This window comes from Catharus ustulatus, chromosome 6 (assembly GCF_009819885.2).
Source record: "Catharus ustulatus isolate bCatUst1 chromosome 6, bCatUst1.pri.v2, whole genome shotgun sequence".
In the NCBI taxonomy this organism is placed as follows: domain Eukaryota; kingdom Metazoa; phylum Chordata; class Aves; order Passeriformes; family Turdidae; genus Catharus; species Catharus ustulatus.
The window spans coordinates 56,537,129-56,681,307 of NC_046226.1; positions in this window are offsets into that span (position 1 = coordinate 56,537,129).

A 144,179-nucleotide genomic window follows, 5' to 3' on the forward strand; every position below is an offset into this window, starting at 1 on the left:
TGTTTGTTTGATTTAATCTTTACAAGTTACTCCTGTTTCTTCCTGAAGTGAATTCTCCTTCACTGCAAAACTAATTTTGTTCCATTATTAAATAAGTGTTGGCTGCTAATCAACACTTTGCCTTCCTGAACAAGCTCCATTTGCAACTTAACCAAATTAAAAGGAGAATAATGACGAGAAATTATTTAAAAGCCAGAACAAGATTCTCTGAGTTCATGTCCCTAATTATCTGTCATCCTAAAAGCACTTTGCTCAGTTTAGACTAGAAAAGTGAAGTTTTGCTGCAGAAATGCCTGTGTCATGAAGAATAATCACGGCTACTTTCAATTCTTTTTTTTTGCAGGAGACTTAGGACACTTGTCTCACTTGTAAATAAGTTCAGGGAACTATTCCATCATGATAAAGATAGGACACATTTGGCTAGAGGAGCCTGTTTTTCTGCTGGTGTTTTGGAGAGCTAAAGGCACATGCTGATGGAAGAAAAAAACAACTTCCTGTAATAGTTAGTTCCATACCTTCTGTAATAAAACTGGCCCAAATTCTGCACCGACAACCTGTGCAAGCAGGACAGAAAACATTTATTTTAAAGTTACAAAAATTCTGTCTCATTCCTGACTCCCTCACAGCTGCACAGATATTCCAAAGCATGGTTCACAGTTCAAAGTAATTGTTGTTGTAAAATACCTTGGTTATCATCAAGGACTTTGCTGGGCTCTTAAGAGGGTGTGACTCCACTCCCGCTTTTGCTACCCTGAAGTCACCCACCACAGATTTCCTGTGCCAAGGAAGAAGGTGGTCTGAAGGCAGCCTCACTGCTATTCCCTTTTTTTAGCTTTTTTTTTCACATCCTTTCTGAGTTGCCACTGTTGGGTGGTATTTGGGTCCTATCTCCTGGTTGTGTGTACATTTATTGCACACCTGTACTTTCCTCTGTGTTAAAAGCTGGGACACTAAACCATAAATTTATGTTGTGCAGTTGCATAATAGATAAATACTTTGAAAAAGCAGGGATAACAGAAATTAACTGAAAGTTTGAACAGCAGCAGATGGAATCTTATGAAGGACTAACAGGTTATTGCAGGCTGACACAAAAAGGACTTCTCTATTCAGAATCATAGAACATGCTGGGTTGGGATCCATCAGGATCACCAAAACATTTCAATGTCTTTTCTCACACTTCAGAACCAGGTATTGGCACAAAACATTGTAAAGATGCCCGTTTAAACCGTCACAACCATGTAGCAGCAGCAGCTTTCACCCAGGCCATAAGAATGACTCCTCAACTTAATGGTCTTGGGGCTTCATTCTTAGTCAAGTAAAACTGTGTGAGTCTACCAGGAGAATTTTAAGGTCAGTGGGAAAGTTGACTGAAAAGGACACAAAATCTCCACCACCTGGAATTTGCCACAGTTGAATGAAAGTGAAATTACAATGCTGGGTTACATGTACCCAATGTACATAAAATGAAAATATTGGATAGGAATAGGTGGTCCAGACTAATATCGCCCTCCCTTCCCATGATATTCCTCAGAAATCCTGAAACAGACTGGATTCACTTACATACTTCTTTGGCATTCGGGAATATTTGGGTCTGACGTTATGTGCTGAAATGTCAGGCACCTATTGTTATGATTTTAGTATCTATATTTTAATTATTTTCGTACTTCAGCGGAACACAGATTTTTCAATAAGTGCTCTCTGGATGACTTTTCAAAGTAGCAAGTGCAAATTAGATGGTAAAGAACTAGAAATGGTGTGAGGGTCAGCCCGTGATGGAAGTTCTGCAGTCAGTTAGAACTTGTTGAGGTCCTGGCCATCACAGCTGAAGTATGGGACAAAATTGGGATTTGTTAGCTGATAGCCTCATAAAATTCTTTCAATATCACTTGTTTTTCTTATTTTATGAAGAACCACAAACAATATCCTTATTTCCCAGGGTTATTTCAAAGATTAATTAATTCATGTTTACAAATCATTTGGATTTTAGAGTGTATGGGGAGTGTGGGGAGAAAATGAAACAAGAACTCAGATGGGCCAAGAAAAACACCAGATTCTCCTCATTCTGTTTTCAGCAAAGGACGTGAGCATGTGCTCAAATCTACCCCAGTAAATGAGAGCAGAAGTCCCCAGAGTGAATTGTGTGCTTTGGTGCTTTTATGGTAGGGGAAATCGACAGGTATGACTGAAAAATGTGGAGTACATGGCAGTCTGACCCCTCCGTGCTCCTCCATCAGCCCCGGAGCCTGGCATGGCTTGGCCATGACTGCCCTGCCACTGCAAACGCTGGATATGCCCAGATAGGAGCACAGGCAGCAGCACTCAGGCATCTGAAAGCAGAATTTGTCTCATTATGTTCGAAAGGAGAGTTTTAAATATTCTCCAGGGCAGCTGGAGCAAGTGGTGGAATAACCCACCCCACTGGGGAGCCTGGATCATAAACCTGGGCTCAGGGCTTGAGGGCAGCAGGGATTTGGCCTCCAGCTGAGCCTTGCAGCTCCTGCTTAGCCAAATGAAATGGAATTGAACTGGAGTATGTGAACTGGAACTACTTAATCAGTAGTTATTTGATCAGCACAGCAACCAGGCACAGGCTCGGCGCTGTCCCAGCTCTGCCCTTTGAGAGCCCTCGCAGTTATTTAAGGAGCATTCTTTTAATACACTTGAAAGAAAGCAACTCCTGGCCTGCTGTGTTATCAGTCCTGTGCATGTCAGGATCTAACACGTTTTGGAGTTGGTTATCAGCGGCAGTAAAACCAACATTTTATAGGCTTCTATTCTTGTGCCATATTTGTAGAAGTCGCAGCGCTATCGCCGAACAAATGCCTCTTTCATTGCCTTTCTGGAAACGTAAAGTTCCTTTAAAGCCCAGAAAATTAAATTGTGTTCGTCTGGGAGACGGCGTGTAGACAAAATCTGCTTCAAAAGTCAGAAGGCCCCTGAGTCAGAGGAAAGTTCAATTAATTTGTCAGAGAACTGAAAACAGATGATTTCAATCAGCACCAGGGAATGACTTCATGGCTGGGAAAGGCCAGAGCTCTGCTTCCAGCCGCACTAATGGGCGGCCATGCAGAACTCAGGCTGCTCGGAGACTCTGGCTGCATTGAGGTAGGCTGGGCTGAGCTGAGCTCAGCCGAGCCGAGCCGAGCCGAGCCGAGCCGAGCCGAGCCGAGCCGAGCCGAGCCGAGCCGAGCCGAGCGCGGTCCCGCGCGGGGAGCGCGCGCTCATGAATGGCCAGGATGCTGCGCCTCCCCATTGGCTGCGCCGCCCGCCCGACTGACCAATCAGAGCCGCGGACGCTGCCGGGGCGGGGCGCTCCGCCACCACCGCCGAGCCTGTCCCGGTCCTGTCCCGGTCCTGTCCCTTCCCTATCCCTTCCCCATCCCTTCCCCATCCTGGTCTTGTCCCGATCCTGTCCTTCTCCCGTCTCTGTCCCGTACCTCCATTGTCCCGTTCCTCCAACTGTCCCGTCCCGCCTCTGTCCGGTCCCATCCTTGTCCTATCCCGTGTCTGTTCCGTCTCATCCTGGTCCAATCCTGGTCCCATTGTGGTCCTGTCCGGTCGCTGTCCCGGCCCATCCCTGTCTCGTCCCGTCTCGGTCCCATCCTTGTCCCATCTCGTCTCTGTCCCGTCCCGTCGTTGTCCCGCCCGTCCTTCCCTGCATCCCATCCCTCCCGGTCCCCGGCGGTGCGAGCGCGGCTCTGGGGTGCGGGACGGGATCGGCTGTCCTGGTGCCGGGCTCGGGATGCTTTTCCCGGATGTCGCTGTCCCTTGCACCCCACGAGCACGGATGGCCCCCGCGGGAGCTCCATCTCTCCCTCCTGCCCTCCTGCTCACTCCTTACACCACTGAAAATTCCGGGTCCAACCCTCCCAGTTTATTTGTCCCTGCCCTCTGGGTCAGAAATACACCAAAATCTTGCCTGTGCTCTGCCCAGGCACGGAGAGATTTATTGTGCCTGCACGGAGAGCGTGGTGTCACCACACACGCCACAAAAAAACTGCTTCAGTGGCAAAAGAAACTTGCGTGGGAAAAACCCAAAATCCACTGGCTCCATCACTGCAGGATTTAGACCGTAAGAATGTCTGAAAGCATAATAATTTTTTATCATTCCCTTAAGATGACCACTTTTATGAACAGAAGGGACAGACACACAAAAAACAGGGAGTGTTGCTTTATGGGATTCCAGGGGAAGCACCTGTTCCCATATAACATGTTTTTTTTCTTAGAAATATGTATTGCTACTTCCCTCTAGCAGACGATTAAGTTGAAATTAATTCGATTATTTAAAACAATAATTACTGTGGCTTGAAATAACAGAGATACATTTTAAAATAAATTAATAATAATCAATAATAATAATATTAATAATACACTCCTTGGTCTTTCAAAGATTTGTGGTGCTTTAGCTCGGACAGTATCTCAGGAAATCATTTTATGCCACAAAAAGTACTGATGAAATATATTAGGGTGCACTTTTAATCCTTTTAATCCATAATATTTTCTGTATTTTTGCCCTTTTTAACAAGATGGGGCAAAAAAAGAGTATTGTTTTTACAGTCCACACAAGTGTTGTTTCTTTCCATCTTTGGATTACCTTTGCCACTGACACCAAGGAGCTTTGAGCAGCTCAGAGATGGATGTCTTCGATCCCAGCCCTTGTACACAAAACCAACCCCAGCCTCAGCATCTTAATCACGAAGTTGCTGAAAACCACAGAGTTTCTCTTACAGAGCAGATTTTGTCCTTGTCTATTTAACTCCAATTTAGCACTAACTAAGTGCTGACAGAAGATAGATAAAATGGTTGCTAGAAACTGCCAGGAAAAACTCCATCCAGCTCCTGCCGAAGGGAGCAGAAAAGTGATGGATGACTTCGGAGGATAATCAACAAGTGGGAAGGATGGACGCTGGCCAAGTGTGCTGTGCATACCTCACTCAAACATAAAATAAAACGTATGTCCCCGGTGGACAAGCTATTCCACATCTATCCAGCGTCCTGCTCCTTGACCAGCCAATATCCTGGGGTCAGCTGGGTCGGCGAATGGCTGCACTGTTGTTCTGACTCTCTTTGGTCACTGAAATGTGCTGGTGCTCCTCCTCAAAAGGCACTGAGATTACCTGGATCTCTCTAAGGGAATGAAAGATCTGCTGTTCCCTCTGCTGTGATTGTCTTCCCTTTATTCCTTCAGGAAGGTCTCGCAACTCTGGCATCTCCTACCTCTGCAACCTCAACAGACACAATCTCGAGTAAAATTTATTTCTCTGGTTTCTCAGAACCTGACAAGACTTAACCTGGTACAACTCCTTACAAAGGAGCAAACACAAAAAATATTATGGAATTATTTCTCAAGATAAATTAAAATACAACAAAAAACAAAGAGAAAGTAATTAAAAATGTATATAAAAGAGGGTGCTGTCACCCTTTCCATAAAGTCAGGGACAACATCATCACTGGTTTCAGGGGAAGCAGATGATCCCTGCTCTTCAGAAGTTTTGTTTTCCACCTGTTCATGAAACAAACAAGGACCCTGTTGCACATGGTGCATTGTAAAAGCAAAAATTGATTTATACTCAAAATGTGTTCAAACTCTAATGACAGAAGTTAAACTGTACAAGTATCTGAACCCAAGCAGATAATCCCACTGTTCCAGTCTCTGTTATTGCTATAAAATTATATTTGTACTAATCATGGAATGTGCAGATACAGGGGAAATGTATTTATAGCTGTTTTGACTAGTTCTGCTGTATGCTTAGAGAAGAAACCATGGAATTTGGGGTTTGGCATTTTGGATACCGGGCAAATTAGAGGGCCCCTAATTCTCTTGACTGCCATTTGCTGCTGTGTGGTTCTCAGGTTAGCCAGGCATCTCTGGTTGGAAGGGAATACAATTCTCAGCATCAGCCATGTCCTCTTCAGATAATTATCTGTAAAGTGCACAGCCAGCTTCTCTCCCTGGACTGCAGGAAATGCTGACTTAAGTCACATTTTGGAAAAGCTCTGACATCTCTGAATCAGGATAAACTTTGTATTGATTTTACTGCTTCTCTTTAAGCCAATTCTTCCCACTTGGAATGAAAAAGCATTTGTAGCTTTTGTCTCAAAGAAATAAGGTAGCGAAATTCTTTCAATATGCCTACAAATTAAACTTCGACTTTTCTATCACCTTGGAAATTAGCTTTAGGCATTTTGGTATGAAGTAATTATGTCACCCATAGATTCTTCAATTTCTCTATGTTACATTCAGTAAGACAAAGTATTTAATGTTTGTTAAAACTCAGAGAATACTGCCTGAACCAACAGCCTGTTGGTTTGGTGAAGATGTTTACAAATGTGGAGTTCTGGCTCCTCCAGTGACCATAAGGAATCTGTTTGCTATTTTAACCCCTCTTTCCATGAAAAAAGGACACAATTGGCTCCTGCAGAGAGAAGGGCTTTTGAGACCTGGAGAATTTAAAAATGCATTTTCTGCTGCTGCTTATGCCCATGTAATGAAATCCTACACATCCAAAAAGATCTGTGAGCACGGTCCAAGAAAAACTGTCCCTAAGCAGGCAATCCTAAGCAATGGGTTTTCTTTTGCTTTAAGAATAAGTGTCACTCAACAAAGCCTGCTGGTGGGATGGGAACATCTCAAACATTCCTGGCTGTGGAGATGCCATACCACGATCTGCAGATAGCCTTTCCCTCCACCACATGACTGCAGTGATAAGCAGAGTCAGATGAGACTGCTGGACCCGTCGAGGCGCCTGCTCCTGCTGAAAGGGAGCTGGTGTCCCCCCCAGCCCAGCACACATGGACCTGGGTGCCCCTGGTGCTGACAGCAGCGCTCATCTGATCCCTTAGGGAGCTAATTCAGCTCTATCAGGCACCACAGGGGGAAAAAACCAATTAAACGAAGCCATTTAGGTATTTGCTGGCATAGGGAGCTGATTCAGCTTGCTAAGGGGTCATAGGAGCACCAGCCCTGGCCTTGGCTCTGTGTGCTGCTCGAAGGGGAGAGCATGGATTTGCCTCTTTTGCTGGCAGCAAACTGTTCTTCAGCCACCTACATGACTCAATCCAAAGATTTTTGTCCATTGGGACAGAAAAAAAAAAAAAAAGGCCATTTTTCAGTGTAATTACACTCATTTTCTCAACATATTCTTGCCAACATTTCCCACTCTTGCAGTATTATGGCTTTATTGGAGGGAAGACAAAATATTCTCTCCAGTAATTCAGAATTCCTCCTTTCTTCCTTTCTGAGCAGGAAGAAGAGGAATCATCATAAACCAGTATTGTACTGAGTAATGAACCACACTTGTTTTATCACCCTTTATTTTTTTTTTTTGTATATACTGGTAGCACTTAAGAAAATCCAATCAAGAATCAGGCCCACATTGTGCAACACATTAAACAAACACACAATAAACAGCCAGCCCATGCCACCAGTGACTTTGTATGCTTGGGGTTTTATGAAACCTTCAAATTGGAATATTTTTGGATGAATCCAGACATTCCAAAATGAAGCATCTAAAGTAATAAGTAAAGGAGGCTGTGTTGGAAAATGTCATGATTGCATTTAAATAAATTGGCCTAGTTAGATTAAATGAGCACCCTTTAAAGAAGTAATTCTTCCTCCATTCTGTGCAGAGGTTCTGTCACAGACCACCAGTACTCAAAGTAAAGAGCCCGTGAGAAACAGCTGGATTGAGTGAAAAATCAAGAAACAGCCTGATACGCAGTCAAGCCCATTTAATTACACTTCCTAATTATATTTCCCATGATAATTATATACAGTATTTAAATGCAGCATGCCATTTCCTGTTCGGAGTGATTAAAAACACCCTCCCGATTGGCCAAGAGATGCCGGTGGAGCCCAGGGACGTTTGAGATGCTGCCGATAAGCGCAGCCAGGAAAAGCCGGGATGCGAGCGCAGCCCTGGGCAGGGCAGCCCTGCAGGATGCGGAGCTGCTGCTCACCTGGGGAAAGGCTCCGGGATAAATCCCTCCGAGTATCTGCAGCATCTGCGCTCCTGGGTCGGAATATTTAAATCTGGGTGCTCGGGGTTCAGCATGTCTCTGGTTATTAGCACATCTGAAGGAGGCTGGCAGAACACCCAGGATTCCGGGTGGGAAGGAGCCAGAAATCCCTTTCTTTTCCCTCTCTTCCTCTCTCTGCAGTGCTGGCGATTGTTATTCAGGATTACTGCAGGTATTGTATTCCACACCTTCATCAGACAGGGAGGAATCTGGAGGGGAAAAGGAGAAGCAGGCAGTTTGGGAGTTTGGGGGAAGTTCTGCTTGGGGAGTGGATCGTGTCCCACAGCAGCAGTGGGCAGAGGGACCTGAGGTCTCTATGAGCTGCTCCCAGAGAATCATGGAGCGATTTATGCTGGAAGGGAATGTAGATAATAAAGATAATCTAGTGCCAGCCCCTCCCACTATCCCAGCTTGCTCAGAGCCCCATCCAACCTTGGACACTTCCAGGGATGCACACAGCTTCTCTGGGTAATCTGTTCCTCTCCCTCTAAATCTTATTTCTTTGGTGTATCCAGGAGTTTGTAGGACTGACATACCTGGCCTAGGGGAGAGAACAGGAGAACTCATTTCATCATGTGAAATCACAAATTTATCACTTACAGGAGAGATTAGGACTCCATGTCCAATCCCCCCCCGAGCAGAGACAGCATAGCAAAAAAAATCTTTTGAATAAAAATTCAGCTTTTCTGTTGCTGAATTCACACACTCCAGATTTTTTCTTAGACATGAAATATTTGTCATTGTTAATAAGGCACGGCATTTAGTTTATAGGCATGTTCTCCTGGACAATCCCAAAAGGGAAGCATTGCTTCTTGAAATGTTGCAAAGGAAAATGCTTCCAGGAGTTGGCCTTTGAACTAAGTTTCTGCTTCATTTAACTGCTGAATTTGACAGCAGTAGAGCTCTTAATTTCTTTACGGAATGAAATGCTTTCACTTCTGATCATTACAGGCTAAATGTGCTTGCAACACTGCAGGATACTCCCTGGAAGAGTTATTAATGTTACATTAGACCTAAATAAGCTGAATAAGTATGGTTTTCTGGGGACAACTACAGATCATGTTCTAATTAGGCAGAATACAATGGAAATATTGAACCATTGCTCTTACTGTGGATGCAGCTACAGCCTCAAATTCAGAACAGAAATATCAGCCCCTCGAGTCTCGAGAATGTTTCTTACCAACCTCAGCATTTAAAATCAGCAGGGACAACCTCAAGTCAGATTCTGGATCGAGCATGTTTAACAGGAATAATCAGGTAGGGGTAGCATTTCAATTATCCAGTACTCAGCTTACTACATGTAGAGATGGAACACTTATTAATATCTTCATTTTGTCAATAAAAGAAAGCACAGTCTGTGCATTGAGACAGCACAGACAGATGGAAACTTCTGTTGATGGAAGGAATACAGCAATTTATCCATCCACTGCTAAAGGTTACAGGCAAGATATTTAGCATACATTGACTGAAATGAATGGGCAGTAGCTTTTAACAATTTCTCTGTTTTCACCATTCTTGCAATTTCAAATGTTCTTGATAAACCAGCACAATAAGAGACAGCTAATCTGTTATGCTGTCATAATTCCTATATGAAGGCAGTGTTTACTAATCCTGAATAATTCCAGATTTACACCACTCTGATTGAGATCAGTTTCTGGCCCAGAAACTTTATACAAGGCAAGTATTTACATCTGGGAGCACATAAGTACCAGAAACACCAGAACCTTTGATTTTTCAAAAACCCCTATCATTCAAACTGATTAAGACGTGTCTCAATTTACTGGTTTGAGGTTTTCCAGTTGCATTCCCTAACTCTCCCTCTCTTCTATATTACTCTTTCCTGCCTCTCTCACTCCTCCTGAGTGAGGAAATATGCCTTTTAGGCCTTTCAAAACAGTTTAAACTCAGACCTAAAGCTCCATTCCCATCTCAATCCCATGAACCAAGCTGCTTGCACTGTTTCAGCAGTTAATTAACAATGAATGCCTGCCTTTGGAGACCGGGTGAAGCAGGGTGGGGATAAAAGATGAAGAAGGCTGAGGACAGACATAACAAGAATGGGGAGGGAGCAAAGTGGGTGGCTTATCAAATTCCACAAATACCAGACGTGGAGAGGTGTTGATTTGTTGCTGGGAAAACCCTGTTTGTTTATGGAGCTTAATTACCTGTTTTATGTTTGTTGTTCGAAACATATGGGAGACAATAGGATTGTTTGCCCCCAGTGCACTGGAATACGGTACAGTAAGAGCAGTACACAGGAATTTTAAGTGACTGGTATGTGTAAATTAGAAGAGCTCAGACCATTAACAGTTCAGGCTCCTGCTCAGGCTGTGTGAAAGAGGTACCAAAGAACGTGCCCAAGGTTGACAGTCAGAAAAAAAATTTCTCTTTTGTGATCCATAAAATAAACATAATTCTTTGAGGTGAGGTGAAGAAATTTGGAAAACAATGCATCCCACATAATATCTGTCAGCAAGGCGCTGCCTGTCACATAGTTTGGGCTCCTTTTACTTCTCCTATGTCTCTTTTTTTTTCTTTTTCTTTTTTGGAGCAGCAGCCAGACTGAGTGGGCAAGACCAGAACTCTGCACCATTCTAAAAGAAACATCAATTGACATCCTGTTTCTGAACAATTCCACTGCTTGTGCTGCTTGTGGAAGATATTTTTGCATCCTTTGTACCCTGCCCAGAGAACTTGTGTGCCCCATGTATGAGCTTTGCCACTGGGCCGCAAAAGGACTCTCCTAATTTAATATTTCATCACATCTGGTCCAACCCTTCTTGGCTAAAGCACATTATTCACAAGGTGGTCCAGCAACTCATCCAGCCAAATCTCACCCTCTCTTGCAATTCAGCTTCCTCCCCAGTAGTTCAGGGATGCTGCTGCCCCTCTCCAGTAAGGAAAACACACCAAGGAGCACTTTTGTCTCTATGTCTTCTCCATAAACATCTGTAAAGTCACTCCATTATCTTTCTTCAACTCTTTCTCAGATAAAATGCTCACAAATAACCCCATGAAAAAGAAACTGTAACTTCATCTGACACTGATTGCTTGAAACAGCTTTTTGTTTATGTACAAACATTTCTCAGCTAACTGAGCTTAACTTGGAGCCTGTTGGGGACAGAGACCCTCTATATGTGCAGCTGCTAACACAGATATTTCCTTCTCCACATGTAGACAGAAACATGACAATAAACGTATATATATATGTATATGAAATATGAGCTTTTCTAAGAGTCTCAGCTTTCATTCACCATTGAAAGGAAATTATTTAGCCTCAGTGTTGCCATAAAAACATGGTTCACATTCACTGAAAGGCTAACTCAACATCCATTCATTTTTTTCCCCCTAAATATTGAATTAGTAAGTCAATCCCCTTATTCTAGACAGTCTGAAATTTGCATGTTTGGGGATGGCTGTACTAGATTAAGTCAAACAAAAATAAAACACAGCCCCTCCATGGGACAAGGTCTTACAAAGTTCATGCCATTCATAAATTGTTCCCAATTCCTACGGCAAATAAGTGTTTATTATTTTGTTAAAAGGGGAGGAAAACAACATCAGCATCACTTAAATGATGTGGGCCACGTTGTTGACATGTTCTGGTCATGGCCATAGTTTTTGTGAACTCAGAGTGATTAATGGTGGAGGCTCCAGGCTGTCCCCTGAGCTCTGTGTGTGCCTGTGTGGGCAGGGCCAGAGGCATCTCATGTAAGAATTTGTGAACCTAAATTTTAACCCCCAGCCTTGGATTTAGACACTGTAAATTTAAGGAGTTGTTTTTCAGAAACTGGAATCCAAGCCAGATTTTTCAAAATTTGTAAATCTTTTTCCTTTTTAAATTTTTTCCCTTTTCTTTGTTATTACTATTGTTTCTTGTCACCTACACTTGCAGAGATTACAGACTTTGGGACAAAGCCAGTGTGAGGGATTTCTGACCTGGGCTCAGGGCAGAAATAGGGTTTTTTCACAGGCAAAAGGCTCCACATGACATGCAATTGCACAGCCTCTGAACAAGACAGCAGGGCAGAGTCACCACTTCTTGGAGACAGCTCTTTATTCTGCCTGAACATGGGTGATAAAGCTGATGTTTGGATTTAATACAACATCTTCTCAGTTTAAAACCAGTGTGATGCTCAGAGTCTTGGGCTTTCAGGTCTGGTCCATAAACAGCTCCTGGTAAATGGCATATAAATGATGTGGGAGTCTAGATTCTATTTTCCAAAGGAATTTACAGCTATATATTAGGAATGTATTAACTTAGCAGACTTAGGCAATAAATCTAATTGATTTCAGGATGGTTCCTAGGTAGCTTTGATATTTTCAGAGTGCAGCGCTTAGTCTGATGGGATGAACCATTTCTTGCTTCCCACATTATTACAGTGAAACTCATGTTGACTATCTGCCATGATCTAAAACATGCTAGAATAAAATCAGCAAAAATAGAACAGTGGCAGTCACAGCTGATGTCTAACTTACTTTTTCTTCCCATTGAAACAATATTTCTGTATCTTTTTCCATGACTACAAAAGAAACCAGGTCCACCTCTAGAAGAAATTATGCTGCCTATGGTGCAAGTTGAGTGGGACCATGTAACATTTGCTTTTATTTGTCACATCTTCTCTGACTCCAGCGCCTAAAACTCTGCAAGAGAAGACCATGCTCTAGGAACTCCACCTCTGTTTTCATTAATCTCGCCTAAACCATAACAATGTCTTGACCTTTGGTAATCCAGACCAACCCTTTTCTGCAGAAACTCTAAAGCGTCAGCTGGGGCTGACCATGATGTGAATCAAAGTTAAACTCTACGTGCACCAACATAAAGTTATTAAAAGTCAGTGGTGAGTGGCAAGTGCATGACTCCATGGGACAAAGAACATCCTCCTGAGATCAGCCAACTTCTGCTTCATTGTGCTCTCCAGCAGGCTGAGCTGGATCTGTCATGAGCACCGGGAGTGAAAAATTCCACTGGGATTCCAAGGCCTGTGTTTTCTAACATGTGGAGAAGGTGGTCCCTTTCTGAAGCACTTGTCTGCACTCAGCCCCCCGAGCCAACAGCCATTTGTGCCCCACAGGCAGCAGGACAGCAGGACTCAGCTGCAATTTTGGCTTTAGGGATAAATGCTCATTCCCCTTCTCTGGAGGAGCTGAGCTGCTGCCAGCAATTAAGGCTCTGCAAAGCAATTCGCTGCTCTCTAGAGAGCATAACCTCTTGCCACCAGTAATTAAATCTCCCTGGTGCCTGTGGTTTTGCCAGCACTGTGTTCCTGCTCCTCATCTCTTGCTCTGGGGTCACACCACACCACTCCCTCTGCTCCACCAGCAGAGCACGGATGCATCTGTGCAATGAACTGGAGCGGGGAATAAGTCCAGCTCAAAAATAGCCTGGCAGAGAAACACTTCGTTTTTTATGTGTCTTTCTCCAAATTGGATCAAATTCCTGATCCGTTTCACAGCAGAGCCACAAACCAATACTGCAGGAGAACCAAGGGGCCCGTGCACTGCAGGAGGGAAGATGAAACAAGCAATAGGAGAAGGCTGGAAAGGGAATACCAGAAGCCAGAATTGGTGTTGAAGACTTAATCTTGTGAAACCACAGCCTCACTCTTCCAGCCAGGAAAAAGTCAGCAGCTGCTGACCAGCACTGTTTTTTCTAACATTTCAGAGTCCCATTTGAACTCTTTTGTGGCCCTGGGGGGATTGTAGCCCACAGTCAGGGAAACTCTGCCCTAGGCTGGCCATTCAGTCTTAGTGCACTGGGACCAACTTTCCAAGGAACAGAAATTGCCAACAGAAACACTGCTGGCACATGCAAACTGTCTGCTGGGGAACATGCCTCTTTCCACCCACCCTGGTGAGAAATCACAAGAATCCTGATGGGGAAAAATATAGGAGGTCAAATATAACTCTGGCTAGAAAATCATCTTCCCCCACAACATGTCTTGAAAAGAAGAACTCAAAAAAATTATTTCCTTAGCAGAGTTATAGCAAGAAAATAGTTTCAAACACATTGTAATGGCAAAATATTGCACTCATACCAATGAATCATTTCTTAAGAAAAACTTCCAATTTTAAAAGTGTTGGCCAGCCATATTTAAAACAACACTGAAAAAGAGAGATCTTGTTTTGAATTGTTTGCCAGTAATGTACAAAAACTTCCTGAGATTCATAAGGAAATGGAATGATCTATGACTCAGAAGGAAAACATGAATTGCTTATTTTTATTTTGGAGTATAAATGCAAAGATCTGTGTATGAACAAGGAGCTAAACAAATGTTTGGGTTGTTAGTAGCAGATATTTCATCCACTTTGAAACCTGAATACTGCTTTTCTGAAGGAAAACAGACTGCTGCAGGACAGAGCCTCAAATTATAGATAGGAATATTCATACACATCCAGTTGCTGGGGCAAAGAGACAGGCAAAAATGAATGCCAGATTCTTGGAAAGCCTTGCATATTTTACAGAAGAAATTAAAGCCATGCTGTTTAAGGAACATTGTTTAATAATATTCTTTCTTTCTGCCACCCTGTGTTCTTTTAGTTCTTTTGTTATTCAGTATTTGCATTCAGGGCAGATATTTAAGCGTGTGCATAATACCAAGCAAATGTCTCAGTGCTATCGACTTTAAAGTTCTAAAGTTAAGATCATATTTTAGTGGTTTCCTGAGCAGGATTTACATTTTTTTCCCTTGAGCTGTGACCTTTAGCTTGAAGCTTTTTGAACTTTTTGCAATGGTAGTGCTGATCTTGATTTAGACCTATAAAACAAATTATAGGTACACCTTAGCCAAAGGTTGTCCCCTCCAGGACGTGCCATTCCTCAGTACAAATAAATGAAAAGAATAGTCAATTTTTCTAAATGAATTTAACATATTTTTTAAAGTAACATCATTAGCTATTTGTTCTCAAGAGCATTTCTGTTTCCCTAGGCCTTCTCTTTCCTAAAATGAGGGTTTTATTTGATTTCTTGCCACTAGCATGTAAGAATACATTTCAACTTAAACTGGATGGCACCAGATCCCAGTTTGAGAGTTCATCTGGACAGTAGCAAAATAACAAGGTTTCTATCCCAAAAGACAGACTCAGATTTGGGCAGTTCCACCGTACATTATTTTAGGCAATGCCCAAAGCATCACAGTTTGTAAAGAAAACATCCTGCACCTCTCCAAGGACTTCAGCAAGCACTCTGTAGTCTTCCACAGCTTGGGAGACAAGAGGGTGGTATGGTTTATCTGACTTTGCTGATCTATTCCAATGGATGGGGAAAATGTCCCAACAGTTAGATTACATTAACACAGCTCTTATAGTTAATTTACTGAGCAAATTTCCCTTTATGTCTGCTTTATTTTCCCCTTTGTCGTTTCCTTTTTTACCTTGCCTTTTCCTTTCAGCTTTCATTCTTTGAGGAAAGATGAGATCTCCAGTGAGGAGAAGAGGGAGCCCGTTAAATACCTTCTTATCTCTGAGGTCTCTCTTGATTCAGACTTCCAGCCAGAGAAATGGAGTTCAGCTCATCTCTGACTGAACTGACACTGCAGATAACCCCGGCACATCCATCTCAAATTGTCAGCTCAAGACAAATTACCTTCTCTCCAGGATACTCTCTTTCACTGATTACCTACTACTCAAATTAAATGCCATCTGACTTCTGAGAGTCTTTTGTTTGTCAGATTCCACTGGATTATGCAAAAAACGATGGGGGCAGTATCTGGTATGTTTGAAGTCTTGAGAACAGAGTGCACAGGCCCTGCTTCCTCATCCAGCTTTGGAGGAAAAGCTTGAGCTTTTCCTAATCTGTTTGCCACCCCACTGTATAGTAAACTTTACTGTCAATAAGAAAGATAAAACCTAAAAGCCTTGTGAATAATGCCTGAAAGCAATAGGATACTGTGAAATCCTAATGTTTGGTGGCAAATATTTCACACAACCAAATTTTTAAAAGGTCTCATTTTAGTTAATTAAAATATTTCACTTAATTCCTTTGTTTTAATGTGTGTGCAAGAAAAAAAGGTTAGGAAGTACTTCAAAGGAGGAATTAGTAATTGTGATCATGTTTAATTAAAATTTTCTCTCAAAGACTTTTGGACTTTTTGCTTCATTCAACTCTAATTGTCTGCCTACTGTTTCCCATGTATTCACCTCAGGCTGTTTTACACATTTGGTTTTTTTTGAAACTTTCCAGTTTTCCAAAATGAGATAAGAGAGGGGAAAAAAACCCAACATGTAGATGTTTTGCAGGGAAGCACTTTCAAAAAACCTGTACTTGAGAGAAAGGATTTAAGTTGTGCAGATCAGGGGCTGCCTTTTGCTCTTAGTGTTGAGATTGAAGATTAGAACCTCTCAAATGGGGAGCCCTGTCAGCAGGAAATTGAGAAGTAATTAAATCCCCTGGTGGGGCAACACCCCCAAAAAATGCAATACTAGGTGTATTCAAAGAGAAGATCACTGTATAAAAACAACTCAAGGACAAAATTTTAAGTCCTGTGATACAATTTTATTTTTTTTCCCCCAAACACCTCTTTTGGAAATGATGTTGAACTATGTATGCCATTTCTGTATGAAGCAGCTTGTTGTAAGACAATCTCCAATTTGGCAGACACTCTCTCCTTGTTGAAATATTTCTCCTTGTAGAAATAGAGTTCTTAGCATTGGCTGATGAAGGTGCAAATTAATAGTTTTTGTTCTGAAATTATTACAGAAATGCAGAGATACACCCATGTGTGCTAATAACCTGTCTACAGAAGCACCACATTCATGCAGTTCACTCCCTCTCTATTTCTTTTCCTCTTATGATGAAATGTTTTCCTTAAACTTAGCTTTGAAGATTTCCACTTTGTTAGAGAATGAAAGCTCCTGGTGGTGACATCTCTGGAGATGGGACAGTGATTAATAGTCACACCTTACCCATGCTAAACTGATAGAGCTTCAGACAGCTGGGGAGAAGAAGAATGGCTCTGCAGAGGGCAGGGGGGATTTTATTTCAGCTAAATGCAGCAGTCAGAACTGACAGGCTCTCCCATCACCCTGCTCTAACTCCAGTGTGCCTCTTCCAGAGTCCCTCAGCACACCCCAACTCACTTGTATCCTTCATGAATTCCTTTCTGCTGAGTGGCAGGGCTTGGACAGGATGGACAGAGAGCATCCTCACCCAAACCAGTCTTGCTCATTGGTCAGAGAGCCCTCCTGGGATGTAGGACATGAGCTTTGAGTCCCCTGGGGCAGAGGAGGAAACTGAACCCTGACCTCTACACAGAGATCAGTAGCCGTGGATCCCGTGCATGTCCTGTGTCATGGATTTCCCAGGGCTGCTGTGGCTTTGGATGTCCAGCCTCCTGCTAACCCAGTCCTCCCAAACAGCCCCTTTGCCTCTGCATTCAGTCTCACCCTCCTGGGTCCCTTCTGGCCTCTGAGAGCTGACATTCCTGGTGTCCCTTCTGAGTTCCTGCTTGCATTAATGAGCCTGCTTGCAGTCCTGCTCATTTGCTCCCACTGGCAGGAAAAGGAGGGAGCAAAACAGGCATTCCCTTTGAAACTGCTTTTCTCTAAGTGCTGAACTCTTGGTCCTTCCACAGCCTTCCTTCCCACCTTGGTCACTTTGCTACTGGAGATGCCCTTTCCATGGCAAAGACAGAACATTCTCCATTGAATGTTTCTCCTGTGAGGATGGGACGCTGACTGGAAAACCATGGGAAGCTGGAATCCTACCCTGGTTATATTGACAGCAGGAGTATTTAAGGGCTCTCTGGCTACACATAAACATGGAAACAGGCTGGGACACCAACTGGAACACAGCTATCTCTGCTGGCAGACTTCAGGGGATGCAGGCTCTGCCCTTTGCAGGAGAGGCTGGCTCCATGTTCCAGGCACAGCTATTCCCAGTATGGCTCTTCCAGACTTAGTGAGCCAACTTCAGAAAACACTTTTCATAGCCAGATGTGTTTGTCCAGGAGTCTGAGTTTGAAGGTGCTACAGGAAGGTATGGCCATGGCACAGGAAGGGATACAAGGAAGGACAAAGTAGAAAGGGCTTTTTGAACCAGATGCAGCTGGAAAGAATTTTCCACTAATTTTCCAGCTATGTAATTTCGAAGAACCACCCAAAGACATTGCATCCCCTGGACTTTCACAACCAGATAGCAATCAAGCATTCTGCAGAGAAGAATCCCGAACTGGCATGAATGTGCCTAGATGACCTCAGGAGTCCTTTGCTCCTTTAATTGCAAAGACTTGTTACAATAAAAAAGACAACAATGTTGTGCATGATAAAAGGAACATTTGCAACTAAAAGGAGTATTTCCACATTAATAAACTGGTTGGGTATCCAACCACAGTAAATATTTAAAACTGCACCACTGTGAGAAAGAGCAAAGAAGATAGTGGGAGAAAAAGGAAAAAATAAGGAAAAAAAGGAAAGAGAAGCAAGATTTCAAAGGCAAAGTCCTCCACTGTGTGTGAGCTTGCAACTGTGAAAAGACAGGGATGGAGCCTATTAACATTGCCAGGCACTAATGAACTGGTTGACAAACTTGTTACTGAAATTCATGCCTAGTCATCAGAATGAGAGAAAATGCTTGAAATTAATTTAATTGACATTTGAATCCAGTGTTCTGGATTTTTAAATCTATTTTTTCAGGGAATCTCTGATAGGATCTATTTATTAGGACAGGTTAGAACATTGGGTCCAAGCTCTAAACACAGTAGATATTTCCATTTCTAGTAGGAAGAAAAAGAAGCTGGTATTACTGAGCAGTTCTGAACTCTGCAGTGAAAATACCTTTTTTTTTCTGCCCTAGAAGAACAAATCAACTGTATTTACATAAAATAAAAAAATCTGAATCTTAAGTGCAAGCAAGATGTATGTGAAGCACTTGGGCAGCAGCTCGCAGCAGTGGAGGAAATGCAGATAATACTACATTCTGCTGCATTTAGCCCATTGATCTGCATTTCCACCTCTAGCAAATTCCCATGCAGATTTCCCTCAGAGGCCCCAGGAGCTGTTCAGTTCAATACTGAAAAAAACAACTGCAAAATCAAATTTCAGCTCAAAAGACAGGACTGTGCAGAACAGGGGAAACTCTTCTGTTTCTCCTAACCAAACCATTGCATTTAGCATCTAATTTCAAAAGCTGTGGAGATATGCTTTGGACTGTTCCAAAATGCCAGAGAAAAGGAGTTTTTTTCCTTCTTTCTGAAAACTCTGCTTTTTCTCTGTGCTTGTGTCTGGTCATTTCTTTGACATATGAAGACCAGGTCCATGAACTCAAGCAGCTTCAGCAGCTGTTTAAAGTTAAGAATAAAGCTATGAATATATATTTTGAAGTACTATTCCACAGAATAATGAAATAAACATCCCCCAAATTCAGTAGCAGGCAACTGACTGGATAACAGTTTTGCCAAAAATATTAGCATTTTGTGATTTGGGAGAAAACAAAATTGTGAAAAAGCTGTTTTCTTTCAACTTGCTTTGTCAGATTAAATATTTTTCCAGCCGTATCTCATCTATTAGATGAGTTACTAAGTTTGTGGTTTGTCCAGCTCCAAAGAAAAAATCAGAGCATAGAGAGAGAAACCCTCAATTTTGCCTTTGTTAGGGTTTGCTCCTGCCCTGTGGGGAGGTTCAGTGAGTGAGGATGACCATTACTTAGTCAGACACTACCACTGACATTACTTGTTTCTTTTTAGTTTGCCAACCACTTTGTAGGATAATCATCATCCAAATCCCAGCCTTTCCTTTCTCTGCACTCAAAGCTTTACATTTCTCCTGGTTTTCCTTAGCTTTCTTTAAAAAAAATAAATTTGTTTCTCTCTTTATACTTCACTGGTTGTGCAGAGGATCCAGCAATGTTTTTACATCTGCTTGAAGACTGCTCAGCTGCTGCCCAGCTGAAGGCATTATTTTGGCCATTTCTGCCATATCCCACTTTTCCCCAATTCAGTTTTCCACAAAGCACCAACAAGAGGAATCCAGCAAACAATTCTTCAGTGAAAATTTTTCAACCACCATGTCTACCAACTGTCTCGTCACAGTCCAATAAGAAAGTCCCTTTCTATATAACAGCAGTTAGTTCAAAAAATATTAAATAATGTCTCATGTTAGCAGGTAGCAGGACAAAGCCTAATTTCCCGTTTGTAATCAATGCATGACATAAATTTAATAAATGTGTGATTTTGATTGGTCATGGGTGTTGCACAGCTAGAAAACAGATATTCCCCTGGCTACTTATCTGAAAATGATTTTGTAAAAGAGACACGTCTTGCCCAAGATTATACACAAGGTGTGAGAAAAGAAATAAAGCAACAGAAGCCTCTGTTCCTGAACTCCATGGATTTCTGTTGTTCTACTGAAATCCACTGGAAAGATCTGGTGATCTGACAGGGGCCAGAAAGGTGATAATTTTTCTAGCATTTGGGGCTGAGTTTCTTTGTTCAAGTTTCTAATCATAACTGGTTGAGGAAGGAATGTCCCCTCTTGCAAATATTCTGTTTTCTGGCTTGCTTATGTCCTTGAAAATTTGGCCCCAAACATTTTATTTCAACGAGAAATGAGGACATTGCTGGTGATTTGTAATCCAAGATTTAGAAAAAAATGAATCATGTTTATGTCAAACAAGAAGATAATAATGGCAAAGGTGTGGCAGAGGTGGGTTGCACAACTATTCAAAAATCTGAGATATTGCAAGTACTCCAGGGAAAATCCATGACACAAATCAGATCAGAACACACTTTCCCAAAGGTCAGCAGGTGAAATAAAAGGACTGCTTGAAGGTGAAACTAAAATCAGAACATCCACTAACAGAACAATGTAGTGACTGTCACTTAGTGACAGAAGATCATCTCTGATGGCCTCACTTAATTTGAAACAAGAAACTTTCAAGTAAAAAAAGTAACCTCAAAGGAAAAGTAAGAGAGAACAACTTCCTTTAGGTCAGTCTGACATTGTCGTCCTACTTGTGAGAAAACACTCCCAGCGCGGAATGGACTTTCTAGTCTTGTGAAGGTTCATATCAAAATAAACTGAGAAGAAACTGGGAGTAATGGACAACCATAAGCACTCTTGTCTGTCCTACAGGAAGTTTTTAATTTTTATCCAATCATTTTATACACAAAAAGATGTATAAAAAGGCTATTGGCATTACCTTTGCTAATGCACCCCAGGCTCTTCCAAGGAATACAAACACAAATTTAGGAGGCTGTTTTATTAACTGTCTTCAAAGGCTGGCATTATCCTTAGCCTGACTTGAGAAGTTTGAGGCTCTCAAGACCACAGTGAGGGGGAAAAAATTTAACATCATATTTTGAAGCAGCGCCGTGCTTTTGTCAAGACTCACGCACCGTCAAATGTACAAGACACGCTCAAGGTGTCAGAGTGACTCAGAAGCAGGCGCTGGTCCCTGCTATCAATGTAAATTAGACTGGGGGAGCACATGTGGAAGGGACAGACTCCATCCCTGAACACTGCAGCCTGGCAGCAAAGGAGTCACTCACTTTCCAGAGTGTCTTGGGTTACAATACAGAGTGTGATAAAAGGTTTCTATTCTATCACCATCTGTTGAGGGTGGGGCAGTGATCCTTATCTCAACGGCAGATATTCTGCTAATGGGCCATCCATTGAAACCAGGCAGGGCATTGTTCTTTATCTTTTCACAACCCATCCTTCCTCCAGCCAGTCATTTTCTGCTCATGGCCATTGAGTCCCACTGTGGGACTGATAAAATTACTGCATCCCATTGGAAGTTGCTCCAGCCAGGGGGAAGAGCCCAACATTTCTTACCAAGATAAAAACAGAGGTTTTGGGACACTAAGGGAGCCCCTTTCTCCACTGGACTCCAGAGGAAAACCGGATTTCTCCACATCAACACTGGACCTCCGGAGGGAAACTGCACCTTGTACAGGAGCACTGCTCCAACTGAGCCACATCTGTCACTGCAGGAGGATGCAGCCACCATTCAATGGGACTGCTGCCAACACCCTGCCTGACAGGGTGTCAGGTTGTACTCTGACTTTGTCAGGGTTTGGAGTTTGTTTCTTTGTAGTACTGTATTTCTATTTTAATTTCCCTAGAAAAGAACTGTTATTCCTATTCCCATATCTTTGCCTGAAAGCCCCTTGATTTCAAAATTCTAATAATTTGGAGGGAGGGGGTTTACATTCTCCATTTCAAAGAGAAGTTCCTGCCTTTCTCAGCAGACACTTGTCCTCCAAACTAGGACACAGAGAAGGCTGAGTTAATCAGTAACACACCTGATCAGTGTCTCAGCTCCACAACAAAGATCCTTTCTGCCGCTGCTCACATCCCTGGAGGATGCGGTGAGACACAGGGATGTGTGCCACCCTTGTTCCTCAGCATCCCTCCACGGCACGGGGGACAGGCGCTGTGACACTGGGGATGGCACGAAACAGTTCTGCGGTGGAGATGGAATATGGGAATTGCCGGCTGCGGTGTCCACATGGACACATCTCATTATCAGAGGTAAAGGGTCATCGGGATCACCCTTTTTTAGATGCAAATTAAACGCCGCCGCAGACTCCCTTGCAAACTATGGGTGTGCTCCCCTCTCTTGGCAGAGTTCAAAGAGTCGCTCGGGAGGGTGACCTGAGCCCGGAGCTTTTCCAAACACTCCAGCCTCAGCATTCGAGGCACAAGGCTTCCTTGTGAGGGAAGAAAAAGGCAATTTACACCTCTCCCTGGAAAAGGCTCCGATTGCTGTTTCTACCCCTCCACCACCACCCCCGAGCTCTCAGGCTCCCACTGAAATCTGCATGAAAATGTTAAGGAAAGAATGAAATCCCTTGTGCCTTCGGATTGCCCAGCGGGAGCAACCCATGGATCCGAGAGGAATTTCCCCTTTCCTCGGGGCTCCTGGAGCTGGTACACGCCTGAGAGAAGAGGAAGGAAACCTTTCTTCTCCCGCATCCTGAGGGATGCTGAACGCTTGGTTTGTGCGCTCCCAAGCTGGGAAGCAATTTTGATATTCCCTGGAAGGAGGTGAAAACATAACTTCAAATTCAGCGCTTGCTTCTAGTTCGTGAAAGAGAGAGATGGACCAGATATTTGCAATCGTTGCAAAGTGCTTGCAGATCCACAGATCACAGACCTTCAGTTTTAGCTGTTTTTGGCCGCCTCTGTAACCTTTTTGCCTTTCCCAGGTACTTCCCAGCACCTTGTAACTATTAGGTGAGCAAAACAAAAAAAAAGAAAGAAAAAAAAAATAGTTTAAAGGACAACAATTTAATCCTTTCCAGCGCATGTATCTGTCTCATTAAAGCATTCTCCGGGAGCGGTGTAATGATACATCAAATGGAATCCATTTCAAGGTAAAATGAGTGATGCTGATGGCTAACACACTGCTCCCCAGGCCTGGCTTAGACCCCAGTCCTAGTGCAGCCTAGCACTGAAGTAGATTAAATATCAACTCGGGTCACGTTCTCATGGTCCAGGCACAAGTGCCAACATTCTTCCAATTATTCAAGGCCAAAGAAAGAGCAACCTGCCTGACAGAGCTGTGACACAGCTTGATTAGATTTAGCTTAGAAGCCTGCCGAAAAGGATACTGTGGTATTTAACTCAGATGGAGGAAGGAATGGCCTTTCTGTTTAAATGAACTGAGAAGGGGGGTGGAAGAAAAGAAAAAAGAGAAACAGTAAAAAATAAAAAGCAGAATATATTTATGTAATGAGGGAAAGCATGTTTTAAATTTAAAATCATTGTTTGTCTATAACACAGCCAACATGTTCCACATGTATAAACCGGCTTAATTGTAAAAGGTGGCTTTGTACACCCTTTATTTAAATAACAGCTTTTTTGCAGTCTGCACAGTAATCTTTCAGACCAAATAATTTTATCTTCCAGTTAGTGTAAATCACCTTGGAAGAAAAAGGTTCAAGCTGGCAAACAGGACAGAAAAGCATGGACAGAAACTGAGTAAACACTGACATTTCAAACAGAAATAGTAACAGGAGTTTGGGTAGGAGAACACACAACTCCAAAGATCAAAATATCCAAGTAATTTGGCCACAACTTTAAAATCTGGGGGAAAAGGCAACGGCGTGTTCTGTGATTCAGGCCTGAGTTTCTCATCTAATCTGACTGACAGGAATGCCAGGAGCGTACTAAGGCAGCGGGGCTGTGATGCTGATTTCGCATGGAGCAGCAGCCAGAAGAATGCTGCTGCTCCATCTCCTGACATTCCTCAGAGGCCTGCTGTCCAAGCATTAGTCAGAGCTCAAAAGACTCTTTATTAGGGCAAATTGACACCTTTTTTCCATTGAAAATTAATCTAATGTTTAAAACCAGAAGGAAGTAGATGAACATAAAAATCACAGAAAGTATCATTTTTCCCTACCAAAACGTATACACCCATCACACTCCCTTGTGTCTCTTCTGGAGAATTTAGGAAACACTTTTCACCCCGCGTATTTTACGAGGTATTGCTGTATTCCAGAATAGGATTAGTGTGCTCATTCTGGAGATTTGTGCAGGGCATGATTATTTTTAGATGCCTACAGCTGCTGGAGAAGAAGCAGAATGTGGACAATTCAATAAAAATATCAAGGAACTGCTAGTAACCACTTACACACTTTGCAGAGATTCTGGCTGAGAAGGCAATAAGTCATGCAGCTGGTGGATAACATCAAGTTTTACATGGCCTCAGTATTTAGGACTATCTACCCACCTAATTTGCACTATAATTTAACTACATTGGTGTAGTTGCCTTATCCTGTCCAGAAAGAGAAAAGATAAAATGCCTTCTGTAAGATTGGAATTTATTAGTAATCACACAAATACCAACTTCATAACGGGTTAGAGGAAAAAGAAAAGAAAAAATATCACAGGGATCCAAAATTATTTCAGCAAGGTGTAAACTACACAGGGACCAGACGAAATAAAATAATATGTATAAATTGATGTAAACCCCAAATTCTTATATCAACATTCCAGAACGCTGCTCAATCAATTGAATGCCTGCATGACAAAAGTATCTGTGTAACAAGAAATTAATGAATTTTTCAGTCAAGTGCTTTCTAAATCACATATGAATCTTTATAGCAAAAAAAGATTTAGGTTTTGTGTTGAACAATTTTCAAATATTGATTTTATTTGGAAAATATAAATTATTTCTCTCACAGTTTATCAAGACAGGATACTTCAAATTTTTATCTTGTATAAAAGTTTCACTTGGATCTTCAGTCACATTTTATTAAAAAAAATAAAAAAGGAATCCTCCAAATGAAATGTCTTACTAGGTCTGAACTGCATTTACCCTCCCATTTCTTGCTTGTAAGCTGATTTCACTCCCCCTAATTCCTTCCTCTCCCTCTTTCCCCACTTCTGGTTCTTACAGAAAATGTATTTGCACAGCTGTACTCATAAAGCACATATATTTAGATTTTATTAGCATTATGCTGGCACAAAAATTCTATTAAAAGTAACTTTTTAAGTTTTGGGTTATTCTAAACAGGTATTTAACCACCAGCAAAGGGGCAGAAATCGTACCAGGTCTTTGTGTAGTAAATGTTCATGTATTCTCTTCCTAATTCCTAAATGGTTTGATCAACTTGGGTACAGAGTTTGTCATCCCCTACCAGCCCTGTCCCACATCAGCTTATGGAGGGGGCTGTTTGATGATGAATTTACCATATCTCTCTATGCCTAAAGGCTCCTTTGTGCTTTTCAAAAATATTCTGAATTTGGGCTTTTTAATGTTCTCTCTCTCTCTTTATGACATCACATAATTCCCCCCTCTCCAGGTTTTACCTGGCTCAGTTGACTTTCATAATTCGTTTATATTTTGGGCTAGAACCTAATAAAGGGTTTCCTTTTGAGATAATATAGTCCAGACAATTGAAAATAGATGGGGTTGGACCTGGAATCAAAGCTACTGAATTTAAAAACGGAGCCTGGAAACACCTATTGCACTTTGTTTGTTTGTTTGTTTATATGTTTGTTTGTTGGTTGTGTCTGGAAATGGGAAAAGAAAGTTCATCCTCAGCATTCTGTATCAGTCTCTTCATTTTGGGAGGGTTACTGTGACCCACGTAGGTTTTAATCTCCTCTTTGCCTTTCCAGGCTTTTAAGGAGAAGCTAATTTTGGCCCTCTGACTACAGGATTTTTTTTTTTAACAAAAGAGTCATGTGGAATGTGACACTAACTAAGCATCCACTTGGGAGAAGCAAACACCTTGCACCTCAAGTGCAGCCACTTGAAGCAGAGGGGCACCCACTCGTGCAGCAGAGGTTTGTTCTGGTGGTGGAGGGTCCCTGTGCCCCTCCAGGCTGCCTGTGAAGGGAGCAGCCCCCTGACACAACTCATTTTCTGCTCTTCATTCAAGCAGAAGGACCCATAAGTCTTGACATTCTGCCTTTGGCAAAATAAAATCCACTCCCTGCCTCTGCCTTGTCCGAGGGCCACTGGACTAATTTTTAACAAAAGAAACATTTCTAAAAGGAATGAATCACAGGGAGAGCATCCTATCCTTCCATCCCCTACTCCTGCCAGCACTCTGATGGAAGCACAGCCACATAAAAGTTGCATGTATGTTATGAAGTTGCAGAAATTATAAATTGTCTTAGAAATATTACTATATTTCCACAAGTAGTGTTTTATCTATTAACTGACATATAAAAAGCAGGTCCTACAAACACAAATCATCCACTCTGACCAAATGGGATCATTCATCTGAAAATGGGTTGCATAATCAAGGCCGTCATTTTCCATCCGGCATCCTGATACATAGTTCAACTTGTCAAAGAAACTGGAAAAACCACAGTGGAACCTTGGGCATCCTGGGTGCAGTATCAGCTCCATGATCAATGAAAAGTTATTTCATATCCATTCCTGCTCCTGGCAATATCATTTCTATAAACAATTATTTCAGATACGTGTGCTTTAATTTAGTGCTGTAGCTCAGAGGTTAGCTAGTGCCTAAACCCTCAACTTTCTTCCTGTTCTCCAAAGGTCCAGCCAACTGCATTTGAAAGATGAGGTACTCAAGGGGGATAGGGTAGGGGTGAATATAAACCTACATCTGATTGATGTACAGTGTAACTCAGGCTTCCAAAAAATCTACTCATATTCTTCAGAGGGAAAAAAATGGATCTGAAGCTGGTTGCAATTTAATTTCTAGAAAATTAAATTTAAATTTCTAGTTTGAAATGCAAACTTTCTGGAATGCTATATGAGTACAGACTATTGCTGTTTTGGACCCTTTCCTAGTTTTAATGACTCATTGAGGTACCCAGGGAAACAAGAATCAACAAAAGGAAAGACCAGACAAGGTACCTGACACTCCTACTGGCAAGTAGTTGAAACACTTGTAAAATTATAACAAAAATGTGAGAAATCAAAATGGCTAAAAGCTGATAGAGAATGTAATAGTGATGCCTTAACTTTAACGGCTCCAGGGGTAGGAGCTGCTATGCAACCAGGTTGGAATCCATCCTCCCCGCTCCCATTTGACCCCACAGTGGTCATTACCCTAGATGAACAGCCAGTTTTCTGTTTACCCACTGCACATCCACTTCATTCCCAACTACTTCACGCCCACCAATAGTCTCTTCAAACTGGCTTTAAACTGGAAAAAAATTTGGGAGATAAAATAAAGAAGAAAACTAAGCCGTTGAAGCTGTAGGGGTGGAAAGTTGCCGACAAGAATGCAGTCCTAGGAAAGATGCAGGAGCATGTTTTGTCTCAGGGAAGGGGCAGTGGTCATGGTGGCAGCTGATGACAGCCTTTTGAATCCTGGCATTTGCCACAATGCAGAAGAAATCTGAGTGGAATATTTACAAAACAGAAAATGTTTAAAAGAAACCTCAGCCCAAGAAGTGACTGGCTTAATGGCTTTGCTGCAGATATGCAGGCAAATGACTTGAAGGGAGCATGTGCTCTGCTGTCTTGTGTCTCCTGCTTGCAGTTACTGGGAGCTGTCCCTGTGATCAGGGGCTGGATTCTTGGATTTTAACTTTAGAAAAACTTGACATAAAATTCACAGGAAGATGGTTACAAGAGCTAATGTAACACTATTTGCTTCTGCGTCACATCACTGTTCCAAAATCACAGACATTTAAAGTTATCAAAATTAGGAATTTGACTGAGCAGTGTTGAATTGCATGAATTTAAATCCCCATGAATTAAGTAAGATTTTTGCAGTAGAAGTTTTTCACCTCTACTTCTTACCTATTTCAAACAGAATTAAATTAATGCTATAAATTGGCCTTTGAAATAGTAAATTCTCTTTACAATGATGGGATGGCATAATAATAATAATAATAATAATAATATAATAATAACAATAATAACAATAATAACAATAAAAATAAAGTCCAGATCACAAGGATCTTACATCTCTGAAGAAAATTCACAGTCAGATTTCTAAAGTCAATGCAACTACATCTGCTGAAAGAAAGCCTCCAAGGAAAAAGGAGTTGGAATTTTGGCCTGAAACTCTCCAAGTGACAGAAGTAGTGCTACAGTAACACAGCCCACTGCCATCCCCTCACTTCTCTTTTGGTGACGCTTTACCCACGAGGATTCTAATTACTTCAGTTCTCTGGAGTAAAGTACCAATGAATAAGGGAATCAGATCTCATCCAGTGCAGGCAGTGAGGTGAAAAACTGGGTGTCTGACAGAAATGTCTCCACCCACGCACTCTGCTCGCATTTTTTCAATTCATTGCATGCTGTGGGTCAGGGAAGCATATCCAGGAAAGATTACATTATATGCTCAAGAACTGAGGTCAGTGGGCATTGGCACCTGAGGCAAGGCTGTCTTTTATCCACATTTCTGTCTCAGTGCAGAATTTCAAGTCACGGACTGCTCCCCATAGGTGTAGTTTCATGCTTCCATGGAATCACAGAATCCTCTGAAGATTGAATCAGGCCAACCTCTCTGTCAAGGCAAGTTACACAGGAACACATCCAGGTGGGTTTGGAATATCTTCAGAAACACTTCATGTGGCCCAGCATTGTCACCTAAATGAAGCTCTTCTGTCCTTCCCCATCTGCTCGTTCCTTCTCCTGAGTAGCATTTCTTCATCCTGGCACAAGTCGGTGCAAAGGTAAAACAGATGAGGAAATTTGATCCGGCTGAAAACAAACCTGGCAGGAAAAAAATGTCAGAAATTGTCTATTTTCAGCCAGATTGGTTCTCCAAATTGTTTCACTGTGTAGCCACTGAACCAGTAACGCTCTGCCAGCTTAAGAGATGAAGTGCTATCGAGTGGGAGCAGCCTAGGGGACAGGAAAGGATGACAAAATTCTTATTGTGTGGCTGCAGTGATGAAAAGTTCCTTTCCCCTTTCTACAGTGTTCCTAGTTATACCCCCAGGGCATTCCCGATGTTCCAGGGGCAGATTCCCCAGTATATGGTGCAAGTCTGCCAAGCTCAACCAGCTTCGTTGTTTTTAGATGCATCATTCTGTGATACAAAATTGTGATTAACCACACTTCTTCAGAAACCTCTGCAGAGTTGCCTGCAATTTTCTGCTGCTGGAGTGATGTCACAGCTCCCTTCCAATCTTTACAGTTCAACCTCTTTCCCTTTGAAACCTACCACTACCAGTTCTCATGTCTGTCCTTCAGAATTTCAGTGTATTCACCACCTGGCTCTCTTACACTTATTTCAGAGCTGCTAAGCAGCAGTGGAATTCCCTAGAAGGGATTTGAGCTGGAGAAATGCCAAGAGTCATAGCAATAAAATAAAAATAACAACAAAAAAACCAGGGTATTATAGATGTTCAACACTATTCACAACCAGATTCTTGGTGTATGAACTGTGGCAAGTTTGGGAGCCGTCTGCACAGTCTAAAGCAACCCTACAAAAAACTGTGTGTAATGCAATAAAATGCTTATTCTTATTAGCTGATGTAACAGTGTAGGGATCTCTGCCAAGAGCTATGGACCTTACATGTGGTCCTTTGATAAATATCTTTGTATGCACTTGGTATTAACAAAAGCATTACCATCTGTTTACCTTGCACTAATACACATCACATTTTTGCACAAATCCTGGCTTGTATTGCCTAAGCCAAGCTAGACACTGTATCCATCAGAACGGGTGACAAAGGTTTAAATCAAGCAGGCCGTGTTTCAGCATGTTATTCATAAAACTAGGTCATGGGATAAATGTACTGTTGGAACAGAGTTTTGTACTAATTTTCCCAGTAAGATGCATCATAAATATTAACTGTCCTGAACACATACACACAGGCTCATGGCCTTGGCTCCAGGCCCTTCACATGGAAGCTGGGGAATGAGCGCTGACTTAAGGTGGTGAGGATGTGAGGAACCTCTGAATTATCATCAGTAACAGAGCCTTTGCTGCCTCCAGCTCCTCCAGCCAAGCAGTAACACGGCAGCTGAGCACCGTGGTGGCTGGTGCTGCAACATCTCTCTGGTGGGAGCTGCATTTTTGGGAGGCCCAGGACTTGCCTTCACATGTAGCCCCGATCCGAATGTTGCTTTCACAAACTCACACAAACTTGTGCCTCTTTTTTCTGCTCATTAATGGGGCTCCTCCCCCAAGCACTCCTTGCTGTCCTATTATCTCCCAGCTTGCCTGTGATACCAGGAGCAGGTATCCCTGCACACAGCGAGGCTGCAGCACTGCAGGAGCCTCCAGAAACAAGAGTGTAGCAATATCTAATTATTTACAGCGGCAGTGCAAAGGAGGAGATTAAGATTATTTGTGATCATGGGTACGCATCCTTCTTTCCATTCTCATGGTATTTCCTGCCTGAGTGAAAGGAGGAAGAACCAGAAATCCACTGAGAATGTCTGTCTCTAAATTGTTTTTCAGCCTCAAGAAGTATAGCCAATAATAACAGTATTCAGAGTGCTTTTCCCTGATAATTTTCAACGTGCCTCACAAAGAGGGATAAGAATAATGATCCTTATTTTATAGACTATAACAAACCAAAAAAAGAGCCAAGAAAGAAACCCAGATAGGTTACCCTTTCCTCTGGGCTTTGCTATTGTTTAAGGATTAGGACCCACATTCAGGATAACACCTCAACCGCATGCCTGACTTCAAGCATTTGCTTAAGTCACATTGATTTAAGCACATGCTTAAAATTAGGCATATTCTTAAACATGTTCTCTAATGTAATAAATAGGGGCTTAAATAACCATCCAGTCTTCTGGGTCCATATTCAGATAAGACCAGATTTTATTTAAACTCAGGAAGAGGAGGAAGAACAGACTGGGTGCAGCTGTTTTGCCCTGAAGTCATCCTGGTAGATGTCCCCATATTGCAGTTAAAAGACATAAAGGGTTCTCGGTTATTGCCAAGAAAGTAAGAAAATTTAATGGCATCTCACCAGAAGGAAAAAAAGATGATGCCAAATGTCACCTGAACTGAATGAACTTTCAAAATCATCAAGCATTTCCCAATGTTGCTTTCCCAGATTTCCCTGTGAGAATTATGAAACCTTGCTGCTGAAAGAAGAGAAGCAGCAAAAGAAATCTCAGCACAGGGCCAACTCCACCTGTGTGTCCATGAAGCAGAGAAACACCTTGCTTAGTCCAACAAGTTTGTTGCTATTATCCCACTGTGACAATATTTATCTAAAGTAGTGTAACAAATTCTTTATATTTACCTCCACTTAATAATTCTCCTCTTCTGTTGCCTAATTTTGCTCTAAACATTACATTCCTTATTTTCTATTGATCTAACAGCTAGATATTTCTCCATCTATCTTGATCAAGTACCTACAGAGGACTTCTTTTGAGAATGGGTGAAATGTCAGAATTTGAAATTTCCAAAATTATTTCACAAAGGAGAATCTTTCTCCCCATTTACTGTCCTGGAACTTTTAGTCTGGGACACTCCAGTTGAAGGAAGCAATGACCCCCACCAAGACACTGATTTACACACTGCCCATATGGAAAGAAAACAATGTTTTGCAACAAGTACCTTTCACAAGAGCACCCAAACCTTTTTAAACCTTTCTGGAGGGACATATTTCAAATTCCCATTGAGGTTACAGATTGAAACTTGGGGGAAGGTAGTTTGCCATGTCACTCACTCTCCTACTGTCTGATACCTTATGGTGTTCATGTGTCTGTTCTGCCATGGAAAAAGAAAGGGATTGGAGGTCTTTTTTTCTCAGTTTAGCAGCCCAAATGTACTGGTGTTGTAATTTAATACATCCAAAAGAGACAAGGTCGGGGCCAAATTAATGAAATATGGCCCTGAAAGTAAGATGACGATATGGCATAGAGCAAACATGCATATATGATATAAATGATATGACTCTTATTATCTAGAGATACTAATAATAAGCAAATACAAGAAAACAAAGTTAGACAAAGATACTGTCAGCATAAAAGCAGAGACCCTCCATCTCCAGGAAACTTCTAATTGTTCTCAACCAAGTTCATTATAGTTTCTGACTCATGTGTGAGGTTCTTCTGATCTTTCAGATAGTGACTTCTTTGGGCTTTTATAATCAATATATTGTGCTCACCACTGAGGTCCAAACATTCTGGCAGTGTTTTACTGGCAAAAAGAAAGATTTTCAGCTCTATGACCAAGCCAAATTTATGGTGAAAAGTTTGCTTGGCTCTTAACTGATCGCAGAAGTAATAAAGGGTTAAATCTTCTATCTCATTTGGAAGACTTGCAACTGGTGTAAAAGCAGGGAGGTTTAGTTTATCAGCTGCAGAATAAATAATAATTTTGAGTGCTCCATTAAAGACAGATCAAAGCTTTCAAATCTGATTCTTTTGCTTGGTGAAAACATCCCTTTTAGTTGATATGCAGGACTTGGATATCATGACAGATTTTACAAAAATTGCCAGCCTGAATGCAGAAAACAATGGTCTCAAGACCATCTCTGTTGTAATAATGCAACAACAAGGTGGAGGTAATGTAGTCATTTTATGGTGATGCCAGTGGTGTTGGCCCCATAACATGAGGAAGTTCCTTTCTTTTCCCTCTTCTTTGCACATAGACAGTGTGAAGCAAGACACAATGGAAAACCATATATAGGGCACCCAAATGAGTGCTGAGACATTTCCTTTTGTTTCTTAGTGAGAAAAATTCCAGCTATCAAGACCTTTTTGTAGAGACTTGGGATCAGCTGGTACATATGGCTGTGCCTCCTTGAATAGTGCAGCTGAAATCATGGGAAATATTCACCATTTGAAAGTTAGATCCAGGTTTAAGTCTTCTGCTGCCTTTGTAAAGAAATGTTACATGAAAATGTTTTGTCAATAGTAAACTCAATTTAGAATGGTCCAACCAAATAAGTGGGCAGGAATATATTAGCCCATAGTGAGAAATGACAGAAAGTTTTTAGCCAGATCCACAGCTTGAGAAATTCCAATATCTGCAATAGAGCCATGCAGATTTCCACCAATTAAAGACCTGGTCTTTTATTTTCTTTTTTATTTGTTTTCCCCTAACACAAACACAATAATTTCCCAAAGGTAAAACCTGCTTCAAAGCATTTTTAGGGAAACATTAAAGAAAAGGAAGTTGTAACACTGACTGCCATTATTTTATCTAGGACTTTACTGCAATTAAAAAGAATATAAAATGCTGTTGCTGCCCTGGACAGTTACATTTGGATTTTCAGTCTTGGAAAAACAGAGACTGTGACTCCTTGTGTCAGAGCAAGGGCCTCCACACATTGTCCCTGCATTATGCTTTTTGATCCTGTTAAAAAATGTTACCCTGTGCAGCTCCATGCATCAAAGGAACGCTTGTACACACTGGGATCTGTTTCAGCCCTTAGGCAATGAGACCAAAAGACCCTTCTCATAAATTCTAATTCAAAAGTTTTTAGTTATCAAGAGGAAGTTTCCAATTGCTCTCTCACATGTGGGAAAATATGTAAGCTACTGAGAGGACCTTTTGTCTGCGAATTTAATGGGGGCAATTTGCAAGGGGGAGTGCAAAGGTTCCAATATGCAGTGTACACAGACAGTAAGCAGGCACATACTTGGTATTTAATGAAGTTCCATGAATCATTAGCCATACAATAACCATTAGGTTCTATAAATCACCTGCAAAGATTATTTATTTTTTTCTTAGGCCAATAAGTTGAGCAGCAGAGTGGAGCACCTCAAGGAGACCAGGAAGCAGGAGAAGGAAGGAAAAGAAAAAGATAAAAGCAGGGCACACGATGTGTTCTCTCTTAGCTGGCCTGCCAACCCAAAATTAAATCCTGTTTGTTTAACTTGTTGACTTTACCAGAAAACAAGGCAATAAAATGGAACTTCTCCTAATAAAACCCACTATGATTTGCAAGAGGAAGATGTAGCTGGGAGATCACATGTATTTTAGACATCCAAAGCTGGAAAATATGCATGAGGAATTGTTAAATTTTTTTAAAATTTTTTTTGTCTTTTTCTTTATTAATTCATTCTCCTGATTAAACATCCCTTTGGGAATTCATTTCCTTTGAAAATATTAAACCCTACTGGTACAACCAAATAACAGCTTAATTCTTTGCAATTAGCAACAAAAAGTACATCTTATTTGCAAGGTAGACTCTCCTAAGTGGAATTTTTTATACTGCTAGCACATTCTAGTAACATATAGCTCTGTACCTAACCTGAAAAGACCAAATTTTGGCTGTAATTATGCAGGACACAAACTTCATACTGGGTGATTAAAAGACAGAATGGCCACAATCATCTGCTGAAGAAAGCAAAACTCATTTTAGCTGGTCAGGAGGCCAGACAGCAGATTCTCTCAGTCACTCAAGTCTCTGCTGAATCTCCCTAAAGCAGAGCAGTGACATCTCACTGCTTCTGTACTCACATATATTCTGAGATGCCACACAGTAAAAAGTCCCTAAGTTAATTTTTTTTTTTTTTTTTTTAGTTTCAGAAGGACATGGAAAGAGACAGCACCAGCACTGGCAATGTCGTGTATTAGCACAAAGAACAAAAAAATAATATTTGGGACTGATGCTGTGTCTCGTTCACTTCAGAAAACTTTAAAACTAGGAGCCAATTCCCACCCAGTGGAAGGAGAGTGGAAATAACATTTTACCCTGTCACTTTCCTTTGCTCAACAGTGAAAGTCAGAGCCTCAGCCACTCAGCCTAACACACCACAGCCCACCCCAGCTAATAGGAGAAATTAAAAACGAGAGACAACTCTGCAGCTGCAGCTGAACTCCCACATTTTGGCTGCATTTTCCCTCTCACTCCCATTTGGAAATGGGTTATAAAATGCAAATGGCAGCAATCAGTCCCCGAGGTGGCATCCTGCCTGCCTGGCCCCAAGCGTGCTGGTGGCTGAGATAAAAGGCGGTGGCAGCACGCTGTTAATGCATTCACCTTTAAATACCACCCCTGCCCGTCCGTATTCCAAGGGTTTCCAGCCAGTCCCTAATGATCATTTGTCCCCCATCGCCATAAAAGCACCACAGAGCACACTGGCCTGGCCCTGCCCAAGAGAGGCCCCAGCACTAAAACAGCAGGGAGGTTGCAGGTAAAGAATCCAAATAAATTAGCGGAGCAGTTTGCCCGGAGTTCCTGCCTGCCTGGGCCATGCCAGGATCCAGACTTTGTTTCAGTTTCCCATCCAATCCATCATGTCAGGAACCAGGGCTACAGCAGGGAAAGATGGGAACTAGAAGACAAAACTGAGAGTAGGGAGGCTAAAAGAGATGCTGCCATAACCATCTCAAGACACACCACAAGACATAAAAGAGCCTTTTACTGTGGCTCTTCTCCATCCTGAAAGTGATATGGCCAGCAATAAAACAACAAGCCCACCAGTGTGATTCCTGAGCTGAGAGTGATGTAAAAAGCTTGGTTTGAAAGAATAATTAGCCAATTTTAATACACACAAGATATTTCAACTTAAAATGTAAAAATAGCATAGCAATGCCTGCAAACACTTTTTAATGGTGCAGCTGCAAAGAACTGACTGCTATGCAAACTCAATTTTTTTACAGCTTTAAATAGCTATAATTCATCAACACAATTGCTATTTTTCCATCCTTAAGTTTATTCCCTGAAAATGATGACCATTGAGAAAAGAAAGCTCTTTTCTTGGGCAGCTTTTAAAGTTGATATTCAAAGCTGAACTTTAACCTGAGGGAAATAACTGTTTCATTGACTCTGGGACAGTGGGGAGGGAAGGAAGGTCTGAAATGAGGGGAAATATTTGAGTGGAACAACTTCACCCAGTCCTAGTTCTGTCCACAATTCAGTCTTGTCCTGTGATAATCCTTCCTCCTTTCACTGAAAGAAGAGGCACTTAATCACTTAGTGCAGATAGATTGCCAGGAGGTTTAATTAAAACAATTGATTTTAAGCGATCTTAAACAAGAGGTAAATGTATTTATTGTTCTAACATTTGGAGTGGGATAGAGGAGAGAGGAGGAATAACAACCTCTTGGTACTTGGTATCAGGTTGCTCCTTTTATGAGCCATATGGCAGTGATTAGGAAGCTTAGTCCCTAAAAGTTTGAAGCACACTGTTGGGATTGTTTTCCCATGTTTCCGAGGCTCTGCTCCCCAACATCAATGCAGAAGGCAGCAGTGGGTTGCATGTGAAAATGTTGACGGCCAAAGACATTGGCAGGGCAATGTCAGCTCTGTGCAGGGAGCTTCCTCATGCTGTTCTCCCAGAAGAAGGTGTGTGGGCTCTTCCACGTCTTTCTAGACCCATGACCTGAGATAATATCCTCACTTTCAGCTGCCAGGGAATTCTGATCCTTCTCCAAAGGCCTTCAGTCATTATTCACATCTTGCAAATGAGTATAGAACAGAACAGGACTTTTTTTTTCTGTTAAAACATGGAAAAGCAGAATTCACAAGTCCAACTAGCAGCTGTGTCTTGAGATACAAAGAAATTAGATTATGCCTATTACAAACTCTCTCTCTCTCTCTCTATATATATATATATATCTATATATGTATATATATGTAGTGGATTTACATTATATAAGATAAGTGGATTTTTACATTATAGATAAGTGGATTTTTCCCCTCATGTTTCCAGGCTAAGAAGTCATGATTTCTTAACATACATCGATTTATTGAATGTTCTGTACCTTGGATATTTAACGGGTGTATTCATGTTGGGAAATGAATAAAGGAATATACACAGCTTCCTCCTTGGGAGAACTTCAGCTGGGATAGCTGGATGAAACATAGGCATCAAACCAGCCACTTGAAAGATTCCTACCAATTTCACTGGGTTTCACCTTGTTAACTCATCCGGATGCTTCACTTATTGCCAGTTCTACTGTGATAATCCTTGCAGATGAATGGAGGAACTCCAGTTTGTAGCACTTAATAGCACAGCAACACAGTAGCTGGAGCTAGATTCAGTGTCTGAGTCAGTTAAATCTTAATTTAAACACTTAACCACTGTGTATTTTGAGTGTGGGCCAAGTCTTGTTCATGCTGAAATTATATGACATGAGCTATGCTGAGATGTCAACTCGAGCTACGTGCTAGAATGCAGCGGGGTGTGAGGAGAGCTTGGGCTTGTGCTAGTCCTTAGCTTTGTGCCTGCCTGGGGACATCAGTCCCTGTGGCCAGCAGTGGGCAAACAAGCCAGCAGTCGGACCAGTGGGTCAGCAGGGCATGTAGGGGCACACTGACCCCACTGCTCATGTCTGCCAGGTCCTAAGTGCAGGACAGTTCCAAGTGTTCCCCAGAATAACCATCCTTCCTTCACATCTCCAGGTGTCCCCTGGAATAACCACCCTTCCTTCACAGCTCCAGGTGGGATCCACAGGCTGCCAGCATGGCAGCAAATATCTGTGGAGGGAGAAGCCACAGCAGGGGACAAGCGCACACCCCACTGCCCTGGTGCCATCCCAAGGAGACCCGAGTGGGGATACCAGCTTTAAGCAATCTCCCACTTATTGCCGTTTTTGCAGGAATCCGACATAGAAGGGGCACTTCAGACCTGGGAGAAGTTAAAATTGACTGTCTGGCTTGAAAATTATGGAGCTTGACAGATGGAGGATGAAAGGCTGCAACAGAAGAAAAACATAGGCTACCACCCTTGACACCGCTGACCACCCCGCTGCTGACAGCTTCTTCCCACAGCCCCGCTCTCTAAAGCACTTCCCACCTCAAGGAAATGTATCAGAGCACAGGAGTTTATCAGCCCTGACCTCTACCCCCAAAGTGAACCCTCTTTCATGTTAATTCTCTTCACAAAACCCACCACATGTAAGGTCCCTGTGGTGCTCTGGCTTGTTTGGTTCTCATTATTTGTTGGTGGTGGTTGTTGCTGTTATCCCTACAGCAGTTAAGCTCTGACTGGAAGCACATTAAATATGCTGTCAGGTTTGCTGTTTTCCAGGGGTTTAAGGTACGGAGCACAAGCCAAGGTGCTGTTATTAGAGGAGTTTGAAAAAATAAGAACAGAGGAGCATTTTATATCAAAACATTTTAAATCAAGGCAAAATAAAAAAATTCTATGACAGGAAAACTGACAAGATTCCTCTTCTATATTTGGGTGGCATCTTTCCACAGTTATAGCTTAATAGTTCCTGAAATAAAGAATTTTAGGGCCTGTCCAGCTTAAGGTCCCCAAAACAATGCAGGCATTAGGAAAATGAGCTGAAATGAGGGAGATACTATACTCACACAGATAGTAATAGCTGGGATCTCTTTTTCCAGCAGACCACAAGGACTTCAATGATGAAATATTTTAACCCCTTTCCGTTCTTTGGCTGATCAAAATTATGTTCTGAACAAGACCCCAAAACTTTACAAGGCAACTTAAAAAGGATGTTGTGATGTAATTTAAAGTTCGTCTAGCAGTTCTCCTTTACAGTATAAGTGAGGTCACAGCACAGCTGAAGAAAATTCATTCTTAAATATGAATGAATGAATGAACGAACGAACCAATGAATGAATGCTTATAAGAGCTTTTTTTTTCCCTCTCTTTTCCCCCAGAGCCAAATTTCTGCAGATGATTTTCCTCTGTTGCTGACACTTAGAAGATACACACTAATATGGGAGAGGAGGGGAGGGACCCTCACACTGAACAGGAAGAACTGAAATAATAATTAAGATACCAGATTTTAACACAGGAAAGGGGAATGTCATTCCTGGATTTGCCCTAGTTTTCTGTGTGACCTGGAGCTACTCCTTAAAGGGACTGGGGGCAGTAGCTGGCACCATGGGAAGAAGCCACAAGCAGGGCAACCTGCACAGAGTCTGGGCTGAATTAAACATTTCAGTGTTCTTGAAATAGCCTGGGGGCCACTGGAAATTGTGATGTGCTGGACAGGGAAGCATTTTAAACCCAAATTTGGGGGAGTTTGGGGTCTAGAAATCCTCTGTCCAAGCTGCACAGAACAGATGTCAAACCAGGATGTTTGCCCAAAACCCTCTCCCAAATATATACAGCTACATTTCTTCCTATCAAAACCCAAAACAAACAAAGCATAAAGCAAGCAATAACAGAAACAGAGCAGAATCTACTCTCACAGTCCAGACACATGATATGGCTGAGCTAATCTAAAGCATCCCTACTGCCAGAAAGAGACAATTCCCCCTTTACTCCTTCCTCCTTATTTCCTCTTGCTCCAGTCCCTCCCCTCAACTCTAAAGTTCATTTGACTGGACAGTGAGCGCCTCAAATCACAAACCCAATGAAAAACTGATCCATCAAAATATAGTTTTCCGCAGGATTAAAGGGTTAAATTGCCTCAGCGTGTGGTCAGAGGAAAGCAGGACCTGCATGAGACAATGACTGGGGTCAGGGCTGGAGAGGGAGGGAACACTTGGCTGCTGGAGAAGGCAACCTGTGCCTCTGATACAGGAGATGCAAGCCAGATTTTATTCCCATCTTTAATTCATGTTTTTCAGACCCAGGAATGCATACAGGGGAACAAGGCTCCTATGCTTTTATTTTTACTGCATTTTCTTCCAGCCCCAGTCCCAACACACTCCTGTCACTCTCCCACTTCCCTGTGCCAGTCAAGGGAGAAGTTGTCACACTGCACATGGGAACATCGATGATTTTAAGCGCTGGAGATAATAAAGAAGAGGCATCAGTGGCAGGAGTAGTTGTCACTGACACTAAGCTGGGAGCCCAGTCCCTCCTCATGACACAATGCCATGGTTTATATTTCTCACAGGAACTGATGGAGAGGCTGAGGACCTCATTTTTCCCATCACAGATGTGTCCAAGGTGATGATCAAAATCACACCTTGAGTCTCTCTCAGTCTCTTTTGGGATAGAGAGAGAACTTCTTACTGTTATCCAAAAATCGTGTCTTTTCCAGTCCTTGGTGTAGGGACTGGGATTCCAGTGTGTGCCCCCTTTCCTTCCCCATCCCCAATAAATGCCATCACTACAAGGTTACATACAACTCTTATTTGAAATACATCTCCTGCTTCCCAAATTAAAGATCAGCTCAGTGGGCTGAAGGGGCTTGAACTCTCTAAGGAGTTTAAGTCTCCAGATGAATAGGGATTTTGAGAACCTAAATTTTAAGCTGATGGAAGGGACAGAGCCTTTAGGCACCTGGGCTGCTCACCCTGTCAATCTCCCACTTTGTCAGACAACAGAGGAGGAATCTGACTCTTTTGTTTCTCAAAGGAATTATTTTCACTGTGATTTTACAGTGTAGAAGGACGCAGTGCTTAAGGAACAATGATTACATATGCAAAAGGGTGTTTTCTCTTTGGCATTCAAAAAAAGTATTGCTCTTCAGCACAACATGGCATTTGGAGACAGGACTACCAGAGTGATGGGGCTGTTCTTCTCCATTCATCCATTTTTAAATCCACAAGTTGCTATAAAATGAACAGATGCTATTAACACTTCAGTGGATTTGTGCAGAAACTGTGATGCATCCTCAGCAGCAAGTTAATATCTACACATGAGATTGCCTTCAATCTGCTCCCCAAGCCCTGAGAGGGCTCACTGAGTCAAAAAAGAGCTTTTTTGCAGAAGATTCTTCTGGCTGCACACACAGAGTAATTGTCTAATTTAACCATGAATGCCAATTGCTTGTAGCTGAATACTAAATGTGGCTTCTGCTGTGGTATTTGCAGTGGAATGGATGTGAAATAATTGCACCAGGTAGGAATGAAGGTAGAATCCTTCAATCACTGAAGCCTGGAAGAGGTAGATGGCTTTATATCTATATTCAGAGAAATAACTGAAGCATGAGCTTAGCCTGTGTCAGTGAAAGAGTGACATAGATGATCAGAAATTGCCTGAATCCCAAACACAAGACAATTTTATCACCAGCATTTTCTAAACAGTAAAAAACATATGAAATAAAAAAAAAAAGTAGAAGCTGTTGTTCAACTGGGCACTGGAACAAGAGGATATTTTCTAAACAATTTCAACTTCTGTAATAATTCTAGTGCCTAATTTATGCTCTGTAAAGGTGCACTTACAAGACATCTTTTTTTGTGGTCAAAGCCTGGGACATCTCAGGCTTTAGTTTTAGTTTAATCCTGGAACTGCAAAGTTCCCTGCATGGCCTTGATGAAATGTCACATTATTCAATTCAGCCTCCTGCCCCTGAAAATGAGCTTAATAACATCATTTACTCTCTCCATTGCACCGTTCAAATTATTCATGAATTTTTCAGGGTAAGAAAATATCTGCCATATGGCAGCAAGTCCTGTCTTTAACTGCAGGCTCTGGGCTTTTCTATGGCACAGATAAGTCTGACTTAGAATAGCTGTTTTGGGGCAGGGATAATTGTTCTGCCACAGCGAATTACCAGGAGTGGAGACAACTGGTCCAAAAATGCTGATGAATGAAAAGACATTTTTTGGTGTATTCGAGAAGACACTGTTGGACAAACTTCTTTTTAGAGATCTTCTGGATCCTGGGACCAAAACCAAAAGAAAAAAATTTTCTAAAATAGTTGATAGCCTGGTGGCTAAGGCCTTCCTCTGTAATGGTGGGAAATAACTTGGAAATAACTTGAGTCTGGATCACCCATTCCCTAAGTAACTGGTCCAACAAACACCAGATCATTTTTCAGCACCCTTTTGCCTCTTTCAGTGAAAAAATCCAAGCCATCTTGATTCTGTCCTGCTAAAGAAAGGAATACTTTCTGAAGCTTTAAAACTTTGGCAGGACAGAAAAAAACACCTTGTCTCCTCTCTGAATTACAACTACAACTCCCTAACACAGTCCAAGCCAAAAATCCCTTATGTTTGTGCCTGCCCACTGGAAATATCACAGGTATGAAAAAATTTCATGCAATTATGCGTTTCAGGGCACTTCCCAGACTTTTGCTCTTTTCTTTTAATTGTCAGGTTCTGTGCAAACACATGAAGTCTGTAGCTCTTTGTGTGAATAGCCTTCTCAATCCCTATACAACTTAATATTCTGTTACCCTATTAAGCTAGCCATGCAGAAAACGGTTTCTAGCCAAATAATAGGAATAGCAAACGTATGAACTCTATACCTCAATGAGGTGTTAACTTCAAAGCCTTGTTATTTGGGAGTTGGGGCCATTTAAATGCTGACATTATTAGGCAAGGAAGTCTAAGAAACAAGCACTCAGTGGGAGTCAAAGATCTTTTTAAAAAGCATTTTCTTTATGCTCATCACACCCCAATTCATTTAGGATGGGCTCCTGTTCCATGCCTACACATTTCCTAATTAAGACTTCTTTCCTTGCCACAATGTTTAGGTTGGAAGGAATTTGAGGCTCTCTGTGTACCTCCTTCATGATTGGCTTACTTTTTTCTTTCCCCTCTTCCATCTCCCTGGTTGTAATTACATTACAGTGGCCTATCTCTCCATCAAAGGATGGGTAAGTGGTCCCTTTATAAACCTGCTCAGAGCAGCTGTTGGGCAGTCAGGGAACACTGAGGCCTGACCAGAGCTACACTTTCCCCAGAGGGCTTATCTATATTGTGCCACATTGAATGCAATGTGAATTGGCATAGACAAGAACAAATAGCATTCAGCGCATGTCAGCTAAGTGCAGTTTTAGCTTGGCATCATCAGTGGTTAATCATGATTAGCTGACATGCACAGTTTATTGTGGTCTTCACCAGCCAACATACTGTGACCAGTATTATGTCAATTACTCAGTTACCCAAAATTGCATTCAGACATGATTAAATCCTTCCATTTGTACGGCTTTGTGAATACTCGGCAACACAAATTTGGCTCTTCAGGACCTGGGCAGACAAGGCTCACATCTAAGTTTGGGCCTGACTCTTGTCACAGAATAATGCAAAGCCTCTGGACTGTCCCCTCAGTGACAGCAAGGCATGGTTGCAACATGTGCAGGGATTGCAGACTGGCTGCAAACTCAGTGTAAGTGTTTAAAGCAATGAGGTCAGCCCACCACAGGCTTCAGCTGGCAAAGATGCAATTTCACGATTATAAGCCGCACTGAGTATAAGCCGCACTTCCGGGTGCCAGCAACTTTTCATTCTTTGTCCATACATAAGCCGCACCTGATTATAAACCGCACGTTACAATACAGAGTGTGATAAAAGGTATCTGTTCTATCACCATCTGTTGAGGGTGGGGGCAGTGATCCTTATCTCCATGGCAGATATTCTGCTAATGGGCCATCCATTGAAACCAGGCAGGGCATTGTTCTTTATCTTTTCACAACCCATCCTTCCTCCAGCCAGTCATTTTCTGCTCATGGCCATTGAGTCCCACTGTGTGACTGATAAAATTACTGCATCCCATTGGAAGTTGCTCCAGCCAGGGGGAAGAGCCCAACATTTCTTACCAAGATAAAAACAGAGGTTTTGGGACACTAAGGGAGCCCCTTTCTCCACTGAACTCCAGAAGAAAACCAGATTTCTCCACATCACCACTGGAGCTCCGGAGGGAAACTGCACCTTGTACAGGAGCACTGCTCCAACTGAATCATATCTGTCACTGCAGGAGGATGCAGCCACCATGGAATGGGACTGCTACCAACACCCTGCCTGATGGGGTGTCAGGTTGTACTCTGACTTTGTCAGGGTTTGGAGTTTGTTTCTTTGTAGTACTGTATTTCTATTTTAATTTCCCTAGAAAACAACTGTTATTCCTAATTCCCATATTTTTGCCTGAAAACCCCTTGATTTCAAAATTATAATAATTTGGAGGGAGAGGGTTTACATTCTCCATTTCAAAGAGAAGCTCCTGCCTTTCTCAGCAGACACCTGTCCTCCAAACTAAAACAGCAACTTTTCATTCTTTGTCCATATATAAGCCACACCTGATTATAAGCCGCACTTTGGGTTCAGACCAAAATTTTAGTCAAAATGGTGCAGCTTATAATAGTGAAATTACTGTATTTACTCCTGGTTTCAGGCAGGGAATACCATTTGTATCTTAGCCAAAGCCCAAGGTGTCGCAGCTTTCCTGCTGCAAAAGCTCTGCAGAGCATCCTGCAGTGCCACACTTGACTGCAGCTTGGGACAGCCCAGGGAGGATGCTGCTAACTGAAGCACTGCCAGAAACTGTCTCAGTCCTGCTGGGAGAACAAGTGGGATTTATACTCTAAATATATGAAATAATGCTCCTTTAATCCTCAGATTCTTACATCACTAGCATTTAAATCAGTTCTGTGCCGATGCACTGAATCAGCCCCATATTTGCAGCAGCAGCAGCTCTACACAGACTCCTCCTCAGTCTCTTTGGAGCTGCCCATTCATGTGCACGACATCAGCTTCATGTTTGCCCCATTCAAGCCCAATTCCAGTTTCAGTTCCACAAGCAATACACCCTTGGCAAAACACTCTGCTGATACTAACAGACTCAGCATTTTATGTGTACTCACCATCTTTCTATAACTCCACATCCACATCCAACTTGTCAACAATCACCTATTTTTTTTTTTTTTACTTCTTTGAATTCTTTTAGAAATCATGCAGACATATGGCACCAGGTGAATGGCAGAAATCATTATATATGTTTTTCTGACCCAAATCACTTGCATGGATTTCACAGAGGCATAGTACACAGTCAATATCTTTTCAGCTGGAATCCCCATTCTGCTTTTGCACCCAATAAAGACATAGCCCATGTATGTCTTATCCATTTTGGTTTTTTCAGAGAGGAAAATGTCCTATGGAGCCTTTGCTGAGCTTGCATGTTGTGGGGTCGATGGAAGATCACATTTTCCAATGGTGCCTGTTCCTCCTAGTGCAAAGACATGAGGTTTGGGAACAAAAGGCATTATTCAGCCCCTGGGAGCAGAACACTGGCATCTATGTTTCCTGGACTATTTGAAGCCGGAGATTTTTAGGGGCCAGCAGCCTCCCCAACCCCAGTGCTCATTTTGTTGGCAGGACAGATACAACAAAAACAGCCTTTCTGAAACCTGGGGATCCTCAGGCTCCCAAAACTGGCACCTACTGTGTGCAGGGAAATTCTGAATTGCGTACAGCTGAAGCCACATCTGGTGTGAAATGTATTTACCATAAGCAACCCGACCACACTGAGGCAATGTTTAAAAGCTACATTTTCAACTAAAACACCATGAATCAGTCATCTGCTCTCTACATTTTTTCCTTCCTAACACAGCAGATTGCTGAAATATTCATGCGTACATTTTCTTTCCTAATCTTCTTCTTCCTCCCAGACTGAATCTGAGGAGCAGGAAAGTGTAACATGCAAACCCAGGAATACTTGTATTTGGATGTTTGGCTGTAGCTCCCAGCTGTGGTATTGCTGGATGATTCCAGGCAAAGAGAAGTAAGCTTTGCTCACCGAAGTTAAAATCTGGCACCAATTCTGCTTTTGCTTATTTTGGTATAAAGCAGGAATTTCTCCTGTTGTACCATGAGGGTAAATTACAGGGGAGGTAACTCAGCATGTAATAAACAGGAGTGAGAAAAGAGAACCCTGCAGGAGGCGAATATGAATTGGGTAATTTGAGAAAAATAAAATAACCTAAGGGGATACACTGAAGCTACTTTGTTTAAAAAAAAAAAAAAAAAAAAAAGACCAAAACTGCCCTCACTCGGTCTAGGATTATTACATTTAAAGCCTGTTGAGTTCTACAAACTTTTGAATCACCAGGTAAGGAGCCTACCAAGATTTTCCTGCCAATGTGCTGAGCAACTTCATTCACATCTGTCATGGCCATTCCTGCACTTGATTCAAGCAGGATCCCTTGAACCTGTGCATGGATGAAGTGCCAGTTGTATCAACAAAAAACAGGAAAGTACACTAACAAGGAGAAGTTTAGGGGAAAACAAATGTGAGAAACAAGAAAAGCAATAGGCAGATCATTTATGTTAACTGCCATAGGTATTCCTAGAACTGGAAGTGAAACAACACTAGACTAAAAAGACAAGACTGCATTTCAATTATTAAGTATTAGATCCTGTCTCCTCACCTCAGTATTGACAGCTGGGATATCCTATTAATTATTATATATCATATTATATTATATTATATTATATTATATTATATTATATTATATTATATTATATTATATTATATTATATTATATTATATTATATTATATTATATTATATTATATTATATTATATTATATTGTCACAGGCTGCCTCTTTTAGATCAGGGTTATGCTCATGTTATTACTCTAGATCTCAACTGTTCTAGAAATGCTAAAATCAGTAAAATATATTCCTCCTAAATATTTCTGACAACTAATCCAAGGAAGCTCTGTAGTTTGCACTACAAAGTGGGTAGCAAAGATGAGCACAAAGTGTTATCACATGAAGGATTTCTGGATTTATAAACTGTGGTTTGATTATTCCCATTTTATAGAGGAATCACTGAGGCAAAGGGAGTGGTTTTGTCCTATGACTGTGAATGGAAGCTCCAAGAAAGTTCTCGTTAAGCACACTGCCCTTTGCACTCTGCTAATGCTTTCTCCTTAGCTCAGGCTTCCTCCCAAAAGGTGGAGGTGTTTAAGCAGCTAGTTGGGGTCTGCACTCACTTGAGCTGTGTTTTGAAAGGTGCCTGCCCCTGCAGCCAGAGCACACCACCTCTCCCTGCCACCATGAACACATTGATACCATTATGGTTATTTACTCCAGGACTGATTTTAACAAGGGGTACCATTTCACAGTCACAATTGTACCCAAACTATGGGCTGTGGTAGCTGGGCTCACTGGGAGAGTCAAATCAGTGGGAGAAAAAATAAATTAAGGATATGGTTGACCTTAGTTTTAGGAGCTGACTCATCCCTCTGCAGAGCTCTATCCCCAACAGTGCCTCCTGTCGTCAAGGGCTGCACTGAACTGCACCATCAGCAAACCCTCAACCCTTACAAAGGAAAAAAGAGAACATGAATTAGCTGAAATAAAAGGCCTTGGCCTGATTGCTTTGTTGGATAAAGTACCTTTGTTGTAGGAATGTGGGAAAGGAGAGTCCAACCACAGCTCATCCAGATTCCTTAGACACACACGCCCAGTGATATGTATTTGTGAATATTTTCCACATTTATGTTTGCTAACCAAACTAACCAGTTTTTACTTGTCTAATTGCTGCTGAAGAAAGAGGAACTGTCAGTGCTTTAAGAGCTATGCCAAAGCACAGGGTGGGCTCTCTCTGATTCATATGCTTCATGGCTACAGAAACCAAGACCCAGCATCAGGAATGCCAAGAAGTTAAAAAAGCAGCAGCCCAGCTCTGTGGCATACTTTTTAATCTAACTCCCTTGTTAAATTAATGTTATTCCTAACTTTCCCAGCAATTTAGCAGCATATCAGCCATTTTATCAAAGCACAAGGAAACAGGAAGACCTTTGAGGGGTAAAAGTATGGGACCTAACACACTGTGCTATGCTAATGAATTTTTATTCCTCTTATTTGCCAAGTGAATGAAGTCATCCCAGCTCTGACTCTCTCTTTAGCTTCATTGGTACATGACATTACCACAGGAAGTAGATTAAATAAATACATATGATTTTTTTCACCAAAGTAGAAAAAACCTCTTGTGCTTTGCAAACAGAAAGATATGGAGGTGACATATATGAAATCTTTCTGAAAAATCACCACTGCCATTAAAAACGCCAAATCATCATAGTCCAGAAAATTTTCAAGAAACTTGGCAGATTTTGGTCTTTCCATTCTCAGTGGAAGCTAGTGGAAGTGTAAGGTGAGGATGCCAGCTACCTCCTCTATATATCCAAAAACTGGTCCTAAATCTCACAGGAAGAGAGGGAGATGATACACAACAAGAAAGAAAATTTCGGGTAATATTCCATGAACATTTGTGTGGGTTAGGATCAGGATGGAAAATGTGTTCTAATAATGCCCTGTAACATTATTACCATAATGACATCTCTGCCTGGCTTTGCGAGGATTTACACCAGGCTATAAGGAGACACACAGGGAAGAAGACACTTCTGGATGCACAGGAATGCAGTGTTCAGCCTTGAGGTGAATTTGCAGGGTGATCCTGAACCCTTCCAGAGGCCTGAAATTTCTGCCCATCCGTATTGTTCCCACACTTCTTATTGCTGTCTGTTCTTGAACTACAGGATCTGACCTCCCTGCTCAGCCTTTTCATCTGCAAATTGCAAAGAGAAATATTCACCTTTCTTGCAGAAAAGGATTTTAGAATTTGAGAGATGAGAATGCTGCCTCTCACTATGGAAAAACCCCAGACAGATGCACAAAAAAAAAGTCAAGGTTTTGATGTAGGAATGCCACTGTGGAATGAAGGAATGGTGGGCAGGAAAAGATAGATGCCTCTTCTGGGACCTGCAAAAGTAGCTGTCTAAAGCTGGAGACTTTACATCTAGAACCAAACATATGATACCCCTTTATAAGCCCTCCTGCAATTTACTTGTCACAGCATCCAAGACAGGTAAATTAACTTAATTACAACCATCACACACGTGAGAAAACTGGGACACAGCAAAGAAGCAGCTCATTGTCACCACTGGCCCTACAGCCCAGACCTTTCTGATGGGTAAATCACTTGTCAGAAAACACCAATTCAAGTTTTAGTTTCCTAACATAGAATTCAACCCAACACCCTGAGATTAGCCAAGTGCCCCTGAGGTTATTCAGAGGTAAACTAGGGTTTGTTTTATTTGTTTTGAGTAAAATTACACTGCTGAAATGGTGTTGAAGAGAGAGGGGTTTAGTTCTACAAATCTTGCACTTTGAAGTTCAAGCAGCCTGTCTAGACAGTGTACTTTATGCTGTGCTAACAAGTGTATAGAGGAACAGTTAAAGTAAGAAGCCTCCAAATCCATTATTTGAGCAGGAACAAGAACACTGTTCAGGTATGCTTGTTATGTCCTCAGATATGCTGGTGCTGCCAGCACGAGTTTCCCAGGGCCAGGTTCTCAATGCAGTTGTGCCCAGCTGAAAAGTAACTCCCCTGGACTCAATTATCCCAGGTCTGCCCTTCCAATGTACAATTAGAGACCAAACGATGTTGTCACAGTTGTCTTCACAGCCAGTGAGTGGCTGTGTCGAGCACAATGTGATTCACTGGTATGGTAAATGCAGTTTTTGGGAGCTGTATTGCTATTTAGGAAAAAAGTCACAGTTAGGGGATATACAGCAACAAGTGAAGGCACAGACAAACCAACATGAGAGAAGCAAAACAAGTTCTGAAAGTGACTTTTGCTTAGTAACACCTCCCACCCAATAGAAAAACTGCACTGTCAGTGGTGAGGAGCGAGTAGGGAAAACTTGCATCACCAGAAAGGCTGTCGCAGAGAAAACTTCTGTTTAGAGAACTGCAAAGTAGAATCCAGTCATTTTTCTACCCTGAACATATCAGGTTTTGAGGATTTTGTGCAAGGTTTGAAATAATTTCCAATGCTAAAAGTTAACAACGCTTTCAGATAGTTCTGGGATGCTGGGATGTAAAGACTGAATGGGATCCTTTTTACACAGGTAAAATGAATATTTAAATAGAAAGCAGCCACCATCAAAAATGTTTTAAAAAATGGTGTTTTGGTTAATGCAACATAATGTACTTCTGCCAACAAAGGCAGTTTCTGATCAGGACATGCCATGCCTTCCTCTGGAGATTCAGCAGGCAGGGTGGTCTTCCATGAGGGAGGGGAAAGGGCTTAGTTAACATTTACACATCCTTCATGTATGCAGGCAGGTAAATGTAAGGCATTGCAGCTGTGCAGTTTGTCACCAAAAACCAAGCTGAAAGGAGTCTGAATGCGGGAGACTGATGGGAATATGACCTAGTCACTTCAACACCTTTGATTCTTCCTCTTCAAAATAAAGCAACTTCTTCCACATTTCTGCAGCCTTGGTCTTTAGAGAGAATGGTCAGATGGTAAAGACAGGGGGGAAAAAAGGACAGTGCAAAAATAATTAGTGATTTATTATTTTCCCATAGACTATAAATAAGCCTGCAGTTCCTTTATGCTACATGAAGTTCATTTTGATAGGAAAAAGCTTTGGCACTGGAAGAAGACTGCACTTTGTACCACAGAGAACGAAATCCATTCTGGAGGTAGGAGCTGCTGTAAAGACCTCAGCTTCCCTTGTCTTTACAGATGCCTGTAGAAATCACTTCTGTGCAAAAGAGGGAAACAGCTGGCCAATCAAGTGGATTTCAGTGGGATAACATATTGCTTCCATTTAAGAAAGCATCCTCAACCAGTGCACATTTAAACCTGAGTACAGGCTTAAAGCTAAACATATGCTCAAGTCTTTTCCTGAAACAGATACATGTGAGGAAACACTGATCAGGTGGAATATGGGATTCATTCTCCGGTTCATCCCCTCTTTTCCTCCTAGCATTTCTACAGTTTGAAATGTAAAGAATCCATCTAAGTTAATAGGGAGGTGTTTATGAAATTATATGCGTATAGCAGATACAAAGAGCCCATTTTGATATCATAAACATTGTGATCACCTTCCAGGATAAACAGTTTACTAAGATCACTTGGTTTTGTATTGGCAGACCTTTAAAAAATCTGCAGGTTGGAAATTTTGTCTCTCACTTTGAGAGGTGAAGCAAAGTAATCAAGCCATACTATCTGACAGGTGCTAATTCCAAGAAAATAGATATGACACCAATCATCCATATCATTAATGTTGTTAATAGTAGTAATAGTATTAATAGTAACAGTAGTGTTTTCCATCCAGTGCAAAGCAAACACTTGAAACAAGGCATGGATATAAGATTACTATACCATTAGAACTATTCTCCTTTGCTTCTGTGATTAAGATTAGAAAGACTTGGGAAACCTGTTCGTCAGATTTCTTAAATTCCGAAGGTTTTAGCTGTAAAAATTCAGCTCTGGCAAAAAGGAATCATTTAGGAAAAGATGCCAACTATAAGGATTTATAGTTTTTACACAACAGCAGGACCATCAATAGCATTATAAACCAGGTGCTCATCAGTAACACCATGCTCATTTAATTCAGCCTAAATCAGGTCCTTCATGGCAGCCTTTGAGACATGATGAAATCTTATTTTCTAGCTCCCATTCACCTCCAGTCCATGAGGTACATACCAAGCTCATGTTGCAGTGACCTCCACAATTCACACCTGGGTCTTTACACCTCGGGCTGCTCTTTCAAATCTCTCAGATCATTACTTTGCCAGGTGTATATTCTGCACACAGGACAGAAAAGCCCAAAATCTTGTCACTGCACAACAGTAACCTGCTTTTAGACCTTTATCAGGCATATATTTTTACTATATGGCCTACTTAACACCAATAACCACGAAACTCTATCTTGAATTGCCTTATAAAACATCTAAATTTCTGGGGCTTGTACCAAGCAATCAGTCCCAAAATTCTGAAACCAAACAATTGCAAAATCTAGGTTATCAGAATAGTATGTGGTAATACCAGGTTTAAAAGATTTGAGAAATGAGGCACAGCTACAACCTGCTCACCTTGGACAGTCTTGAGGAAGTAGTCATGTAAACACAAGGACCCTCAAAAAGAACATGTTCCTAACAATTTCCTGGAGAAAAAAATCTCAGACTGCTACAGAAAACACCAAGATTTTGGGATACTCATCCAAAACATATGATAGAGGATATGAAGAGATGTTACAGTGCAGAAAAGCTGGAAATCCTTGGTATTCTACAAGCCCCAGCCAGGTATTCAAAAAACAGAGGAGGATCTTGAAGGGAAAAGAAAGTCATGCTTAACAACAGGTCCCTGGTAATTAATTAACCATTAGCTTTTGAGATATATGCATCTCATGTACATATTGACATATTTAATGAGACATAGATATTTACCATAAAGGGCTTTCCTGGTTTGTTTTTATTCCCCCATAATACTATTTCAGAAAACTAAATTTAGTACACCGTTTCTGCAATAAAATTTTCCCCTCTGAGTTGAATATTGAAAAGAACAAAAGAACTAAGAGGTCTGACTCTCTGACTTTCTGAGACTCCTGTCATTACTAAATGAAGGAAGTAATTTTGTGATGAAAATCATTCTTAGGAAAAAAATATCCAAATATTAACACCTCCCTACTTTTTAGTAGGAATGGGTTATGTCAAATTTCTGCTGCGCTACCTGCTCTGAAGCACCAATATAAATTGATAAAACTAACCCAAACTGATCTGATTTGGTTCCTTTTTTTTTCTTTTTTCCTGACTCATGAAAGACACCAGACAGTGATGTGGATGATGTGGTGAAAGCTCTGAAGAAAAAAAAATCTCCTTAAGTCAAGGAATGGGGGAAGTGGTCACTCTGTGAGGTCATTTTCCTGCGAGACTCTGTGACAGCTGGAGAAAATTAACCTAAATATCTGCATTCCAGAGAGGTATAAAGAGAAGAAAGAAAGGGAGGGGAGGGGTCAAGTGTCTTGTGGAAACCTGTAGGAACAGCAATGGCATTTTCTATATGGGCTCACTCAATCTGGTTTTCTGACAAAATTCTAAAAATATAGGAGGAGATTTTCAAAATTTCAGAGAGTAGTCAGCCAGCCAGCTCTCTCAAAAGTCAGGAAGACATTCATTAAACTTGAACAGTTTAGCTGCATTGCATCTTTTCTCTGATGCTGGCACAGGGACCACACAGAAATCTTATTCCTAGCACTTTATTACCATTTAAAATGTTACAGATCAGTCACACTTCCAGAGTGGAAGAGCTTGGAAGACAACAATAATACCAAGGTAATCTTTGGTTTCCATGTTTATATTTCATGGAAATAGCCAGTGTATGCCAAATTTGTTTCTACATTATTTCTGAATCCCCAGCACTGTTTTTGTTTTGCGATAAAGTAAAATCAAATTTTTTTCAGACATGTGAAAAACTGACTTGCGTTCTTCTAAAAAATCCCACAGGTTTTCATGTCATTTCTCCCAGGCCAGAACTAAGAACTTTAAAGCCTGAATCCTGTCAAAATTAGTGAGTTTTTGTGAAACATTTTGACTCTACCAAAGCTGAATATTAATGGAAACCATACCTTCCTACCTTCAGAGCACTTCCATCCCTGTAGATCCCCTGGCCATTTCAGATCACTCTGCAAAGAAAGAGAACAGAAAACAAAGTTTCTTTGAGGTGAAGCAGCTCACTGTTGTAATTTCAAGCAATGAAATCAATTCATGCATGAGGGTTCTGAGGTAACAAAACTCTGCTCAGATCCCTCTGCAGACCCAGGCTCAGGCACTCCCTCAGTGGGAGCAAGACAGACAGGACACAGGCAGGACGCAGGAGATGACATCCGCAAGTAGAAACAAATTAAAAGGACTTAAAAGCAGAATTAGGATCTTTTTTCAGGCTCCAAGGCATTTCTGTTGAGGTGAGGATTTCAAAAGAACTCAGCTCTCATTTGAGTAACTAAATTTTACAGACAGTCTGTATCTGTGACCTGACCCTGCAAGATCCAGAGTCCACTTACCCTCTGAAAACTCATCTACCTCTTGAGGTTTTTCTTTGGGAAGCTGAGCCTTTCCAAAAGCCATGTGCTATAATCATAGCTTTCTAAAACTGCTGAAAAGAGGCAGAAAGAGAAACAAATGCTACAGAGAACTTTGAGAAATCACAACTCATACCAGATTACCTACAAGTGAAGCAACTACCCCAAATCTGCAGCAAGGCTGTGCATTTTGGTGAGATCTGTACATGCCCTGTTCACTGCTGGTTTCACATTCATTACATCCAGGGCAAAACAGTATGACCTTTGGTTAGCAAAAGCAGAATCTACAGAGAAAGTTGCAGAAGAATTTCACATGGTCTCCAAAACCTAACTCAGCAACACTTCTTCCCATTGCAAAACACCACCAAGTGTCTTTTCCTCATAGCTTGGCCACTTTGTTTGAAGTCTCTGTCCACAGTCATCACACTGTCACTGCTCCTCATTTAACCCAATTTCCTCAGGCAGTTTATCTATTTTGTGGAGCAAAAAGAAAACAGTGTCTGTTTAGGGAAGACAGATTTGTTTGGTTTTGTTTTCTAAAAATTTATTTTGATTTGCCCATCCTTTCTTTTCCCTTATCCTTCAGAGGATAAATAGCTGTGAAGGAAATAAGAGAGCTCCAAAAGGAGAAAAAATAAAAGAATGTGGAAATTTGAGTTAGCAACTCCACTTAATGTTAACTTCATGTTGTGTTTGGAATCTGATACAGATATTGTCCATGTAGCTACAAAAATTTTGGTTTAAAATAAGCATTAAATGGTCCAAACTCACACCTAAATCTGAACTTAACTAATTCAAAACACACTTAACTCTAAAACATGTCAAATTAACTTCTTTTAAAAGGAAGTATTTAATTATTGCACTTCTTGTTTAATTCTTAAATGGACCAGAAGCACAAGTCACATTAAGCCTTGCTTTCATAAGTTTGTTGCTTGAGCTTTACCTCAATGAGATTCAGAAAACTCCAGATAAACTATTCAGCTTGTTATCTGAACCAAAATGGTGAACTTCTGAGGATTACTCCACCCCCTATCTTTACCAGACACCTTTTTTTACCCATTAGTGCCTCTAAGCCATCATAAAACCTCTCCCCACACTGGGGGTTCTCTTGACTTGGTCATGGCTGTGTTTATTTCTGCCATGGAAGTGGCAAGTTTGCCAGAGTATCTTTCCTGGGTAGTTTGATTGCTTATTGCTTATTGTTCATAAGGAAGGAGAACCTTACTACTACTTGTTATATTTCATTCTCAGTACTTTTCTGTGGTTAATTTGATTAATTTTTAAAAAGGCAAATATTGAAATACATTCATTGACATCCTATTATCTGTGGTTGTTTACATATAGAGGACAAATCCTCTCCCTCACTCGAAGCCAAAATAAACAGATCTTGTAGAGGCAAGTTCCAAACTGCCCAGGGCTGCAGAGTTGTTGGTGCCTATTCCTGCACCTCAGGATGCTTTTTTGCAAAGATGCTGTGTTTCCTAGAGAATCTTCAGGCACAGTTAGTAGCTTTCAGCTTTGACTGAAGAAATGTCAACCTAGCAACCTTTTATTTTTGCATTCTTAATTAATAAAGAGAAGAAAGATATGACAATGTTAAAATAAGATATTTGCCCCATTTACCTGCCTTGGCTGTGAGACTGAAAAGCATTGTAAAAGGCTGGGTGACCTGACGTCTTAACCTAATTCAATGAACCATTTTGAAATTAGCTAATTTTAGTGGGAGGATGAAGTATGCAAAAGCCCTTCACACCTTTCTACTGAGGTATGCGGTATCTTCACACCAGAAAATTGCAAGTACAAAGGGATATGAAATTATTTTTTTAAAAAGTCACAAAATAATTCAATAACCAGTCTCCTAATTTTTCACTGAATTCCGTGTTTGAAATTCTATGAAGCCTTTCTTAAACAAAACACAATTTTTAGAGAATTAGCTGTCAGTATATCTATACCAAATAATATATCTTATTCAGGAAAAACCCAACTTTTATGTTTCAAATGATTATACTTACAACCAAATATATCAGAGAATACATATTTGATAGGAGCATGGTGAGTAATGTTGAACTCATACTAATCTGTGAATCTCTCTGTAGAAGAGCTGAAAACCAAAGCAGATGTACAATTAAATGTTACCAGTGCTTATCATACAGAGTGATGTTCTGGTATTTGCTTTCAGGTAAGTACATTACTCATCATAAACTTATTTCTCCTGGATTATCATTTAAAAAATAGATAAGAAGCTTTTGAATTATTTTCTGCTACTAGGAAGGTGAGTAGATTATAACTATTTTTGTTCCATGGATCAACATCCATTGCTTTGACTACAGGGTAGACTTAAAATGTTACCATTCGCAATTTACACCCACTTGCTGGCCATAAATGACTTTCCAGGTCCAAGGCAGTGGATTGTAAAATTGCTGACTTCACTGCTGGAGCACTGCAGGAGAGAAGAAACTGGATGAGACAGAGCAAGTCCTAAATGCCTTCCATAATTAACAAACATGGCAAGACAAGTTATGAAAAACAAAGGCAGACTGGACAGATTTATGCCTGAAGTCTGGTACTTTTGAAGGACTGTCCAACTACAGAAGTCTCTTTTGATCTACATTAATTGAAAGCAGTTAAAATACAATCACACGTTTACAGCCAAGGGTTTAAAACCCACTCCTAATCTTGCATTGATCTGAAACTCACTGGTCAGACTGGAATCCGTCCCTTCCACATCCAGCCTGCAGAGGATACAAGTCTAATGACAGCTGTCTTCAGTTCCAGCTGGAGAGTTTCATGGTTGTGGCCTCAGAATTCCCTGATCTCAGTCCTGAGCAGCATCCACAGTGACGATCATGCGGGATCTCTGGCAGCTCCCAGCAAAAACTTGTGGAAGTGACAAAGCCTCTGTGGATGCAGCCACTTGCTCCTGGTTCTCAGGGTAATAAGAGAACAGGATTCAGCTGGGCGTGACACACTGTTTCCCCAGCTGGTCTGAGATGGAGAGAGCAGCATCTCCCTTCCTCTTTTTGGGAGGCAGGAGATGGAGTTCCCAGCTGGCAGTGGCACTGGTGAGGAAGATGAAACCACCATGAGCATGGTTGTAGGGGGATGCAGCCAGCCTCACCTTTGACTGGGTGAAGGAAGGGTAAAGGAAGGAACAAAGAATCAAGAAACCACATTTATTCCCAAGGTTGCCCTTAGATTAAAACCTGCAGGGCAAACCTGAAGTCCCACCAGACAGCAGAACTCCATCTCACATGGTAGGGACAGGTCAGAGAACTGCTTGCCCACATCCACTAATCTGCACCAACACTGACTACAGGAGCAACATTCAAGCCCAGCTCTGAATCTTCTCACAAATCAAGCCACTTTTGTATGTTATATTCAAGATTCATGAACCCCTACCTTTTAGATGTCGCCAAAAACACTTACAGGTAAACAAATTCTGCTTGAATATTTCATTATGTTATGTATGAGGAGAGCTTTGCTAAAGAGCTTGCACTATTGTACTGTCTTGACTAATAGTTTGTGTGACATGCATAAGGAAGACCAGATTTTTGCAAATTTAAGGATTTTTGTTTGCCCAAGGACAGCTTGTAAAACCCATTAACATGAATTGTGTCTGAGCTGATGAGGAAAAAAGAAAACACTGAATCCAGCCCTTCAATATTTTATTGGTGTTTCTGAACTTTTATTAGCTGTACTTTCTTCCATAAAATCAATTTAATAAGGGGAGCAGTGTTTTGGTAATGCATCAAAAGCAGTTCTTCTCTTCAAAGGGCATCTTTTTCACTCAATCTCTCCTCTAAAGACAGTGACATTAGTTTTGTAAATTAATAAACAGGCCAGCATCTGAGGACTGCATGAAGCCTCCATCACCCCTTATTGTGCTTTCTCTTCTGACCCCACTTTCCAGTGCAGGGCCCTCATCTTGACAACAATGCCCTGAAAGCCTGTGTGGCACTCTGGGATCACACTTGAAAAGGCCTTTGGCTGAGGCTGGCTTTCAAGGAGGGGGGACAATTGGCAAGAGGCCTGTGGCTATTCATGCAGAACAGGCAGTGAAAAATGCCTGAAGTCAGATTCAGGGGTGGGCAATTCCCAAAAAAGAAAGCCCACATAACATGAATGGCTGCTGCTAGGAGACTAAAACCAAAGGCATGCTACTAGCAGGCCTCCATGTGCCAACATCAATGGGTTCATCCTATCCCTATTAGGGGCCTAAAATGATGGAGAAACATGAGAAGGGACTATAAGCAGGAAAGGAAAATAATACCAAAGTACACAACGGTCAATGCTTATATTGTTATACTAAACACTCGGGAGAAGGAAATAATATTTTCGATGTTCGGCACCTTTTCTGCTGACAGGGGTTGCTTGGGTTGCAAAATCTGATAAGCAAAATAGCCATGGCATATTTTCTTGGAGGAAGAAAGCCATGCACCTCACTAATTAGTTATTTCTCATGCCCATAATTAAGCATGATTATAAAAACATATTGGAAAATCCAGGCCTGAGTTAGAATGGCTCCAGACCTGGTGCTGGAGCAGCTCCAGTCCCTGGCTGTGCACACACAAGTCCAGTTTGGTTCCAAACCCAGCAGTGCTGGTCAGAGGGAAACAGGAGGTCTACACGTTTATTAAAGGAAACCACCATAATGCACCACAAAAGAATTTCAGTGGCATACAAATGACCCAAACCTCAGCTGTGCTCAGGGTTAGGAAGGCTGAGAGGTGCTGTCTGCAGTGCCAAAGGCCTCCAGCCCAAAAAGGCCATTGTGAGGAATTTGCATTGCTTTAATTCACCAGGTATCTCTGTTTTTTCTTATAAAATACACCTAATCTCCCATATTTACATTTCACACTGGAAAGCACGGAATGATGATCACTTTTGAAAGAAAGTGAAGTCTGTGCACCTTCATTAATTTCAGCAGTTTCTGTAGGAACAACCATTCTCTCTAAAATCCTTTTCACTTTGGTATAGATGTTGGCTCTTGGCTAGCAAAAACCTTGAAAAAATGAATTACAATGTCTAGTCATGTTTGGACCAAATTCTAGGCATGATCTCAGCTCTTAAAAAATGATCATATTATTTGGTTTATGAGTAATAATGTCTGACTAAAAAAGGTAGAAATACAGTGTGATACTGTAATCAAGTGATTTATTTAAGGGGGTGATGTTTATAATTTGGTGTGGAAGAAACCTTCACATCTTGCTTTTTCAATTATCTATTCCTGCAATCTGAATTTCCAATCCTTTCTAAGTTTTTTAACAATCCCTTTCCTTCCTGCACTCAGAGGTAACAGCTGCTGAAAGAAAAGTAAGACCCTCATTATTGCTGTGCTCTGCCCCACACAAGGGGTGGGAAGGAAACAGCAGCTCCCAGCCAGAGGAGGGGAGAGCAGTGGGAGTCAGCCTCAGATTTCCCTCATTTGGTTGCTGGTTTGGGAACGTAACTGGGTGGGCAGGTGGTGAATCTTATGCAGTCTGCTGTCTTCCAGTGTAAATCAGGAGAAGGGATGTGCACGCTGCAGCAGCAAAGCTGCCCTGATCTACTGATACATCAGGGAAGGCTCTAAAGCAAAAATTCAGTGCTGCTTGTCTGTCCATTGGATTAAAAATTTCTAAATCCACGATGGAGTAAATCTTAGCCCCATGTGTGATCTCAGCACTTGCTTGTGTTTCTTTTGTATCTTAAATTGCTCCTGTAAATGACTACTTCCAGCAGAAAATCTGTGCCCATTTCCTGTCTCCTTGTGTATTGATGAGCAACAGTGTCTAACTGCTTTAGTGTTTGAAAAAGCCTTAAGAACACCAAAAACTTTATATAGAGAGAGTTCAAAGATTAGATAAATAAATAAATAAATAAAGTTTTTATGGATTGAGCAAATGGACTTGAGTAAGGCTAAATGCAGCTACACTGCTACTCTGCTAGAGGAACTCTATTGTCTTGGGTGGTTGTGATTCCTGTGGCCTCTCAAGGTAGAGTATTTGGGACTTGATATTTAATTCATTCAGAGAAGCAAGTAAAGGTGTTTGTGATATGTGGGCAAGCCCATATATAACCGCGAGAAATTTAAAACTGTGTCATATTTTTCCCATATCTTGAGGCCACTGCTTCTCTTCCTCTCTTCTTCATGGATGAGCAAATCATTTTGCCCCCCAAAAAAAGATGAATCGTTACAGGAATTTGTAAAGCACAGAATTTAAAACATTTGTAAAGCACAAAATTGTATTTGAGAGATTTAAGTTTACTTTTGAATCTGAAGCATCACATGAAATAAGAGTCAAGGCCTGTAAGATCCAGTCTTGCCTCTCTAAGCGAACAGTTTATCTACATTTCCAAGACTAGAAATTTTAAAAACCATGTTCATATCTCATGATGGGCACGTAGAGAGGTTTTCTGTAACATAATGTAGATGTAAATAAATAAATAAATAAATGTACACCCTCATCAATCCTAAGGACAAACTAACTCTCTAGATTAACTCTCTCTTTCTGTCTCCAGAAATTACAGTTATATTAGGCACCATAGGCAAATTTCTAACATCCTCTAGACAAAAAAAGTTAGGCTGAATCTCTTCCACTCCAAAGAGCAGAAATTTTACTATCTAGGATTTCAGTTTAGCTTCCACAGCGCTTTGAATATCCTTACCAGTTGCAAAGGGCATTTTCACAGTTTTCCTTGTCTAGTTATATTGGCACACATCAAGTAATATATTCAGCACATGTCAGATTTGACAAGAAAAAATACTTGAATGTTTCAAGTTTTTCAGGGTTCTTCAATGGATTTTGGATATAATTTGTGTCCTTTGAAGGAGGACCTTCCTAGCTTTGGGAGTTGAGAAAACAACCTTCCAAAGCCTGAAGAAATATATCTTTTTAAAATTTGTGAGATCTGAAAGGAGAAGGGTGGGTGGTCTGAGCCCTTCAGAAGGTCTCTGATCCTTTGACCCATTAGACCATTAGTTCACCTAACCAACTGATAGCTATTTGAGTCTAAGGGTATTAAGAAAGGTGGCAATAAAAATAAATTACTAAACAAAAGGAATAAAAATAAGTAGTTCAAGTGGGTGTTTTCTCCTGTGAAATCTGAAAAGTGTATAGGTTGTTCCATTCTGTCTATTCAGACAAGATGCTGACTTGATCTTATCAAGAAAAAGTAAGATTAAACTGCCATGGGTACCTAACTACAGAAACAAAGTATGTTACTGACATTTAAAGTCTGCTGTGTGTATGCCCTCTACCCAAATCATCTGTTGGATGTTTAGCCCCTGTTTTCTTCTTAAACCAAGGGATTTTGCATACCAAAGCAGCAAATTCTAATTAATAATAATTTAACTGCAAGCACCAAGACTGTTGGGAGAGACCAGAAGACCTAGCTGGTCTACAGGAGCTACCCTTGTACACATCTCCCAGCTCCAGACCCCTTCAGAACAAATTGTAGCTCTCAGAGTTTTGGCCAAGGGTCTCTAAAAAGTTGGGATTTCATGTAACTTGTTGTTTCCTTGCCATTGAAAACATTGAGGAAAAGCCATATATCTCACTGAGTCTAACTTATCATCAGGTTTATCCCCCTCAGATGTTTTTTCTTCCTTTTTTTTATTCCAACGAGCACTCTGTAAGCATCTCATAACAGCAACCAGAGCCAGACAGCATGTGGAAAATGAGAATATCCTCCTAGTACAAAATCCATTAGGCAGCACTTGCTCTCTGTTTCAAAACCTGAAATCAGATGATTTTTTCACTGAAACAGCAAACATCCACAGTGAAATCTTTCCTGTGGTTTTGAGGCTGGGGAAAGACTCCCAAGTCTGATTATAAATAAAGCATTGCTGCTAAGGAAAAAATATCACGACTGAGGCATTGGGCTGGAGATTCTGCCCATGTTTTCAGACCTTCTTCATGCTCTTAGGTAGCTCTTCTAATCTCTCTGTTAATCCCTTGGTTCCTCTGTGCAGCATGGATATCATAATTGTCTTTGTTTGCCTTTTAATCACTCAGTGAGGGAATATGTCTCAATATGTGTTTGTAAAGCACTTTGCACAAGAAACGACTAAAAAACACACCCTGAGTATTGCACATTCTCACCAACACTGATTTCCCCCTCTCTCAATTCCTCATTTTCAGTTGTTTGAAGGCATTTTGCCAGTTGATAAATCCCTGGGATGGTTGGTGTGAGCAGCTGAATTAACATCAGTGGTGCCCATGAACAGGGAACTTTCTGGAGATTCTCCACACAGATGGCACAACAGACAGAGCCCTGCGTGTGCCACTGGCTCAGACACAGAAATGATGGAGTGGAAACACCCAAGAATGGGGTCAGCTCTGGTGAGGCCAGCTGCATTTCACCTACCATGGCACTAAGAACATTTCCAAATTGCCTGCATCTTTAATTTATAGACACAGCCACACAGTGGGTTTATATAGAAGATGGAGACCTGAAACATGAACCTCCAACTGCTCTCTGCTCCCCTTTGGATCCAGCATGGATCCAAGCACCATTGCATGTTTCCCTGAGGGTAGCCATAGGACTCACCACATTTCCTCGGTTGTCTGGTCATTTCTTGGAGAGTCTCATTGCTATAATTCTTTTTTGCAGCTGGATACAAGCCTGGGAAAAAGCCTTGAACTTCATGCCAAGATAAAACATTACAAAAATAAGCTAAGTGTTGTCTGCCCACTGAAGCTATTGCAGTGGGCCTTTACTAAATAAAATGTGCTTAATTGATGTCAGTGGGTGTTACCTCAGCAATGAAGGCAGGACTGGGTTTACATAGTCAATAATTGCTTAAAACCTCAATCTTGATGAATAATACCAGTGCTGTGAGGACTGAGAATCCAAATGCGTAGAAAAAGTGTAACAACTGAGTAAGAGATTGTGACAAAAGTGTGAACAAAACTAGATTTTAGGACATACTTGGAGAAAATGTGATAAATGGCTACACAGAAACATTCTGGATACAGTGGAAGCACACTTTGATGGGGTAAAATCAGACTTGAGATGCAATATTGCTAATTATTGCTAAGTACCAGTACCACTGGTACTGGTCAACTGCACTGTCCACAAGCTTGTACAAAATATTCTGAAATAACATTCTGAACCCTGATTCCTGGACAGGAGAAGTAGTGAATCCTAAGCCTAAGATGAGGTCAGTCCTTTCTCTTTTCCTCTCAACAATGGCAAGGAGTTCCCTGCCTATCCTTTCCCTGGATAAGTGGCAGTCCCTACATTGGCAAGAAGAGGCACGAACACCTGTGTGTGCCAGATCCATCCAATCTCTTCCCAGTTTGATTTCATGGCAAGCTAGTGGGAAACTCCATAGGGGATTCCATGACAACAGAAATACTGAAAAATAAAATCTTCTCTCAGCTTGCCCTGTTTGCAGCTATTCCTTTTTCCTTGTTCCCCTCATGTAATTTTGAGGGAGGATAAAACTCTGCTTTCGTACCTGCAGAAAATGGCTGTGATACCACAGCAATGGCAGGTTTTTATTAGCTGAGCTGACATCTAAAGTTAGGAGGAATCCATATTCCCTTTCTCTAAAGAGAAGGCTCTCATTCACCTACTTTTAAAAGATTTTTATTATGTCTTACAATAAATCTACAGAATACCCTGGGATTATCTGCTTCTCATAACATGAAAAACTTACCTAATGCATGCAAAACCTAAAATCAGAATTTTTTTGTCCTCTGCATTCAACACAGTCCCCCTTATTTTTCCAGACTCAAGCCATCTAAAGCTGATCACAAACCCTTGCTGGAGGTGAAGGTTGCAGATCTTCAACTGCTATTTTTAATTGTAGCATTTTATATATAACGATAATATATTAATCTATCTAATATATATATTAGATAGATATAATTAATATAATATATACAATATATTAAAATAATATTCCAAATAATAGAAAACCTATGTATTATAACCCCTTTCATTTATGGCCTTTTCTTTTTTTTTTATCCCTGAAGATTAAAAACATCAGTTGTCAAAATCAACTAAATCCAAATATTAAAGTCATAATGGAATAGTTTGCCTTCCCAGAATTACTATCTTCTTCAAATAAAACAAATCACACCGATCTTCATGTGATTATAGACCAAAATATAGTTGTATTGAGGCAGACTTTGTCTAATCCATCCCTGGATCATTGGGAAGGAACAATTGTTTCTAAATATCCACAGAGATGGCACATTCTCTGTACCTGGGGGCTCGTTTGTCCTTAGTCTCAGTGATTATCAAAGTATTGCTCCAAAGGCTGGTTAACCCTGAAGCCTCTGTCAGTAACTCTGACTACATCATAATTCACTGTTCAACCTGACCCTCTCCTTAGTTTAAGTTGTTTTCTGGAGTATTTCCAGTTCTGCTGTTGCTGGGTAAATAGCTGCAGTGAGGGGAAAAAAAATGGGGTTTGCATATTTAATTTTATGCCTTCACTTCAAATTTGTGTACATATTCCATTTATGATGGGGTAGGAGGAATAGCTCAAGTGTTCATCACCAGTACAACAGTCATGACCACTGCAAGAAATTAAATGTGCAGGCAGGCACTAATGTTCTCCACATCACAGGAGGTGGAGAACATTCCTTTTCAACATGGAATTTGAATTCAACCTGGTATTTGAGGTATTCATTGCTCTGTCATAGAAGACCAGAATGAGGGAGGTGGGTGGCTGAAGGGTGGTGCTGGTACTTTACCCCACAGATGTGTGCAGCCAAATTTCCTTTTTAAAATGGTGTTGTGTTTAGTTTTTGCAAAAAGCAGATAACACACTAGAAATTGTCTCTTTATGTGAACTCATACATTGGGAAAATCATATAAGGTTATAGCTAATAAACCAACAAAATGCTTGAGATGATTGTAGCAGAGTTCTGTGTGCTGCCTGGGATCAGCTCATGCTGGGTGAAAAGCAAACAGCGGCTCCTTGGTGGGAGGGGGTGAGAAAGTGTCTTTCCTACTGCCCAAAGTGATGTCTGGAGCTACCCAAAGGTGTTCCAGCCAACACTGTCAAATGACACCTGTGTGTGTGTCAAAGGCTCATCTCCAGAAAATGTGGAAATGTAATCACTGGAGAACACACCAGTCAAGATGCAGAGAAAGAGATTCAGGGAAAAAAAACCAGAACCAAAAATAACCTGCAATATAAGAGAAGCATTTGCATTTCTAGGTAACATCATTCTCAAACAGTAGGCATTACAGGATAAGGTTGGTTTCTATTTTAATAAAAATAGGACAAACGGAGCATGTCAGTGTTTGACTGGGAATTTGGTGGCACTCTCTCTCTGGCCCCATATAAATTGGATTTGCCTGTAGCAGCCCTGGGAGAAATTTTGCTCTGATGTTACAGTTCACGCCAGGCAAGTCAGTTTATGTCAGATCCTTCCTTAGTGCAAACTGGGAGACAAGAGAATCAAGGCACTGGGCAGAGCAGGTGAGTGAGGGCCGAGGTAGCCCAGGATAAGTCTCAGGCCAAGCACAGGACAGACAGAGACACTGTGGGGCAGTGGCAGGCTGTGCACAGCCACCTTCCCAGGCTCTGGAAAGCAAAACAAATACAGCCCAAATGCTGTGGAACAAACCTGGGCCCGAAAGCACAGGCTGAATGAAACAGAGCTCAGTGCAAACACAGTCCAAAGGCAGTGGAAAGCAAACTTAGGCAAATAAACTCCAGGCTCTGTGAAACAGAGCACGGATAGACACACTCCAAGCACAAGTAGGAAAGCAAACACAGACAAATATAGTCTAAACTTAATGAAGCAGATACATGAAACAGTAGCTGTCTCCAAGCAAAATTCAAGTAACTTACTCCAAAATCACCAAGCTGGAGCATTTGTGGTTCTCTTACAGGCGAGCTACGGGGTTAACCTTCCCTTCTCATATCCTTCATGTTCAGCATGGGAGGCTAATTCTCTATTCCTCAATGGCCCACAGTAACTGCTGAGGATAAAAAGCTTTCCAGTTTTTACATGCCTTCAGCAAAATGTTAAGACTTTTAGTGTTTCAAGGCAACATTCAAATGGAGCAAGGAGACCTTACTCAAAAAAAAAAAAAAAAAAAATATATATATATATGTACAGTTTCTTTTTGCACCTTTATAATGTCGTTTCCGAGGGAATGAAATAGAGGAAACAGAGATTAGGTAGCAATCAACATATATATATTTTAAAATTAAAACCAGGGAAAAATAGAAGTTAAAAGTATCAGAGATATTTCTATACCTGAGAGAAATTTGACTAACATGGAAAAAAATTTCTGAAGTATTTCAGAAAATGAGAAAGCTTCCAATGGTTGAATTTTTTTGAAGACGATAGTATGTGATGGAGAGGAGGCAAACACTTAGTAAATACTGGAATAAAAAAAGATAAAGTACTTTTTTTTCACTTGAGGATGACAAAGTACTTCCCAGTCTGACAGTAACCGTAAAGGAAGGTAAAGAACATCAATTACTGATAAGTACTTTAAACCTGGCAGTCCATAGATTTTGTCCCAAACAGTCTGAAAAAAAAGCCTATCTGAAGAAAATCACATTTTTGATGCTTCTTGGAAGACCAGGAAGGTTCCCCTGAAATACAAGAGCACTGTGTTTAGAAAGGGCAGGCAGGATGACACAGGCAGCACCAGGTCAGTGAGGCTGACCTCAGTCTTGGGTGAAAGAATGATTCACTTGCTGCAGGAGTCAACTGAGAGGCAAACAAAGAGAGGAAAGAGAATTCTTGTGATTCAGTGTGTTTAACAGGAAACAGGTAATGTCAGACAAACCTGATTTCATTCTCAATGTAGATTGCTATAATTCTGCAGATGTGATGTACAGATGTGCTGTGGTTACAAGTAGTGCCACATGATGACAATAAAAGTACATGTTAAAAGCATTAAGAATGGGATGAGTGTTTTTTTAAAAATCCCTCAGTGAGGAATCACAATTGGCCTGATGACATTTTAGGGGATTCCCCCATGAACAAAGCTTTTCAGAGTTTTTATCAATGGTTTTAAATAATTTTTAACGTATGTTAAAATGAAAACCAAGGAAATTCAGCCACGTTATATCACCAATAAAGACTAACAGAATAAAATGAAGGTCATTTGCACTGAAAAACTCCAGGGCAAGGGTTAATTGTGGTCCATTTGACTCATTAAAATATTACATCTGTATGATTCTGTAGGCTGAGTTGCTAACCAGTGACCTGTAATACGGAAAGCAGGGTAGGGAAAGAGAATAAAAGCCTGGGACATGAACCCCACTCGTGTTCCTCTCTGAGCCAGCCCTCCCAGGAATCAGAGCCATTGGTGGAACCTCTAGAGAGGTCTAACATCCTACCTTAAAGCTCAGTAGCCCTTGCATGGTGGATATAAGTACTGTGCCAATAAAAACATCCATTGTTTTACATGCAACTCAATTTCCAGCTTCATCTACCGGCTTATTATGCTTTCAGGAGTCTCCTCCCATGCTCACTTTGCCTGTTTCCACTGGATTCAGAATGCTTTAATTGCTCTGAAGTAGCAGAGTAAATTCAGTCTATCTGAAGGGGTCTATTCTGCCTTTCACCTACTAGAGCAAAACAAATGCAAAGCCAAAGCAAATAAAAACCATCAAGGTTCCCCAAATAATGATGATGATAATAACAATAACAACAAATTGCTTTCTATTGTTTTCTAAGTTAGCTAGATACCATTTTCCTTATTTCAGGAGGTGTTTGAGAAGAAACTTTGAAGCAAATTTATTATTTACTTAAATTTTTCTTACCTGCAATCTCTTTCTGAGTGCAGTTTCCAGCCACCCCTTCTTTCTTCTTTGCAAGTGCTCTGTTCACATTTTGCATTCAAGTTATGTGGAAAATTGGAAAAAAAATGCTCTGTTAATTTAAAGTTATAATTAGAATAATAGTTAGTTAACACATTGTTTTGTTTCCTCTAAATGAGAAAATACAATAGAAAAAGAAATCTGTTAGCTGGTAGCAGAGCCACTAATACAGATATAAAACTCAAGGTTTGTTGACTGAGTATCTTTACATTCATTGATTAATCTTCTCTTTTCATTCCCTGCATAAATACAAGATGGCCAAATTATCTAGATGATGGGAAATAAATTTCATAATCTCTCATAAAAACTGAAAAACAGATTTCTTTCTGTGTAATCCAAAGGCCTGGATTTTACTGAAAACAGAGGAAAATAATTGCTGCCTTCCTTCTTATGGCAAAAGGTATCTTAGACATTAATCTTCAAGTTATGGGAACATCCATGCAGTGAATTTTCCAGGTGTGTTCCTGCCTATGCAGTCAATTGTCACATACAAACAATAATCAATGCAGGCAAATATTGCTCTCAGCCTTGTATTCTCAAAAAACAATGATGGAAGAAATTTCATGGCTTCTCCATGCCCACTTGTCTCACACCTTTTGTATTTGATCTTCGGTTCATATTTATGAACTGTAATGATAAATAATCCTTTTATGGAAATATTGGTGTTTCATTAGAAAGTTAGAGGAGAATAGCTGGAATAATTACCTGTTAAGTGTTACAAAGAGATTTCAGGGCTCAAACTTACTAAGCCCAAATGCAGAATTTCACAAAAGCAGGTAGAAGTTGAGCTCTTTCATGGCCTTTCGTGCTGTGGAGGCCACCTACCAAAAACTCTAGACTTTTGTATTGAGACTATTTCATGAGGCCAAAATATGGAGACAGAGTCTCCTGTCCAGGACTAGGACACTGTCTAAGAGAAAAGTGGGCTATAATTCAGTGAATTCCCATCCAACAACATAATGAACTGTGGGAATAGTCACCAGCGCAGGAGTGCAGGAGCAGGAACCTGTGTCCTCTTGACAGCCAACAACACAGGACTCACTTTCACCATTAGTACACCTTCTCTTGGCTTATCTAGCCCAGAAAGTTCATCAGGCTGTTCTGCAAAGCAGAATGGCTTCAACAGAAGGGATAAAATCTGCTCCAAGTGTGGTTTAGTGGTTAGGGGATCCTCAGGGCGCTTCAGCCATATGGGCCTGAAACCCAGCAGAGAGAACAGGGAATGGCCTATTCCTGTTCTGGGGTTGTGAATATGGCACGAAAGGGTTTGGCAGTACTTTCTTGGCTATACTTTAAAAGAAAGGAATGATCTCCATAGTAGTTTCCAAGAAAATGACATAAGTACCTTATTCCCGGAAAGGTTTCAGGGAAATACCTCACTGCAGCTCCCAGTCAAGCTCTTAAACTCAGGAGAAGGAGCTGCAGAGTTGAAGTAATTTCCTACTGACCAGAAAATGAGTGTCTCTGTTCAGGGATCTCAGCACCATGAGGCCCAGGCTGAGGCAATTCACTTTCCTTACTCATTTTACAAGGAGCAGGGATGCCTAATTCAAAGTTCTGGATTGCAGACTCAAAATTAGAGGCATAAAATCTGCCTAAAAATAGAATCAAATAAACCAGCAAGTTATGAAATCTGAAAGACCTGGCTCTGAGGAGGAAGACACCCAGATTCAAAGGGACCAAACAAGGGACTATAGTCAGGAAATGCATCAACAAAAATGTAACTGAGGGCACAATTTGAGATGAGCAAAGGGTGCTGGACTTTGGAGAGCTCAGAAATGCAATGAACGCAGGCAGAAGTGTCAGAGCCAGGCTATGCTCCATTCCCATGGGGCACATTATCACCATCTGGGAGATGATTGATATTTATTTGTCTAGCTTATGCACACACACAGGCACTGCGTTTTAGATGGAGTCTCTCAAGTTAAATAGCAAAAGGAACAATAAGACAACCTGCTGACAACTCCAGCTCAGACTAAAAGAATCAGCCAGGAATCTCACAGCATAGAAGTAACTCAAAACAGTTTTCCCCCCATACATTTTCACTCCAGTGATAAAATGGTGTGTTTCTCTGTTTATAAACTACTTAACTTGGTAGGGATGTGGTGCACTTTCATTCTGAAGACTCACACTGCATCAGACAAATAGAAAGGGTCCATACATTACCCAGAAAAAGGAAGGGTCAGACTGAGCCCCTGTTTTGACCTTCGTATTTTTTGTCCCACTTAAACCAAATGAGTTTGTCCCACAAAACTTTGCAGCAGCTGTGAGGTGCTGTAGTTAGTTTATATAAGCTTTGCTGAGTTTATGCTTGGAGAGTGCTGAGAGGTTAGGGGGAAACTGCACACTAAACCCTCGCCTCTTTAGGGAAAAAATGTATTAAGCTGTCATTTTTGTGTGCATAAATAGGAAATGTTGAATCAACTTCTGACTTTCTAGGCATCTCATTGGTTTTTCAGCTGTCCATTTATTTCCTTTTTTTTTTTTTTTTTTTTTTTGGTAGGGGGCTGCTGAAGAATTTACCTGGGAACTTTGGACGTTTGCAGGAAGCCACTGAAATGCCAATCTGCCCATTTAGTTGGGAGCAAATACAGATGGCACCCACATGTAAAGAAACCAGGAGACACAAAGTTTTGTGGGAATCTACTTCTCCTCTGCTTGCCAAAAGCATGTAAATTGTTACTCATCAGAACTTGAACCGGAATTATTATATAAAATTATGTCTCTTGCCTATTAACTTCTGCTTCAAAAAAGTTACAAAACAAGAAATGATAATATCATGTTTTCTAATGCCATCTTCATGTGTATTTCCCCAGCTCCCTTTAGGCCTGTCTCAGTCCTGAGTTCCAGATGCTGACCAGGAGAGACATGTTGGAAAGTACCTGGACATCTCTAAGAATTCCTAGTCCATCTCTGTTAGTAAATACCACTTTTAGACAACAAATTACTCTCCAGCAGCTCCAACATCCAACAGAGATGGTGGGATGGATTCTCTGCTGTCAACCACACTGAGGAGTCTTTTAAAGCACCACAAACATCTACCAAAATCCCACAATCAAAATCAGACACAGAGCTCTGTGCATCTCCCTGGTGTGCTGCAAATGTCTAAGCAGGGCACGAGGCAAGGCAGAGCTGTCTCAGTGGGCAAAACATTCCACTTTATGCTGGTGTAACTGCAGTTTTTTTCAACTGAGTTGCACTTGAATAAAGCCAGGCTAATTCAATGGTGAGGCAGATCTGATACTTCTGCTGTGCTCTGTGTCTATGATTACAGCCTAAAAGATCCGCTTCAAGTAAAAAAGATGTTTTGATTGCATATGTCAGCACAGGAAACCACCATTTTTTTTCACATGAGTGGCAATTATTTCAGTTCTGGAGGTTACTGCTATGCACCTATCCAAATGAATATATAACATTTAACTATCAGCAGTGACTCATGGACCACTAACAACTACAGAATCCCAGATGATGAAAAGTTGGAAACATGTATTTTTACAGATCCTTTTTGTGGTCGGTATCTTTAATAATGCCAAATAATTTACCAGTGTCTCTTAAGAGTAAAACAGTAAAGACTCCCATCTGTTAGAGGGTTGATCCAGCTTGTTCTCAACTTTTTGAGTCAGTTTATTATCATCTGAGAGTAGTTCTCCACCTCGTTGTTCTTCTTTTCCTTTTTTTCTCTTGTTTCAGGAAGATAGCACAAAAAAAGAGTCGTAACTGAAATGGGCTTAAGTGCTTGTTGATTTTTTTAAAATGTAGAAATAGATCTTTCAAGAATGGTTAGTTCCTGAGCAAAACAAACACTACAAATACTTTCTTTTTTTTCTAGCTTGAATTTTTTTTCCCTGTAAATTTTAATAGCTTGGAAATACTGGGAAAATAGGAAACCTGTATGTAGAAGATTTAAACTAAATCAGAATCTAGCCTTTCTTGCCCAGACATTCACCTTCCACTTTTGTTTTCACAAGGCCATACAATTTTGGTTTTCCAAATGTACAAAAAAAGCAACTTTGTCAAATTCCACCAGGTAGCTCTTTTTGTAGCAAGACTGATCCCCAAGAGGACTTCATTTTAGCCTTGGAAAACAGGAAGTCATTTTCTCCACTACCACCAACCTCTTCTAACCAGGATTTTGGCCTGGACATGCTTCCCACCACCATCAGCAGGTTGCCCTAGCAGTTTAACCCAACATCATCACTGTCTGCAAAGTTGGGATTATTTTCACTGGAGCAGATCTAGGATAGAAAGCAGGTAAAGGAGAATGAAGAGAAGAACAAGTTGGGTAGGAAAGGCAAATTGGAAGGATGTGCAAGAATTTTATGTGGTTGATACAGTGCTCCCAGCAGTGAGAAGAAATGGGAGGTGAGTCTGGTCAACAGATTTTTGCACCAAAAAAAAAGTTAATTTACACAGACTAAGTTTACTGAATTCTTCAATAATAGTTTGGAACAGTTTACGTGAGGAATATCTGAATAAACCCGTAAGTGTTTCTTTAAAAACTTCTACCTGTTCATTCCTCTATTCTTTAGTTCTGAATTCTCATCCTTTTTTACATTTGCCATTTCAAAGTTATAATAGGTTCAAACTAATGTCCTTTGCTGTTATACTGCTAAGTATCCAACTGCAGCAAGCAAAGGTTTCTCTGCCTGAGACTGAAAACCAAGGCAGGTACATGGATGTCTCAGCCACAGCTCTGGCTCACGGCCAGCCAGCTGTTTCAACTGACAGAGAATCATTTCCCAAACCACAAACATGGTGCATCTTATTCAGAGTGAAATAAGAGATATGTTTCCTTTTGACAGTTTGGGCAACAGGTGGGGAAAATTATAGTGTCACACTAAGCGTTTTCTTTCGGGCTGTTACACAGTGTCTGTGATCTTGCAGCTTTTGTGAACTATCAACATATAATCTTTTATTAGCCATGAAGAACAGAAGCTTTATGTGCAAAACCAGAAGCCTTCAGTCTCACTATGTGGAGTAATTGCATGTGCTATCTCAGTACCAATTCCAGATTTTACCCACTTTCCATATTCCAGTTCCTGGGGCACTTTGGAGATGAAAGACTAAAAACCACTGCAGAGTCTGTATGATGGAGAATATCATGGTGTGGCCTTAAAGCAGATAGGCAGCAAACTGCACCCTGCTGATAGAAGAATATCCATGTGCAACTTGGCATGAATGTCTGCCTTTGCTCCAAACTTTGTTCCAAAGTTTACTTCCTTTCTGTTTAAAAAAAAAAAAAAAAAAAATCTCAAAAATCTGCAGCTTGAAGAAAACACCAGAAACCACAAAACCCTTGATATGGAGCAAGCAATACAGGGCGAGAACCTGGCCAACAAAATTATTCACCTAATCAAGTATTTGTTCATTATTAAAATGATGCTCTCCCACTGCTACTGCTCCAGTTCCTTCTGTTCTCATCAAAATCTCACAGTGCATTTCCACAAAAAAATATAAAGCGTGCAAGTGCAGTGTAAAACATCACTGCTGAATCCAAAACAACCCTTAATTTGAAGATCTGAATCTTTCTTCCTACAGCATGGGTTTTGCTCATCTTCTCAGTGCTCAGCCTGTGCCCCTTTTCCCTGCTCCACGTCTCAATCCTCATCCTTAATTGCTTGATGCTAAAAAGCCCACTCAGTGCCTTGCAGAAGGTGTGTTTGGGAGGCTGCCAGGTCAGCTCTTTACACTGCAGAGACCTTGGGGTTGGGGCCATATCTGTGCTTATGTTTGTGAATAATCCAACACATGTACAGCACTCCGGGTCTGATTCCCTGTATCATAACACCGCTGATGTGGGACCAGATGCTACATGAATAAATGGGAATCTGTTGCGTTCATGTAGTGCCTTTTTTTTCCAAGGAGCTCAAAGCACTTTACGATCTTTAAGCCTCACCACATGCCTGTGGGGTACAGCAGGATGGGCCTGTAGCATTCTTTACAGAGCCAAGTACATTTATTCAAATGTAGCTGAATAATAATAACGCAACCATGACCTCCCATGACACTTACGTTCCTCGGGAACAATGAAACTGTCAGCCACAAGGGTGAGACTCATGAGTCTGGGTGACAAAACTTTTTCGGCAGCTCACCCACGACTGCAGCCTCACTTCCGTAAGAGATTAGGATGACCACGAGCTCCACCGCCTCCCCTACAAAATGCAAAACTTTGCTTCTTCACGTTCGTTTTCCCACCCCATCAACAAATACCAAAACAACCTTGGTGGAAAACAAGAACCCCTCTATAGGGGTTTTGTGAGTCATGCTACAGATTCTATAGACAATTACTGCTCCACTAATAGGTCTGCGTGCTTCAGGAATGACCCCATCTCAATAACTGAATTCTTTAGTAGCTTCTGAAGATCACCGATTGCTTTAAATTAAGCGCGATTATATCCTTAAATTTCCTTTTACAGAATTACTTTTGCAGGGGTGAAGTGGTGACACAGAAAGAAATTAACCTTAATTTCATCAAAATAGGGTTTTTTTCTACACTGTTATGAACGGGCATATACCAAAAAGTATTACCCTTTTTTCCAATGCAGTAATTTGTTTCAAATCCAACAATGAAAGTAGCAGAGACATTTGACAAAGGCCATTCTCTCCAGAAAAATGAAAACAAATAAAAACCAATCTATAGGAAGTTAAGACCCCAGACTCCTCCTCTGGGAGTAGTATGAACTTTGGAAATCAGGGAATCAGAGGCACAATTATCCATGCAAAAAAGAAAAATCTATGGACTATTGATTAACCTTGGCACTTCAGACAACAGTGTCACCTCATGCATTGGAATGGCATGCCATCACGTGACAAACTTCAAACTGGCCATTTCTCAGAGATGGTTGCTAAAATAAAAAACTGCATTTAATGTACCAACGCCTGTGTAATGTGCAGTACTTTGCTTTCCGACTGGTTTACTATCTTCCAGGAACAACCCGAAGTGTTAAACTGAGCAGAAAGTGTTACTTTTAATCCCACAAACCTCTTTGTCACCCACTCTGGTTTTGCTAAGATGCCATTTTTCCCCCTTGTTTCTCAGCCTCCTTCCTCTTTAGCGGGCACTCCTCCATCCCCTTATGTTCCCGCTGTGCACAGAGTACGGCTGCAGTTGCCACAGTCTCCTTAATGTCTAATCCTTTAACACTGGGCGAGCATTGTATTGCAGCCCTAATGCAAGGATGAATTCTGGAATGTGGAGCCTGCAGAGAGGCTTATAGAATAAGAAAGAAAGAAAAAGGGAAGAGGAAAAAGGAATTGAGAAGAGAAAGAAGTCAAAACCACACATGGGACAGAAGGAAAAAAGGGGATTAGCTGACAATATCCGACTGCACTGAAGGGTCAGGAGAATTAAGCTTCAGAGCAGCTTGCTCAGTGTGGGCTGGGATAAAAAGACTCTGATATGAATGGAGGTGGTTCAAGTGCAGGCACATTGTGGAATGCAATAGGAGTCTGCTAGGGAACATTTAAGAGAGTTGTGCAGCACTTTCATGTATCAAATAATATATATTGTTTGCTGGGCAAAGATCTGAGCCTCCCTGTCACTTTTACAAGGTTGTTACAGAGGAATGAGAAATACAATGATGGAATGAAATGGAATAGCATTACACTAAATGAAATTATAAATCAAATAATCTGAACATGTGCTCCTAAGATTTATTATTTCATATGATGTTTATATTGAGTATAAACTTAAAGCAATAGATCCCTGTCCAATGAAAATCAGGGCATTTGACATCAATGGAGTTAGATCTGCTTTTAACAAATACTTCAGAGCCTAATTTTTAATACCTAGTTGTACTGCATATGCAGCTGAGTGCATAATCTATTCATCAGGCAAGCTTTGTGATCTTTCTAATCAATGTAGGTGCTGCATCTTGAAGGACACTAGCTCATTATGATTTTCATATGTGCTGGGAGTATTTCTACACAGTTCAACAGCTTAACTGAAAAAAATTACAGATACTTTAAATTCCCATGCAGTTTATTTTCAATTTCCTATTCACTTCTTGCAGACAGAAAAACTTGCAGACAGCCTCAAAGTGACAGTAGGGTTACTTTATGAAAACCAGCTCTCTACATCTTCTTACAAGACAGGCACTGGGAGTTAACGTAGCTGGAATCTGAGAAATTGCCCTCTGTTCTTCTGACTTGCTTTTTTGCCCCAACATGGCTTCCTAATATAAGATGAAATAGAAGCCTCATCTCAATCTGCCATGACAACCCTTCTATGAAGCAGAGAGAAAACTGAGAAACGGATGGAAGAAACAAGTCATGAATAATAAAAGAGAGTGATTTTTAACTATGTAAAGAGAATTCATTCAAGTCAACCATCTGGGACAAGGCACATCCTGCAGAGAGAGCAGTCATGGTCAGTTCAGTTAATATTTCCCAAGAAGACACCACAGGAGACAAAGCTAGAGTAGAGTGCCACATCCAAATGACTGATATCAAAAATATTTTGATATTGCTTATGAAGCACACCAATCCCTAGAGTCTGGTTCTGGCAGATCCAAAGAACTCAGGTATTTATAAAAAACCCAAAATATCATTTGCTCATTTGCAATACTATTGCCTGTCTTCTGCTGCAGAGTTTTGCTAAAGCTGAAGGCGACTGTGTACGTGACTTACACATGCTTTGCTTTGTTTTTAAAATAGACCAGAAAACATAACTCGTTGCAAAAAACCACCAACAAAACAAATCAAAACAAGTAAACAAACAAAAAAAAAGAAGCCAACCCCGAAGCTCTCCACTCCTACACAAAAACTTGCTTGGGTTGGAGTGAGTAGGACACGTTTCCTTCCTCCTCCCTAGTGGTAACACCTATGACCTGACCCAGGACTTGACCTGGAAGCTGAGAAAAGAAGCAAAAAGACAGGGCTCTCAGGGTTCACGACAGCATCTTTAGAAAGATGCATGCCTGTATGTGGGTATTATGGAAGTACAGTGTCAATTATTTCCTGGGGACACAGATGTGAAAGCACTGTTGATATATTTTCAACTGATGTTGTGTTTTCAGCTAACACTTTCCTCTGACAGAGGACAGAAAAATTGTTTCCAGTGAATACAGCAGCAATATTTTACCTACTTCAGTGAACTGGAGCTTTACTCCAAGGTTATAAATATATCACAAGGGTTCACATCATATCAGCAATTCTTCCCTCATCATCTGTATCCTTAAAAATGCATATATGTCCTTTATTTCCTGCATCCTCTGAGTTATCTGGGTTTGTTGTTTGTCCCTTTTCAGTCTAAGCCAGCGGAGAGAGAGGCCCCAGAGCCTCAAAATCAAAACAACAGCAACACATTAGGCAGTCTGCTGTCTGCAGGGTACATCTGACTAAGCTGGGAGTGATGTAGGGGCTGAAGAATCCACTGTCTTGTGCAAGCAGGCACAGCGTCTCTGTGCTGCTACATAAAGTGTTCCCCTGATCTCTGTACACACACAGACACAGGCTATCCTGCCCAAACAGTGCCAAAACATCCATTTCAAATAATACAAAAAGTCCCAAGAGAAACAAAGGCATCTTTTTGCATGTGTTCTGTTTCTTGTTGTTTTTTTTTTAATTTTCCTCACAAGCCCCTCCCAAAAAGATACCCAAAAAGATAGCTATCTTGGAGTTGGATTTTTACATCACACGCTCTTCTAACCACATTCCTTCATTCATTCCTGCATCTTTTTTCTTAACAACAAGTAGGGAGAAGAGAGGAAAGGAAAGAAAAAGACCCTCTTTAAAGAAAAAAGAAAAAAAACCCAATAAAAATCAAGAGCAGTATTACCTGCACTCATTCAGAATCATGCTATAGGTAGAGATTGGGAGGGAAGAACAGAAATCACTTTCTTTCCTACCTTTGGGCTTCCTAGATTGGCCTAGCACAAAATGTTAGGCTTTACAACTCAGGAGGAAGAGGAACTGTTCCTCTAAACATCCCAGAAGCTTCTTCCTCAGAGAGGCTGAGCTGGTCAGCAGGGTTGAACCAAGACATGAGGAGACCATGAAGGGAAGCAAGAGGTGTAAATCAGTCTCTACAATGGCAGGACCTCTAAAAAGAAATATCTTTCCTCACCAGCCACCTGCTAGCAGGGTGCAGCTCGTTTCCACCCCATGTTTCTGGTCCGTGTCTGGAACAAACAATCAAGCTTTAAATAACATTTGGCTGACTTGCCATTGAACTTGGCCCAAATGAAACCTGCAAGAGTTCTAAAAAAGTTCATCTAGAATTTTCCTCTCATTTTTGGTAAATCATAATGCCAGCTGGAGCCAAACCTTGTGGCTCCATGAGAAGATTTATCTTATATTGCAGTTATTAGGAGGAAGAAACTATTGAAATCTCAAGACACAGCTCATCATTAGCTACCTGAGCCCATTCTGCCGGTGAGAGGCTGGCTGGGTAGTCCAAATCAGCTTGGACAATATCCAGACTGTTGTGTTCAAGTCTGAGCTAGAGAAAATCACATATAGCTCTTGTAAAATCATTTTCACCACAAAAGCTTTCCCCATAATGTAAATTGCAAATAAATTATTTTGAGGTGCTACAAAACACAACCTGGTTTTGCATGATCTTTCCCCATGTGAATCACAACCCATCCCTCAATCAAGCTTATTTATCTGACAAATGAAAGCATTGGAAAATAGAAGATCTGACCAAAAACTTGCCTGCTGTCAGGCAGATGCAAGCAGGGATTATTTTTGCTGCAGAACCATTGGTTGTTCTAGCCTAGTGTGGAGCAGGTGCTTGCTCCAGCATTTTTCCAAAGCAGTTACCTGCGATTCAGGCCTCTTAATCACAGCTGGTAAGGAAAGCAGACAGCGTGGTGCTCAGGCGGTTTGTGGTGCAACTACCAGCAAGCTGATTACGTGCATTTCCTTTGCAGTGGAACCTATCTCTTCCTGTGACAATACTCAGGGTTTGGGGGTTTTTCTGAGTGCAATGTGCACTTCCAGTGAAGGCTATCATTTGAGAAGAGAACGTGTCATCTTGACAGCTGAGTGTTAAGCCTTATCTAGAAAATGATTCAGAGGTAGAAAAGTCTATTTGGCTGAAAACTCAGAGGATGAAATTTAGGACAGAGTTCTAATTGCATGCCATTTTCCTATTGGTTCCCAAATGCCCCACAGGTACTCCATCCACTGGCAAAGGTACCTGTGAGAATCCCAGGTCTGCGCTCACTCCCCAAACAGCCCCTGCCCAAGCGAATGTCTGGATTCAGACCAACTATTGTTTCCCTCACATTCAGCATCACTGCTGAAGCATGAAGGAAACGCCCACCCTTGTCCTCCCCTCCTCGCCCTGCTTCCCCTCCCCCTTGCCCCACACACGGAGATGTGAGAAAGGAAGCAGATCAAATGAAAGCAGGGAGAAATGGGGCTTCTCCTCCCGCTTTGCACTGCCATCTATCTCCCGTCACAGCGCCAGCTGAGAACCAGGTGAGGGCTTCCCGCCTAAGGACTGGCGGTCACCTGCCACAGCCTCTTATCCCTGCGTGTTTTTCCACCTTTGAGCATCCAAGAGTTAGAGAAATGAAAGATGAAAGTTGTAGTTCCTACGTAATCTTGTGAATACCAAGAGCAGCACCTCCTTCAGAGCACAGCACATTTTCCAAAGGCGTTACTGGACTTAAGCTTTCAAACCTGAAATTCCCAAAGAGAGTTCCTGATATCTTAAGCATACCAAGTATCCTTTAAAAAAGTACAGCTCCTGGTATTTTAAGGGTCTTACAAACAATATTGGTTTTTGGAAAGTACTGGCCCAATAAGTAGTTTGTTAGAGTAACATTGTTTTTGAAGCATCCGTCACTTAATTGGAGTGCATCACCACATGACAACTGCACTTACAGTAGAACAATTCAAATAAAAGTGATTTAGAGGGAGAATCTTAATCTATGTGCTACAGAGCATCATGCAGACAGCCTTGAGAGGTGTCATACATCAGTCATTTCCCAGAGTTTGGCTTTCCTACAGGCTTCATAATTCCTTCACCAAGTTCTTTGTGGTAGAGGCATAAAGAAGAGCAGGTAGAAAGTTGTGTTAGACAAGTAAAAACTGGAAAAGTCAGTGTCTTTTAAAGAAAATAACCAATCAATGGGACATCTAGACAAGACAAAAGAAAAGAACTTTGTACCAGAAGAGTGGTCACACACGGTAGCAGGAGGCCAGAGAGGTTGGCAACTCTCCACCCTTGGAGAAGTTAAAAACTCCACAAGACCGTGGGCATCTTGCTGGAACTGGACTTGCTCTGAGCAGGATAAGGCAATCAGAGGTGTTTTCCCACACCATCGTCTGTGCCTCTCACACTCTCACACTCTGTCACTAAAGGTTTTCCTTGGCTTGGTGCACTGACTGCATGTGAAATGTTGTTCTGGTTGCAAATGATGAAGTACTGAATTATTAATAAATGAATTAATGAATAATAATATGGACAATGAATAACTAATCAAGTTTATCACACAAAATAAAGAATAATTAATGTGTAATAAATTATTGGGGAATTTGCAAATTACTAGTTTGCTTTCAACTCTTGCACATAATCATACTGCTGATGTGATTGTAACCCTGTTACTCAGGTTTTGCATGTTCCTAGAATCCACTGAGCTACCTGTTCATAAAATTCAGTGTGAGTGCTCATTTTTATCTTTTTAACAGAGCAAGGCTTGTCTGTGGCTTGCTGTTTTTTTTTTTTTTTCTTGCAGTATAACCCAAAATGAACCTCAGATCAAAGCCATTCTCTTCCATTCTGAATACTGTGCTCTCTGCTGCAGTGTCTCACAGCCTTCCAGTGATATATTACATGTGATTAGCAATGTCACGTGTTGTTTGTTTTTCATCATCTCCCCAGGGATAAACTCAGTCTAAGTGTTTCACTGGTGAGAGTTTATGCTCAGTTTTGTTTTGAAATATATGAGAATGATCTGGCAAAGGAGTATTGCCAGGTCATTTCCATGAAGCACAAGATTGATCCTGAACATTCTTCTACGTTGCTGTTTTACAGGGAGATAAGGAGATAAGATACATGCTGCTTAATATAAAATTTGAGGAAAAACTGCCATGGTGAGGTTTCACTGGTAGCTCACAAAGGAATCAAACCTATGATCCAATATGCCCAGAGACATTGAGGACCTTTTGACTGGTATTACTTATCCTCACCTCTTGCTGGCCAAAGAGGTTCCAAGGCCACTGTAGAGCAAATCAGGATCTCCTAGGACTTGACTGGGAGAACAGGTTGGAGTCAACAGGTGCACTTGTCTGGAAGATTTCCCTGTGAATAAAAGACCCCTCCCCAAAAAGGTAACCTCTCAGAACAAAACCTGCTAAATGCACTCACTCTGCCCATCAGCACCACCCCAGAACAACAAGCAGCTCTTGCTCTCTCTAGACAAGAGATGTGGTAAAAATGACTCCATGGCTTCTGCTCACAGACAATTCAAGTCAGTACGAGTTATTATGTGTGCTCATTAAATCTGAGAAGAATCCTGGCAGAACAAACAAAAACATCAATCCAGGCATTTTCAGCACAGCTTTAATGTATATTTTTCTCAGTCTTGGCATATACCCCCTGTCACCTCCCCACCATCCTCTCTGTGTATCCCCAAGGGCCATTATTCCAGTTTTGAAGACAGCAATTTCTTTCACAACCCAAGCAACTGCCTCAACATGTCTAAATAAGTAGTGCTTTTATTTTTTTTAAAAAAGGGAAATATTATATTCCTCACTAGGTGAAATCTTTCATTCACTTTATTTACATGAAATTTATCACTCATAAACCCCCAAAAGCCAGGATAACAAAAGACTGGGAGCTCTCCTTGTTTCACAGATGGGAAAAACAGGAGCTCATGCTAAAAGATAGTCCTTCAATGTTAATGCAACAAGTCCTGACAGAAAATAACCAGGGCTTGCGTTCCTGAATATCTCAGGTGTTTCTGTACAGTGTGACTGAAAGGAAAACTCTCCTGGCCCAGTTAGCTCCTGTAATATGTAGGACAAAATGCAGTCACAGTAATCTGAAAGTTGCTCTGCTCTACCGAGGTAAATATGACCCATGAAATCCATGGTGCTCTTATTGGTTTGTGCAGAGCAACTGGGATTTGAGACTCCAACCTGGCACTGCAAGGCAAAAAAAGATAATTCAGGGCAGGATCAGTGTCAGGCTCAAGGTCTCCTAAACTATTTGAGCCATTGCCTAATGCAAATCTGTGAAATAAAATCAACAGGCCTGGGTGAAGCTTTACATCCTCACATGAAACAGTTTCAAATGTAGAAATTCAGTTTTCAATCTCATATTTAATCAAACTGTGCACTCACCTTTCCTGCAGCTTTTATAGCCGATATCACTGCTGAGAAAATCTGGGTTAGGAGAGCAAATGTGCTTAATTATTTGCCTGATATTCTCATCTCAGATATACATCCTTCTCAGTTCACTTCATCCAACTCCCAGACTGCTTGGAAATTATGGGAAAAGATCCTGATGTAGGAAAACAGACTCTGTGATATACAGCTTGGCATGAGAACCATTATTATAAAAAGTACTAATAGTAAAAAGTACCAATAGTAGGATGAAAAACTTACACAATGAAAAACTGTCACAATGCAAATATTAAAACCTTTATCCTGTCATGATATAAAGATAAATTTAGAAGTACACGAGGGACTAATTTGTCATGAAGTGGCAACAGTTTGAAACAATCTCTGATTTTCCCTTTTCAATTGTATCTGAATTATTTTTTACCAGACAAGTAGGAAACCAGTGTAATAAATATTTTGTGCTCCATACTGCAAACTTACCCTGAACTTCAATAGATCCGGCTCCAAGCAATTTTTCTGGTTTTTTGAACAAATACTTCTTATATAATTTAATTTTTAATTTTTCTACAGTTCTCTGCATGGGTAACAAATTGTGTTTATACCCTAACAGGAATATTTGATGCTCTGTCAAAGCAAATCAATCTTCCCTCTCTCTTTAGATCCTAATGATGCCATCAATAAAAGCCCTCATCAGAAATGAATGTTCTGCACAAAATGCTATGCATAATGGTATGACCCCTCAGGATGCAGGGCATGTCATTTTGAATTTATTTAATCTCTGAGAGCTCTGTACAGAGCTAACGTTTGAGTCTTTGGAGTCTCCAGCAAAACAAGATCATAGCGCCCCACACAAAGTCAGAAGCAGAAGAGTTTGCACCCACGGGTGCCTCTTCTTTACACTGTTGGATGGGGCTGCTTGTTTCAGTGTTTCCTCCCCACAGCCCTGCTCTGGGGTGGCAGATCCTGGTTTGGGTGGGGAGCTGGGGATCAGCTCTGTCCTTCTTTCCTCGTGCTGCCAAAATCTGTAGAGCTGTTCTTCATGCTCCCAAGGCCGAGACAATGTGTTCCAAACACACCACAGGGTATCAGGGTTTGTATTTCATAAATCACTTAAATCCCACTAGACTCCTTGCATTTTTCAATGTTGATCGCCAGGGAACAGAAGAGTTTGGATTTCTATGGATGCTCTTACACTTGAGGAAACCTGAAGTGCTTTAGCACGGATTAATTCACATCCTGGCACATGCAATGACTAAGAAGTTAAATAGAATAGTCTGTAGAAATGCAGCAGTGGACAGTGACTCCCTTTTGACCTGAACTACATGTTGAAGCCTTAGCAAAGATGTCCCACACAGGTAAAAGTCTAAGAAAAAACATATCCATGAAAGCAAAGAGAAGAAATGTTGGTTAGGAGAAGAAACAAACCCTCCAAGCTCCAAGGCTTTGTTTGTTAGTTTGTTTAGGTTTTTTTCTCCTTCTAGCCCAGAAAAACTTCATTCTTTGGTTTCTTAGTTTTTCCTGTAAAAGATGAAGCCATGCAGATTTCACAACATTTTCTATTAAAAATGTCTGTTAGTCAAAAACCTTTTGTTATCCCCAAAACCAATTCTGACTACCTTTTGTGTGATACTGGGGAATTCAAAGGAAGGTTTGGGCTCCTGGTACATATTTGCATTCCAGATGAAGCAGCATGAAAATACAAAAGAGAATGAGTGGGAAGAAGCACTTTTATGATAAGCCAAGAGGGAAAAGTATCTCCAAGTCATGCAGGGTCTCCAAAGTAAAAGACTAGGTTGAAGGTAGAGCCTCTGAAGGGCTCAAAGGCAGTAGCTGTGGGCAGACTGGGGAGTTAAGCTTGTGCATACTACTGAGGGAACCAAGAAATTCAGTACTCAAAGATTAAAGAGAGAACACGGGCAGATAATAGTTTTCATTTCAAGAGACCTCTGTACAGAGAGGGGGGAGGGAAAGATCAGTATTTTAGGTGTATTGTTTAATATCATCTTTGAATTCACTTTTTCCACAGCCAGAAACAGGAAAACAGGAGAATTTAATTGAGGAAGCACAGGAACCACTTGAAAATGCCTGAGTTATTGAACCCTGAATGTACTGATGAGGGTATAACTGCATTCTTCTTGCAATTAATTTCTGATGAGGAACCAGGGTATGAAAAATATGTGGTACATATCCCCAAAAGACAAGAACAGAATGACTCCTCAATGCCTTTTCATTTCCAAAGACACACAGTGCAATATTATGAGAAATGTGCATTTAAGAGAGATTTCCCATCACTTCAGTATCCCAGATGCAAACTGAGGTTCACTAGTGCCGTGAGTGTCTCCGAGCTCCACCCAGTGCAGCAGCAGGGCCATGGATCAGACCACAGGCATTCTGATCCCTGCCATTCCAGTGGATATCAGCAACTTGCAGACCAAACCTCTTCAGGCTGATGAGGCCTTTCTGCATCATGAGCTCTGTTTTCCAGGACCTGGCTCCCAGAGCCCAGCCTGTGAGGGCTTAATTGCACAGGCATTTGCAAACACTGCTATTACACTGTGAAACATGGGGACAGTTATAAATAGCACAGAGGGAAATTCAGATTACAGAAAACTAGTGTCTCACAGGCTTCCACAGACCTTCTCCCGGATGGAGAATTTAGGAACTTAATTCTTAATTCTTAATTTAAACCAGTTCAGGGTCAAATGCTTCAGGTTGACCCCTGTAGCAATGCCCCTTTTGAACACTTTTCCTTCTGCCTGCTACAAAGGTTACAGAGTAGGAAATGCCCATTATTGTTTGACCTTGTGTCACACAGACATGTTAAGGCCCAAATGTGAGGTTATTTTTAGTTGTGCTGTTATTTCGGAGCCAGGCTCGGGAGAGCAAAATCAGCAAAACTTCACAAAGAGAAACAATACAAAATGACAACCAGCATTATCTTCCCTTTCAGCTTGACAGGAATATTTGTCTTGATACTGAGCTGTGCTGGTGCTGTGCTTCCTCAAGGAATGTTGAATAACTTCTGCTCACGTTACACAAGCGCCTGCCCCTGTATCACTTTCCTGTGATTTGTAATCCCCAGTTCTATTATTGTTTCCTAAGGATGCTTCCTGCCTGGAAAACAGCAAAGGAAGGGAAACTGTATCTAACATTACTTACTAATTAAACTGTTTGCATCATTCAAAGCCTGTGATGAATTCCTTCCTTTTCTCTCCTTCCCCTCTTGTTTACTAAAATCAGGAGATACAAAAAGACAGCAGGAGAGAGCCACAGTAAACCAGATCCTAATCTCCAGCACAAAAGGTATTGGAGCTTTTCCAGGTCTCTACCAGCATCCTGAGGATCAAATTCTCTGACAACTTGCCACTGTAACCTTGCAGAGGACAATGTTCTGTGCTGACACGTAAGCTTTACTAGAAAAAATTAATTTCTGGAGTTATGTAACTGGAAGTATGGGAAACCTATTTGTAGTAGTTGGAACAGTTTGGAATAAGGTTCAGGTCTAGATTCAAACTTTACATATATATATGTGATTTGCCCCAAAATCATTTCTCTGTGTTCTTGTCTTGTGTTTCCAGAGATGGAGAGATGGGAATGAGCTCACACCCAGAGCTGAATTCAGAACTGAGCTTCTCCAGGGTTCAGAGCATATGAAATTTCATATCTGTCAAAAACCCAAACAGCATTAACTGTGGAACACTGACATGAGCCCTGAATGGTCAGCCCTAAGTGTAAAGACTACAACTCCCCAAATCAAAACTAGCAATACTGAGAGGAAGAGGCACGAGACTCTGAGGTTGCAGAGCAGGGAAAAGCCTGGGACTCCTACCTTTGCATCCTCACTCTGACTGCTGGACTAGGCAACCTCTCCAAAAACAAACTAATGCAAAATCAAACCTCTCCAGAAACTCCAGATATGTGTCTCTGAGAGTCAGAAGAGCAGCAAATTGTGTATATCAACTATATACTGGGACAGTTTTCCAAAACCTCAAGCCTTTGCCCTAGACTTCTTCCAGAAATTAAAGATTGCTTACAAGTTATGTTGATTCATAACTGATTTATCAATTATTCCAGATAAATAACCTTGGGTGCTATAGGGTAGGAAGATTGTTTCCACAAGCCATAGTGCCCCAACAGGAACTCTGTTAACAATGTACCACGTGAAACAGTGAAATTCTCTGTGTGGTCAGCTGAGGCACCAACAGCTGCCCAGATGTTGCATTGCAGTTAACATTCCTTTCTGCAAGGATGATGTCACTAGTGCAGGCAGCATTTCAAAGCAGGAATGTGCTGCAGGTTCCCACAGATCAGCAATGTCACTGACAACCACACTGGCAACCAGCAAGCGGTAGGTAAACGAGGTGAGTCAGAGGGAGGAGCTCAGTCCTTGCCAGGCACCTTGGAGGACTCTCAGCCTCTCCTAATCCGGTTGTTGAGTGACCTCTCTAGGGGCCTCCATCCGCCTTCTGCCAGAACAGTCCTCCTGAGCTGCTCCTGATTCACATTCACCCAGCTGGATGCAGGAGCAGGCATTTATCCCTGCAAGCATCATTCATAACTCACAGCCAAGTGGTGATTGCCTGAAGAAGGAAACAAAATACTGAGTTGTCTCTATGGAGAGAGAGAGAGAGAGGGAGAGAGGCAAGAAGCCACAGTCAGCTTCTGCTCTGTTTGTCCCTGGGTGTGAAATAGTCCAACCTTACTCCTACAGCTACAGCCAGATTTGCAGTTGCATATTTTCCTTCTCTCTGGTGTACCTGCTGACTTGCAGTTCTTTATGACAGTAAAGCCAAGACCTGTTCTGGACAAACGTGCTGTTCTATGAAGCACAAACAGCTCATCTGTGTGCATTTACACAAATAACCACCATTGACTGGGAAAACTGATCACCTTTTCATCAGGGCCAAAAGCCACATGGTTGTGCAATTGCTGCTTTTATTAAACTGTGCTTCAGACACCCTTCAGACCTACCAATGTGTAGGTTGGGACAGAACATGAAATTTCTTTAGCCTCACTGTATGGAGGTTGCTATTTATAGGTAGAAGCCTTCTGGGAAGAAATGTGCTATTATGTGACATTACAAACTCTAAAATCTAATGGGCTGTATTGCAAAGGTGTACAACCATGATTCTCACAAGGTTCACAACAGCATGGGAAAAAATATGTCTGTTTTTCCATATTCCAAGGATTCCCTGACAGCCTGGGAGGCTATAGCTATTGTTTGCATTTTAAAAGAAGGTCAAGTTTCTCTGCTTCAATACATGCAAGCAAAAGACAAACATTGGCATTGTCCCTGCATTCACCCATGTGGGCCTTTCAAAGGATCACCTATAAACCATTGCTTCTGCTTCAGTGAATGTTGTTGGAAAAACACATGCAGAGGTTATGTCCATAAAAGAAGCTAAAATGAACGTAGAAGAACGAAAATAGATAAGTAAAGAAGTAATTTAGTGTCCTAATGGAAAGGCAGAGTTGAACTAATAGAAATTAATAGAAATTAATAACTACAAACTCTCTTCCATCATCAAAAATATATTATTATTATTCTGTTTACTATACTTAGTAGCAGTAATTTTTCATGGGCTTGGCTAAAAGCCAGTGGTGTGCCATTCAGGTGCAATGTGCTAACAAGATATAAAACAAAGATCCTGATGATCACCAGAGGTCCAGAGATACTTTTGGTGAAGAAACCCTCATTGAGAGTGACATAAAATTCACCAAATTACATTCTACATTTCATCATGCATACCATGAGCATCACAGGCCGAGCAAGGCTGCTACATCTCTACATAAATAAATGCATTTCAGTAAGACATCACTTCCTTGTCAGATCACTGTTGAAAAATATTACCTTTGAAACATCTGAGTGTCTACGTGGTTCCCAAAGGTTATTTCTCTGCTGAAAGAACAGCACCACTGCAAAAATCAATTATCACCAAATTAGGGCAAGATCAGAAAATGGATACAATTAAAACAATGGGAAAGAATAAATAATCTGTGCAGTACTACTGAAAAACCTGCAAAGGGATGTCCTGAAAGTTGTCTTAAGTAGTCTCTTCTCACAGACAGCTCCTCACAGCTCGGGTGGGCACCTCCACACTGACAGTCAGTGGCTACAGGCAGGAATTGAGTCTGCACAAAGGCATGGAATGACTTCCAGTATCTGTGTGGAAATACTTACCCCATAGCTTTACAAGCAGCTTCACATAGGAGTGGAAGAGCTGCCTTCATCTGGCATCTGGAAGTGGTTTGTGTCCCACCAGTGGTATGCATATCACAGTTTGGAAAGTTCTGCTTTAGACCAGGAGTCTCTCTCAGGGCTCTTCTGACTGCCACACAGCTGCTGTGGAGACTCCTCACCCTGCTTTGTACCCAGAGATGATGAGGACCCTCCAGAGTAGCTGTGTCTGTCATATCTCATGAGCAGCAATCTAAACCTGCCTTAAACTCCACTGGCTTGAAGGCTGATCTGGCTGATTTATATCTCAGTAAGAGAAAAGACAAACAGATTTTCCCAGCCTTTCTGAGTCTCTTCTCATCTCACTAAAGCAAGGAAAATAATTTCCTCCCAGGCATGCTGGAGAAGAAATCCATTAGCAGTTACAAAGCAGGGCTGAATGTTATTGTTGCATCCAAATAGCTGTAGCAGCCTTTGATTCCACTCCTATTACTTTGAGACAGAAACACAGGATTTTACGTTCACACAACTGGAGTGTCTCTCAATTGCTACCTCCTTACCACAATTCTATTGCATTTGATTTAAAACTAATAAAACAAACATTTTGTTTCTTTTTTTTAATAAGAATCGCAAAGCAGTCCACTTATATCAGTTTCTCTGTAATGTGTCTGTTTATTGCCCATTCACAAATATAACACTAAGCGAGTATCAGGCCTGTAATTTGTAGCAAATTTATGCCCTTTGGCATTACCTTGAGAGTAACTAGGGAGGGTAAAGAAGTACTGAAGTATTTAAACTGAAAGGAGAGCTACAGGAAACAGGTGCTTAATGCAGGAAACTGCACATCATGATGCATGACTTGGGCACACTGTGACACACCAGGCTCAAGGCAAGGTGTCCCCAGCCATGCAGGGACTGACCTGCAGTGGTCCTTTGGATTAATATTTGTCTGCAAGCAGGTATTTTTGAAGGAAAAATATATTAAAAACAAGTGCTTGTTCTTGCATTCAATTTTAATTGAATATTTCCTCTCATTTGGGATTTAGAATTTTTTTTCCCCCTGTTTCACATGTAAGTGTTTCTGCTCATTTTAAAGGAGGGCAAAAAATGGAATGGATTAAGGGAGAGCATTAGGACTTCCCAAGGTAGACAAAGTTATAAAATAAAATGAAGGTAACTAATAAATTTGCATTTGAAGACTGACACTTACAAAGAATTGAAGAATTACATGCAAAGGTGAGAAGAGAAGGAGAAAAGAATTCTTGTCAACCAGACAAAAAGGGTCCAGACATTCACTACCATTTCTCTTGCTGGTAAGGGAAAACACACACATACATGAGGTTGTCTACATGCACATAAAGATCTTACAGAATGAGGTGGGATAGAGTTCGGGTTATATTACAATGAGCTGAATCTCTGCGTGAGTCACAGAAGCTTCAGAAAGATTTTATTAAAAATCTATGTATTTTGCAAAGCATCAGGTAAGAAAGCACGTGGCTTGTGAACAGAAATTCAGAGCTCATGATTGTAAATTTAAACACTATTTTTGAACATCTGCAGCTATTGTTAGACAAGGTCTGTTTGTTTACATGGCCTGCTCTAGCAGGTGAAGAAATTAAGAGGGTATTTTCAGTGTCAGGGACTCGGGTGATTTTGATTAACCTGTTTAGTTACTGATGTACATATGAGAGTGGCACACTCAATTTTTAAACAAATTCAGATTAGCTACTCTAAGCATATTTTTAACATCTTATTATTTTGCAACTATTTATGATGCACATCACCCCAGCTTCCAGCTGGAGTGTAAAAGTCTTTCTTGCCCATATTCAAAACCATGAAAGTTATGTTTCACAGGAGAAAAGTCATGCAGGTATTTTGCATAAAGGTTAATAATAATAATAATAATAATAATAATAATAATAAAGAAACTTCTTCTTTTAAATGGATTTTTAATCCTGTTTTTTCAGCTTAACAGGAGATTTTCAGAATCCTTGATTTTCTGCTTCTTTATCTCCCCCTTTTGCAGACTTAAGCAGTTCACTTTAATGTTCATTGCTGTTCAGCTGACTCAGAGAGATGTAGAGACTGTCTGTTTTAAGGGTTTTAGGTTAATGGTAAGAAGAGTGACAGTGACAATGCAAATAAAACAGTAAGAACAGCAAAATAATTGCTGACATTAAGACTTTGATGTGCCATAACATCACCTTTTCACGTCAACTTGATTTATATTTAATCCACAGAGTTATAACTTCATGTATTCACTGTAAACCATTCCTAAAAGTTAACAGTGAATGAACTGGCATGACTGAAGTATTGACAACACGAGAAAAGTCCACCAAACCCAACAAAAAGCAAAGGCATTTGAGTTTTTTTAGTCTATGGAAGTTTGGTATTTTTCATTGTGTCCTGCTCTGGGTTGTCTCCAGGAGCGGTGCCAAGACACTCTGAGAAAGGCTATTCTTGTTCCATTCGCAGCCCAGTAAGAAGCAGGAAGCTCCATAAATCTCACAAGAAAGTCTGTTTGGCCAGCAGGGCTGATTCTGAAGTTAACCCAAGTTGTGTCATAGCCTTCAACAAGGATCCAGCCAGGCTGATTCATCGCATTTATAGAAATCAAAGAGCTTCAGAAGGGTTTGGACAGAGATCAGGAAAGTATCTAAGCACTAAGTTTCTAAGTCGGTCCCAAAATCAGATTCCCCTAGCAGTTGCTCAACAGGGCCAGGGGAAGCATCAGCAACACTGAAATCCAGCTCCTGATCAGGCTCAAGGAAGGTGTCAGAGGCAAAGCACCAGGGATTACAAAGAAATTACAAAAGCTGAATCCAGGTCTGAGCCCCATTTTCTGGAAAATTTATTTAGGATAGATTTTTTTGGATAGTTTTTTTCTTTGCTGGATTAAAAAAAAAAATTAAACCTATCCTCCTATCAATTATGCCATATGCAAGACTGCCTAGTTGCGTTTTCAGAGTTATACACGTTGCTCCCCATTCCAGCTTGTTTCCCATGTGTTGGCCCGCCAAGGATTGAATTAAAGAGCAATCAGGCCCTCAGTGGTGAAAGAAAGTTTTGTTTCCAGAAATGTATGCTCCTTTTGGACAAGGCAGCCTGCTCCTCGTGGCTCTGTTCTTATTACACATATTAACAGTGGTCTATTTGACGTGCCGTGTGAGTGCATGTGCTTGGAAGGATATTCCCAGTCAATGCGATGAAAATTTCCAGCATGTTAACACAGAAGGAACAATTCAAGTATCATTTACACACTTTTGAATTCAGATTAAATGTAAATGAAAGAAAATCAATGCAGCTTTTGGCTGGAAATGAACATGAGGTCACACTGGCAGGGCCTTGGGGTAGAAATAAGCAGCAAATTGTTTCTCTGCCCTTGAAAACATCATCAAAACCCCATTAAGGAAAAAATCCAGTAATCTCTTGATGCATTTTTTCCCAGAAAGAGAAAATGACCACCTCTGTCACATCTACCTCCAAACAACAAGAGAAAACAAAAAAAATAACCATATAGCGAGTGATTCCAAGGGTGTTATCCTAAAATGTAAGAGATTCTTGTTCAAGTAGTTATTTCCTGACTCTCCCCCCTACTCTGAAACATAAAGTCCAGCAGTATTCTGGAAAGAGAATTACTTACCTAGAAAAGTCTTATGTTGCAAAATTTCTCCTGGATAAAACATTAGAATTGGAACATTCTCAAAATGCCACCACAGACTGCTGGGGTAGCTGCCATAACACCACAGGATGTACACGACCCAGACCCTCCTAAACCACCTAGAGGTACAACTGTGAAATGCACCAGTTCCTAAAGGTACCCCCACATTCCCTGTGACGCGTTCTCAGGGAAAGCTAAACGCCCTGCATGGGCCCTGCCTATATTCATAAATTATAGGGACCAGAGCACAAGCCTGGTCAGTGCCCCACTGCCATTGTCAACCTGCTCACAAGTGTAGGTTTGGTTCTTGCCAACTTCTCCTCTCTCAGATTTGCTTCAGCGTGGTCTGAGAAATAGCACAGGTCAATTATTTCCGCCAGGCAGCATGCTCAAGGTGTCTTAGCTCTTCGGGAGGGGAGGAGGGTGAGCTCAGCCACACAGCTGAGCCATGCCATGCTCTTTGATCTCCAGGCCAAAGAGCCATCTCTGGCTCATTGTGTTCTGCCACAGACCCAATCCTGACAGTTCAAGTCGAGAAGAGCACTGCCTGCTCCACTATCTCTCCATAAATCCCTCAGGACTTCTCCACAACATGTCGGTGGGATTTCTGGGGTGATCTGGAAGATCCCAATTTGAAGAACATTGGAAGTAGCCCATTTTTCTTGTGTAAAAAATTAATCACCAAGACTTCTTCTATTAATCTAATGCAGGCAGTGAGACAAGAGGCTATTACCACAACTTTGACCTTCAGTTTTAGACGAAGGAGCAATACATTGTCTTTCTCATAACTGAGACTCCAGAGGACTTGTAAACACTGGAGCCAGAGAACACCACTGTGAGACAGTTTGGTCTATGCCATTATTCCCTTTCTATGGGGAGGAAAATTGGGTCACAACTTTGGTGAAATACTTTTCTGGGGCTTTTCAGCACATAAGTAGCACTGCTGGAAACAGGATGCATGAGTCACAAATCCTAGACTCCCGTCTAACTCTGCAGGGAAAGGAGACGATTATTTGGATTTTGGGTGGCAGCAGGTTGGAGCCACAGGATGGGATGTGCTTCCTGGAGTCACCTGAGCTGGGGGTGCCTCGGAATGGCACCGTGGAACCAGGCTGGAGTGCTGGCCCTGCTCTGCCACAGCTGCAACAGCACACCTGGGCCATAAACTCTACCTCTCAACACCAGGCAGCAGGGGGCTGAGAAGTTAGATCCTTCAGCACACAAGGTCACCAGGCCAAAGCCTTTTTATGGATTTAGCCCTCAAAACAGGATTTAATAACACGCAGTAAATAAGGACTTGGGCCACACATGGAACAATGAAGATGAAACAAACTACTGAATAGCTGCTCATTAAGGGGCCTCTGAATATCCTGTGCACAGAGGTACGAGGCATCTGCGGAAAAAATAGTATGTGACCAGATAATTAAAAAATGAATCATAATGAATTACACAGGCAGCTTTGATTAGGGCATTTCCTAACTTTTCTGTGTTTTTCTGTGTGATGTCAAAATGTCCTTCCAATGCCATTTTTTTTTGTGCACAGTGTAGAGCTCTGTTCAGTCATGCTCTGAAGGCCACAGGAATATTTGTGTTGCAAGGTACCACAGGTTTCCCTCACAGGTATTTTCTCTCCAAGTCACTTGGATCTGCTCCCATCCACACCAGCTTTGCATGGAAGAGACCCTGCAACCTTTGCAAAGAGCTGCTTCAATAACTCAAGAGCAAGAATAAATTCAAGCCCTGTGTCTTTAAGAAGAGTCAGAAGGAGAAGAAAGAGCAGCAGAAATACTCGTTGTACAACTCAGCTCTTCCAGCTACATCAGCTTATAACCATACCGGATTCCAGGGCATCCGTGGGAAAGTATTTATTTTACCTGTAGGTATAATTGTAAGCAATAAAACCAGCTCATACATTGCCAGAAAGGGTGTGAATTTCTAAAAAGAAGGAAAAACTCTGAATTCCAATACCTGAGCAAACAAGTTAGTATAACAGAAAAAAAAAGTAAATGAAACAGCGTTGCCAAAACAATGAGCTTATGGTTTGCCAACAGCTGGATTGCACTTTCACTTGAAAGTGCTGCTAAAAAGGCTGTGACTTCTGAGCACGTTTTCTTTTAAATCAAATCATTTTGTTTGTGAGTGCAAAAGATGCGTAGAGAAGGAAAAAATAATATTAGCACAAGATCAGAAAACCAAAATAACCCCCCCCGTATCTTTTCCCTTGGAAGACATTTCACTAGTTTGGCAATAAAGAAAAACCACATCTTGCCAGCTTTAAAACAACACAAATATTGCTGTGGCCTTCACGAGGTAGGGAAAGAGAATGGAGCTCCCCAAAAAGAACATGTAGAGAGTTAAAAATATGATCTGCCATGTTTTGATTTACCTTGCCAACTAAAAGCTTCACAGTTTGTTGTCAAACCAGGGATACAAATGTTGGAAGTGTGACAAGGCAGTTTGATTGCAATCTCACCCTGTGTCATGCCCAGGTTGTCCTGTCACGTAAAGCTTCACCGGTGTGCCACAAAATGAATGAGGAATTTGACTTGCCTAGCCCAACGCTTGAATTTGCATGGACAGGTTTTTTTAACAAAATCTCACCAGAGCTTTCCACTGGCAAGCTCCCGTGTTTCCTTGTGCGCCACAAAACTCTCATTGCCTTCCTGACAAGTCTTATTTCCAGCCCTGAGTGAAACCAGAACATTAATGAAAAGAAAACTAGGTGGGAGAACAAAGTTAATCAACTTCAGAAGCCCTTCCAGAAACCTGTTTTATGGGATGGCTTAAGACAGGAGTTATTCCAACTAAGCCTGTTCGACTATGGCCCAGCATCATGCCTTGATAGGGAATTAGAGCACCTAAAAATGTTACTAATTTTCAACTGCCAAATCTTTGGCCTTCAAGCTGACAATGACACCACCTTGATCAGGCCATGACACCTCCGTAGTCACCTCCACCTTCCTTTGGTTGCTCAGCCCTGCTGAGTTTTTTCCAGGGAATTGACTTTTCCTTTTTGATCTCTGATAATCTGCTAAATCTCTTCTATTCCTTATCACAATCTAAGTTGGCAGCTATTTTGCAGCTCTGCTTGGAGGGCTTTTTGTACAATATTGAAAATCCTAGAGATGCTATACCTCTCCTACACAGAGTCTCTGCATAGTTGTATGTGCACCTGCTTCTTTTTGCTGTGCACCTAGAAAAATGTAAGGTTTCTCTTCTATGCCAGTCAGTCCATTATATATGAAGGCAGAAAATTGTGCTGTTTTAGCCCAGAAGGTCTGGCAATGGTGGAATTCACAACGGCAGCAACAATACTGTCTGGCCAAAATGCTCCTTTCACTAGATTTGGCAGAGTTGGCCATATTTGAAAGGTATCATGCAGCAATCTCTGGGTAAAATTCATCATATAAGGAGAAAAAACCCAGCTGAACTTTAAAAATGAGATGCATTTGGCAACACTGCTTTTCTGATTGTTTTCTAATGGCAAAGACTAAGCAAGATGGCTGTGGCAAAGCAAAGGAGACAACTGAAAATGAAGGCAAAAAACCAAAAAAACCTATAGATAAATCCACAATAAAGACAATTTCCATGCAAACTGCAACTGTTGAATTTCAGGCCTTTCAGCTGTCTGTCTGCTTAAAAGCTTTTTATTCAGCAAACAATTTACTTTGTAACAAACCTAGGCCTGGAAAATTTCTGCTCAAAACATGCTTCTTTCACAGAATCAGAAATTAGCTGATGACTTAATAGCAACACTTAGTACTAAGCTTATAATAAAGGAAGTATTTTATGTACTTGCCTTGCATTCTACCAAAGACAAAGATGAGAGGCTCGCACTGTTCTTGTGTCACACATATCATGGATCAAAAGTTTGCCAATCAGGGTCCCAATGGTGATGTTCTCTGGCTTTTGTGGAAGGCTGAAACATCTCAGAAAAACCAACAGCCAAAACTGATGGTTAGTACTTGTGATAAAATAAATAAATGAAGTTTGGCTTAGAAACTGAGGCTTGTACATTCATAGAAAGATAGTTTAAGAGATTTGTCTGGGGGTGAGTAGCAGAGCAATGTATGGATAATAGCCAGTTCAGCAAGTCTACAGTTCTTTGCAACATATTTGGGAACTTACTGCCACAGAAATAACAGATGGAAAAAAAGGAAGATGCAGTCATTTCCATAATAACACTTGGAAGGTGGCAAATAGACTGAAGCCCTCCGAATTTTTGTTTCAAAAGTCTTGTTCCAATCATACTAAAAACCACTGCACTAATTCTCCAGACATCATGAGGAAGATGATCTGAACAATGTCTGGACTGAATCTGGGATCTGAAAGACTGATCAAGTAATTAAAAAAAAACAACAAACCATCAACATCTCAGGTACCAAGGGTTAAAATATCTTGGCAAAACCTTATCTATAGCAGATATAGGAGCTGCAGAATGGCCATCTGGCCCAGCATCCTGTCTTCAACAATGGCCATAAGCAAACCTCATGTCTAAGTTAAGAACAGGGGTGAACGTATATGACACTTTCTTTGAGTGTTTTCCCAGTCTTGGAATTATTTTAAGCTCAAATGTTTCCTGAGTTTGGTGAGGCCACTTAGGAACATGCAACAGAGCTGCCCCTCCCAGGTATTTGCTTTGTCTCCCCTTAGAGCCACGCAGGCACTTTTTGCATCCAAAGCATCTATTGGCAGGAAGTCTACTTCTAGAAGTTACTCTCCTTTGTTTTGAACATGATTCCAGCCATGATCATTCGCCAGCCATTATTTCTTGCACTCTAAGTGATGGCAACCAGTATCCACCCACCCATGCCGCCAGTAGTTTGTAGACTTCTATCAGATATCACCTTGCTCCCTTATTTTCTGAATTGAAGTATCCCAGGAGGTCCAGTCAGTCCTTGCTCACCAGACCTTTGGGCATTCTTTCTGCCCTTTCCAGGGCCTTTCATAGTTTTGGGGTTTGTTTCTCGTGCAGTAGAGGGGCCAGCACTGCACATGGTTGGAATATGGACTTGCAGAATGACATGGTGGCAACTCTCCAACGCTCCAGGGCCACAGCCCACACAGTTTGGGACAAGTGAGGAGAAACATCTGGAAACCGCAGGAGAAAGGGAATAGTACAATCCTTATGATAATTGTAGCTGCAGAAGTAGCTCTCTATTCATACTGCAAGGATCTGTACCTCAGCTGAGCAACAGCCTGAATATTTAACAATAATATTACAAAATACCTTTTGGAACTTGGTGAGCAAAACCAGATCTATTCAAAGGTATCATCTACCCACAGGTAACACATTATTTAGCTCACAGAAAGTGATCATTTCTATAGAAATATTTTGCAGTGGTGGTGCTTACCCTTTTCTGTTACTTAAAAACATTCAGAAGCTGAGTGGACTGCCAATATGTGCACAGTTGGACCTGTCATGGTCCTCCCCTGGATTTCAGGTCAGGTTTTGTGCTTGTGCCCAGTCTTACACACAAAACCACCTAAAGTTTAAAATTTACCTTGACCTTTCTCACCCCCTGACTACAATTTAGTCTTCTGCTTGGCACTTTTTCAATTGAGGTGTTGTGGTCTGATGGAATGACCAAAAACAAGCATGAAGAAGAGCTCAGTAATGAGAATTAAGTCTGTGAAAGGCTTTTTATGCACTTGAAAGCATCCCCCTAAAGAGTCCATATTCCTCTGAGCTTTCTGCATAATGGTTGCCTGCAATTATTTTTCTCGTCTTCAAGTGCATTTATGTAAAGGCTGAAGCAACAATTGGCACATATGAACAGCAGATTGTCGGTGTTTTTCATTAGTGTGGCAGCAACATATCCTTTGTTTTTCAGTCCTGGAATGAATGAAACATCTTCCACAGAGACAAATCTCCATGATGATTAATCATGAAGCATTCCATATGGATACTGATATCCCTTAAATGAGGCTGGGTGGGAAATCTTCTGCTTCACATAGCTCTCAACCCAGCAAAATGCTGAAAGGTACCCACAGGTCCATTGCCCTGTGATTTTTAACATCACTGAAGATTTGGTTGAGACCAGGTTAACCGTAGAAGCCTTTGCTGTTGTAGAACTGATCTTTTAGTGGTGTCATTTTATGGTTTAGTTTTTCCGTAAGGACAAAAATAGGGTTATACTCAAAGAAAACTATTTTTGATAAAGTGGCTGATTTCACCAACAGATCTGTTGTAAAGCCACATCACTCAAAAGTGTTTTCCAATAGCGTAAAATTCACTTTTGCTGTGAGAGCTTAGCATGGGACAGAAGGCTTTGACTGTGCTGCCTGTAGATCCATTTGGCATTCCATGGAGTACTGCAGTGTGGAACCTTCCCGGGATGCAACTGAACCACACATGGGTTTATACTTCTAATATATTAATATATCTGTATTTTCATAGCTTCCCCACATAGTGGAGTGCAGTAATGTAAAGCACAGTCAAACTGTTCCAAAATGCAACATACTGAGCACAATACGCTAGCCAAAATCAGCCCTAAAATAAATAGACACAACTTAATTGACGTAATAGAGGTCTATTTGCTAGCTTGGCTCTCTTCACTAATTTGACTTCAACTCAGAAAGTGCATTAAGAGTCTAATGTCCATTTTCCAAGTGGAAATAGAAGCAACTTCTTCCTATCTACATACATAAATTAAAACACCAGAAGTACAGCACAGTATTCTTTTCTTTATGACTGTACCTCAGTCTGAAATATCAGTTCAGTTCTGATTTAATTTTTCCTTCTCCCAGACATATTTACTATCCCACATCCTCAAAATCCATTATTGATGACAGACTGCTTAATCAGTCAGTGGCTCTCACAACATTTCTTTCATCTTCCGACCTGCAGTGGTTTTAATGTTGCTCTATAAATGGGTCTCTGCCCTCACAGCATATGACAAAAATTCCAGGATTCTGAGCTTCAGCAGGCAGAGAACACAAACTACATCCTTAAAATACTTTCTACCTCTTCCTGAAGCCCCCTGGAACAAAACTGGTTCCTGGGACAGCTTCTTTTGCTGTTGTTTTCTGCCATTCAGATAGAGGGTCAACAAACCAAGGTCTAACAATCGGATATCCAGATGTAAATTTTGGTAAAAATGAATCCACATCTTGATGTCCCTCCAACATCAGGGATAATTTGCTCATAGTATCAAAATGTTGGCCCTTGATGGGACATTTCAGTCATGCCTCTCTTAATCCAATCAGCTTCTGATACACCCATGCTTTCCAGGTGCCAGAATCACTAACAAACAAAAAAACCTTGAGCCATAAGCTTTTCCTTTCTCTGAAAGATTCCTGTCCCAGCATGCTCTCCATCCAAAGAGCCCAAAGGAAGATAGACAGGTAAGATTGTTTCAACAAGGAACTTTGAAGGACTAGCTCTTGCAGTGATTAATTTCTGAAGAAAAACGCTCCTACCAACTCAAAGCAGCTTGAATGGAGATGTAGGTAAAATGAAATATATTTATGTTGCATATTCAATTTTCTTCTATAAATAAATATATAGCAGGTATTAAACTGCCAGCATAAATTCTTGGCATTGGTGAAGACATTTGATTTGCTCTTTACTAGCATTTAGAAATATTAATTTTTTCTAGTTTTTTTCACAAAAAGATAACTGGCTTCCTACCTAGTTTGTGGGCTAGGTTTTAAGCTACATGAGTATAATCCAAGAAACACCCTACTGAACTTAAATGAGAGAATGAGAGAAGCAGCAATGCATTAATATGTTATTCAGAGGTTTCACAGACCTCCTGACGTAAAGAATCAGTCAAATCTTCACCAAGCCAGGCCTCGGGAGAGCCAAGTGGCCTGCGTTTCTTTATACAATTTTCTTCACACCATCCCAATTATTAGTCTTGAGCTAATGGTGCTTTACTATGAATAAATATGCAAAGCGGAACTGATTGAATGAAATCCAAAAACCCAAGACACAAAGCTCCTCTGCTGTGTGCCAGTGCCTCACAGCTGCTGAGGCATGAGCTAGAAGACAGCTATATTGGCCTGGCTCACTACAAGGCTCTGCTGTGGGCTCCATTATAAGCCAATATAAGATTAAAGAAAAGGAAAAATCAAACCTTTCCATAAATGCATCTGAAAGCAAACTCAGAAATGCTGTAGAGATGTTGATTTACACTAGCCTTCAATTTTAGCGACTAAAACATCCCATCTGAGCAACAAACAAAAAATTAACCTATTGTTAACAATTTTCTCATTCATTATTTAAAACAGACGCATTCACATAACTTGAAAGCCTATCAAACATGCTATTTTTCTAATCACTGTGAACAGTAAAAACAGGACTTTTAACCATGCTGAAACCACAGCAGGGGCTTTACCACTGCTCATTGAAAACAACAGTCTGACCCACACAGTAAAATTTTAACTTATCTGTGACTTGTTTTGCGCTTTAACTGGAGCTCTGAAAAATGATATCAGTAAATAGCATTAAAATCTTCCGTCTTGCATGGAAGTCTGCCTGGATCAGTGGCTTTATTTTAGATTTATCATCTCTTTTGGTCCACATTTGAACTCCCCTCTCTTCCTGGCCTCATGGTGTATTCCAGCAATTTCTCTGGAGCGGTGCAAAGGTAGCAACTTCTGGCAGACAAAGGGCCATCTAAGACATGAATCAAAGTCACCACCAAGCATTTCAAAGTGAATGCTACTTTCATCTGAAGAGGAAACTATGCCTTTTAATCTTAATTATTTTGCCATGGTTCTTCCCACTGTTTAAAGGCTAACAGGAAAAGTAAGAAGTCTTATAAATTATTAAGCAAACAGAATTTCTGAATCATTGCATTCCTTCAGACACCACAAGAGTCCCAAGGAAGCTGACCTTCTCACTTCTGGACTTTCTGGAGTATGGTTGGAAGGCATCAGGCAGTTTTGCCACAGGAGTGAAAATCTAGAAATTTAGTGAGTATCGAAGGGAAATTCCTACCACAGTGATCAGTTAGATCCTCAACTACAGTTGGTATCCTGGCCCTCAAATTTTTTGCCAGGACAACAAAAATTGCCAGCCATGGTGTTCCTGGAGGTCCATTTGCAACACACATCCTGACCCTCATATTCTGAAAGCATGAGCTACATAACCAGTCTGGTCTATGAAGGGTAAAGTGCTGAAAGACATTCCCAGATTAGAACGGTGATCCTTCATCCTGATGTCCTATATAAGCAAAATTGTGGACCTTGACCCACTTAATTTTTAAGTGTAAAGAATTGTTTGTGTCTATTTTCCCTAAGGAGGTATAATCAGGCCTTGTGTAAGTAGTAATCATATTATTATTTACTAATACTACTGATTAGCCAACTGAAGTCTGTATCAACCAAAAATTCAGTGAGTTTTATTTTCTTTCAAAACAACAACTTCACCTTCATGTCACTGGAGCACTGGGACTTTAGGACAGAGCTGTAATTACTGGTAGCACCACATCAGCAGAGATCAGGGCAGTGGATTTGGTGCCTTTTGGGACCTATCGGTTTCCATGACTCCAGCACAGACCAGACCACCAAGGAAGTGCAGATAAACATGGCAGGAGGCTGAGGACTGTACTGGAAGCTTTGCTCCAAAGAATATATTGTTTAGGTACAACAAGACACAGTTGCACACAGAAAATATTCGTTGCAATGGTTGCAAACAGGACCTGAAGGCTTTCTGCTACTGAAGGATAGCAAAATCCTTTAAACACAGAGACATCTCGTAGACCCTAACAAATAAACCATGGTACAAATTCAGATGTAAGGCTAACTTCAGATCTCACTGTGAGCTCATAAGGCTTTATGTTACCTTGCACTTACAGTGGCACTTACTTTTTGTTTGCTCCTTTGTTAAAACCACCACTAGCTGCAAAATTCACTATAAAATTTGCTCCAGCCAAATCATGGTAGAAGAATCCTTTCCCATTCCCTGTCCTTCCCAGTTTCCCTCTGCCATCTTTGTTTATCCTGATGTCCTTATGTACCTTCCTGACATTGCCAGTCTGAATGGTCAGCCTCCCTGTTATGGATGTCATGAAAACCTTTTGCATTCAATAGAATCAGAAATGGATTTAGGCAAAAATCCCACCAGTTTTTGTAGTAGCATTAAATACGCTCAATATGTCAATATACTTAAACATGTCTCAACAACACAAGTTGAACAGGATGGCCAGACAGAGCAGGAAGTAACTGAGAAAACCACATGCCTTGTAAAACAAGGTCCGTCCATTTGCTTAGATGGCACTGACCTGCTCACAATTACCCTAAATACCCAGTTTGACCTGCTGTGAGGTTGTGACTGGAAAAAAAAACCAAAACAAACAAAACAAAACAAAACAAACAAAAAAAATTAAAAAAAATAAAAACAGAAACAAAAAAACCCAAAACCCTGATCTCTGAGCTTTGCAGCAGCCACAAATAACAAGGATAAGCCACAGAATAACTTCATTTTGTCCAGATAATTATTTATGTTCCTCTTCATATCAAGTCCTACCTCATTCTAGAAAGGAAAACTGAAATCTGAATTTCAGATGGCTGTAATTTAAAGAGAAATGGGGCACTATTGACTGGGAGTTACAGAGATCACTTTGCTGGAAGTACAGAAACAGTATCAATTCCAAATGCCACTGACTCTTCCCTTCAGTGTACAGCTGAAAGCAGAAGAAAGAGAGACACCAAAGAAAGTAAAGCTGTTGATTTACTGAAAAAAATTTCTCAAGTGTTTATAGGTCTTTCAATATCTGAATCAATGGCTCTATCTTGTCAAGAGGTGATTCCAGAGAGAGGAGAGGATTTTATTTCATGAGTATGCCCACAGGTGGGGTTTTGTTCCTATTCCTCAAGCTCACTCTGCTAGAAGTAATTTGCCAGGCCCCTTAACACACAGTCCCCATAAACACTGAAGCTCCTGGATTCATGGAGGATATTTTCATATTGCCCTCACCTAGTGCCACCTTTTGCACCCTGACAAAAGGTAAAATTGAGGGGAGAATCTTCAGAATCTTCACCACTTTGGTCTTCAGAGCCTGTAGATTAACAATTGGTTCAGGTGGGCAGTGCAAATTAAAAACCAGGTATGGTATGGGAGAAGAACAAATCAAAGAGACCACTATCCCAGGGAGGATCTGATTGAAAGAAGACAAAGGGCCATGCTAAGAACTAGAGCTACTAAATTAATGTGAGAATTCAGTCATACCTAAGAAATATGAATATGTCTCCCTGGGAAAAGTATAATGCACAAACAGGGGCCATCAGCCTCAGGGAACCCAGCAATTCCCAGCACTCAAACATCTGCTTTTAGCAAAGCCTGCAAAAGGAGCTGAGTAGTGAATGCTACCTACCTCCTGGCAAGGAGCTAGCCCACCACTGCCTCTCTCTCACTGGTGTGTTAAAAGACAAATCTGTGCTCTTACATATCATAGGTCTATTTTTCCATTGGACATGTCTTTAAAAATAATAGCAGGAATAGTGGGAACAAACACCAACAAAAGGCAGGGAAAAGATTTTCTCCTCATGGCATTAATTCCTTCACTAATAAACCATAACTGCAAATTCAGTTACTCTTAATAGCAAAATTAGGTTCTTACCTGTTACTTTTTGCCATTCACATGACCTTTAGTCATTGGAACTGGAATTGACTTGTGTGGGTGTAGTTTGGTATGAGAATTGAAGGCTCTCATAATTCTCAAACACACCTACATTGATGTAAGAGCTGCTTAGTGTTTCAATGGAAAAAAAGAAAAGATAAGTAAATCTTGATAATGTAAATAGTGTTCAAGCTTTAGAGATCATTTCCTGAATAAGCAGAGTAGGCTGGGTCAGGGGGGCAGGAGGGAAGACTTAGAACAGATTTGCTATCAGGATTTCACAAAGCAGTTGAAAAATATGAGCAGATTGACAAAATCTGTTGTTTAATATAAACTGAGGATGCTGTCATGATGAAAATAGAGAACAACTGATCCATCCTGTTGACATCCAAGCACCTGTGACAGTGCTTGGAGCTGATCATGGAAACAGTCCAATTCTTACTTTCTGTTCCAAAACAATATAAACTGGATTACTACATTATATCCTTTTCCTGAACGTTCTCAAAAGTCTCAGCACCTCTACTTACTCCCAAACCAACAAGATTTTGCATTTCTCATCAGAGAGTAATTTTTTAAAAAATATTTTCTCAGTGAGACTTGTTTGTTGTAAAAGGCTGCACACTCAGACTACTCTGAGGCCTCCCCAGCAGATCTGACTTAGCACAGGAACTCTGAAGCACTTCTCCATCCATATAATCTTCCTATTATGAGGGAGAGTTTAAAACGTGCCTTTAAATCATGCTCAGAACACCTTTTTGTTGTTGCTGTGGGTTTTGGTTGTTTTTTTGTTAAAACTCACAAAGAGATTTTGTTAATCTCACAAAGATAATGCTATGTCAGTAGGATCCACTGATGCCAATTGCAATGAAGTGAACCCTACCAACTTTTCACATGCAAAACTGGGAAAAACTTTTCTTTATACGATTTGGGCTTTTTTGGCAGTGAAATCTAAAGGGGGAAAAAAGGTCAACAATCAATTTAATCTAAATCTCATTTTCTTTCCTTTCCTGTTATCGAAATGAGAAAAATCCTACCCATATACAAACTTTAAACTGAAAATAAAAATAGCACATTTTTACTCTTCCCTTGAGTGTCCATGTATGATAAAAGATTTTGGAGGTGACCTGGATGACCCTCAGAGAAGGTGTTATTCATTCAGCAGGTGGCCAGCACATATTCAGGTCCTTCACCTGTGTAAGGGTTTGACTCCACACTTCCCACCTAAACATCCAAAGTTACATAAGCCACTTTTTTTCTGAAGGGTTCAAACTCCTCATCTGAATTTGAGTCTGTGGACTACTCATTGCTTCATTCAGCCCAAGCTCTGGCTCTGAGCAAGACTCACAGGGAGGGATTAGAGAATCACAGATGATTTCTTAATGAGATTTCAACTCCCTGATGCCATGGCTTGTTTTAATTCCACCAGTTCCCTAACCTTCCAAAGAGTATCCAGAAGAAAACAAGCTAGGACAAGGTAAACAGGACAAACAATAACTTAGACATCTGAATAACTTGGGCATCTACATTTCATTTTCAAAAGCCAGTTGGACTCTGAGTTATGTGAGCAGAATGAAAAAGGAACTTCTCAGACTGAAAAAGGAACTCTACATGCCAGCAGGGAGAAGCACACCACGTGTTTAATGCTACCCTATGTTGATTCCTCTTTCCTTATTTCCTTTACAGTCAATGGAGGGAGGATGACTTTTCCCAAGATCAACCAAGAGCACCAAGAGCATCTTGGTGAGGTGGTCAAAAGACCACTTCTCATCTGTATTTTTGCAAACTACTTCTTTTTCACTTTAAAACCTAAACCTCTTTAAAATGCTCACTAAATCACCCCAACCTTCCTCATTCATTAGCAAAATACCCCCTTTTATTTACGCTTTGCTTATCCTCTTTAATGTTTGAGCATCCCCTTTAAGACTTTTACATCCAGTAACAAATGTGTGAAGTAAAACGCTGAAGCCTCTGTATAGGCTTCAACTGTCCTCAGCTTAAACAAGGAATGCATAATAATGCACACAAGTGGCAAATAAAATTTATCAGCAATGATTAGATATTTCTGGAATGTTGTAATACTTTTCCATATTAGTGTTCATTCTAAGGTGCAGTATATTATCTATAGAGAGCCTACATAATCTCTCTGAGATGAGAAATGTGCTCACAAATCAGTGTGTTGGCTGTACTTCCTGCCACTGACATCGGATTTTGAAAAAGAGATCTTGGTAACAGAGTAAATACACAGTAGTTTTCTCCCAGAGACTCGGGTTCAAGTTCTTAACAACAAGGAAAACCAAATGTGATAGCCTCCATCCCAGTCAGCACAAGCCATTTATCATCACCGACCCATCACAAACTCAGAGCAGCAGCCAGCATTCGTCTGGCAGGGAAAGCTTTAGTCTGGAGTAACTGGAGACTTGCCTGTCAGCAAGAGAATCACAAACCCTGCCTGTTACACCAGCATGGTCTCTTTCTCAGAGCATCAGCGACATTGAATATATTAATAAAAGGATATGGAACTGGTAGAAGTTGAAATTATCCTGGAAAACAGGAAGGGTTAGTGGGGTTTTTTTTCCATTACAGAAAACAATGCATTTTTACTCACAAAGAAAACCTGACATTTCAGACACTGTGGACATAGTCCTTGGAACACAGATCTGGGACAGATCTTCACACACTGTGATCTCCAAGCCTGGTCAGGGAAGATGATGCAGGGATCCAAGGACCACTGTGTGTCTTCAGAAATGGCACCTCCTGGGCAGTGTCACCCCTAAGAGGTTAATGAAGTGGGACTCAGCAGAACCTTTAACACTTTTACAGCACTTGTAGTGGTTGAATGCAGGGCTCCCAACCCTTCAGTCTTCAGAATTCCATTCTCCAACAGAATTGAAAATGCATTTCTCTTTGAAATATTTCCTTCCGCCAAAGCCTAACAAAAGAAACAGTTCCAACAACAAAAAAGTTCGTATGATTTAATTGCTTCACCAACTCGGGAGAGTTGCAAGCTCCATTTCAACCCTGTCACTGGTGCTGCAAAAGCAGATCCCAAAGAGAAACACCTTTATAAGTCAGTAGCAAAATGCTTCCATGAGATTTATTCCCCAGCCTTATCTTAAACGGGTAACGTGTGACTGGGAACACTAAGAAAAGAATTCTAGCTATTGTCCGCAGGCAGGCACTCTTCTGGCGGCTACAAAATAAATTTAGCCTAACCATAAACTCCAGTAACTATCAGGAATATGCATTATCTCTGCTGAAAATGTACTGTTGCTCTGCAAGTCTATTAATGAGCAGACATTTTTCAATTCTAACTGTCCAGGCTTCAGAGAAGTGAAAGGGAGTTTATAGACATAAAAGGTGGGGAATAAACAATCTGACTTCATCTGCTGGGCTTTTTTTTCCAAATGTATATAGCCAAAGAGCTTTAGAAAAGCTGGAAATTACTGTTATCACCTTGTTTGCTTGGATAGCTATCAAACATTTTATATTTTTAGCATCAAAGTAGCTAAAAGGGCATTGTTAGAAAGAATGGTCTCACTCTTTTGGCTCATGAAATAAACTTCAGGGAGGGGGTTTGACTTCAGAGACTGCTTGAGAAAACAGGTTTTTTAATTCCCAATCTAACTGAGCAAATTAAGTGTCTGTTTTATTCCTCAAAACTTGTCAACTTATTTACTTGTAGGATATATTTTCATATTTTGTTTTGATTTTGTTCCTGTGGGCATGATCAGAGGAGGACAGTGACAGTATCTCCTAAGAACATAAATGCCACTCTGTGTCAGACCAAAGCCATAGGCAGCCCCATATCCAGCTGTCACTGGAGGATGCTTGACCAAGGACCACCAAAACCAGGGCATGGAAAAAGTGGTATTTTTTTATTTGGCCCCTGCTTTCCTCCCAGTTTCTGGACATTACCGATGCAGAGACTTCCTGACTCAGATGTTACTCTGGCTTACTGTGCTCAATAGCCCTTTCATGGCATTGTGTTGCTGATAAGGAGGCTGTGATTAATGCTCATTTGGTGCTCTATGAGCCCTCTTCGGCTATGCCCTTCCAGCTCCTTCCTTGAATTCTGGATTGGCATCTGAGGCAATAAAGCAGCATTTTCCAGAGATATTGATCTGTGAAGAGCAGATCAACAGCCTGATTGTTACAAAGTGGTTTGCAGAAACCCATTAAAAGTGATTTATTCTTTTACAGCACTGGCTAGAAATCACACATGCACAAACTTCTTAAGGCACGGAGTGATCTGAGCTGAGACCTCAAAATTAGGGGCAAAACTCAGGCTCTGCACTCTCCACGTGTGGGTTGGGCAGATCCTACAGAATTTTCTTCCCAAATAAATTATTGCACCCACTAGCATTGAAATATAATGACTCTGGCCACTGTGTGCTGGAATCATCTATCCCTTGTACCCACAGCACAGCGGTGCCTCTGGCATAGCCTCGTCTGTAACTGTTTGGGGAACTCCTCTGCCTTGTTTGCCATAAGATTTCCTAAAGTTCTCTCCTGCAATTAGCTGAAAGCAGAAGGGTGATAGTGTCTAACGTCAGATGCACTTCTATGTATCACCCTTCTCTTCCTTCTCACAATCAACTCAGAAAAAAAAAATAATCCAACTTTGGGCAAGTTTCACAAACTTCAAACAAAACACAATACTAGAAGCAGAAGCCTCGATAATCCTTAACAATTATATTGTTAATCTTCATATAATACATACATTAAATAATTAATCTAAGTGGATGAAATTCAGCCCAAATAAAACTCTGATGACTTCTGTGGATCTTTGCCAGGGAGAAATTTAGCCTGCAATTTTTCTCATCTCTCGTTTTGGCAGTCCTGGGAGCATTTTGTAGTTCCCACCCTGTCAGTGGCACACCTTTAGGCAGGAGCAAACTCCATGATGTGCCTGATGCTGCACTGCCCTGCACAGCAGCTGTGCAGCCCCAGTAATTTCCTGGGTACAACCACTGGCACCTGTTTGGCCCTCTGTGTACCCGAGGGAAGAATGAACCTACTCACTGCAAGAGACCTGGAGTGGTTGGATGGATGGTCGAATCCTGCATTTTGGCCACAATAACCCCCTGCAGTGTTACAGGCTGGGGATGGTGTGGCTGGACAGTGCCCAGGCAGAAAGGGACCTGGGGGTGCTGGTCAGCAGCAGGATGGACATGAGCCAGCAGTGTGCCCTGGTGGCCAAGAAGGCCAATGGCCCCTGGCCTGTGTCAGGAATGGTGTGGCCAGCAGGAGCAGGGAGGTCACTCTGCCCCTCTGCTCAGCACTGGTGAGGCCACACCTCGAGTGCTGTGTCCAGTTCTGGCCCCTCAGTTCAGGGAGGACCTTGAGTCACTTGAGCGCGTCCAGAGGAGGCACCGAGGCTGGGGAGGGGCTGGGAACACAAACCCTGTGAGGAACGGCTGAGGGAGCTGGGCTTGTTCAGCCTGGAGAAAAGGAGACTCAGGGGTGACCTCATCACTACCTACAGCTCCCTGAAAGGTGGCTGTGCTCAGCTGGGGTTGGATCTTTCTCCAGGTAGCAACTGAGAGAACCAGACTGGACAGTCTCAAACTGCACCAAGGGAAATACAGGTTGGATATAAGGAAACAGTTTTCTACAGAAAGAGTGATAAAGTACTGCAATGGTCTGCCCAGGGAGGTGGTGGAGTCACCATCCCTGGATGTATTTAAAAAAAGACTGGATGTGGCACTTGGTGCCATGGTCTAGTTGAGGTGTTAGGGCATGGGTTGGACTCGATGATCTTGGAGGTTTCTTCCAACCTGGTCATTCTGTGAATTCTGTGAATACTGGTCAAACAAGAATAAACCTCTTCCAGCTTTCTCAGTTCTACCTTAAAGTTTAGAAACTTCTGCAATTCCTAATTCACATTTCTCTGGGTGGGAAATACAAAGAACTATTTTGCTTTATTTCTTCTATTTCAGCAGCTCCCTCTTTTCAAATGTCACAGAATTAATGTCACTCATATAAGAAATTTTAAAGCAGAACTTAGAACATGCTTTCTTTTAGTGCCCAAACCTGCAGCAAATATAAACCTTTGTCAATGCAACCTAATTTGCTAACATGCAGTGTTAATTTGATTACTCCAGATAAAGGTTTTAGTGGGACCAATTGGCGCTTGCTGCAGTGTGAAACTAGAAGGATAATTTGCTAAGAGAAAAGTGCAAGCTCTCTTTGGCACCCTGAAATGTGTTCAGTTGGTTTTGTGCTTTTGCATTTGAGTGAGTACTCCAGCACAAATTGGGCACAATTAGCAGCACATTTAAAAAAATACAGCTCAGTTCTGGTGCTAATTTGTCCCTGCAATAACACCAATTTCCCCTGTATTTACACTCAGTAAGCGTACAGAGGCTAACACAGAGGAAAGCTTTGGACAATTCCCATTTGTATAGCAGAGAGCAAATAATTCTTTGTGCCCTATGTGAAATGAGTCGAATATCTCAGCCCACTTTCCAGAGAACATGTGTCTACATCACAAAATCTGCCACCACAAGTTGGCACTAATTGGCAGTCTCAGCAAAGTGGCAAAGGAATGAATGGCCCCTGGATACCGAACTAACATTTTCCCCTACAGGTGGTCTTTTCAAGTCGGAATTGAGACGTACATTGTTTAGGCAAGGTGAAGTTTGTACTGCTGGTACATGTTTTGTTGATTCATAGAAGATTTCAGTGTATAGTGAGCGTTTTCATGAGCGTTACATTCATGCTATTAAAAAAAATAAACAAAAACCTTAAATAGTATTAAAAAAAAGGAAAAAAAAAAAACCAAACCAACAAAACAAATTCCAGCTGTCCCTATTTTCTCCCACTTTGTCCTCTCAAAATCGCCAGTATGTTCAAAGGCACGACCAAATCTTTTCATTTCTCGTCAGCGTGTATTGATGAAACAGCTCCCTTAGATCTGATACCAAACCAGGAGATTAGGATGCCAGCTGCTTTTATCAGGGCCCTGACTCTGCAGACTTCATTCACATATAGCCCTGTTTGGGCAATTTTCTAGTCCAAAACTCACTGATATCAGTGGAAAGTCCCAGTATTCCAGTAAGCTATAGAAAAAGTCTTTTGGTGAGAGTAGTATTAAGAAGTTCAATCTGCATGGTTCTGTGTCATAGAAAGAAATACCATACAGGCTTTGATTATGGAGCATAATTATATTTATATGGAAACAAATCAGCTATTAAAGAGGCTCTTCAGAGTACCTTAAAATCACATCCAGATAGCAGAAGCAGAAATAAGTTACGTTTTTCATTTTTCAAATAAGGAAAAGGTCTTCCAAAGTAAACACAAAAGTGTCTGTACGTTGTCATCATCATGTCAAGATAAAATATTTGTTCGGAATATTTGTTCAGAAGATGCGCTTCAACTATCCTTGAGAAGTCGGTGATATTTCCGATATTTTTTTATATAAGCTCAGACTAGATAATCTACTTTCATTATCTACACTACAATTATTTTACACATCTTTAGATATGCTTTCAAAAATCACCCCAATTGTGCTCAGTATGATGAATTGATTTTTTTATCAGCATTTCCTACTTAAGGGAAGAGAGAGACCCTTCTCCCCTTCTTATTCAGCCACTGGCCTCATAACAGGACAGGTAACAAGCACAAATCAGTGGTGGTGAGATTCAGCCAGTGAACTGCTTGTCAGGAGCGGGACTGAAACCCTCTGCCCCATCTCACAGCTGGCACACAGCACATGGACACAGCCTCAGAACTAACAACTCAGTTATGGGTAGGAATAAGACAACTCTTATCTTGCACTGGTAGCAGAGGAAAATTGAGTGTTAGTCGTGTGGGAAGGGATCTTTTCCTGCCACTATTCATAAGTACATAAAGCCCCCTGGGCTCTGCCAGTCCTCCCCCATTCATGCATTCAAAGTGAGAGCGAGTCAGGATTAGCAACCTGTAAAGCACAGCAGATAAAATCCTGCAGTGTGCCGGCTCTGAAGCTTCTGAACTGTGAGGCTCAAGTGCTGCATCTCAGTCTCTGCTTGCAGCTTGTCCTATCAAATTGCTGAATACACCAGTCCTTTTGCTGATATAACCTCCAGGCTAGTTTAAAAAGCTGCCAAAGAGAAGTTATCATAACTTAATGAATAATCATCCGACAAACAAAAGAGTATTTTTATGTTTCTCTCGAGAACAACTTTTCAGATTATCCAGAAAGTTTTTTTAAGCTGCGTGGGCTTTCATAGGATGAAAAAAGGGATTTCTTTATACAGTTCTTGTATTTTGTATACTTACTTGTATACTTATCCTACAGGGGTACCATGTGACTTTATCAAAAATTGTCCCAGAAAAGCTTTGACCTGTAACTCTCATACAGTTTGACTCAAGTTTTTTCTTATCCAAGTTAGGTAGAGAGATTGGAAGAAAACAATATTTGGTTTTCATTTCACTTAATCCTGTAGGTACAGAAATAGAAGAATCCCCTCTGGAAAGGCAACAGTGATCCTGGTGAAACAACACATTTGGCACACTCGCCTTTTGCACCGCACTTTGAAGGAGGACAGAGTTACCTGCTGCAGGTGCTAAATATTTCTGGTTTTATTGCTCTTGGGCCCAAGTCCCAAGGAGCCCTGTTTGGCAATTAATTGGACTGATGAAAGTCTAAACCCTGGTTATCCTCAGGCTGGTACGAAAGGGGCACCAAAAGGAGGAGCCAAAACAAATACCACCCTGGAGAGAGGAGAGCCAAAGAATGGAGTGGGAAATTCAGTGACACGAAGCCAGAGAGGTTCAGCTTTGGGGTTTTGCAGGGCTGCTCCAGCTGCTACAGTGCACTGACTTCTCTGACCTGCCAAATGAACTTCCCTCCTTTTAAACATTTGATTCCAAAGATCTGCACAGGACTGAATGAATGTTATGTTTTGTAATGAGTCAGTCCAGCCCATGTTTTCCCCCTAGGCCCTACCTCTCTTCTAAACAAGCAGGATATTTGACATGGTAACAGGCTCTGATGACTGATGTGAGTGTTGAAATTACAGCTTTGCTTGTTGCTACTGCTCGATTTTGTTTTACACAATTCGGAAAAAAAAAAAAAAATCACTAAGTACTTTTGGACAGCAGGTCAGGCTGGTTAGCAGCATTTCTTTATTTCTTTCCTGTGAGAAGATCTGGCTGAGCAAGAAACTCACAGTAGGGATCAGTTGGCTGATCTGGGCAACCAAGTTGCATTTGCTGCTTTCACTTAATTTGTCCCAAGCTATTTAGAAACTAATTCAACCCAAGGAGTTTTATATTTTACAGCATGCCAGGAAAGTTGTCTACAGTTTGTTGATGTCCAAGGAAATTTCTTATTTAAAATAAAAAATGCAAATAAAACAACACTAAACTGAAATCAAAGCCAGATTTTAAGATGACAGGTGAAATCTGCTCTCATAGCTGTGACTGAATTCCATTGGAAAGAAAGAAAATTGCAGTAAGAGCTGAAAAACAAGCCTGAGGAAGCCTCCCTTATTTCACTTTAAAAATCCTAGGTGTTGGACATGGTGAAGATATATTACCATAAATCAAAGCTAATGCCATGAGCCATATGGTTTAAATTTGTGTACTAAGTGTTAGGCACTAACAGAGCACAACAGTCTGTTGTGTTTCCACAGGAGGGTTCTCAGTTTGAGCAGCTAATTAGCCTAAAATTAATTAGGGCCAATCTGAACATTTTTACACACACACACAAAATAAATAAAATGAAATTTGAAAATTTGAATGGATGCAGAAACAGGTCAAAACCCCTGACTGACTACAGCAGCAATGGCACTGAGAACAGGCAGGAGGAAATTGTACAAGTGAACAGAACAGAAAAGAGCCCACAGTGACAACTGCCACAGGCAGGTTAAAGGAAAGAAAGAAGAAAGAAAACAAATCTTTGGAGAATAGAAACAGTCCATCTCCAAGGTTTACATGGGAAGCTGCTACGCCAAGGATTAGCTTGTCACAAACTTGGTCCAGATGTTTGGGATAAATATTTTACAGGTGCCACACTTCACATGATGCTTTGGTTTAACCTGGTCTGCTGTTCTGCCTGTCTTGCAGAGACTTAGAGACAGTGACAACCATTCCTGTATTCCAAAGGAGATGGCAAAGCTCATGGCCCTGCTAGGAAGCTGGCAGTTCTGCTCCAGTGCAGCACTCCCCTGGGAACTTTGCTGTAAAAATGCTGACACCTACCCCATTAGCCAGCAAACTTTCTGGATGACACAGATACCAAATCCCACCCCCATATCCACTTCCTTCAGGCACAAAAGATTTTTTTTTTTTTTCGGATTGGAGCCTCAGCTCTTAAATAGCACACAAGCCAAAAAAGTCCTGTAAAACCAGAATTATACTTTGGTTCTTTTCTCTCTCAGTGAGCAAGCTTCATACACTCAGACGTGCTAGGCACTTTGGCAGGGCTGAGAGCTGGGGCACTGCAATAATGTTTAATCCCATTACTAATGCTTATTTTAGAATCTGCTTGTCCTTAAAGACATGATAGTGATCTTAATTATTGTCTCCAACATGTATTTGCTTGAAATAATTATTATACTTCATTCCTATAGAGACAATGAGATAAAACTCTAATTTCATTTTATTGGCCCTTCTATCCATCAAGAAATTAGTTTCTTGTGAGAGCTTTGAAGTAGTCCCCTTCACGGATTAAACTCCTTGAAAGTACAAGAACAGAAGGGCGGGGTGTGGGGGAATTGAAATAATTTACATACCAGCAGACATGTAATGGGAATCAACAATGCAACCAGACCTACATGATGGTTGAGAGGAAAACGTTGAGACACGCTATTCAACATGAAGAAAGAAAAAAAAGTAGTCTGGTTAGTTGCAGATTTTAACTGAGGAGGCAGCCAAGGCTGCACTCAGGCAGAGGAAGCAAGCAGCAGAGAGGAGCTTCCCTAATCATATGAAAAAAATTAAATAAATAAAACAACAAAAACTCAAATCCAAAACCCCTCAAAACACCCATTACTGGATAAAAGAACATCAGATACTTAGCTGTCACTTGGTTGCCTCCAGGCAGGCTCCCAGCACCACTGTCAATATTCTACAATGAGTAGGAATAAATAGCACAAGCTCTGTCATAGTAACACATAAGATTTGGTGTTAGATCTACTTGAGATGTTGGCTCCCCAAAATATGAAAAGTCTTGTGCTCAGAATTTTGTTACAAACAAAATTTCAGCCAAGTTTTTTTCAGAAGACAAGGTTGTAAACCTGACTGCTGAGATTGTCCCTGTATTTACTCCCAAACAAATACAAGACAACTTTTATTTCTGGTAAATTTCAAACAAGATAAAAAAGAAAACCTATCCATTAAAGGGAAAACTTTGAGCACAAGAATTATTATTGTATGCAAGGATGGATTCCATACAATCCTGCGAGCTGCCTCCTGGCGTTGAAGGAACAGTTTGGACTGGTCCTGTAATATCTTCTTGAGAGCCAGTGCTTTTCCACAGAAAGCAATGGTATCCTAAATTTTTAGGAGCTTGGTTGCAATGGGTACTCAGCATTCTGGTCTGGATCAAGCAATTACACACGCTCTGAAATTTAAGTTTATGAGTTATTCAATTCATCTAAACTTTAATCATGTCTTTAACTCTTGAGTCTGACTGGAACCAGGAGTGCTGAGGACCCCGCTGTATAGTTAGTATGCTTTCAAAAGGAGATTAGCACACCTTCAAGCAAAAAAATGTAAGCAAGTAAAGAACCTGCCCCAGACCTTAGAATGTTCAGGATAAATGTTTTGCAGAGCTGGGCTGTATGTAGCACATGTGATATACAAAGCAACCCTTCCTAGCCATTGCCCATCGTAGATGTAGCCACAAAACACTGATTTTCTTTTCCATATGCTGCATATTTAAATTTCTTTCAAATATCCACACAAGTAGCTGTCATTTTTTAAGGCACAGAGGTGGAGACACAAGGATCATGCATTACCTCTTCCTCCACACACACTTTCGCTCTTTCTGCCTGCTGGCCTTAATGACACCAAAATAAAGATCTCTCTGTGTGACAGCAAGTGACTGTTCTTTTTAGTGAGCCTTCCCTGTACTGCAGCCCTGATACTGCAAGAAAAGTATATTCACTTCTTCCCAACACAGCCTAGAAAGCCAAAACGGTGGGAAACCTCCTACTTGGTATCATGCCAAGGAAAGTTTTTGAAGAGAAAAATGGTGGTGTACAGACAATGGTACAGACAGTGTTGGTTATAAAAATTCTATATATGATTAGATTATCTCAAGAAATGCAATGCAAATTGTAATCACATGTATGTCACCGGGGCTAAATATAAACGTGTCAGAGGCCTCCCATATGGAGAAAGTCCAGCTGATATTGATAAGATTTTAGGCTTCAGTAGATGATTGAAAGGTTTCAGTCCAGTTAAAAGGTGTGTGCTGACACCCTCATTGCAGATTTTGTAAGGAAAGGTTCATGTCCTTCATGAAAAGAATCTTAATCATGCAGACAGCAGAAGCTGAGGGTCCCATGCCCCACAGGTTTTGCAGCCCTGGGAATGTTGTGCAGCTATTTTCTAAGCTGCCATTTTGCAGATCCTAAAGCTGCACACACAAGAGGAACATACAGCCCTCTGAAACTATCCAGTTCTTAAAAGTGAACCATATGATAATAGAACTTCCTCTTTGCTGATTAATGCTCTTTAAAGCACTCAGCACTGTTTAATCATATGATTTTAAAGTACTGTTTCTGTTGCTATGGGAAGAGCAAAAGGCCAACTTGACTTTCAGCTCTCTGCCATTGATGGCTTTTATAATATCAACGCATCGAAAGACCCCATTATTGCATTTAGGGAAAAAACCCAGCAATGCTGCTCAGGTGACACAGGGGCCACGGTGGCTGCCTGCCAGGGCTCTGCCAGGATCCACCATGGCCTGAGACTTCCTAGAGAAGCAGCTGTGTCATCTTGATAGGAAGTAACAAGTCAGGCAGAATCCCATTCTCTACAATGTGTTTCAGAAGAAGTGCCAAAATTGCTAAATTGATCAAACAATAGACAGAAAGAAGCAGAATTACATCAGGCACATTTCAAATCCCTCTGCAATTGCTGTTGGCAGCAGGCTTGCAGCTACAAGAGACTTTTGCCCTTGCCAACCTTCAGGGGCTCCAAATTTTACCAAAAAAAGGGCGGAACCAGGGGATAAAATTTAGAAGGATCCATGGGACCACACCTAGTCTCTTCTCTGCCTCAAATGTTTGTCCTCACCTCTAATTATGAAGCAAGGGCTGTGAGAGATGTCAGCTACAAAAAGAAGCCTGGCTCCATAGTTCGAGGACACTCTTGCACCCATGCTGTTGGTTGTCCACCAGGAGAACTAAACCTGCCCCAGCAATTCAGCTGGGCACCTTTGCCCAAATTGTTGCTCATATGTGCTGTCCTGGATAGGGATGATGAACCTCTGTCATGGTTTAGGAATAATAGAAGGGAGGAAAAAACAGATAACACAGGACTTTCCTGGTACATGCCACCGCTCTTTTTTTTTTTTTTTTTTTGGTGTGTGTGTAAATATCTCAAGGGACTGAAAATCTTTCTTACTCACAGCCAGACATATAAATAGCAAATGCAAAAGCTGGTCGTCCTCCCCCTTCATTACCAGGAAAATACCTGTTCTTCACACAATGAAGAACATCTGGTGTTGCAGCACTGTCTCTACAGCACTTCAGTCCCAGCCAAGCAAGCACGATAAGAAAAAACTGTTGCAAACTGGTAATTTTGAAACTTAGGAAACCCCCGGCTAAGCCAAGGCATTGTCAATGATTTCCCTCCCAGCCCATCTGGTACAGCCTGGGGAAATCCTACACAGTACCCACAGAAATATTTAAGGAGTAAACAGGAACGTTTGAGCCATGTCCTCCCTCCCCCATCCCACAGGAGCAGAAAAGGGAGTGGAAGTTCAGCGCAGGCTTTTCTTTCCGCGCTGTTATATAACCGTGCCGTGCCTCTGCAGAATTCCTCCCGCTCCCGGCAGGAGCGGAGAGGCTGCAAGGAGGCAGGAGAAGGTATGTGCCTCGCTCAGGGCTGCTCAGAGCCAATGGCAGCGGTGGGAGGAGAGCTTGCAGGTCCCGGCAGAGGCTGCACATTCCTGCCATTCCTCGCACATACCTTTCCAAACGTGAAATGCTGCTGCATCACGGGCTGGCCATCCAGCCCAAAGCACCACCTGCCTCCTGACCACCCCTCCGCCATCCAGCGAGCACACACACACGCTGGAGCTATTCTCAAGGGGATTGCAGATTTCTGGAAATCATGCCCATCACGCCCAGAACATTCACTGACCAGTGGTTTTTCTCTTTGGTCGCCTTCCCTAACCACAGGCCCCATTCAGTTTAAGCACCACTGACTGAGTCTCCTATTCTTTCAGAATTCTGCTGTAGATTCCATTTGCTAATACTAACAGGAAATCCCATGAATCTGCCTCATGCCCTTTCACTGACTTCACAAATCCAATTGATACAGATAGAGCAAATTTCTGAAACTGCAGCTGTCCACACTTACAAAGCTCTGACTGTTAGATAAGAAAGTGCCAGCTGGAACAAGAAGTTTCTCCTACTACTGGATGCCACACTCCCAGCCAAGCGGGCAGCTGTCAGCTTGGGTGGTGGCAGAGCTGCTTAAATGGGAAACCCTTGGATTCAGTCCCTCATGCTCGCCCTAAAGCTATTGAACAGCCCCACAACAGCAAAAGGGAGTAAAGCTCAGTCCCAGAAAAATGCAGTTGCACTTGTTTCCAATCCCCTTTCCACACTATTGCATCCCTCATGCAAAATAGCTGGAGGCAGAGGAAGGTGCAGTATTTGGGACAAAAAGATCTCTTGGCCCCTCTTTGGATCTAAGAAGGGCCGTGGTCTCACTGAAAGAGAAGCTGAAGTTCTTCTCAAGTCTGACCAGTGTTCTGCACTTCACAAAGTTAACACGTGGTCTTGTGATGATTTTCACTGCTGGTTTTAAACCCTGCCTGAGTTTTAATCTGCACACCATTACAGCTCCCAAGATGTTTTAATAAACAGGCACTAAACTGGCTCCACCATCCTGAGCCTGGCTGTGTCTGAGAGGGAAAATGGATCATCTCCCATCAGAGGATAACTGGGTGTGCATTCACCCCTGATATCAAGAGAGCACTGTACCTGGGAAGGGAATTTCAGAGGACTGAAACAGGCTGAAAGTTCACTTTCAGGAGAGGTGGGTCTAATCCTCTGTCCTGCACCATCACTCCATGAGGTGGCTCTGCTGGGTGCCACCAAATCTTTCTGCAGGCTATGGCTCTTGGCCACCTGCCTGATTATCAGGAATTTAGCAATCCCTTCATGGATCCCTGCCCTTGGTCCAGTATGGGAATAAGCATAAGCAGAATAAAAAATATCAACATCATTAATGACACTCAACAGATTCCATAAAAGAATGGAATTGTGCCTTCCTGAAAGACTGCTACCTTAAAACCTCATGGCTCACTGCACATCTTCGGTGAACCCTTAGAAGCGACCAGAAACTTTTTATTTCTGCTCTAAAATAACACAGCTGCCTCCTGGGAAATGCCCATATGCCCATCCATTCTGTTTTGCAATTTCCTTCTTTCTTAATCCATAATCTACTTTTCTGAAGGTATCTCAGAGCCAATCCCTCTCCTCCCTCATCCCCCACATCAACCACCGAGTTGGAATTTTCAAAGGGGTTTGTAAGTCTTACTCTTTGCATACAGACTTTCCTGAGATGTTTAATTTTTTAACCTTCCTCCTAAATAAGGACCTTTCAAAAGCATTTTTTTCTATTTGGCAAATCATATCAATTGAGTACGTTCACAAAAATGAACAGAAATTCTTCTGATAAGTTGAGAAGAACATTAAACCAGAAACCTTTAATAACTTTGAATACACCATGGGAAACTCTAGTATCAGCATGAGGATAACTGCTTTGATCTAATACAGTACACACATAGACAGACAAACAAGTAGATATGCATCATGGTATTTCAGAGATCTTAAGCCATAAGAAGAATGGGGCAGCACATCAATTCTTCAGCCCAGAATTCATAAAATAAATTAAAAATCCATATGTATATACACACACACAAATATATATGTATATATCTCTACACACACATTTTTAAGCAAAGAAAATTTGTTTTTAAAAAGTGAAATGCTGCTCGTGTAGATACTTTGGCACCCGTAATTGCACATTCCTTTTGCTCCATATCCTTACAGTCATCTTTATGGTGATTTCCTAAATGGGAAAAGAGTCTTCAGAAAAGAAAATCTAATAGAGAAAGAAACAAATAACTAAGTAGAAACTAAAGCCCAAGCAGTAAATACAACACTCAGTGCTTTTTTTAATGGAAACTTTCTGTATGGATGCAGGCAAGTTACATGTATGGAAAGCTTACTGTGGCTTTGTGGGCTTCTTAATATAAATATCCTGACATAAAAATTACTATTCTAGAAAGCTTTGTGGAAAGATTGGAAAAAATCTCCTCATACACAGACCTATGTAAACTGTTTAGTAACTAAGGAGAGTTTTTGGATGGAAACCACCTTCCCCACCCCCCATTGCAGACTCCTGTCTCATTTTGTGAAACTGCTTTGCTGTCTTTCAGAAGGGGCAGCTGAGCAATCCGTTTCAGCGCCTCTCTTTCCCATGGAATAAATTCCCCCAGCCCTCCTGCTGCATCTTGACAGAGATGGCAGGCCTTTCTTCCTTGAACTCTTTCAATAATGTTGCAACTGCAACATTAGGAGAAACAATTAGGACTAGAGGGAGTTGCCACTGTATGCCAGATCTGCTTAATAATTTAATTAAATAAACAGAGATATAATTATAATATAAATATTTCCTTTCTTTAATTCCGAGGCATCCTTGGAGAAAGAATCCTGCTGAAATGATACAAAATTATTGAAAGCCTTTTCCATTCCTTCACACTAAAAAATAATTTTGCTGTTTTCCCATGCCTTCCCACTTGTAGTATTTCACTTTTGAAATTTCAGAACCAGCTATCAGACAGAGAAAAATGCATCCTTGGAAATGAATACCCCAGATAGTCAAAAGTGTTTACAATTGAAAAGGAACCATGAAGGAGTAAATTGCTCTGTAATTTATAACTGCAGATTTCCTTCCTCAAATTATTTTCATTCAGCAGTTTTCTCTGAAAACTTTTACAGTTTCAAATGTTTTTTTTTGAAAAAGTGAAGACACACTCAGATCATGTTGTCTTTTGGCACGTATATAGTCACTCGGAGATGATGACCCTACCTCATGGCTTTGCATTGAATGAACTCTGATAGTTTCAGTACATTTATTCATTATTTACATCAGCTCAGGCTTTAATTTATCATCAAAAAGGTTGTTCCCCATGTACTTACGCAGGGAAATTTTCTTTGGCTTCACCACCACTAAATTCTGAATGCAACCTGCTTCACCTAGCTATTTAGAAAGAGCAATAAAAATCTAAGCAGTGGCAGTGACACCATTCTGAAACAGCGCACATGACAACACCCCAGGTCAAGTATTATTTTAAACCCCTCTAAAATAGCAAGAGGAGCAATATAGAAAAATTTCTTGAATTAGGAATAAAACTCCTTCTGCTGGCTAGATCTGACTCCAAATTACAGTGATGTTAACTTTGTCCTTTCTCTCTCAGAACTGCTAAAAGTCAGTGTGTAAATGTGCAAACCCACCTAAAGCTGACCCCAGACCAGCACAAGCTGAATATCTGGAGGATTCTTCATGCACAAGCCTCCAAGAGCACCTGGACCTAGGCAAGACACTGAAAACTTTGCAGGCAACCCAGAAACCCAGCTGCAATAATTATGGCAAAACCAGATTTTCTGGCAGCCGCTTTCTTCATTTCACAGTCTGGACCCACACTACCCATTTGACAGTCTCCATTCCACTCTTTTCCATGTATGTACATGAGTTAACTCCTTTTACCACAAAACATGGGGTCATTTTCTGTCTGGTGCCTCCTGTGACTGCCCCAGGTTTGCCTTGTGACCTCCTACAGCAGCCCCACACGTGCTCTGAACGCTGTGCCAGCGAATGGTTATGCCATTAATAAATCTCTGCAGAATGCAAGGCACAGGTGTGTGCTGTGAGTTTAGGAAGGAGAGCTGAAGATGACCTCATGCTGCACTTTGGAAGGAGGATGTTAAAGAGTTCAGGCAGTCAATGCTGACTGAGAGACATGGACCTGTACAACAGGAACTCTGCCTTCTTGCTTCCTCTGTATTCCCACATGGAGAAACCTCAGCCCCAGATGAAGTTCAGAGGGCCCCACATGGAACAAGCTGCAGGTTTGGGAGTTAATTAGAGATTACACCCACACAAAAGAGGGGTATGGAACAGAAGAAACAAAAGTGGTTTAACTGTGTTAACTCCGCTGTTAATACAGGTCAGTAGTACACTTGACTTCATAGTTGCAAATTGGTGTAAGACCAAAAAGAAAAAAAAAGAGCTAATGAAAATGCACTTCTTCACAAGTCCCTGTTCCCAGTCACCTCCCCTTCATCAGACCTATTCATATTTCTACCTGCTGCTCTTAATTCCTTAAATATAAAAGTTTATATTTGTCTATATAGTTAAACACATATATTCCACTCAATTTCCTCAGGATATGACTCTTCCATGCTGCATAAACTTCCTTCCCTGGCCTTCTCCTGCTCTATCATTCTTTTTGCTACTGTCCAGGGTGCAGCTGTCAGGGGCAGGAAGCCCCAGGCCCTGCTGCTCACACACAGACTGATAAAGGTCAGGAAAAGGGTAGCCAGTACCTGCTGCCTCCCACCCTCCCAAACCCGTCCGAACAAATGAGTCCTCAGATAGCCCCGTGAGCTCTCAAAGGCAGAAACAGACTGGGAAGTTGGTGTAAGAAGGTAAAACCCATCTCAGACAAGGACATGAGGTTATGGTCCTCCCAGAGATGGCTAAAGGCTGAGAAAGAGGCAAAGTGAGCACCCCAGAACATAAAAGCTGCAGTGGGTAACGATAATGATGAGGTTTCTTGTGTAAGGAAGCTTCAAGGGATAAAACAGATATGCCTGTATTTTGCAGTTGCAATGTTATTTCAAATTATTAATTTAAAATGCAATTAAATAATTAAGCCATCTACATTATTTATACAGTCTGTTCAGCACTCCTAATTTCCAAGGACTTGCAGACTGGGATTAGAAACTGGATTTAATTTTTTCTTTCTCAATCAATTCTGCTTTCATTTGGAATAGAGAACCAGAGAATGTATAAAAGTGTCACAGAAGACTTAAAGCAGATGAAATTATGTGAGTTACCACTTCTTCTGTCAAGATGCAATTGAGAAAAAAAATCACGGTTCTTTCTCAAGTCTCTAAAATGTCACTTTTGGAGCTCTCTCATAAGAAGATTAGTAGAAACTGTAACTGAAAGGGAAATTTTGTGAAATTTAGAGAAAAAGGATAGCGTGGCTATGCTGAATGCAGAGAGACTGAACTATGGAGAGCTCCATGAAATCCAAGAGAGTCACCTTAAATCTGAGTGCTCATCAAAATGTATCACATAAATGAACCACCATGGTTTCTGAAAGGGAAAAAATCACCATTCAGTAGGACTGAGCTTGCACTGTGAAAGGTGAACTGGAACTGAAATGAACTTTCCCACGATGAAGAAAATGCTTACATCCTGCCTGGCCAGAGAAAGAAGTCAGCTATGGTATTTGGGTGTAAAACCAAAATTCTTGAGTCAGGGTTTCTCTAATCCAAAGCCTCCATTGGAACCCATTCCTTGCTCACATGGCAAACTGACCTCTGAAATGGTCACCACAGAGAGATTCCTCAACTTCCCATCAATCTCAAGTGCAATCACTGGCAGAGACTTAACACCCTGCAGGATTTGACCCAGCTTCAGAAAATAAAGAACCAAAGTTATAAAACTATTAGCTGGATTTCCTTTTGCAGTTTCAAAACCTTAGGAATATGTCATTGGAGCAGTGGGATAATTATTACAGCACATAACTTTAAAAGTAAAAATGTCCTCTATTCCCCTTTGATGTTTAAAGAAGAATCATTTATTCAAAGGCATGCAAAAATTCATGGAATTTAAAACACCAAGAAAATGTAGTCTAGTCTTGTCAGATACAGAGCACCTTTTGTAAGACATTTCCTAGCTTGCCCAACCACAGTGGAGCCCCCACAGCTTTTTCAGATCTCCTCTACAGTGCAGTTAGGTTATCCTCAAATACAGTAAAATAATTAAACCACACCAACTAAAATGGATGTGACTTCAAAGGCTCTCCTCTAAAGCATTGCTCTCCATCAACTAACTCATTCCAAGCCACGCAGAACCGAAAAGTAACATATCCCAGAAAGTCAGCCATGTCCTGGGCTTCACCAAAAAACCACGGTTGGCAAGGTCTAGGGAGGCAGTACCTCCCTTTTACTCTGCTCTCATGAGACCCCAGCTGGATACAGCTCAGGGGCCTCCAGCATAAGAAGGCATGAACCTGTTGGGGCAAGTCCAGAGAAGGCCTCAAAGATGATCAGAGGGAAGGAGCACCTCTCCAATGAAGACAGGCTGAGAGAGTTGGAGCAGTCCAGCCTGGAGAAAAGAAAATCTCAGAGCCTCTTCCAGTACCTAAAGGACTACAAGAGAATTGGAGAGGGACTTTGTGCAAGGGCATGGAGTGACAGGACAAGGGAGAATGGCTTTTAACTGAGAGAGGTTGGGATTAGGTAACAGACTAAGAAGAAATTTTTTTCTGTGAGGGTGGTGAGGCATTGTGACAGGTAGCCCAGGAGGAGCTGTGGATGCCCCATACATTTCTGGAAGTGTTCAAGGCCAAGCTGGATGAGCTTTGAGCAGCCTGGTCGAGTGGAAGATGCCCCTACCCACAGCAGTGGGGGGAGGGTGGAACTTTAGATCTCTAGGGCCCCTTCCAAACCACACCATTCTACAAAATGTGTATTTTTCCTTTGGACATAAGGTCAGACATACAATTATGAGACTGTTGCCTTGTAATTAGCAAAGCTTTCAGCAAACTAACCTAGTTTTCAAGATTTCACCCACCCACTGAACTGATACCTATTCAGCTGCATCCCAAAGGGACAATGGTCACTTGTGACCACACCAGACTTTTCCCTTCAGCCTTTATGGATACCCATCTCACAAATGCTGCTGCAATTTATAATTTTCAGAATCATTTATAGTTTTTATAATTTTTAGTAAGCGAATGATTGGCATTAATGGAATGAGAACTGTTGAAACAGGACTCTTTCCTAGAACATTCTGCATTCAGCAAATAATACCCAATTTCCATTGGGACAAACATTTTTGCAATATGAGTTTAGTGTTTGCCTCATGATGATGACTTAGTCCCATTAATTACACCTTGGACCCTAATTGGCTGTTAAGTTAATCTATTTCTCACCCTGTGTGTCTAACTTCAGCCTTGCAAGGACGATTGCTGAAAGAACAAGGTCTGAATGAGCTGCCCCAGCCATGTTTAGCAGTGGGGTGTGAAGCTTAGCCCAGGCTGCCCCTCCAAATATTTGTACTTCTCAGGAAGGACTTCCAGCTGCTGCTGTGCTGCATGGGCTTTTGTGACTATCTTGGATTTGCCACATTTGCACACCTCTCATTGGTGTGAGCTGTGCCCTGAGCTCACAGAAATTCAGGAGTTTAGCCCAGATTTGGTCTTGTTTTCAGAAGGTAGGCTTGGTAGAGGTCAGTGAATTGTGGGGTTGGCACACGAAAAACAGCAGACAATTTTTACTTCCAGGTTCTTTGGCGCAGATATCCTTCCTGTTATTATTATGGACAAGACTGGTATTCTGTACCTTCTCATTTTGTTTGGGGTTCTTTTCAAGTTGTCCCTTCAAAGTTTCCTTTCTTTTCAGTCCAGGTCCACATGTGCCATGGTTGGACTTGGAAATCAGCTGGCTGAGTAAAGTCATGCAGGCTTTTACCACAGGGGAGGCTTCCATTGGAGACCAGCCATGGCTACTGATTCTGAGGACCACCTGATTCCCTCTAAGAGGCTCCTCCACTATTTTGTAATTAAATTTTCCACTACACCTCACTAAATTTCCACTAGGCCTCACTAAACAGGGCAACATGACAAGAATAAATGTAACTTATTATGAAAGCATAAAACAACAGCAGAGTTCTCTCTAAGAGATTGCCACAAATAAAAGACATTAATCATACTAGACATTAATTTGCTCTTACAGCATTTTTATTTGAGGAACTTTCATGCTTGTGTCTCTTTGGTTAACTCTTTGTAACTCTTGCTTGCTGAGGAATTGTTTAGAGCACAAGTTGGCCCAAACCATGCCAGGGCCCATTCCAACACTGTGAGACCACAAGAGAACAGAAATACTGATCAGGGCTGTGCTGTTTCCTGGTGAATAGAAGCCCTGTGACACGTTTTCCCCCTTAGAAAATGCCTATCCTTTATTCACCCAGGTTGATTCATTAAAAAAAAACACACAGTTGAAAGGTTACTTGTAAAAATCATATGCATCAGCTTTTTCAGGAGCATTAGTGTTGGTGTTGCAAGTCTGCTTGTGAGGGAACCTCCTCCATCAAATATCTCCATTTACCACATTTTGTTTCCCATCACACATCAGACTAAGAGCAGGAACCCAGATCCTTTTCACCCAAACAAAGTTGGAAGGGCACTAATGCTCTCCAACCAGCAGTGGTCACTGAGCCCTCAAATGAGATTCCTGCCTGTGGCCAGTCCCAAGCCCCAAGCCTGCAGAGTGGGCAGCTGTAGATCTGTTCCTGTTATGTGGCACTCCTCACTAACATAGATGAAGCCTCCTGGTGCAGGACTCTCCCATTAAACCCTTTTAAAGGGATTTAAGGCCCTCAGGGACTGGTGCCACCCCAGTGAGAGCACTGTAACTGCATGGATAACCATATCAGACTCTAAGAGCTGGAAGTTATTTAGTGTCTCCAAGCAAGTGAAGGACCACTCTGGATGAAGCCTGTAGTGCCCTCTAGTCTGACTCTCTTCAGAACTAAGTTCAATTCCTCTGTTGCCACAACCAGTTCCACACTAGACCAAAAGGTTACTGCTGGTCTTGAGCAGAACTTCCCTGACCGTAAATGAGCAAGTTCCCCTGTCACCAGAGACAACTGCAACCCAGACTGCAAACGCTGCACTTGGCTGGTTATAACTTACTCCAGCCCTTTGTCTTGCAAAGTAAAGACAGATGACTTGCTAGTGGTCGTTTATAAATAAGCTCAGGACTGGACTGCAATGATTCACAAAATCAATGTTGTTAGCTATTATACTGTATATAATGGACAGTGTTTAGTGGGGGGTGAGGTGAGGGAGGGTTGCAAACACACTCGGCGCTTCCAAGTTTGTACGCCTTAAAATTGACTTTCTTGGTTCTATAGTACATATTTTCAGAATGCTTGGATCTGATTCAGCTTGTCCTGCTGAACAAAACAGTTTCCCTGCTCTGAGACCAGAGGAACACAGTGGTGAATCAGGCCCTTTATTTGCCTCCAATGGCTCACTATCAGGCCTACTGCAAACTACCTATTGAAAGCATGACAGCCAGCACTATGCTCTATAGTGAGCGCTTGGAGTATCATGCCCTAAGTGTAGGCCATATGAAGAGGCCTTTTGTTCAGGAAAGCAAACTGTACAGTGTTTAGTAAGCCACACTCCAAATATAGGATCGATAAAGCACGGCTAAAATCAACTATTGCCTCAACAGGCACTCACAGATTTTCTCTGAATTAAGCACGCTTGAATCTTAGGGCCACAATGCCTCCCCTCAGCTCTTTCACAGACAGTTCATGCAGAAACAGAGTAGGCTGGGACCTGGTATCGAGCAATGAGCAAGAACTTGAGGCTCCAAGCGGGGAAGAAAAAAAATGAGGGAAAAAAAAAACCAAAATAAAAATAAACCATATGGAATCCACACTCAGATGCCTTTAAAACAACCACAAACATTCTTGCTGCCTCAAGCTGCAAATGTCGTGAAACAATTACTGGGCTGGGGGACTTCAAAGGTTCACTGAGAGCAGCAGTTTTATTTTTCAATCAAACACAGGAATAGGGCTTTTTTTCCTCCCTCCCTCTCTCTCCCCCCCTTTTTTTTTCTGAATGAAACAGCGCCCAGGCTTCCTGATTTCAAAAACCCTGTTCCGCTTCGCTTGACCACTCCATAACCTTAGGAGAAGCTCAAAAACTTCAAAACGAAACTGTGAGTCATACTGAATGAAAAAGACATTCTTATATTTCATTAAGATTGAAAACTGCTGCATTCCTTGTTTGTAAAATTTACATGAATGGCCTTTAAGAGCTTGCAGCTGAACGCTGTGTAAAGCTTGAACTTCCATAAATTCCTGTTTACTTAATCATTGATTCTAGAAGGTGACTGACAGTCATTTGCAGGAAGATTCATAATTCACTGTGCACAGAAACAACTGGACCCCTTCTTGCCACTGCCTAACCTATTTATACTTCCCGCTCCTCCCCCTCCACTTTTTGAAGCATCTATGCACTTTTATTTCATGTTTTCATTTCAGAAGGGCAACGGTTTAACCTCAGTTTCCTTGCAGGAGCTTTTGCAAAGGCTACAGTGCTGCTTACCTCGAGCATTGGCTCGCTGGTGGAAAGAGCAGCGCTTAACATGGTGTTTTCAGGTGGCTGAAAGCACGGGGCATGTTTGGCAGAACAGATGTATGGCCGGCAGCCCCAGCTCTGCAGCCTTTAAGGAGCACACCTCCCGCCACAGGGAGAATCCAGGCTGCTCCAAGAGGCTGGATCCCAAAGGGTTCAAGTTGGCACTGACCCCTCTGCAGAGAGTCATGCACACAAAAATCATGCAGAAATAACATGCTGCCCCCTTTGAAGAGAACTGAGTCAAATTGTTTAAAATGAAACTGACTCATTGTAGAAACAGTGGTCACTGGAATGGCATCTCCACAACTGCTGCGGTAAGAGAGGAAGCTGCCTGACCACAACTGCCTTTGTGCTTATTCTAGCTGTTTAAGTTCTAAAAACCACAAAACCCCATTTGAAATTCCACTGTATAGCAAGGTTTGTGTAATGAGGTTACAATTCATAATAGGATCATTGAAAACTGAAACAAGCAGCATTAATATGTGGACTGCTGCAAAGAGCTAGCAGCAGCATGATGATGTCATTTTTAATTAAAAGTCTGTCCCTGTGTGATACGCTAAAAAAAGAGTGCAAATCAGGGAATATGCACTGATCCCATCCATAGGGAAAGACTGTCAAGCAGCACAGTGGTATCACAGAGCACCCTGCGAGCCATATGGCATGGCTTTAATGGAACTAATTCCCACGTACTCTGCTTGTGTCACGCGTATCAGGATTCTGCTCCCACATGGAAAAGACATTAGTCAGGAACAGGGGGAGGGGACGGCCAGTGATACCCAGCGTTGTGTCCTTTATCATGTGCCATGCTGTGAATGCTACTGAAGCAGTGTTGGGACCAAGAGGAAATGGACTGCAGGTTCATGGAAGTGGACAGACCCTTCATTCTCCTAAGTCGGTGACTGCACCAATTTACAGCAATGCATGTCCAGGCCTTTTAGCAGAGGTGACCAACCAGCCTTGTGAAATATCAATTCAAAATGGCTGGTACTTGTAGAGCCATTTATTCATGCAGAACTGCACTTTCACCCAAGACTAAGCAACACAGAAACAACGAGATGCTCACCCACAAAACCCTTCCCTACTCAGCACTTGTTGGTTCCTTTTCAGCCTCTCATGCTTTCCTTAAGGAAATTAAACCAACTCTGGACTTCAGTATAAGGAGGATACACTCCTGTGAATGTTGTCAGTGTCTGCTGAACATGTTTTCTACTTCCCAAACATCAGGCACCAAGGACCCAGTCAGCCCATCCTGAGTTCTCTGAACAGGGTTTTTGACTAAAGGGAGGCTCATCTTACTCAGCTGGGCAAGAGCTATAAGACATTGATAGTAATGAAGCTGGCAATGACTTGTGCGAAAGTAGCAGAAGAAACATGACCAAGAGAAGGTTTACACTTTGTTCAACTGCTGTTTTCACGTCCTACAAATATTTCGGAGGTAATTTTGCCGTTTATTTAAAATTTCACTGTTGGATTTCTCCACCCTAAATCACTGGGTTGGGTCCAAGTCATGAAGACTATGACATGCACAATTCTTACACCAAGCTGGTTTGCTGGCCTCCACTAAGCCGATAAAATTTACTTTTCCTTTTTAGGATTTCTGTGTAGAATATGATGCAAGGGTATATACGGATCTTTGAAATTCATTGAGTTGATCATGAGCATAAAAGAAATTTGGGGATCATTAGCATAAAAGAAATTAGGGGAACATTAGAATAAAGTTTTGGCATTAGGTCTTAGTTTTCTATAAAACTGCCCTCACTTAGGATACGCATTGCCATTATCATCAGAGATATTCAGGTGGGAAATTCATTTGGGCTAGTAGGTTTTTTCACCCAGGACTTTAGCTGCCCAGATAGTTCTATACAAAATGAAAGAATGGAGAAATCTATATCCTGTCCCAGGTATGTGCAGGCCTGCAGAAACCTTCCATGATTTATATTAAAAACTAGAGAGATGTTCAAAAGGTTTCAACTTTAGCCTAGCCAGAGAATGCTCAGCATAAAACATCTGGAACAACAGGATTCCTTCTCAGAGGACAGAAACAGACAGGACATGTCCCTGATGCAGCAGCTCCTCTCCTGCAGCCACGTGTGTGGGTGTGTGTGGCTGCAAGCACACACGTGCATGAAAGGGAGAGTGTGATCCCAACCAACTTTCTAAGCCAGTGGGAGGGAAGGAATACCACAGGATTGGACCCCACATGTTTAATTTTCACACAGACTTAACATGAGATATGCTACATCAGACCCAAGATAGTGGTGTTCCTATTCTTATTGACTCCAATCACTTTAAGCCTATTGAGTGCTGTACTCCAGAGAGAAGATTTAAATTACACTTGGAGAATGTTTCTTGTAGTACTGAGTGCAGTGTGCTTTTTGAAGAAATAGTATTTCCTTCTTGGACCACAGTGAGCAAATCCAAGGTCAGACAAATCACGTGTGGTAGAACAGGTTGCAGTGTGAAGGGCTCATAGAGTCACACAAATTTTTGTTTTACATCTCAAGGAACTTAGCTATTTGTCAGTGAATACAAAATCTATCTTCTTATGCTAATAATTGATGTAATTCATTTACTCACTACTGTGAAGCCAAAATTCATCAGCTAAAAAATTTTAATGTACCTATCCTACAAAAGACAGATCGTTACTCATACAAACTTCATAAACTGAATTACAGCCTGATGAACAATAAAGAAGAATTTTCAAATTTGTTCTCTTGTATGGAAGAAAACACTAGAGATTGGAAAAGTAAATGCAAAGCTGTTCTCAGTGAATGTTAACCCATAAATAAAGCACTGAAGTTCCCCAACATCAGTATAAATTTTCCCACCCTGTTCATTCTTGCCTTACCTTGGAGGCATATTAAGAAATGAAACTGCCGGGATGTTTCTGCCCGATACCCTTTTTGTGTGTTTCACAGCTAGAAAGTGAAAGGCTCAGCAGGTTAAATACCAGCAGAGTAAAGTATTTTATTCAGATATCAGTTGCAAAGATCAGGGGAGGAGGGGTAATGCAGTGAGGCCTTTCAGCCTGCAGTGCCATGGGAGAAGAAAAACGAGACAGCAGAAGTGTGTGGTAACACAAAAAGAATGTTATCTCAGCAGAGGGGGAAATACTTTCAAATGCATAATTGCAAACACATACCCTCAGCAGCTAACCCAGAGCCCTCTCAGACTGCACAGCTAAGAGTTTGGAAAGTGGCCAAAGTATCAGTTTTATTTGAGAGATCAAAGTGATGAAAGAGAGAGAAAGAATAGCATCAAATATGATTGATAAAAAGTATTGCTTTCTTTGATTGGTTTCTGCTCCCCCTCCCTTTTCCACCTCATTCTTCTCCCAAGTTCACTAAGAAAAATGCCAGATCTGTGGTCCATCTAGCAACACATGCTTGCATGTGAGATGTGCCTATAGGAAAACACCTGCTCACTGTGCATACCTGTCTAAACTCCTAATAGCCACAAGATTCCTACAGATTCACTGCAGGTAGGGGCTGTTTGCTGCAAGCACAATTATTTGTGACCCTGCATGGCTCGCACACACAGGTATTGTTCTGATCTCTGGTTACTTTGCACAGCCTCCCCCGTGCTGCTGAGCATCTATGCAATCCCCACGTGGATTTCCAGGGACTCTGGTCTGACACTATCGGTGCTGTCGCTGTTTCTGGTCCATAATTGTCCTCCCTCCCCTCTTCATTGTGCACACTGTCTCTATATAAACACACTGAGGAAGATAAAAGGTTTATGATGGCAAAGCAGTTGAGTTTATGGTTCCTTTCACACACGTAGATGTTACATCAAGCACGGACCAGCCAGGATGAAGACCTTGGAACTATAGGGCACTTTCACATGTCATGAGTTCAAACAATTACTAAATCCTCACAGGAATCGTGGCCAATGGGCAGGGATTAGGCCATGCTTAGGCCCATGAATTTAACAATATTATACAGGCCAGGACCTGTAAACAATGTACACAGTCACTTTATATGTGCACACATGTTGCAAAATCAGTTCTTTGCATCAGGATTTTGCAGCCCGTGGGGATGATATTTACTAAAACCACCTACATGAACAAGAGTTTATTGCAGGAATAAAAGGCAGATCATGCCACAGGAATTCCAAGAAAGAAGCCTGTGGAGGTTACTGGTGAGTAATAAAATGGGAGGGGGGAAAAATGAAAAGGTATTGATTACAAAGCAATACTGAGAAAACGAGAAATTTTGCAAAGAAGGGACAAGGCAGCTCTGAACCATGAGAATATTAGGAGGTGGAAAGAGGAGAGGGAGACCACAGCAAAAGGAAAAGCAAAGAAATAGGCCTGAGATGATTTACAAAAGAGCTAGAAATTACTAGAACTAGAGCAAGATATTGTAGATCTTTCTGTGGTAGAGATGAGCAAAAAAATCACACTAATGCAAGAGGGAGAGGTATGAGGATGAAATTGGCCATTAAAGTAGACCAAGAAGATACAGGAGGCCAGGTAGGATATGATCAGGTAATAAATATTTTTGCAACAACAGAGACGGTGGGGGCTTTGTTGTGGAAGGAAAAATGATCCACAATAGTGAATTTGAACAACTCCCTTGTGGATTTGATAAACTCAGACTTAACAAGATGTGGTGGCGAGCCTGGTTCATTAATCATTCAGCCATCTAGCTAATCCTGCATCTAACATCTCAAAGTCTGCAATAATCAGATGATGTCTTGGCAAGCCTGAACCACTGGGCAAACAGCAGATTAGGGGTACGTGATGAATGCACCACACTACATAACTCTGCAAGGAAAGTGGGAGACGGAGGCATGAGGGCATTAGGATGATTTGAGTCACAAGATAAACCTGTACCTTAAAAGGGGAAAATACTACAAGGAGGATGAAGAACAGGAATGTGGGCAAAAGGGTAGGGAAACTGCAATCTGGGTGATGTACATGTGGCTAGGAAAGATGCAGAAGGCTGAAATAAAAAGATAAGAGCATGCACATCATGGAGAAGGACAAGAGAAAGGTTAAAAATAGCTCCAGCAAAACTGTGGGGTTTTTAAACGCATACCACCATGGCAGGACCAAATCAGGTGTGCTGTGAAAGGAGGAGAATGTGCAGCTGTTCAAACCACTCCGTGGGTTCCTAATCCAACAGATGACAGCTTTTCTTTTCTTCCTCTGCCCACAGCACAAAATTATCCCCCAGTTCTCCTTCATCCATCCACCTGTACTGGAGCACACCAGGATTTGTAAGCAAGTTGGCAAGTCAAGTGTCTCCCAGGATGAAAGTACACAGAAAACCATGGAGGTAAATGTGATGCAACCATCACTTTGGGGATGAATCCAGCCAATTTCAGTGTTTCCTCTCTTGGTCCCTTGGGTGTTTAAGCAACATTTTTTAATTCCTAAGCACTAATTAGTCCTCATGACACACCATGAGATACCTAAACAATTAGTATTACCTCCATTTAGCAGGGAAGAAAATTAAAACTAATTGATTGAACAATTTAGCTACACCACAGGGAAGGTTAATTCCCAAAGCAGGGATTTAGACAAAATGAGTTCTTAACACTGTTCTCTGACCATAGCAATTGATAATATCGCTGTCCTTTCCTGAGCTCCTCAAAGCAAGCCAGACAGCTGCCATCAGACTTTATGGCTGTACCAGTTCTTCATTTATTTAATACCCTATGGTTACTCAGAATCAATTATTGACATACCTGAGACGTGTACAACTCTTGTAAGACCAACATTCTTTTGTTTCTGAAAAGCAGGCTCGAACTGCAAAAACTACCAGGTGTATTTAAAATGAATAGAGCAGAAAGAAAGAAACAAAAGAACGGCAGACCTGAAGGACAACGAAAACAAGGGAAGAAGCAAGCATCGTACTGAAATCCAACGAGAAAGGTTAAATGCATTAAAAGTGTAGGGAATAATGCAAGATGAACCATATGAGGAAGTGCAAGGCTGGGAGCTACAGGGAAATCCAAACTAATTGCAGCACATGTACACCTAGCAGCCCCAGGTCAGAGAGACAGCAGGATGCTACACACCCTCAGCTCCCCTAAGAGCTGCTTACCCCTCTGGTTTCAAAGTCTAGCAACTGCAGCTAGCAGGCAATGACACCTGCAAAGCACATAATAGCAAAAGGGCTTACCACCTCCACACTGTCCCAGCCGAACAAACAACAAAGAAAGCATTACATTTACATTTTCAGGGGTTTCTGTTTGGGGCTTGTTGTAATAAAGAACCAGTTGCTGAAAACAGGCAAATCTTTATGTGGCAATTCAGGGCCCACCAAGAGGTATCGTGATTGAATTAAACCATAATTTTCAGGTTGCCTTTCTATTTTGTTCATTATTTTTGACTGCTCATTATTTTGTCTGGCAGTTACTGTAGTGGCAAAAAATTCTCACTAAAATAAAAAAAAAAAAAAAAGGAATGGCACATGTTACAATGATTCAGCAGAGTCTGGCAGTGTGGCCTCTCAGCTAAATATCCTGAGATACTTTGTTGGCTAAACCTAAGATTATTATGGTAAAAAGATAAATGGTACTCATGTTGCTTCTGGGAGATTTTTCTGTCTCTTATTTAGATTATATGCACACGATCACAGGTTGGTAACTGCCCGTGAAACACATGCTGGTGAACACTGAGATCTATCATTCTCTCTGAAAGGAAAAAAAATCACCCATTGGTTTTATAAATATAACCAGGAAGCAGCTTTGTGCACTTAAAATAGATCAGCAACAGCCTCTGCACCTCCGAGGTTGATTCTGGGTGATGTTTTAGGCACATAAAGTCCAGAAAAGTTGATCCCAATCTAAAGAATACCAGATCATTTACTCCTTGAAGAATAGGCAGGAAGATTGAAACAGAAGCCCTACCTAATTTTGAAAATAGTTTGGATGGCTGCAAATAAGCAGCAGGGGTTGCAGCAGCCTTAAAATTCAGGATATGCATTGTCTAGCTTTTCCTTTAGACCTGAACCCTCATTTAGGATAAATAAATTATTATTGGAATTATTTTTAGGAGCTCCCTAAATAAAGGTCTCCTACTTTTTTCGTCCTGTTCTAGTCCTCTTTTGACACATTAATGACATTATTGCTCTTTTGAACTGTGCAAGAGGAAGGTCTATTGCAGATGGATTGCAGACACTCATTTATGTAAGAAATTAACTCAATTTGGAACTGTCAGTTCAACTAAATCAAAGTAGAAGCAACATATAAAGGCAATGTCCTACCTGAGTAGATGAAAAAAAGTGTGAAATTAATCGTTCTCAAGTTACAGTTGCTCTGTGTTGGTGTAGCCACCCAGATATTCCACCCATACTAGGGGTGCTAAGAGCCTGGAGAAAGTGCTCTAGTGTTGACTGAGCATTCCAAAGGGTTTTCACTGGAAAGCCAGATTTGCAGAGCGTTTATATTCACAAGAAGTGTAGAGGCACTTTGGGCCAACCCTCTTAAAAACGCTCAGACACTCTAGAGCTGACAAAAATTCCCTCAACCTGTTGCCTCTGCAGCAGCTCCAGCCTTTGAGATACATTAACATTTCAGAATACCCTCATTACTTGAAAATAAAGTGATGGGAATCACTTTATTGACATTTCACATGTGTTTTCCTAATGCTGCCACAGTCACAATTCAAGCCTTCAAGTCTTTGTCAGTTTGAGAAGAAAATAGAAAAAAGTGAAAATAAAAATCTCTGAGCAACTTCACACTGGTCTTCTTCAAAACCCAGAAGTGTTTGAGATGTCTTCCCAAGGAAAAAAAAAAAAAAAAAAAAAAAAAAAAGAGCTACTTGGAATAAAGAATCCCTGAAGGGGGAAGAACAAGTGTGTTGGGCAGAAAGAGAACTCCATGTAGCTGAGATGAAAAAAATGTGTCCTGTGAAACAGGAAGAAAAGGGGAGGGGGCAGTGAAGAGGGCAGCAGACAACTCTGATGTGCTCGCTCTTTCCAGGCTTTGTATTTATTTCTGTCATGGATCTGAAAAGACAGGCAGCAGACTTTGTAGAAGCGCCTTATGAAATGGGGTAAATAATGGACCCCAGATGCCCTTGTTTCCTTCATTATTCAGCCTAGGCCTTCAAAGCTGTTTTGCAGTGTGAGGTATCAGGGGGAGGCAGAGTGCTCTGTTAACAAGATTTCAATGAGCTTTGGAAGCAGGTCCAGGGAAGCTGCTGGAAATGTTTCAGACATACAGTACTTTTGTGCTTTTCTGACCCGTGTGCAGTGAGAAAACACGGGACAAAGGGTGCCCTGATTTTTAAGAAAACACCATCTAACCCATGTGTAAACAACAGCAATGTTTTTGTATGTATGTGATCCCTTTAATTCAGCATTGTAAAAGCATCTAAAATATATTAAAGCATTAAGTTCAACAGTACAGCTTCAAACTGAAGCTCAGACAGTTTAGAATATGTATTATAAAAAAAGAATACAAAAAAAAAACATGGTGAGAAACTGGCCAGCCAGGGCCATGCAAACACGGATTTGAACTCCTCATTTCCCTGGTCCTTCCCCATGAGGCAAGATTTCCTGCCCACTTAACAACAAACTGCATTTCACTTTTGCTTTGAGACCCACCCTAAACGTTTCTCTTTGCATATTTGTGAGATTCTTCATGATTCACCCTCAACCGGGAGCCACATGAGCAACCCAACTGACACATCCAAACCCTTTTGATGGGTTTAAAATCACCTGACAGTTTAAATAAAAACTCCATGGACTGCACCCATTCCTAATAACTGTTCTTTACCTCAGCTTTCTTGCTTTGGGTGATACTGAGGAAAAGGAAAAGGGAAAAAAAAAGAGAAAAAAAAAAGAGAAAAAAAAAGAGAAAAAAAAAGAGAAAAAAAAAGAGAAAAAAAAAGAGAAAAAAAAAGAGAAAAAAAAAGAGAAAAAAAAAGAGAAAAAAAAAGAGAAAAAAAAAGAGAAAAAAAAAGAGAAAAAAAAAGAGAAAAAAAAAGAGAAAAACAAAGAGAAAAAAAAAGAGAAAAACAAAGAGAAAAAAAAAGAGAAAAAAAAAGAGAAAAACAAAGAGAAAAACAAAAGAGAAAAACAAAAGAGAAAAACAAAAGAGAAAAACAAAAGAGAAAACAAAAGAGAAAACAAAAGAGAAAACAAAAGAGAAAACAAAAGAAAGAGAAAAAAAAAGAGAAAAAAAAAGAGAAAAAAAAGAGAAAAAAAAAAAGAGAAAAAAAAAAAAGAGAAAAAAAAAAGAGAAAAAAAAAGATGTTTCAAGTTGCCATTCTTTCAGCCCTTGCTCTCCCCATTGTTGACAGCAGCCGCTCTATATTTACTCTAGCAGCATTACATCCTGTGCGTGGATATGGCTCTGTGCTCTCAGATGTTTCCGAGTCACTCCGGGTAGGAGGATGCATTGTGCGCCTCATCCTCTCCGAGCTGCCTCACCTTAAAAAAACACAATGGCACCACCTAAAGGACACATTCCGCACACAGGGAACCTCGCTGGATGCATTTCTCCCTCCCGTGTGTGCCTGTGAGCGCACCAACAGCAGCTCTGACAGCACTGAGCCCTGTGGTGGCAATATTTATTTTCTCAGGAGCCAGCACAGCACGGAGCTTATTCGCGATTATAAAATCATGCATACAGGAAGAGACATCCATATTTTTATAGCTCCTCTGATAAGGTTGTAACAGAAAAGACAACTGTTAAAGCAGCTGCCCCTTTTCTCTGCATTCAACACGATTGTAGCAGGCATGCCTAACTTAACGATTTGAGAAGTTTTAGGGAAGATTAAATATAGGAAGAAAGTCTCTTACCAACAGGATGGTAAGTGATACTGGTCCATACAAACCTCTAAGAGAAAACATGTGGCAGAATAAAAGAATTTAAAAGGAAGAAGGGATAGGAGATCCTTTCATTCCATTGTATCTAGGTAATACAGCAGTGTGTATACATGCTGTATATATGTCTTCCCAATATGTTAGGCAATGGTCCTAATATCCCAGAAGAACAGGGGAGATTCTCAGAACCTGCTCTCCTTTCTCAGCATTAGTCATAGTTTTCATAGTTTGTTCTCCTAGACAATTTTTGAGAAAGCATGAAGTGTTTTCACAACTGGGGACAGGCATAACATAGGCTCTTCCTAAGAAATGTATAAGGGTTTGTTCATTTGGAATGTCCATTTTTCTGAGGTAAACCAAACTATTTCAAAGTTAATACAGGCAATAGCCTATTAGTGGCCTCAGTTCCATTATGTATTCATCTGGGTTGCTCCATTTACATCAGCAAGGAGAAAAAAAGTCAGGTCCTTTAAACCAACATTTGTATATAAATATAACAGAGAGAAACTAAGTTATGAATGGCAGCTAGTTTTCAAATGCTTATGACAGTGAACATATAACACTGGTCTGTTCTGTGCTTTGGTTTTAAAAAGTGAAGACTAAGACACGTCAACTGACAAAGACTAAAGTTATTTTGAGGAGCATCAACCAGTTCCAAATGCTGTCAGTGGGCTCTGGAGATTTTCACTTGACAATCTGAAGTCTCTACCACAATATACATGCACAGAGCCATTTAATTGCTTCTATTTGGTTACTAGTTGGCAATATTGCATGAGAAAAAACTGCTTCTTGAGAGCTGAGGAGAGAGGCCAAAGACTGATTGGGCATAAAGAACAAACTACTTCCTACCCCCAGGTCAGCATTGGGAGAACTGGGTGGGGAATGGCAGGCTGTAATTGTCTGTGCAGTTCATAAATAAGAGACTTTGGTCTCCCAGAGAGCAAAATGAGGAGGAAATACCTTTCAAGGCTTGTGTTTTAAATATTGTTTCCAGCATAAAGTGAAAGCACAGCTTTTGAAAGTATTTAATATGCCAGTTGCCCAAGAAGGATGTGCCAGCCTTAAATATAGCTGTCAGGGCCCACATACCCAACAGAACTCAACTTCCCAGGTGCATTTCCAAATCAGATGACTGGATTTCCTGAAGCATTAGGCCTCCTGCAGAAGTTTTGATTATTTTGGCTTTTCCTTTAGGAGTTGAATTGGAAGTTGACAACAGTTGAATGCTCAGCTCCTTGAAAAATCTGGCCTGGAGATTAATAGCTATGCAGTGCTGAGCATACCAGTTGCCTTTTACTCAGTCTCTCTCATGATTTACAGTATTAATTGTTTGAGTCTAAGAAACACTTTTGGGAAACTGACCATGAGTTTTCCCACTTTATAGGTAAAACAAATGCAAAAGGACCTGTTCCAACAATAAATTGAGTGTAAAAGCTTCCACAGATTCACATTTGCTCAGTCTCCTATTTGCATTAAACAGCACACGTAAAAAAGGTGAGTATTTTCAAAGACAGCAACAACCTGAAGGCTGCAGGCAGGACTAAAGACACACATAGTTGAGACACACATAGATGAGAGAAAGATCCTGCCATTCCCTACATGAATTTGGAGCTCTGTGCTCATTCTCAAGAGAGAATCTCCAGTAATAACTCCAGCCTATATGATTATTCTGACCCTTCAGTACATCCCTGTCTGAAGAGGACCTTGACATTATTAAAGGAAAAAGTTACTGAAAAATTTTGTGAAGGATGTAGTGGGTGACAAACATACCCTGTAGGTGGGAAAACGGGGCAGTGGTGGTGTACTCTGCATCTTTTTGGAGAGCACAAAAAGGAAAATGTCAAACCTCCTGAAGCTTCAGGTATGCACTGCCACAGCTCATAAAACCAATTCCAGCTACATCTCCCAAGCACAGTATACCTACCACTAAAGGGCAGCAAATCAACTGACAAAAACTTTAAAAGGGTACCAGAAAAACATTGTTTTCATTTCAACAGAAAATGAGGTAGACAGTTAATAAAAAATTGGTTACCTCCAAAGACAGGGAATACCTGCCAAACTCTGTGCAGGAAGGACATTTCTGTGCCAATACATAATGTATCCATTTCTGACCTAAGTGCTCATAAAAGCCCATCAATTCAAATTGTCTTTTGAGAAATTGAAGATCTCCCTATGCAACAGTCATCACCTTACTGATAGGCTCTTTAACTCTTTCTAATTGTCAACTCAACAGCAGCTACACTGCCAAGCCCTGTAATTTTTCCTAAAGCCAGCACACTGTTAAAGTTTGTAGGATTCCAACTGAGTAAGAACCCCAGGATTTGGTTTTCAAGTTATGTCTTGGAGTGCACAATGCGCAAACCTGATGCTACAAAATTTCAGTCAGACAAATAGCAAGGCATTAAAAAATTTTAACTGCTCTAGTCACTGAGATCAAATGTTCAGAGAAAAGCCTTAGAAATGTTTATTCTCCCAGATTAGATGGAATTCGATGCAATGTTTATTGGAGAGAAGAGATGGAGTGTGCTATGTCTTATTCTTGTTTCCTGTATCCACCTTTCTGTTAAAAGTGCTAAGTAGCAGGGCTGCAGGGATTATGGTGCTGAGGGAATTCTTGCCACTTTCCTTCTCTCTCTCTATTTAAACACAACAACTCTTGGCAGGCCTCAGTCACATTGTTTGTGTAGCCAGGACAAGAGGGTGGAATTCTGGAACACGTTCCAGCCCACATTCCGGATTTTCCTATAAACTAGTCCCTTATTTTAAACACACGCCTCTGTGAATTACCTTTGTGCTGCTGTGCCATTTGGAAATCTGTTTCAAACACTCCTTGTAAATTAAAATCTGATTCAGTTTGAGTTCCAATCAAGGTATTTCTTCATGATGAATAATCTATGATGAATAAAAGGCAGTGTTTGTTTTTGCAGGAAAAATAACAAAAAATAAAGAGGGAAGGGTATGAAAGAGGAAGGAGAAATGGCTCAGAATCAGCCAGGGAGTATGATATCTCTCCCTCTAAATGAACAATTTTAATAACTGCCTATGTTGATTGCATAACAATTTATACAACTGGACTTTATTGCTTGTCTTGTCAGAGGACTGGTCTACCCTTCTGTGATGCAATTTGAATATCTATCTTTTTTGCACCACCAAGTAACAGGCAAAAAATTTCAGCAGTCATTTGCCTGACAATCGGATGTGTTAATTTGCAGCTAAAAAAAGTACAAAATAAAGGTCAAACGGAGGTAGCCAAAAATTCAGTCCCTGCTTTCTCTTACTCAGCTGATTGTTGCACAAAGATCAACATTGCTCAATCTGGTGTGTGTACTTTCAGCTCAATAAGTGCTTTCATTCATCATTCACAACTTGCTTCATTATGAAAGTTGAACTATATCTTTAACACAAACCACACTTCCTTTGTCCTGAATGAAAGATCTGCTTGGGCACACTGGAGAACAGGCTCCTTGTTGATGCAATGTTATCACATGCACTGGGGCCAGTATCTTATCTCACAGCCCACAGCACAAACTGCCCATGGAGAAAAAACTTCCCATATAGAACAGACTAGTCAAGCAGAACATTTTTAATTAAATGATGGAGAGAAAGGAGCTCTCTGCCTCTCTACCGGTGGCACCAGGTTTAACAATCCATTTTGTCACACAAATGTTCCTGCATCTTCTTTCATGAAGTTGCTGATGCATATTGGGACCTGCACTCCCTGCAGGCAGATCCCTCCAGGATACCATCTGCATACCCTACTAGAAACTCATTAACTGGTGTAACTTCAGCTTCACACTTCCATGCCTAGCACTTTCTTGTTCGTTTCTGTGTTCCTTTACTTCCCCTTCAGTCACTGTCCTTTTGACTGCTTTTCCACCCTTAAATACTGTTTGGAAAGGATATTGTGTTCTGTGTTCAGACACTCCCCAACTCCCCAAGGGAAATCCAAGTCAGAAACAATAACAAAACATGGATGCTACAAGATACCACTTTCCTCCTTAGCTTATAACCATTTCAGGTTCTGAAAGGTACCAAAATCAGACTGTCAGACAAGAGGCAGAGCAGGAGATGGGGAGGGTGTTAGCAAAGAAATAACAAGGTAAAAAAGATGAGGGAGAACCTACTTGTATTTGTCAGGGCAGGCATACTCACCTTCTGCGAGTATGAAGGCTGCCAAATGAAGTTAGAATAAGTTCAAGAAATGCCTGTACTGACCATATGTAAAGCATGGATTTCATCTCGCTGGATTTCACAAGCCACTTCTGACAACTGAGATAAGATATGTCAACACTCTTTGCTTGTAGAGTTTTACACTTTTTTAGCACATCAAATGCATTTTGCATCTTGGGAAAATCTCATCTTCCTGCTCCTCTGCAAGCATTTTTCTGAAGTTTAGCCAGAAGTATTAAACATAGGGCTGGAGAAGAATGGGGAGCCACACTTTCAGGATCCATTCTCACCCTGCAGCCAAAGGAGCCTGTTCTGGTTCATGAACCCAAAAAATGCAAGAGGCACTGAAGTACCCTCTGCTTCCCAAGCTGGTGCTGCTTGGTTACTGCCCATCCAAAGCCCCCTCCTGCACAGTGTCACAGCATGAGTGCTAAGTGATAGCCTGAGAAAACAAGTCACACGTGTAGTGCCATGCTGAATAATACCCGTGTGCCCCTCTTATCTCTCCTGCTCCTTTTGTCTGCTGCTGAGAAACCATTAACACACTCAGGGCTCTGAGAGGGAGAACAACAGCAGAGGAGGAGATGGATTTCAGGTGACCTCCTGAACTCTCCCAAGCTGACAAATAGCAGGCACTGGAGTAAACCTGACGTGTTATCCAAGAGCAGCTTCGTAGCCACTGCCTGGCCAAGCCTGTGCATATCCCAATTTCCCAGAGAATTTCTATCCTCTACCTGGCTTGGCTAACTCCAGTATTAGCAAGGTAGAGGATGGAAGGCAGTCCTGACCCTTATTTCCAAGCACAGAATGAGAGTAAACAGTTTGTGGGGAAAAAAGAAAAAGAAAAAAAAAAATAAGGAGGTTAAGTTTCAGAAAGCAGAAAACAAATGAAGGATGAAGGGAAAGGCAAGAGAAATGGTACAGAAAATTTGGAACTAACTTTGACAACCTCCAAAAGAAAATCTCTAGTCAAATATGCACATTTACAAGATGGAGTACGTAGTTATCAATTATCCAGGTTTTTGCAACTGAGACAATAAAAATCTATTAAAATCTCAAGAACACATACAAATCTTGGACATTTGAGCACCTCATTAGAGAGGGATCTTGGATAACATTAAGCTGTATGTAAAGCCTCAAATTCTACTTAGCTTCCTTACCAAGTGAGATTTTCACAAAATGTGTATTTTCTGTAATTCCTCAGTATCAACACCCCCAGGAATTTTCTGTTTAAAGGCATACATATTTCTGATCTGTTACAATTTTAATGCACTTTTATCAAAAACCTCCCAACATTTTCAGAAATTCCAAAGACCCTCAATGCCAGAAATATCATATGGTGGCTGCGGATGATTGCCAGGTCTTAAAATGATAAAACAGTTTTTTCATGTCACTGCATGTATTTTCAGTTCAGCAGCAACAGCATACTTCTAGTGGCAAATAGAAATGGAAAACATACAAAGTACACAGAAGCTAAGACTCTTCCAACCCTTGACATACAGGTATGCTGGTTTTCTCATTAAGACTAGAATTATAAAATTGGCAGTTCCTATAAACAAGTATTTATCAAATAGAGATCTGTTTGTGTTGAGTGGGTAAAAGAATTTGTATTTAAATTTTCTGAATGTATATTTGTGTTTTGTCATGTGTTTGGCATCAATCTATAATTAAACTAATTTCTGTAATCAAATGGCAAGAACTGTCATGTTTAAAAGAATAGCAAAAGCTGTGAAAGATTCATGATAATAGAGTTCATTAAAAATTAATTCAAGTCCCACGTAAAGCCCCCTGCAAAGATTAATTTCAGTTATATGCCCAAATTTATGGACAATTTCTGCCCTATTTAAGTCATAATCCACAGCACATTTACAATCAGTCCTTTCCAGTGCTGATTTAAAATTAAACCAGACACGCAAGGACTTTTCATTTTAATTTAAAGAGCTAATGCTTTGGAAAAATGGTGGAAAACCATCATTGAAAGATTTTAAAAGCAAGAGAAACAAACATCTGCCAGGCATGATGGAGTTATAATTGATCCCACCTTGGGGCAGAGGGATGGATTAGAAGATCTTTTGAGGTTTCTTGCAATCCAATTTTTCTTCATTTCCAAGGTGTGGAAATGGGAAAACAAAGAATCACAGAAAACATCTGAACAACTGAAGGAAAATAATTGTATAATTAAGACCAAACTGTTAAGTGATTGCAACTCCCATGTTACATTTGGATGGGAATCAGTAATAGACAATAACACAGATTAACTAAGACAAGGAAAAGATAAAAATGCCAGGGAAACCAGAACTCCAAAAGCTGCTGTGGAATTGAAGGCAAATGTTTGCTTGCCATACATGC